Below are 144,179 nucleotides of genomic sequence, written 5' to 3' on the forward strand. Positions count from 1 at the left end.
CCTGAGACGAATCACTTACGGCTTCAACAAAGCCTCAGTGTCCTCAGCTCTAAAGGCAAATAATAGTAGTACCTGCCTCTCAGGGGCTACTGTGAGGACAAAATGGAACACATGGGAGGTTGCTAGCCCAGCACCTGGCTCTCCATCATTGTTAACTGGGGTGCAAGCCCTTTTCGGAGTTGCTAGAAAACCTCTAATTTCTGAGGCCTCGTATTCCTTCACTAAACTGTTTCTCCTACTGCTACTGCTAAGTCACTTCAGTCGTGTCTGACTCTGTGCGACCCCATAGACAGCAGCCCATCAGGCTCCACCATCCCTGGGATTCTCCAGGCAAGAACACTGGAGTGGGTTGCCATTTTTTCAGGAGGGTGGTTTTATTTGAATAAAAGTGTGAGTCAAACCAGCTTCAACTCCACTTGGGTTGAGGCAGCTCAGTGAATTCACGACCTGCACCTTAACTCCGGAGTACCTGCTCCAGTGAGATTTTATGCTCAGGAAAATTAGAATCTCTTCTGGGAATTTATTCATGTCATAAAGTGGAGCTGCATTTATTACCATCAACAGTTTTTACTCAAGGCTCAAGGGGACCCAGGGGCCTGAACAGCAAGAGGGTTCTACGTCAGAAGAAGCCATATTAACAGGCTTCCTATTCAGGCCTCACGTCCATTGCCTGCATACCAAAGTCCTTGAACCCACCCCTCCACTGCATTTCATTGCAACAAGAGACCCCCACCTCCACCTCAAGAGAAGGGGTTTACGCAAATATTCTCCTCACCTATTACCATCCCAATCACTGCATGGATCAATTGAAGGGCAATGAAAAATGATTATTGAGCCATATATAGACCACCCCAGCATTTTTAATGACAGATCATACAAGAAAAACAGAACTTCTTTTGTTTTGCTTCCATTCAAGATAATCTTATCAGGAATGTCAGGATAAAAATAATACTGCCATCAAAAGAATATTCAATGCCCCTTCAGGCACTTTTTCAGAATTCAGAGTGTTGGCACTTATTTAAAAACCAAATACTGAAGAAATGCATAACTTAGAGAGCTCAGGTGCTCAATTAGCAGAGGCTGAGGAAAAGAATGAGTCAGGGAAATGCTTCCCCAGTATGTAACCTAGCCTTTAGCCCCAACTTTTCCAACTCTTGTCAATGAGCTGAAGCCTGGTGTTGATGTTAAAATCATCCGACAACTTGTAACTCAACTATAAGCAGTTAGACATAAGCTACAAGTGTCTATTTTTACACACCAGCAGCAATTCCCCCAGGAGCCCCAGCCTTCTTTCAGCCTGCTCTTCTGTCATCCCCAAGAACCATTTCCTCCTATGGATGTTCTATTCTCTTGTTGGATGCCTTTAGAAAGTTACTTTCCAGTTCCTAATTACCTCAAGCAGTTGACTAATGCACCTCCTAGGCTCAAACCACTGTGGAGTATCCATTTTAACACTCAGCACTATCACTGACTGGTGTCGAGATAGTGGGGGGTAGGGGTGGGGTGGGAGATTGCTTCCGTGCCTGTCAGGAAAACAACAGTTGTATTCATTGGCCTCCCAGGAAACTAGGATGCCTTGCCATTGGGGATGGGATTTTCCCCCAGGGGAACTGGCTGATGTACCATCCAACACACCAAAGAGGAATGGCTTTATTCTGCCCTCTGCTCTCCTTGGCAGGGGTTACATCATTTGCTCAAGTACCATCATCAACAAGTCTATATATACACTGCCTACAGAAAACTTTCTATAAGCCAAAAAGCAGTTATGATAAATACCATTAAGACAATGTTCTCTAGGTAACACAATACAGTGCCCAGGCCATGGCTTACTTATTTCAGAAACTATTCCAATTACCAAAAAGCACTCAGTAAAGACTTGAGGATTAAGTGACTCCTTGATTGATCTGGAATTAGTCTATTAAATACTCTGAAATCTGCATTTGGATATAAGAGGGTGAGATTTTTACAGCAATGGTGTTTGCTGCCAGAGCATTAGTTTGCCCACATTTTACAAAAAAGGGAGGTACTGTCACTGAGGTTTCTTTGTTTCTTTACACAAAAATATAAAATCTCCCAAAAGAAAAAAAAAATCATTAAGAGAGGAAAGGAAATGTTCTTATGGGATTTGGCTTTCGTTGTTAAAGAAAAATCAACATTTTACCTGTACTGTTAGTGGCAGTTTATTCCCAGGTGCCATTTGAGTCCTACTTTTAAAAAGTGATCAACAGTTAATTGCTAGTGTTTTAACTCACTATTCAACCATCTCTTCCTTTCTTTCCACTAACAGTTTCAGAAAACAATCCAGTGTCAGGAGAAAGTTTTGAAAGGGCAGAATTGTTTAATGAGTATAAACATGGAAAACAGTTTTCCAATTTAAAAATGTAAGTCTGCTGGACACTTCTATTTCTTCCTTAAGGCACCTATTAGGATCTTCTGAGTTCACCCAACACTGAGCTCACTTTGCCTGGTAACTGGGGGGTAACTTCTACTTTGTGAACTTTACAGGAAATAAAGAGACCCAGAGTGACCTGCCCTCCCTAAGAAGCAGCCACATTGACCTGGCATCACAGAACATGCCATTTTGCTTTGGGAAGGTTGTCTCGAGTCCCTGACACTCACCTTTCGCACACATTTCTAGGATGACCTGCACATCAGTTTCCAGAAGTCTGCTATATCAGTGAGAAAAAGAAACGCTGAACAGATTGCTGCAAGATCTGAGTCTGAGGCCTGGTGCCCCTCTTCAGGGCTTCCTTGGTAGCTCAGCTGGTAAAGAATCCACCTTGCCGTGCAGGAGATCCTGGTTCCATTCCTGGGTCAGGAAGATCTCCTGGAGAAGGGATAAGCTACCCACTCCAGTATTCATAGGTTTCCCTGGTGGCTCAGATGGTAAAGAATCTGCCTGCAATGTGGGAGGCCTGGGCTCAATCCCTGGGTTGGGAAGATTCCCTGGAGGAGGGCATGGCAACCCACTCCAGTATTCTTGCCTGGAGAGTCCCGATGCACAGAGGAGCCTGGCAGGCTACAGTCCACAGGATTGCAAAGAGTCAGACATGACTGAGGAAGTAAGCACATCACAGCACAGTCCGTATGCATGACACAAATCTTCCTGAGGCTCAGGGGCCTCACCTGTACAATTAAGAACCAGACGAACATCTCTCACCTCCCCTTCAGCCCTTTTCCATGATTCCTCACTAAGGCACCACAGATGGTGTGGCTAGGGAGGGAAAGAGGAAACAAAAGGGAGGTGAGAGTGCATGCAGGTGCCCTAGCTACTGAGCACCTTCTGGGAGGTCATTTTCCCCTTCATTAATCTTTTATCTGATTTTCACCAAGGGGGTAGAATGGTTCACAATGAAATAGGATTCTATGCGCTTTAATATATAGTAGGAGCTTAGTTACTTGAACTGAGGAGCCCAACTGTGTTTTGAAGAGGCCCTGAGGCATAATAGAACAAGCTCTCCTTTCCGTGAAAGGATGGAATTGCTCACAAATACCAACACAAATATAGTCTTCTCATGCCATGACCAATGATGTGCATCTGAGAAGTAACTGTCCAGGACAGAGGCAGACTGCTACAGCCTGGACAAGAATACATTCCTGAAGCTACATCTTCAGCTGAGGCCCATTAGCAGGGAACCATCCTGAGGCAGAGGATCAGGCAAATTTCATAAGACAAAGTGAGGCAGAGAAAGAGGAAGGGAGGGAGAAAAAGAAGGGGGAGGGAAGATATGGCATGGGGAGACAGAAAGTAGAAAAGAGAGAAATAGGAAAGATAGAGAAAGAAAGAGGGAAGAAGAAGAGGAGCCTGGGGAAAAGGGGTTAGGCCATTTTGCTGCTTAAAGAAGAAAGACTGAGAGAGTGTTTGTTTGGTATGAAGTCTATTTTTACTTTTAGACTTTCTGTTTTCATTTTTCTATCCACTATAATCCTCTGTTCTGTATCCTATCTTGTCCCTTCAGTGAGGCAATAGTAAACAGTGTCTTGACTTTTTCACTGTTTTGTCTGATAGATACTATGGCTGTTCACCAATATTCCAGATCTCCTGTGAGAACCAGGCTGAGAGTGCATTTCCTTGCTCCCTTGAAATGGAGCAGAGACGGTGATGTTTTGTTAATGGAATGCGAATAAAAATAATGTGTATTTCTTTGGGGTGAAACCACTGACTGAGAGGCTTTTTTTTTTTTTTTTTTTTTTTACAGATTTCCATTTTCCCAGGGCTTCCCCAGTGGCACACGGTTCGATCCCTGGGTCGGGAAGATCCCCTGGAGGAGGGCATGGCAACCCACTCCAGTTCTCTTGTCTAGAGAATCCCATGGACGGAAGAGCCTGGCAGGCTTCAGTCCATAGGGTCGCATAGAGGCAGACAGACTGAAGCGACTAAGCCGTAGCAGCAGCATCCTCCCATCAATGTGAACAACAAATCTCTGAACTTTGGAGGCTTCATCAGCCTGGGTCTGGATTCAGAAAACCTGGATCAGAGGCCCCAGTTGCCCATAGTGAACATGTGTTGTAAGCAAGAGATAACTTCCTTGTTTTAAGACACTAAGGCCTAAGGGGTTCTTATTGCAGCACAACTTAGCCTAACCTGACTGATACATTGTTATTATTACTGATTACAATTAGTTTAAGGCTATCAGATACTGTTGGGTATAGTACAATTTTGCAAAAATTTCTAATGCTTAAATAAATAATTAGATTTTTCAAAGAGTAGGTTCTGTTCACAAAGAGTTCTTATGCTCTTCTGCTGGGCATGGAGTTAACCAGTTGCAGTTTCATCTAAACAGAACGTTCTATATATTTATAGGACATCGAGTCTAAAAGGAAATCTTGGAAAAAATACTTTTGCCTTCATCGTAGATATTTTTCAGAAATTACTATTAGTGAATAATGTTTATGAGTATAACAGCTGTAAACTTGTCAGAGATAGACATGAAAAAAATAAAATTATTGTCATGATTTTTTATCATCTCCAATATCCTGCAGCTAAGCTCTCAGTGATTTTTAACACCAAATAAAACCCAGCCAATTCAAAGCAGGTTTATAAACCTAATAATCCTGTGAAGTGGAAGCTGTAGAAATAACTAGATTGATCTAAAACATTTTTAAGATAAGCACTTTTAGCTAAAGGAATTAAATATTGAAGAATGTACACATATGCAAACATTGCCTCACCTTTCCTGAACAAAATCATATCCAGCTATTGGCATCTTTAATGCAAAAATATAATCTATTAATATAAAGTCACTAACTTGTGGTGGCTTGCATAGCCTGGAAATTATGGCCTTTCTCTGCACTCTAAGCCAGTAACAACCTAACATAAGGGAAGTATCTTCACAAAGTAGGGAATAGATTAGCCATTTCAAACTCCATGTCATTCCCCATGTTTTGGAAATATCTTGGCAGAAATATAATTGTAGGTCCTTAATCTAGCAAAAAAACTTCTCCTAAACTTGAAGTGCTGCCAGATATGAGAGGAAAGCCCAAGAACAGAAATGCCATCATTCTTCAACGCAGGTGGATGGACAGCAGAGAACCTGGATTGGAAACAGCCTGTAAAAGTCAAAGGAATGTGATAAAGATAGATCTGAGCAGAAAACGGAACATTATGTTCATTTCTTTCCATGTCCAGAAGGATTGCTGGTGCTGAACTGAATCAGTTCAGTTCAGTTCAGTCACTCAGTCGTGTCCAATTCTTTGCAACCCAATGGACTGCAGCATGCCAGGCCTCCCTGTCCATCACCAACTCCCAGAGCTTATTCAAATTCATGCTCATCAAGTCAGTGATGCCATCCAACCATCTCATCCTCTGTCATCCCCTTCTCCTCCTGCCTTCAATCTTTCCCAGCATCAGAGTCTTTTCAGATGAGTCCATTCTTCGCATCAGGTGGCCAAAGTACTGGAGTTTCAGCTTCAGCACCAGTCCTTCCAATGAATATTCAGAACTGATTTCCTCTAGGAACTGAATAAGACCTCACTTTAAAGGAAGTTTCCCAGACCTACATCAAACCGTATCAGTAAGTCCCTACACTGAACAGACTTACAGGTTAAGACAAGCTGGTGTCAAATCAATTCTAGTAGAAAATAAACTTCACATCCATTATTTCTTAACAAATTATTTTTCCTTTACAATAAATCAAAAGACTCCCTTTTTCATGATTTCTTATTTTTTTTTACTTTTGTTGAAAGGTTTATAAATGATTTGTCGTAAAGGACAGCTATCTCCACAAAATTCATCTCCACTGTATCTTAATCATAACTTAAAGACTCAAAATATCTTTAGTAAACAGGCATATGCACTAATGGAAGTTATAAGGAATAAACACAATATCAACATAAAATGATTTTATTTACTTTTAATAATCAAAAATAAGCATAGACCCATAAACCAAAGAAAAGAAAGAGCTTAGCCTCCAGCTATGCAAACATTGCCTATTATTTTTCAGTCTTTTCCTATTGAGAAATAATTTTTCAAATGTTTCTGATTCTCATTTACTGTATTGCAATTTTTTAAATTATCAAAATATGCACTGAGAAACACAGTACTTTCATCATAATCTTTCTGGTTGTAAAATTCTAAGACCAAGACAGTGAACATGCATGCTCATGAGTTAACAAGATGGTTGGAAATTGGTATATTTACTTTTGCTTCTTTTCAACCCCAAATAATAAACCCTCAATTCATCAGAAGACAAAAATGTAGTCTATTTAAAGCTAACTAACTCACTTTTCTGGTCAATTTAAAAAAGAAGTGTGCTAAGTCGCTTCAGTTGTGTCTGAATCTATGCGACCCTGTGAACTGAAGCCCCCCAAATGAGGAAGGATTGTCCTCTGATGGGAAGAACACCTCCTCCCGTGGGGTCTGATTCTTTGCGACTCCGTGGACCTGCCAGGCTCCTCTGTCCATGGAATTCTCCAGGCAAGAATACTGGAGTGGGTTGCCATTCATTTACTCCAGGGGATCTTTCCAACCCAGGAATCGAACACAGGTCTCTGGCATTGCAGGCAGATTCTTTACCATCTGAGCCACCAGGAAAGCTATTTAACTTACTCTGGTCAATTTAAAAAGAATCAGTGTTCCTTATTATCTTAAGATTTTATTATAAAACAATTTGTCCATATTTTGTCTTTAAAATTTTTTTTACAATTTTATAAGGTGAATTAATATTTTCCTATTGTAGTAAATACATATTATTAAAGAGAATCGATCCTTTCTTTAAAAATGTATGGTCTTTCGGGGCTTCAAGACAGAACATTCCATATCAATATAGGTGATAGAGATAGAGCAAAGATATAGGACAGCTGCTCTCAATAGGATTAGGGGTAAAGATGTAAAAATCACGATGAAGATTTTTTCTTTTTAATTACATATATCTATCCCCATTTAAGATTCAGGAATGTGTGTGGTCTAGGAAAATTCTTCTAGTGATCCTTAGGTTCACTGCATTAGAAAATTGGGTAACTCTTTGAATATAACAAAGCAGTATTACATGTTTGTTTTTTTTACTACATTTCCATATTAAAATATGTTTTCCTCTAAAAATTATGTGCAGGGGAAAACCCGATTTATTTACAGAATTGATCCACTGAATTCTTCTTAATTAATGTTTTAACTGCACGGCTAACTCTGTTTTTCTGTCTATCTATATAGGCAAATACATCATCTTTGTCTTTCAACAAATTGGAAACATTTGCTTAGAGAATGAATCTGGAGAGTTGACTATCACTACCAAACACTTCTGTCTTGTAGTTAACTGGCTTTGCTGTAGCCTGCCAGGATGAAACAGCAGCCGATGGGCCAAGTCTAAAACACAGAAAGTGAAATGGCTCTATTAAGAAAGAGATTAAAGCATCATGCTTTGTAAACTAGGCTACAGCCCCAAACCACAAAATTATCACGATGCATGTGATTGGGAAGGACTAATTAGAAGAGAGGATGTCATTTTATTTTCTAACCAGCCCTCTTTGATCTGAAACCCTGACACCCCCTCACTTGTTGCCTAGCAACACTTCTTTGTATATGTAAGGTTACTCTATTCCTGCATTGTTATTCAATTTATTTGCCATTTTAAGTGTCCTTATCGTCTTTAAGATTATCCCACCCTAGAGTGATTTGCTTTAGGTTCCAAAATACCAGAGGGCAGTCAGTTAAGTGGATATAAACCTCACTGCAGGGCCCACTGCCATCTCCCAATCTGTGCTAAACAAATGCTGTAGATTTCGCCTTGGTCTCAGTGATTTTTACTGGAACCCTCCTCTCCTGCAGCCTCAGCCAACCAGCCTCCACCTCATTCACAAATTACTGTCATTGCTTTCATCCTGATTGAAAATATATATGCAGGACTGTTTCTTTTTAACTCGGTGGAAAAATGACTATCAATTTAAACGTTAACTGGTGTCCAATCTAATCATGAGGCTAAAAACAGCATTTGCTTCTGTACATTCCATGGTTTCTCAGAAAATCACCACCCAACTAAACTTCACGATTTCACCTAAACCCTAGCAATATGTAAATAGGTAATCAGCCACATTTGGAAATGTATTTCTTAATCAGGTAGTTTAGATGCATAATCACCTCCAAATCAAACCATCATTAGAGGCCATTAACTCTTGAAGGAAGGAAACTCAGTTGGCAGTCAGAATTCTATCATAGAGATGAAGAGATCCCAGATCTACCTTTAATTTCTGTAGCACTCTGGGTATATGCTCTTTTGTTCTTTATGCAAAAGAGTTGCTTCTTTCTGTTTCTTTTGTTTGTTTTTTCTCCTTAAAAAGAGAACTCTGATTCTTTCTTAAAGCTGGATAAGAATTCACAAGCTTAACAAAACAGTCAACATATAGTACCTGAGTTCTTAGAAAAGGGCCATTACTTCTTTACTGTTTCTATTTTCCCCTCAGCCAGTCATTTAAAAATCACTTCTAAAGCGGAAAGTTTAAATACCAACAGAATATCAAACTCTAGTACACTGTAATACACAGTATCTAATGTATAATTTAATATACATACTAAAGATACAATTTGCTCAAAGGAGTAACACAATAGTAGCAGTAACACAATATTGCTCATTCCAAAATAACCCCTGTTGCCAGAACCCACATTCCCATTCACTGCAGCACCCAAATAATTCCAAAACGGTTGCTGCAGTTCTTTTAGGGTTTTGTAGAGAAAAGGAATTTGAAAGCATTTGTTGTCTATCTCCTACTGCACTGGTTGAGGGATATGACAACAGGTGGACCTAAGTCCTAGGATATGAGACAGTGGGTTGTATGGCCTGCCAAATTTAGATAACTCAATTAAAACAGCCCCATTCACCCACACCAATAAAAAATGTTGGGAGCTGGGGGAGAGGAGGGCACACATGGGTGACAACTGCAGATTTTCTTCTCTGGGGTCATTAGCTATGTTTATATTTCTATAGTATAACTGTGTGATAAACTAGCATGGTTATTTTTGCCTCTGCCTCATCACTCAGTGCAAAAGGGCAGAGGTGAGTGCCTATAAATTCACACAGCTGCTGCCTGGGAGAAAGCATTTGGAAAATAACTCAACAACATGGACCTTTATTTCCCTGAAAGAATTGTTCTTTGAGGAACAGTCTCCCCTCTAAACCAAAAGAGCACCCAGCCTCCTGCAAAACCTGCCAGGGTTAAAGAAAAGTATAATTTCTAGTTCTTGTGCCAGCCGGAGGTATGCAAAGATTTTCTCAGCAGGAAGTCACTCATAGACATCACATGAATATTTAAACAATGGGAAGCCAGCAAAAAGATTCTTTCACGCTGCAGGATGATAGTGACTTCTGAAATTATCACAATTATCATTCCATTATTGCAAAACAAATGACCTGATTTATTATGCTCTGCCTCTGCTCATCTCTGGATCTCTTCCTGATATATTACACAACCGGTTACTTAGGCATTCTACACAAACAGCATTTGTATCGACTACTTCATTAAAATTTTGATTATTATAAATCTCAGGAACTCAATCTACATCCTAGGCTAGAGTCAGCTCTCTCTCAGCCTTTCTCCCTGAAGAAGATGGTCAGAAAACTTTAGAATGTGTTATGATGATGTAGCCTCTGGAATTCTGCAAAACTTATTCTTCCTTCAGAGAAGAAGCACTCCTCACTTACAGCCCACAGCAGAAAAGGCCAACAGTTTTTGCATCAGTAGGAAAAGAAGTTTACATTCAAGAGATCTAGGCAGAAATTCTATCCACTTGCATGATTCTAGTGCATGCAACACAGCCCATCTTTAGAAAAAAAGAAGTTTCCTACTTATTTTTCCTTTAAGAAGTAAAGATTAGAGAAAAAAAAGAAAAATCACAGAGGAGTTACCACACTGAACTCATTAAGTCATCAGTAAAGTAGCAGTGACAATACGAAAAGCCAGGTCTTCCTAACCTCTTTTAAATCCTTCAACAACCCTAGACAGTTTCACGTGCCCTATTTACCAACCCATCTGTATGGTAGTGCAGGTTTGTTTACCCTCTTAGCAAAACCCAGCAAACAGTAGTTATATCCCACCAGTGACACAGCAGGACAAGAGAAGAATTCGGGACAAAAAAAACAAACAACACACTTGGCAAAAGCAGATTATGGCAATGTGCATGTTGTAATGAGACAACTGATGAGCCATGAGTCAAATTCCCACTTTTTCCACTGGAACATTATTACAGTTTAAAGTGCTTGAGACAAAGCACGTCTGTAATACACTAATGACTGTAAGTGGGCTTCTGTATCAGGCTGTAGGCTGAAAAGAAAAAGTTGTTTTGCAAAGGACTTCAAGTTTTACCTGTCCAGCAACAACTTTAACCACCCTTTCCTCATCTGGGTCTAATATTTGCTCAGGGGGCACAGAATTACCATTTGCTCTCAAGGTGAATTTTAAATAGGCTGCTCCAGGTACACTGTCAATGAAACTTTTGGGTGAAATCTCCTGGCAACACCCCTCCCACTTCTTTCATGATACAACTACCACCCCTCCCCGCAGGCCCACTGGGGGAAAAAAAAGGAAAAAAAAAAATCAAGACGCAAGTGTAGAATTATCAGGACTCTGAAACGCAACTGACCTTGTGGGACCTTATGAAGTTCTTATTATAATAAATATTTCTTGAACATTATTGTATAAAACATTATACAGATATGGATAAGACGTAGTCCTGATCCTCAAGGAGACAAGAATGTTGGAGAAATACAGAAATCAAGAAGAATGAAGGTAATTCATTTGAAGGAGGTCACTATATACAGGTAATTTAATATAAATTTGTTGATTGTTTATTGGAGAACTTCATTAGAACTGTATCCAGCAGACAAAGAGAAAGGAGCTAAGGGGTAATCTCATTTTGTGGTTGAGAAGGAAAATCAGACCATCACTCAAGAGCCATTTAAATATGGATTAGAGACATAAAACCAACTCCTAGTCCTTTTCCAACTTCAATCCTGGAAATGAACTTGAAAGAAGAGGAAGTAGTCAGAAAATGGGGGAAATTTGGCAACTTGGTATATTCTCTCTCTTTTAGTAGACAATAGAGATTGGGGTAGAATGCTAAGAGAGAAGTTATTACAAGACCAGAGGCATGGAGGAAGACCATGTATGCCACAGAGACAGCTAGTAACTTATAAGTTAGTAACTTATCCTGGAACCAAGACCTTGGCTGGCCTGATCTGGAGCCAAATGGCTTGTCACTCTCTTTGCATCTTCTTGTGAGAGGGAACATTTTCATCTCACAAAATGATGCTGAGAAAGACTATAAATTAACCACAATCCTCTCATTTATTCAGACATATTTTCAATGAAAGGATTAACATTTAAGAAGAGTGTGTTTATTTTCCTTTGTACTGGGAAGGGCCCAGAAGTAGACGAAAGACCAAAATGAATCTTTTGCAATATGACAATATTGTTTGGTAAAACAACTACTCCAGCAACATTTTTTCTAACCAGAACTGAAAACTTTTTCTATGTTCTATTTCCCTATCAGTCATCAATGATAAAGAATAGCCAAGCAAGGGAATTAAGAGGAGAGAGAGAAAAAGTAGAAGGAATGAAACAACGGCAACACTGTACAAGTGTACAAGTTTAAATCTTTGGAAGAAAGATTCTATTGCATTACAAATATCTTGAAAGATTGATCTGTTTTTTTTTGACTGTGAAAATTCTCAGTATTCAACTATAATCTTGCTATTGTCTAAATCAGACACATCTCCTACCACAAAACAAGTTGCAATTGGCCTTTGGCACCACAACTGGAATAATACAAGAAGAGATTTTGGCAGATATCATTTAACATTCTCCCATTATACTTTCCAGGATGTGAGTTTTGTTTTCTTATTTCCTTGGATCCCAAAGGATTTCTTTTTAATTAAGGAGTAAGGATGTTTTCCTGTGAATCCTAAATTTCTTTGGTCTACTTACAAGTCATAATGATACTGAAGAGGTACTTTTACCATTTTGAATCTAAGTCATAACTTAGAGATGAAAGAAATAACCCTCCATTACTGTGGACCAAGATCTTCAGACGCATCAACTCCAGTCAGAAAACGGCAATAAATCCAAATTAATAGACATGTTTTCAAAGAGCATGCAGATTCTAAAGTATGATAATTATGTAACCAAAGATACCTGTATTTGTATTATTGTATTGGTATGATATTAAGTTGATGTCATATGGATTAATTGTTCTTTACAATTAATAAAAAAATAATTAATTGTTCTTTGAATATCTAGGGAGGTACTTTAAAAATAAAAATTTTATAAAAAGAGCTCTGGTTTTACTCCAGTTCTAATAAAACAGAACTTCAGAATATCATGAGTACTTGGGAAATTTTTAAAGCCACATAAGTGATTCTGATGCCCAAACAAGGCTTAGAATCATGTCTAGTCTGGCTTTCAGGAAGTAAGTCTTCTGTAATATGAGAAGCAAATGGGTTTTCCATTTTTCCAAGGTTCAAGCAAAAGGGTGAGGCCAAGGTTAAGTTTTCATGGCAAAAATATTATCTATACCCCAAAAGAAGGCACTACACAGGTGATCTAAACAATTTTGAGATATATGCACAAAGATTATCTAAATATTTTCCCCAGTTTCCTGTATTTTATTATTCTTTTAAATAGGAACTCCCAATGTTCTCTCTAACCTTGACCATCCAAATGACAATAGAATACATCCACTCCAGGCACATCATCTATTTTACAGAGCAGTGCTTTGGGTAGACAATTTGTTCAATATTTTCACCTTGCAGATAGGTTAACTGGCAGAGAATGGAAGAACAGAAGAATATAAAACTGTCAAATGGAATCACATTAAATTGATGAGTTCGCAGAACAGAAAGCCTACTGCACCCCTCACAATTTCCCAATCATATTAAAGAAAGTTTGAAGAAGAAAAATCTACAAATAAAAGAATCAAATTTCCCAAATATATGTCCACAGGGTGATAGAGTTATACTGAGCTATGTTGTAAATAGACAAGAAAACGGAAGAGATTCTACAAAAATATAACACTCTCTAACATCAATGTGAGAATAAGTCAATTCTTTAGTGAATTTGACAAGAGTACAAAATATTTGAGACAAATCAATCTTGCTTATTTAACAAATCAAGAAGAGTCTCTCCCATGTACTGGGCCTTGGGCAAAGTAAATAGCCAGTATTAGTTCATTTAATTAATGTTCATAGCAACTCTATGGTAGATTTGCTATTTGTATCCCTACCTTTGGGCTTCCCCAGTGGCTCAGAGGTAAAGAACCTGCCTGCCAAAGCAGGAAACCTGGGTTTGATCTGTGAGTCAGGACAATCCCCTGGAGAAAGAAATGGCAACCCACTCCAGTATTCTTGCCTGGGAAATCCCACGGACAGAGAAGCCTGATGGGCTACAGTCACAAAAGAGTCAGACACAACTTAGCGACTAAACAATACCACCACCATCACCATCCCTGCTTTGCAAGTGATAAAAATGAGGCATAGAAAAGTAACATACCAAAGACCATATAATTAGTAAGCAAGAAAGCAAGAATGCAAAGCAGCACTCTGGCCCTAGGGTTCATGAGGTTAACCCCCACCATCTATAGTCTCTCATCTGTTACCAAAAAGCTGTATGGCAGAAATAGTTTTTCTATGACTTCTCCCAATATCTCATTTCATTCCTTCCTTTCACCAAGTTAGGACATTTTCTTACTTCCCCTTTCTCCTATCAAAGCTCATGCATCTGATATTTAATTCCTCAGGATCTTGATTTTTATTGCTTCATAGAATCCATACTAAGGGCCAGCTAATAAAAATAGCATGTTATCTGGCTTCCCTGGAAGCTTAGTGGTAAAATATCCGCCCGCCAATGCAGGAGACACAGGTCCTATCGCTGATCCGGGAAGATTCCAAATGCTGCGGAGCAACTACACCACAACTATTGAGCCTATGTTCCAGAGCCTGGGAGCTGCAACTACAGAGCCCACGTGCCACAACTACTGAAGTCTGTACCCCTAGAGCCCATGCTCCACAACAAAAGAAGCCACCACAGTGAGAAGCTTGTGCACTGTGACTAGAGAGTAGCCCCTGCTTGCTGCAACTGGAGAGAAGCCTGCGCAGCAATGAAGACCTAGCACAGCCAAGAAGAAATAAAACATAAAATTATTTTAAAAATAATCATTTGTGATAAGCCCCAAAAAAGCAAGTCTTTAATAATAATCACACAAAATATAGCATGTTATCTCTTAAAGATAATGGTTTTCACTTAATCACATACTATTAATGCTTAACTCAAAGTAATAATTACTGTAGGATTCTGACCACTGATGTCCATGCTAAGCACTATTGGGGCAGAATGCATATCTCATTTACATATGTATTCTCAGCACCAACAGCACAATGTCTGGGACAGAACTGAATCCTAATGTAAGTTTATTGGACTGTAAATGCAGGCCAGGATGCTCCTGTAACCATCTCACACAGGCCAACTTCTTCCATAAAAGGCTAGCTGGCCTACCTAATATGAGCTCTCATAGCTCCTTTGGGCACAAACTACTAAAATACCTCTAAAATGGGACATGTTAGCTAAGAATCTCCTTTTTCTTTTAATAAAAGTAGGCCACACATGTTATATAGGAGGATTCCTATATAACAGCCACATTCCAGCCATTCATAAGGAACAGAGAAGGAATCTGGGCCCTGAGTGTCAAGAAAAGGCACGTTTTGGTGAGAGGAAGCCTAGAGGAAGGTTATATCATGGGGCAGCTTTGGTGAACCAAGCTGTACGTTTAGGGCAACATGGAATCCTGGCTCCTCAGGGGAACCTGCAAGTTAAGAAAGGAAAGCTTTTTGAAAGCAAAGAGGGATCTAAAATGGGAAATGGGAAAATGACTTTGCAACTTCACAGATGTGCCTAAGGATATGTCTATAGAAAAGTCCCCAGTGAGGCAGACTGTATTTCCCAAGATAGCACAGCACAATCTCTCATTGCACACGCTCCTCTTACAGTGTGATACTGACACTCCTCATCAAAAGGCGAGCCCTTGTCCCCTCCCCTTAAATCTGGGCAGGTATGAGACTATGTGACTTCCAAGGCTAGGTCAGTTAAGGTCATGCAACTTCCGTCTGATCTCCCTGGGACACTCACACTTGGAACTAGGCTGTGAGCCAAGTAGTCACATGGAGATAGCATGGACAGGTGTTTCAGCCAACAGTCCAGATGAGGTCCCAGCAGACAGCCAGCATCAACACCAAACATGTGCATGAGGAAGTCTTAGAGATGGTTCCAGCTCCAGCCACCATCTGACTCCAATCCAGAAGACACCCAAGAGAGAAGCAGCTCCCTGAGCCCAGTGAACCCTCAGAACCACGAAAAATAATAATAAACCGATTGCTATTGTTAGGTCATTAAGTTCTGGGGTGATTTGTTATGCAGCACTAGTAATTGAAGGGGCTTCGTAGGTGGTATAGTAGTAAAGAATCTGCCTGCTAATTCGGGAGACACGAGAGATACAAGTTTGATCCCCAGGTCAGGAAGATCCACTGGAGGAGGAAATGGCAGCCCTCTCCAATAATCGTGCCTGGGAAATCGCATGGACAGAGGAGTCTGGTGGGCTACAGTCCACAGGATCTGAAAGAGTCAGACATGACTGAGCAGCTGAGCACACACACACGCACACACTCACTAGCAATTGAAATGCCCAGCCTGAAACAGGCTTAGGAGCCACTTTATGTTAACAGGAGGGTTAAAGCCCAAAGAAGAGTTAGGTTTTCTTAGTAAAGAGGGAAAACTGAAGTAATCCAGAAACTAGGTGGGACTGGCTGGGTCACAGCAGCCAGAACAACTCCTTTTCCCTTTCTACAAATTCAGAAGCTATAAAACCTCCCCTGAGAGCATGCTGAGTCTGCCCAGAGAGAAGCCACCTCAAAGATGATTAGAATGTAAGTGGATAACGAGCCATTTGAATTATCTGCTCTAGTTCAAACACATGCTGTTGCCAATATGCTGTGGCAGCCAGCTAACATCTGAGCATCTTTAATTTAAATTGCATATACTTAACTTGAAATGGCATCTATACTCTGAAACTAAGAATTTACTGTACCATCATCAGATCATAGGAGAAATCATCTTTTCAGGAATTTCCCAAATTTGCCTTTTTATTGCACTCTAATGTGGCAACAGCTTAATGCCTGATGGCTCCCGAGTCAAATGTTTCAGAGTATGAGATATAACTCCCATTCCAACCCGTTTGTTAATACACATGCTGTTTCCTGTCTACATATGTGAATGGAATGATTCTCAGAAGCTTGGGTCTCATTCCCTCAAAAACACCAAAATCATATATATAACCTTAAGTAATAGACACATTCACAAAGCCAACATTTAACTTATCAAGCTTTATCAGAGACAAACTTTTCAAGGCAAAAATCTCCAAAGGAAGCTGGACAAAAAAACAAGCTTATGACAGAAAATTGAGACTGTACTTAAAATATAAATAATAAAATGTTAATATAGCATCTGTGGAGCTTAAATTCTAGGCTCAGGATCAGTTCAGTTCAGTTCAGTTCAGTTGCTCAGTCATGTCCGACTCTTTGCAACCCCATGAATCGCAGCACGCCAGGCCTCCCTGTCCATCACCAACTCCCGGAGTTCACTCAAACTCACGTCCATCAAGTCAGTGATGCCATCCAGCCATCTCATCCTCTGTTGTCCCCTTCTCTTCCTGCCCCCAATCCCTCCCAGCCTCAGAGTGTTTTCCAAAGAGTCAATTCTTCACATGAGGTGGCCAAAGTACTGGAGTTTCACCTTTAGCATCATTCCTTCCAAAGAAATCCCAGGGCTAATCTCCTTCAGAATGGACTGGTTGGATCTCCTTGCAGTCCAAAGGACTCTCAAGAGTCTTCTCCAACACCACAGTTCAAAAGCATCAATTCTTCGGCACTCAGCCTTCTTCACAGTCCAACTCTCAAATCCATATATGACCACAGGAAAAACCATAGCCTTGACTAGACGGACCTTAGTTGGCAAAGTAATGTTTCTGCTTTTGAATATGCTATCTAGGTTGGTCATAACTTTCCTTCCAAGGAGTAAGTGTCTTTTAATTTCAGGATAAAAACAAACAAAAAGCAAATATACCAAATATCTGTGTTAGACCTAGTTATAGTGCATTAACTGTTTAAAAACAGATTGAGGGGTTATCATATTAAGATGACTTCCATTTAGCCATCATCCTACCTAATCTCTGACATATTTAAAACTGCTGACCATCTAACATCTAAAATGCTCCTGCCCCTGTCCCAAAGCTTCTTTTTCCCTTGGATTCTTACAATATGCCATCCTTGCTGCTTTTCCTGCTTCTTGTGAAGTAGTTTTTTTTTTTTTTTTGAAGTAGTTTCTAGAATCTAGACCAACTTGATTCGTACCTTCAGTCAGCCCCTCAACTAGCTGGTATGACTTTACACAAGCTGAATCATCTAGTTTCAGTTTCTACATCTGTAAAACAGCAATAATAATGACACATAATATACAAAGAATACAGTGATAATCTGATGAAATAATGCATATAAATGACTAGGTGCAGAATAAGTACTTGGTCAATGTTAACTATTATTTTAATGCTTCTTAGTGGTGCTTAGTGTCTTTTGTTGTCATCTGTCTCCACTACTAGTCCCTGAAAAGTTGGTAATCCAAAGGGATCTGTTCTGTTCTTAGCTCATTTTTACTCCATCTGAATTATCATATCCCCTTCCATAGCATCAGTCATATCTCAATATGTCAGTGACTCTTCAGTCCTGATCTTTCACCACATCTTTATTTCTATCTGATTACTGTCACCTCCTACTAAAGAAACCAAGCCATGACACCATGTGTGTCCAATTCCTGAGAATATATATCAAAAGTCCTAGAAATGGTCTGTAAATAGATCAGACTATGGGTTATCAGTCCAAAGAGCCAGAAGACCCTTACGGTCATCTCTTTTAGGAGAACAAGGTTAAGATCCAGTCTTTGAGGTCAACTGTGTGACAATAAAGCCAGTGAGGCAGCCCTCTGTGTCCTGCTACGCTGGATTTACCTGTCTTGGGACAGTCTCCAAGGAACTCTCTTGGAGATCTGCATGGTTGACATCAAGGGGTTCCCATGCCCTCCAGCATTTAGTTGGGCTTGGCTATTGAGGACCGCTGGCAGGATATTGGAGAGAGGAAAGAAAGAGAGGTTGGCATTCCCTTAGTTCCTCTCTGTGATGTCATCTCTCTATATTGCTTTCATTCTTCAACTAAATATCACAGCTTCTTTCATGGCAACACCTTCATAAGACTCTATTCTGTGGTACTCTTGGTCCCCATGTCACCAGCTCCAGAGCATATCACTAACTTTCATGTAACTCTGAATACAGTTCCTTCATTAAGACTTCCTTCTAACCTCAGTACACCATCTGTCTTCTGCTAGAACCCTGACTGAAATATCCACCTGCTTACTAGTATTGCCTTTCCTTTTAAAAAATAAATCTGTAAAAATTTCCAAAAAAAACACATTTATGATAAATATAACAAAACTATGCTGAAAAAATAAAGAAAAATTATCCATAATCCCATCATACCATTGTAATGTTGATATATTTCTTTGTAGCATTTCTGATACATATTTAACATTGCTATAACTAAAATATTTATAAAATTTCATGTCATTTTTTTCAATTAATATAGAATAAGCATTTTCCATCTTGCTAAATAAACTTTATAAACATCATCTTTAAAAGTTGCATAATATTATATTAAGGAGATGTGCTGCAATTTGCTTTATTTTTCTCGTATTATTGAACATTTGGCATGCCCTTTCAAATGACGTTTCCAATGCACATATTCACATATACCATTACACATATGGTGACTTCCTTTCCATTTCTCTACTAGCTTTGTTAGAGGGCAATTTTTAAACTTTACATATGTTCTATAAGACAAAACATTAGGTTTACAGCAATCTTTCCTTTGAAAAAGGTTCCAAGTCTTGTGCAATGGAAGGTACAATAAATTTAATATCAGAAGTCTATGGATCAAGGCCCAGATTTTGTTGTAGTCTCCATAACTATGAATCTTTCCTAGAAGAGGTTAAACAGTTGATTTTAAGTCCCCTAAAAGTTTGATACGCTCCACAAATGATTCAGACTAGGGTCACAATTGTAAAGATGAAGACAGTGGGGAGATTATGAATCTTTAGTTTGGAAGAATGAGGTCTTAGAGATCATCTGGTTTATAACGCATTCTGTTCTTCCTCACCATTCATATGAGGAAGCTGAGGCTCATGGAGACCCTGTGACTTGCTAAGTCACAAACAGAACATTACTTCTGAAGCCAGCACTCTTCCTCTACCTGGTGATTCCTGGGCGAGCGCTGTGTTCAGTGCTCCAATGAATCACCTGGGGAGAGCCTTTAAATATCTGCAGACCTGCTTCACTCATTCCTAGGATATAACTCTTTCATGTTAATATCATGTTTTTCTTTTATTTTGCAATTATTTAAGCTTCCTCACAATGCTTTTGCATTAGACAGTATCACTGATTCCTTCCCATGACTGTATGCAAAATTGCTAATATAAATAGATTTAAATGTCCTTATGAAAAAAATTAGCAATAAGTAAGATTGTCCACATAGCTTTTTCCAGTGGCCCAAACACCTGAAAACAGAGGGGAAGCGTTGGAGATAAAATTGAAAACAAAAAATAAGAGCTAACAGTGAACCAAAATAGAGCTGATACTGAAGTTGCACTAATAGACAGTGGTACTTCAAACCCATCACTGTACAGTTCTGCAGATACTCAATCATCAGCAGCAATCTGATCATTATGCCATCCATACAGCCATTCAAAGGAACTGTCTCATACATTATCTCATTTTCTTCTCACAATAACCACTTGAGGTAATCACAGCAAGATTTCCGATTGAACAGATAAAGAAACAAAGAAGTGAGATGACCCGACCTTGGTATACACTTCTCTGCATAAGTTGGTTGCCCTAAACAGAAATTAGTCAAACAGGATGAGCACCCTAAAGTCAGATCATCTTCCCGTCTCAAGGGAGGGTCTTCAGAGCACAACATCTGGCTGGAATGCAGAGTCCATAGCCACATGAAACTTGAAGCCCTGGATGTTTTAAGTAAAGAAAGTCTGAAACTATACTTTCTAGTTTTCTTGGCTCTTAAGATTCATCAATAAAATACACAGAATGCAGTCTTCTAAGAATATATTCCCCCAGCTCCTGAAAACAGGGTCCAAAAATAAGCTGTGAAGCAGGCCTCTCTATCAGTTCAGCTCAGTCACTCAGTCATGTCCAACTCTTTGCGACCCCATGGACTGCAGCATGCCGGGCCTCCCTGTCCATCACCAACCCCCGGAGTTGACTCAAACTCATGTCCATTGAGTTGGTGATGCCATCCAACCATCTCATCCTTTGTCATCCCCTCTCCTCCCACCTTCAATCTTTCCCAGCATCACGATATTTTCCAAGGAGTCAGTTCTTCCCATCAGGTAGCTGAAGTATTGGAGTTTCAGCTTAAGCATCAGTCCTTCCAATGAATATTCAGGACTGATTTCCTTTAGGATGGACTGGTTGGATCTTCTCCAACACTACAGTTCAAAAGCATCAATTTTTTGGTGCTCAGCTTTCTCTATGGTCCAACTCTCACATCCATACATAACTACTGGAAAAGCCATACCTGGTGACTGTAGCCATGAAATTAAAAGGCCCCTCTATAATTACTTCTAAATAACTATATAAGTTACAAATTCATATCAACAGCAAGGCACAGGCAAAATGAGAAAGTAGAATAAGAATATCTGATGTCCCTCCACTTTGTTGAACCACAGTGTTAAAACTAGAAGGGATCTAAAAAATACTCTAGTTTCTACTGTCTCTAGAATTCAACCTCTAGTCTTGTTTTCCACATTCTCTATCTTGCCTGTCCATAGGTTCCCTCATTCTCATATCCTGAGGCCCATGGTCCCTCAGAGACATTGGCAGCATTCCATCATTCTCACCTCTCTTATGTTCATTTTCTGAGACTAACGTCACCATCAACAAGAAAGATCCTGCCAGTGAATAAAGGAGGATAACACATTACCCCTCTGGGAGAGATTTATCCAACAGCCCTTCTCCCTTCTTCCTGTTTGTTAGATGAATTGTAATTGTATCAGATCATTTTCTTATTTTATAGGCTCAACTTCCCAGACTCCCTTGTATGTGACTGATCTTACCCCCATGAGGGATAGGGCCCTTTTGTTAAAAGGAAATTCCTTTGGCTCTCACTGTTTGGTTTCTTGGCTTTGACATGGTATGAGAACTAAATGCTTGAAGTCACGCTTACTATTTTGCAACAATAAGATGACTGTTATCAAGATTAAAAAGCCAATACCACGAGACTGATAACCCAGAAAGGTGACCTGAATTCAAAATCCTTGTATACCATAGATAATTCTTTGGTTGGATGGCTTTTTGATTCATCTTACAGATTAATGCACCCTAACTGATACATCCTTTCAGGTAACACAAGCATTTTAACATAGGTTTCAATGCGTCAACCCAAAAGACTGACTAAGGACATTCATTATGGGATTCTGGAGCCTAAGAGGTATTTTTTGAGTAAGTTCAGTTCAGTTCAGTTGCTCAGTCGTGTCCGACTCTTTGCGACCACATGAATCACAGCACGCCAGGCCTCCCTGTCCATCACCATCTCCCAGAGTTCACTCAGACTCACGCCCATCGAGTCAGTGATGCCATCCAGCCATCTCATCCTTGGTCATCCCCTTCTCCTCCTGCCTCCAATCCCTCCAGCATCAGTCTTTTCCAATGAGTCAACTCTTGGCACGAGGTGGCCAAAGTACTGGAGTTTCAGCTTTAGCATCATTCCTTCCAAAGAAATCCCAGGGCTGATCTCCTTCAAAATGGACTGGTTGGATCTCCTTGTCACAAAACAAGACCAGGAGCTGACTGTGGCTCAGATCATGAACTCCTTATTACCAAATTCAGACTCAAATTGAAGAAAGTAGGGAAAACCGCTAGACCATTCAGGTATGACCTAAATCAAATCCCTTATGATTATACAGTGGAAGTGAGAAATAGATTTAAGGGCCTAGATCTGATAGATAGAGTGCCTGATGAACTATGGAATGAGGTTCGTGACATTGTACAGGAGACAGGGATCAAGACCATCCCCATGGAAAAGAAATGCAAAAAAGCAAAATGGCTGTCTGGGGAGGACTTACAAAAAATTTTTTGAGTAAAGACATCACCTAAAGTGCTTATCACAAGTGTCCCTGTACTCCTTTCCCTAAGCTCTGCCTAAGGTTTGTTTGTTTTAAAGCTAGAAGAGGAAACACATCTTCAGCAGAGCCTTCAAGGGACATATATGCTGAAGTGAAAACAAAGTATTATTCACTCAGTCCTGTCCAACTGTTTGCAACCCCATGGACTGTAGCCCACCAGGTTCCTCTGCCCAAGGAATTCTCACTCTAGGCAAAAATACTGGAGTGGATCACCGTTCCATTCTCCAGGGGATCTTACCAACCCTGGGATCAAACATAGGTCTCCTGCATTGCAGGCAGATTCTTTACTACCTGAGCTACTGGGGAGAAATATATGCTAATTTCCCGCCAATAAAGCTCTGCCTATTCCCCAAAGAAGTCTGATATAAAACTGAATGGAACATATCCCAGCAGCAACACCAATCCCACCATCAAAAGACAAATACCTTATTCATCAAAAGTAGACAGTTCCAGAGAGACCAAAATGCCTCATTATCTTCTACAAATTTACCTTGGTATTTTTGACATCTAGACTGCTGGCTCCTTGTTGAGTTTTAAGTGGTATAGACTGAAAATCTCCCTTTAACTAATAGATACCTCGATTTTTGAAAGGCTAATGTGAAAACTCAATATGCCAGGAAATTTGGAAAACTCAGCAGTGGCCACAGGACTAGAAAAGGTCAGTTTTCATTCCAATCCCAAAGAAAGGCAATGCCAAAGAATGCTCAAACTACCACACAATTGCATTCCTCTCACACACTAGCAAAGTAACGCTCAAAATTCTCCAAGTGAGGCTTCAACAGTATGTGAACCAAGAACTTCCAGATGTTCAAGCTGGATTTAGAAAAGACAGAAGGACCAGAGATCAAAATGCCAACATCCGTTGGATCTTAGCAAAAGCAAGAGAGTTTCAGAAAAACATCTACTTCTGCTTTATTGACTACACCAAAGCCTTTGACGTGTGGATCACAACAAACTGTGGGGAATTCTTCAAGAGATGGGAATACCAGACCACCTTACCTGCCTTCTGAGAAATCTGTATGCCAGTCAAGAAGTAACAGTTAGAACTGAACATGGAACAATGGACTGATTCCAAATTGGGAAAGGATGTATATGGTTACCCTGTTTATTTAACTTACATGAAGAGTACATTATGTGAAAGGCTGGGCTGGATGAAGCACAAGCTGGAATCAAGATAGCCTGGAGAAATATCACTAACCTCAGAGATACAGATGACACCACCCTTATGGCAGAAAGTGAAGAGGAACTAAAGAGGAGAGTGAAAAAGCTGGCTTAAAACTCAAAATTTAAAAAATGAAGACCATGGCATCCAGTCCCATCACTTCATGGGAAATAGATGGGGAAACAGTGTCAGACTTTATTTTTGGGGGCTCCAAAATCACTGCAGATGGTGACTGCAGCCATGAAATTAAAAGACACTTGCTCCTTTGAAGAAAAGTTATGACCAACTTAGATAGCATATTCAAAAGGAGAGACACTACTTTTCTGACAAAGGTCTTTCTACTCAAATCTATGATTTTTCCAGTACTTATGTATGGATGTGAGAGCTGGACTGTGAAGAAAGCTGAGTGGTGAAGAATTGATGCTTTTGAACTGTGGTGTTGGAGAAGATTCTTGAGAGTCCGTTGGACTGCAAGGAGATCCAACCAGTCCATTCTAAAAGAAATCAGTTCTGAATATTCATTGAAAGCACTGATGCTGGAGCTGAAGTTCCAATACTTTGGCCACCTGATGGGACTAACTGACTTAATGAAAAAGACCCTGATGCTGGGAAAGATTGAAGGCAGGAGGAGAAGAGGATGACAGAGGATGAGATGGTTGGATGGCATCAATGATTCAATGGACATGAGTTTGAGCAAGAGTCAGACACTACTCAGCAACTGAACTGAACTGAATGTAAAAACTGTTTTTATCATGGGATGAGCCTAGTGAGAAGAGATAGTTTCTGAATGGGCGGAAACCATCTGTTTAAAATTTCTTCCAATGGTCACCCAGATCAGTGATTTCTAATTACCCTAGTAGGGCATGAACCTTGGTTTTAGGACTGAGTGTTCCAGGTCATTATCTTTTATATATATATATTTATTTATTTTAATTGAAGGCTAATTACTTTATAATATTGTATTGGTTTTGCCATACATCAACATGAATCCACCACAGGTATACCAACACGCTGCTGAATAACAAACAAATCAGAGAAGAAATCAAAAAAGAAATCAAAATATGCATAGAAACAAATGAAAATGAAAACACAACAACCCGAAACCTGTGGGACACTGTAAAAGCAGTGCTAAGGGGAAAATTCAGCAATACAGGTATACCTCAAGAAACAGGTTATTATCTTAAATGCATTTCAGTTCAGTTCAGTTCAGTCGCTCAGTCGTGTCCGACTCTTTGTGACCCCATGAATCGCAGCACGCCAGTCCTCCCTGTCCATCACCAACTCCCAGAGTTCACTCAGACTCACATCCATCGAGTCAGTGATGCCATCCAGCCATCTCATCCTCTGTCATCCCCTTCTCCTCCTGCCCCCAATCCCTCCCAGCATCAGAGTGTTTTCCAATGAGTCAACTCTTCACATGAGGTGGCCAAAGTACTGGAGTTTCACCTTTAGCATCATTCCTTCCAAAGAAATCCCAGGGTTGATCTCCTTCAGAATGGACTGGTTGGATCTCCTTGCAGTCCAAGGGACTCTCAAGAGTCTTCTCCAACACCACAGTTCAAAAGCATCAATTCTTCGGCACTCAGCTTTCTTCACAGTCCAACTCTCACATCCATACATGACCACTGGAAAAACCATAGCCTTGACTGGACGGACCTTAGTCGGCAAAGTAATGTCTCTGCTTTTGAATATGCTATCTAAGTTGGTCATAACTTTTCTTCCAAGGAGTAAGCATCTTTTAATTTCATGGCTGCAGTCACCATCTGCAGTGATTTTGGAGCCCCCCAAAATAAAGTCTGACACTGTTTCCACTGTTTCCCCATCTATTTCCCATGGAGTGATGGGACTGGATGCCATGATCTTCGTTTTCTTAGTGTTGAGCTTTAAGCCAACTTTTTCACTCTCTTCTTTCACTTTCATCAAGAGGCTTTTTAGTTCCTCTTCACTTTTTGCCATAAGGGTGGTGTCATCTTCATATCTGAGGTTATTGATATTTCTTCCGGCAATCTTGATTCCAGCTTGTGTTTCTTCCAGTCCAGCATTTCTCATGATGTGCTCTGCATATAAGTTAAATAAGCAGGGTGACAATATACAGCCTTGACGTACTCCTTTTCCTATTTGAGGTCATAGTTCTCTCTTATTGAAAAAATTCAAAACACAGATACAATTGTTCAAGGACTAAAGTTTTACAATCCCACTTCAAAAACAAACCAAAATAAAGAGATCAGTCATGAGCTGGTTTCAGATTTAGATGCCTTTGCTGATATGTAATTTGTGAGTTATAATAGAGCCATGTGCCCTCTGCACATTAAACCAGCTGTTTCTCTGCCCTGTTTCCTCATTAAATTCATCCCGTGACTCCATCACTCTTACTTTCTTTGTTGTTTTCTATTTCTTCAGACTCAAACTTTTTATTCTCTGCCATATACCTTCCCTACTTCCTTGATACCTTTATCATATGCCTTTCCTCTCCCCTGGATACCAGGAGTCCCCACCTTCTGACTGTGAGCATCCTTTGGCCTGTCTAGTACTCAATTCCCCGTGGTATATTCATTTGTTCATTCATTCATACATTCACTCAAATCCCTGGTTTGAGCTCTTATTAAATCCGAGTTCCTTGAGACACATGTCTATTTCTCCTCAGTTGCTTAGAGATAAATTACATGTACCTTTTTCTTTATCTCAAGCGTACAGCTGTCTGTTGTTTTCCTTTGTGGTGTTCATATCTTCTGGGATCTTTGTCACTCCCTATATGACCCCTATAGGCTGTCAACCTAGGAGGAATTAATTGCTTAATCTAAATGTAAAAGAGAAACAGTTGAACATGGATTGTAGGCTATGTTTCCAGTTCTGAGATACATTTGCTGTAATCTAGTGATGCTCTTTCACCTTCATGTAGTGAATGGCCATGGAAAAGATGCAGATAAGAGACTAGAAATGTCTGGATCCCATTGTATGCTGATCAATAGAACATATCTCAGAAAGTACTCAGTAAACAACTTCTTCCAGACATCCCACAATTACATTAATGAAACAGGTTATTTAAGTTGCCACCTTTAAAAAGCAGAACTAGCTTATATACAATCTATTATATAACCAGTCAAAGTATAAAGAAAAATATGACTTCTGAACTTAAGTAATTATAAATTATTTGAAGAGATGGTGAATGTTTAAGAAGAATGCAAATGAGGGCAAATATATTCTGTTTCAACCTTTTGTACCTTCTACTTTTGATACTAACCTGTAGACCATGCATGTGTGCCAGCAGTTTCTATTCTCTTAGGCATTCTGTCCTCCTCATTGACTCTTGCAGGGAAAAATCCAACAGCTCCCAGCTTGCTCTCTAAACAGACATCTTGAACTTCAGTCAGAAAGTCAGTTCAAACCTCAGGTGTCTCATGTAATGGATTTAGTGTTGGACACAGATTTACCTACTTCCTTTTCAGACTTTGCATTTTCCACAGCCGCATCTCAGAAAACAGTCCTTTCTCATCAGGGGGAGGAGTATGAGCCCAGATGAGCTCAATGCAAAACCAAAAGCAGAAAGACTTGCACCCTTAGAATACCAGTGGACAACTTCAAACTTGTGCTTCACACTCTTGCTCTTTGAGGCTTTATTATTTTGTGCTTTCCAAAGACATATGGACAGCACTTGACTTTTATACAAAAAACAGCAAACTCCAGTTATCTGTGAGTTAAAAAATTACTTGCTTATCTGCCTTAATCCTTCCTTCATTTTGAATACTGTAAACAAAATTAAATAAAATTCTATAAACAATAACAAAAAACCCCTCTCCAGCTATAACAGATGGATCCAATCCATCTCAGTAGCTAATATCTCATAAATGATTCATTGTCATTGCTTCAACCTAGAACCTTTTTGTATTTTGCACATCTAAGTGAATAACCATTAGTAAAGCTTTATGCATTGCACTTGTAAATTACCTTGGGTCTGTCATAATCTAGGGAGTAGCACTGATATTTGGGGGTGGGGGGAGGTCTGTTCTAATTATCTCTATGCTGAATCTCTTATCCTGACAAAAGCTGCAGGTTATCAAACAGAATTAGATTCCACTCCAAACCTGATCTGGGCTTTTTCTTTAATATTTACAAATGGAGCATATGTCTTATTTAACACCTTAACAAATAAAAAGAATTTTTATTCCATAGGCCCTATAAATATTTTATATATTTGACAGGAACATTAATTGTAATAAATGCTTGAAACAAAGCCCTAAGGAGATACCTGAGCTTTCAAACAAGCCCTCTGTTACCTTAGAAATGTATCTCAAACTAACAATCCTATTTACCTGGTGCAGGTACAAAACCAAAAGAAGGCTTCTAAGGTAGTCAGTCTTGCTTTTACTCAGCTGCTGAATAAGAAATCAATTGGCTCCAAATAATTCCAGTCCTTACTTTAGCTTTCCAAAGCACTGGATAAGTCTCTGTTAAAGCAGGCTTCCTTTTTCCCACAGCAGCATTGTGAAGTGGGGTGTCAAATTCCAAGGATACTATAGTCACATAGGATAAAGGAAAGACGAAAAGAGGGACCTGAGCAGCACATGTTGGGGCTATGGTGGTAGCACCCACTTTTGGCAGAATAGAGAAACGGGTGGGAGGCCTTTGCTTCCCTTCCCTGTCTTTCCAGTTCCTCCCTGTGTGTCCACATTATGAGGCAAACACACGGCTGGCAACAATGCCCAGGCCCCACACCTCACCACTTTCATCAGAACATACTTCTCACTCATCCTATCTTCTCCAACACAGTTAAACCAGTGCTAGCTATTCATTAACCAGTTCATAGTGCAGTTAATGGCTATTGATTCTTCATGTATTAGACCTTGGAAATAATCCTGTAGCTTCTTAGGGTTCACTTCACTGGCAGGAAAAAAGGAATTCTAGTGGGGGAAGATATCTTCCCAAAGATCCCAAGTAGGGGACCAATAATGTCACATCATCAAGGACTATATACTCTGATGTCACATTATTTGCATTTTAAATTAAGGCTGAGTTGGACATGGGCTGCAGAATATAATGTAGTCTGGTCATTATAGTTTCTTCTTAGACTCATGAAGATAAAATATACAGAAAAGCTATGTACTAAATGTACACAAATATGACCAGGATAAATGTTATCAAGAAAGACAAGAGAAAATTTATCAAGAAAATGAAAGAAGAGAGGAAAGTGTATGCAAATTACCCTGGAGCAAATGAATAAAGGTTTAAAAATACAAACAAACATTTTAAAGTGAGTTGACTCTTGCCCCAATTCTGAACCATGTTGATAAATAAAACAAAAATGGCTAATTAGCATGAGTCGATCCTTAACAGCACACCACCCTATGAGTCATTTTATGGTGTTTTTAACAAGCAAGGTCATTAATACAAGACAACACATGCCAAATAAATAATTTAGACAGGAACCTACTGCACACGGTTTGGAGTTTTCTGCATGGCCTCTGAAAGTAGTAGCCCCTTGGCATAATTTATTACCAACGAGAATGAAGTCAGGTAGAAATTCTCCTCCCATTCTAAAAAGGAAAGTAACACTGTGGGTTAGACCTGGATCCAAGGAAAGGAGAGGGAGGAGGCTACCAGCTCAACACATTCACTCCCTTTTCTGTTTCCTCAGTCCTAGGCTTAACTGCAGAGGCCAAAACTCTGACCAGATAAAAGCGGTTTTTCTTCTCCTCACCTGGAGCACTGGCAGGGAAGAAGTACCATTGTGCCCGTGCAATCACAATGTAAAATTCTGTGTGTAGTGAGCAGAACTTAGTGAGAAATCTTAGGCTCAGTTTGAAAGCTTAACTAAATTTTAACAATTGTAAATGTGTTCATTTTCACTCACTGGCACTATGGCATGGCAGTTAAGTCACACTCTGGAGTCAGTCAAACCCAAGTCATAGCCATTCATTAGAAACCTTGGGCCTCAGTTTTTTACATCTGTAAAATGGATGTAATAAGGGTATCTACCTCATAGGATTGAAATTTAAATAAGATAATAATTCTCAAGTACTTAGCTTCAGGCTGATCTGACATATACTAAGTGTTCAAAAAGTCCTGATGATTACTATTAATATTATACAAATTTCTATAAAAGCAGCAGGCCATGATGAGAATACATACTTTGGCTGCCATGTGCATTTTTCTAGGAAGCAGTAAAAAAGTGACTAATGTCTCCATTCCTAGAGCCACCTTGATCGAAGATAATTAAGTAGGACAAAGGGAGAAATGGTCAATGACACCAAGAATCCAAGGATTTTATCACAGAGATGATCTGAGATCAGGTTTCAATATCTTAACACAGGTAGGTAAAAGAGCTGCCTGTGAAAATGTCTTCAACATTTCATTCCAATAAATATAGCTTGTATTAAAAACTGCTTTGAAAGATGTTATTATTTAGAAAAAACTGGGTAAAGCATCACAGGATTTCTCTATATTATTTCTGACAACTGCACATGAATATACAATTCTTTCAAAATAAACTTCACAATTTCAAAGTGCTTGACCCAGAACATGGCATTACAGAATGTGTGATTCAAAAGGGATCTGGGACCTAACCTTTCCTTGACAACTAAAAAACTGAAAACTAGGAAGGTTCATCACTTAGCTAGTTAGTAGCTTCTAATCAGAACTGGTTTCCCAACCAGTGTTGCTTCTGCTCCACCCATCAGTATGTTTATATTGGGTGCTCTGCTGATTGCTCAGCCTCTTGATAGAAACCAAAAATTTGTGTGTCATCACCCTTAATTCACACATAAAAGAAGGAAGGTACAAAAGTATATTATTATCTTAAAATTTTATGATTCTGCATTTTTACCTGACTCTAAAATATGGTATATAATAGTTTTCTAGGGTTGCCATAATGAAGTATTACTAACATCACAAACTAAATATTAATAGCTTAAAATGACAGAAATTCATTGCCTTGCCAGTCTTGAGGCTATAGCCTCAAGTCTGAAATCAAGATGTCAGCAGGGCCATGCTGCTTCTGAAACCTGTAGGGGAGAGTCCTTTTGGCTCTGGTAGCCCTAGGTATTTGGCTTAAAGATGTTATCACTCTAATTCTGTCTTTCCTCTCTGTCTTCTTGATTCTTCACACTGTCTTCCCCATGTGAGTGTCTGTTCAGTCCAGTCGCTCAGTCGTGTCCGACTCTTTGTGACCCCATGGACTGCAGCACACCAGGCTCCCCTATTCATCAACTCTCAAAACTTGCCCAAACTCATGTCCATCGAGTCAGTGATGCCATCCAACCTCAGTGAGTATATGTGTCTCTGTCCAAACTTCCTCTTTGCGAAGCACACCATTGTACTGGATTAAGTAAGTAAGTGAGGTCGCTTAGTAGTGTCCGACTCTTTGTGACCCCATGGACTGCAGCCTACCAGGTTTCTCCGTCCATGGGATTCTCCAGGCAAGAATACTGGAGTGGGTTACCATTTCCTTCTCCTGGGAATCTTCCCGACCCAGGGATCGAACCCCAGTCTCCATTGGAGGCAGATGCTTTAACCTCTGAGCCACCAGGGAAGATTAAGGCCCACCCTAGAGACCTCATTTTAAGTTGATTACCTCTGTGAAGACCCTTTTTCTCAATGAGGTCAAATTCTGAGGCACTGGGAGTTAGAACTTCAATATATCTTTTGGGGGACAGATTTCAGTCTGTCAATGTGGTTTTTCCTTCATTATTGCAAATATAATAACAAAAACAATAATAACTAGATTGTATAGTAAACACTGTGATAAGTTCTTTGGTGTATTATCTTATTTAATTATCATCACAATGCTCTGAGCTGTGACTATTGTTATCTCATTCTACAGATACAGGAGGGATTTGGACCCAGATTCATATGCCTTCTAAAGCCAGATCTTACCTATTACATTGTGATGTTAATTGGTCAGCTTTCCAATTATCTTGTTTACTCCTAATTCTAGAGATTAGTGATTATTTTTTAAGTAAATCATTACCTTTCATCACAGTAGAAAAAGCATGTAAGAATACTGATTAAATGAAATTCAAGAGCAGTGTGTTTGTCAATGGTCATTAATCAATCTATAATCAATGGATTAAACTCTCTGCTAAACAATTAACTTGCTAGAAAATGTGTAAACAGGCAATTCCAATTACTGTAGATATTAGCCAATAGTGAGGTATGGAGATAAACCATTAGGGATCAGCACACCACCCTCCACATATTAGCAATACATCTATTGTATATGTAATGAACTTCCCTAGATATCAGCCCCCTGGGACTCTCGGGTAATTGGGAATTGTTGCTTTCTGCTTGTTTAAGAAACAATCAGTCTTACTAATAAATGGAAAATCTAGTTGGAAATGAAATTGTAAGCAGCAGGACACAAATCAACAATTAATAAAATTGTTTTGGGTTCAAATATGTGATTTGTATTTGATGCCACAGTACTTTTGGAAGGGAGAAGAATGACCTAGTCCAGAGGATCTTAACATCAGAGTCCTACTGGGCTTCAGAGACCAGTGAATCATTCCATTCCTGTTTGCACACACAATTATGGGAGAGGAATTCACAGCTTTATCAAATTATTTTTAGGGTCTATCCCACAAGAAAGATTGAAATCCAAACCCTCTTAATGCAAATGAGCAAATCAAAGCTCAGGGATGTTAAGACACCCATACACTGTCATGTGGTCATTAATGGAAAATCTAGGACAAGAGCCCAATGGCCCTGAGCCTGGAGACATATCTCCTAAATCAAAAGTTTAATGAACTGTGGACCTGACAACATGAATATGGTCCACAAACCACTGGAAACAAAGACCAATGTCTAAAGAAAGCAAGCATTGCCTTAGCACTCCACACTGTAGTCCAATAATTCATGAGATGTAAAAGTGCCACTTTAAGCCATATATTTTAAGGTAAATGTTGACAATCTACCAAGCATTTATTTATAATTTAAAAGACTTTCACCCTTCAAATACTCTGATATTATAAAAATATAAATATAGATATATAAGTATAAAAAGAGAAACCTCAATTAAAATAGTTAGGAGACTAGAAGGAGGAAATTTCTCCTCTTGCCTAGCAAGAACTCAACCAGTAAGAGACTATTACAATTCAGTTAATAAAAATCCACTGTACCTCAAAAATCTCAATTCCTTCAATGGACTCTTTGTTCACTGTGCCCTTCCAACTTCCTTGTTCTCTCTTTAAAAGAGTTCTCCTCTCTATGCTCTGTAAAGACTCACATGTGGCTTGCCATGGTTGCAGGTACCAAATTGCAATCATTTGCTAATACCAAATAAACCCACTTTTGCTGGATAAATAACTGGCAGTCTATGTTTTAGTCAACATTTTGGTGGCCCATATGAGGATCCAGAGAAGATCACTAATGACTCTAGAGCTGGTGGGCAAACAGATTCAATACCCATATTGAGTTCATAGTTGCTCACTGATTTTCTTATTGACCCTGGGGGTTTGAGGGTAAATCTTTCTCCTAGATCTGAGTCTCTGACCTCTTTGCACTTTGAAGCTCTCTAGATTTTATTTGGGATCTTTGTTAAGGCTTTATCCTTTCTGATTAAGGGCTTGTTTAGTATCAGAGTACTCTTTTTTTTTTTTTTTTTGATCAGGCTCTTCCTGAAGAAACATGGCTGTTTCATTAGAACTGTGCCTTCAGTCTAGCCTTTAGTCTGACTATTTTTAGAACGGGAGTTGTTCTGTTGGAACTGAGCTGTTAAGCCTTTCACCTGACTCCTCAGGACTGGCTATTCAGTTAAAGCTGTGCTGACCAGCCTTTGGCCTGGTCCCTTTGGGTCTAGACTGTTCCTTTAGGACTGGTTGGTCATAGGCCTGCAGGCTGTTTAAGCTATTTCAGCTATTAGACTAGAGAAAGCAAGCTGTTAAGTTGTTTGAAAATTACTCTTTTATCTAGAGAAAAACATCTGAGAAATGGAATCCCAGTCATCTAAATATTTTGAAGGCACCCCTCTTTTCAGGTATCTTGGCCAATTCTATATTTTAAAATAAAGATTCATTTCCCATGTGCATTTGTAACTAAAGGAACCAACCTACCTAAAGGCAACTTAGAACATCAGTGCCAATTATGGGGATATTTAAACCCTCAAACTTAATTTTCTTAAAATCAAATTGGACAATCATAGCTTTAAATGTTTTAAACTAAGTGGAATACCTATATCAATTAAGATTTTGGGGTGTCTAAATGTTATCAAGTGCCTAAACTTGCCACTCTGCAAAATAAAATTTTAAGAACAACTGAGGCAAACAAAGAAAGAAAGATAAAATGGCTTCCAAAGCCTCATGCTCCTCTTCCCTGGCTTCAGGTACCTTCAGCCCTCTAAAAAGTCTTCCCAACATCCTCTCAATTCCCTATGATGAAGATCTGAGGGACTACTGGGGGTCTTCCCAATCCTCTCTCTTAATCAGCTTGGAGAAACATTTCTCTACATCAGGAATGAACGCCTTCTAATCCTAATTGACATCAGAACCACACTCTCATTGCTCGATCTCACTTATTATTAAGCAGCCCCTACCCTGTAGTAGTAAAATAGTTCAAATCGTGAGAATCTCTAATGAACCTCAAAAGGTTTCTGTCTCTAAACCTTCTGTTTAGGTTCTGTGAATAAAGGAAAACAACAGAATAAGAAAGACTAGAGACTGCTTCAAGAAAATTAGAGATACCAAAGGAACATTTCATGCAAACATGGGCACTTTAGGACAAAAATGGTATGGACCTAACAGAAGCAGAAGATATTAAAAAGCAACAATATACAGAAGAACTATACAAAAAGATCTTCATGACACAGATTACTACGATGGTGTGATCACTCACCAATAGCCATACATTCTGGAACGCAAAGTCAAGTGGACCTTGGGAAGCATCACCACAAATAAAGCTAGTGTAGGTGATGGAATTCTAGCTGAGCTATTTCAAATCCTAAAAGATGCTGCTGCTAAACTGCTGCACTCAATATGCCAGCAAATTTGGAAAACTCAGCAGTGGCCTCAGGACTGGAAAAGGTCAGTTTTCATTTCAATCCCAAAGAAAGGCAATGCCAAAGAATGTTCAAACTACCACAAAACTACACTCAGCTCACAGACTAGCAAAGTAATGCTCAAAATTCTTCAAGCCAGGCTTCAACAGTACATGAATCGTGAACTTTCAGATGTTCAAGCTGGATTTAGAAAAGGTAGAGGAACCAGAGATCAAATTGCCAACATCCGTTGGATCATTTAAAAAGCAAGAGAGTTCTAGAAAAACATTTACTTATGCTTTATTGGCTATGCTAAAGCCTTTGACTGTATGAATCATAACAAACTGGAAAATTCTTGAAAAGATGGGAATACTAGATCACCTTACCTGACTCCTGAGAAATCTGTATGCCAGTCAAGAAGCTACAGTTAGAACTGGACATGGAACAACAGACTGGTTCCAAATCGGGAAAGGAGTACATCAAGGCTGCATATTGTTACTCTGCATATTTAACTTATTTAACTCTGCTTATTAACATATATGCAGAGTTCAGTTCAATTCAGATAGTTCAGTCGCTCAGTCGTGTCCGACTCTTTGCAATCCCGTGATTTGCAGCACGCCAGGCCTCCTTGTCTATCACCAACTCCCGGAGTTCACTCAAACTCATGTCCATCGAGTCGGTGATGCCATCCAGCGATCTCATCCTCTGTCTTCCCCATTTCCTCCTGCCCCCAACCCCTCCCAGCATCACGGTCTTTTCCAACGAGTCAGCTCTTCACATGAAGTGACCAAAGTACTGGAGTTTCAGCTTCAATATCAGTCCTTCCAATGAACACCCAGGACTGATCTCCTTCAGGATGGACTGCTTGGATCTCCTTGCAGTCCAAGGGACTCTCAAGAGTCTTCTCCAACACCACAGTTCAAAAGCATCAATTCTTCACCACTCAGCTTTCTTCACAGTCCAACTCTCACATCCATACATGACTAGTGAAAAATCATAACCTTGACTAGACGGACCTTTGTTGGCAAAGTAATGTCTCTGCTTTTCAATATGCTCTCTAGGTTGGTCATAACTTTCCTTGCAAGGAGTAAGCATCTTTTAATTTCATGGCTGCAATCACCATCGGCAGTGATTTTGGAGCCCCCAAAAATAAAGCCTGACACTGTTTCCACTGTTTCCCCATCTATTTCCCATGAAGTGATGGGACCAGATGCCATGATCTTTGTTTTCTGAATGTTGAGCTTTAAGCCAACTTTTTCACTCTCCTCTTTCACTTTCTTCAGAGGCTTTTTAGTTCCTCTTCACTCTCTGCCATAAAGGTGGTGTCATCTGCATATCTGAGGTTATTGATATTTCTCCTGGAAATCTTGATTCCAGCTTGTGCTTCTTCCAGCCCAGTGTTTCCCATGATGTACTCTGCATATAAGTTAAATAAGCAGGGTGACAATATACAGCCTTGATGCACTCCTTTTCCTATTTGGAACCAGTCTGTTGTTCCATGTCCAGTTCTAACTGTTGCTTCCTGACCTGCATACAGATTTCTCAAGAGGCAGGTCAGGTGGTCTGGTATTCCCATCTCTTTCAGAATTTTCCACAGTTTGTTGTGATCCACACAGTCAAAGGCTGGCATAGTCAATAAAGCAGAAATAGATGTTTTTCTGGAACTCTCTTGCTTTTTCCATTATCCAGTGGATGTTAGCTATTTGATCTCTGGTTCCTCTGCCTTTTCTAAAACCAGCTTGAACATCTGGAAGTTCAGGGTTCACATATTGCTGAAGCCTGGCTTGGAGAATTTTGATCATTACTTTACTAGCATGTGAGATGAGTGCAATTGTGCAGTAGTTTGAGGATTCTTTGGCATTGCCTTTCTTTGGGATTGGAATGAAAACTGACCTTTTCCAGTCCTGTGGCCACTGCTGAGTGTTCCAAATTTGCTGGCATATTGAGTGCAGCACTTTCACAGCATCATCTTTCAGGATTTGAAATAGCTCAACTGGAATTCCATCACCTCCACTAGCTTTTCTCATAGTGATGCTTTCTAAGGCCCACTCGACTTCACATTCCAGGATGTCTGGCTCTAGGTGAGTAATCACACCATCGTGATTATCTTGGACGTGAAGAACTTTTTTGTACAGTTCTTCTGTGTATTCTTGCCACCTCTTCTTCTTAATATCTTCTGCTTCTGTTAGGTCCATACCATTTCTGTCCTTTATCGAGCCCATCTTTGCATGAAATGTTCTCTTGGTATCTCTAATTTTCTTGAAGAGATCTCTAGTCTTTCCCATTCTTTTGTTTTCCCCTATTTCTTTGCATTGATCACTGAGGAAGGCTTTCTTATCTCTCCTTGCTATTCTTTGGAACTCTGCATTCAGATGCTTATATCTTTCCTTTTCTCCTTTGCTTTTCGCTTCTCTTCTTTTCACAGCTATTTGTAAGGCCTCCCCAGACAGCTATTTTGCTTTTTTGCATTTCTTTTCCATGGGAATGGTCTTGATCCCTGTCTCCTGTACAATGTCACGAACCTCCATCCATAGTTCATCAGGCACTCTATCTATCAGATCTAGGCCCTTAAATCTATTTCTCACTTCCACTGTATAATCATAAGGGATTTGATTTAGGTCATACCTGAATGGTCTAGCAGTTTTCCCTACTTTCTTCAATTTAAGTCTGAATTTGGCAATAAGGAGTTCATGCAAAGTACATCATGTGAAATGCCAGGCTAGATGAAGCACAAGCTGAAATAGAGATTGCCAGGAGAAATATCAATAACCTCAGATACACAGATGGCACCACCTTCATGGCAGAAAGTGAAGAAAAACTAAAGAGCCTTGTGATGAAAGTGAGAGAGGAGAGTGAAAAGTTGGCTTAAAACTCAATATTCAGAAAACTAATATCATGGCATCCAGTCCCATCACTTCATGGCAAATAGATGGGGAAACAGTGGAAACAGTGAGAGACTTTATTTTGGGGGGCTCCAAAATCACTGCAGATGGTGACTTCAGCCATGAAATTAGAAGACACTTGCTCCTCTGAAGAAAAGCTATGAGCAACCTAGTCTGCATATTAAAAAGCAGAGACATTACTTTGCCAACACAGGTCCATCTAGTCTAAGCTATGGTTTTTCCAATAGTCATTTATGCGTATGAGAGTTGGACTATAAAGAAAGCTGAGCACCAAAGAACTGATGCTTTTGAACTGTGGTGTTGGAGAAGACTCTTGAGAGTCCCTTGGACTGCAAGGAAATCCAACCAGTCTATCCTAAAGGAAATTAGTCCTGAATATTCATTGGAAAGACTGACACTGAAGCTGAAACTCCAATACTTTGGCCACCTGATGTGAAGAACTGACTAATTTGAAAAGACCCTGATGCTGGGAAAGATTGAAGTCAGGAGAAGAAGGGAATGACAGAGGACGAGATGGTAGGATGGCATCACTGAGTCGACGGACATGAGTTTGAGTAAGCTCCAGGAGTTGGTGATGAACAGGGAAGCTTGGCCTGCTGTATTCCATGGGGTTGCAAAGAGTTGGACACGACTGAGCAACTGAACTGAACTGAACTAGGTTTTGTGAGATAGGCCCATCCTTTTTCCATTAGTTCCTCACTCATATCTATTTTTTGACTGAGACTTCTTACAAAAGTATCATACAAAAAAACATTTTTTTCCAACTAGAGTGAAAAAATTCTAAAATTCAACAGTAGCCATCAGTTAACCAACTAGGTGATGATTTGTCCCTATTGAATCAGCTACCATCTTCCTTGTGGGAAAAATTTCCAACTGATATTGGCAAAATCCACAGCATTCCTCCCTTTAAGATTCTAATAGATCCCTCAAAACCTCTTCCCCAAATTAATCAATACTCTGTAAACAAAGAAGTCTTTCAAGATATAAAGTCCATAATAGAGGATTACAAGGCTCAAAGCCTCATTATCCCTTACACCAGTCCTATAACTTTCTCCCATTTTACCAGTGAGAAAACGTAAGAGACAAGGGTGGAAGATTTTCCAGGACCTCAGAGCAATAAACAACATCCTTATCCCTCAACACTCTTTTGTCCCTAAGCCTTACCTGTTACTAGCATCCATGCCCACCAGACATAAATTCTTTACTGTAATTTACTTCTGTAGTTCATTCTTTAGTATTCCAGTTAATGAATAAAAGCCCTACACCTTGCAACCTGGAGATTTCACCGTATCAGAAAAGACACGTTCAGAAGGACTCTCTTCATTCTCACTGGAAAGGCCTCTGTCAGACTGTTAACCAACCCTAGTGCCATCAGTCTCCCGGATAAAGACTCTTAGTTTTATGCGACACACCTTCAAAAAGCACCAGACCCTCACTAGACCTACACTTCATCTGGTCATCTAAAAGTAAAGTTTTCCTCGAACTGAAGCGGACAATATCTGATGAGACAACTTTCCCAAGGCATTAAGCCCAGGTCTGTTGGAAGTTTGTCTGCTAAACCTTTGATGATGACATAATATTTTAGATGATTTCCAGTGTCTGTGATTTTGAGAATATATGGAAAGTGCCTGAGAGTTCTCCTTTCTACCTCTCCTTGTTACTTGAATGTGACCTCAGTAGGTTACCCGTCTGTGTCTTTCCTCCTCAACATGGGACACACTAACCCTAGGAATAGTCCTTCTTGGCATTGAGGGACAGAATGACTTGAAACCATAAAACCTGACTCTTGATCCTTGTTGCTTTTGAGAAAGATCTTGATCAAAAGAGGGAAATGTAAAATTAATCAACAGATCCCCCTCAATTAAAATAGAGCCAGAAGACCAGAAGGAGGAACTCTCATGCCCTATAACAATAGCATAGCCCACCAGGAAAGGGACAGACTTCCTCTTCTTGCCTGGTGAAAGCTCAGCCAGTGAGAACTGTCACAACTCAACCACTGAGAAGCTACTGTACTTCAAACTGATTTTTCCAATGGACTCTTTGTTTACTGTAGCCCTCTGAACTTCCTTTTTCCCTCTTTAAAAGGATTCTCTTCTTTTTGCTGGATGTGGCCTTGTACATGGCTCACCATGGCTGCAGAACTTGAATTCTTTGTTGATCCCAAATAAGCTCATTTTTACTGGAGAAATAATTGGCAGCTTATATTTGTTTTAGGTCAACAGTAGTATATTTAAATGGAATAGAAAAGCAACTTCCATTCCTCTCGTCTCTCTTTTCCCACTGCCCACTCCCCTGGAGCTGCAACCAGCCATATCTGACAGCAGCAATAATACAGACTCTTTCCCTATTAAGAAACCTGCTATGATTTGTAAAGTAATTAACCAGCATCCTATGGAGAATGCATTATCTAAAGCACCCACAAAGCTTTTCCAAAGAGGCTAGGCTGAGCACTCTGAAGGCTAATCTGGAAGATGTTAAGGATTTACTAAAACGATACACTTACTTTTTTTGAGTGAAACTAGAAACCCCCCAAATTAAGGACTTAACACTTACCTCCATTTTCGTATTATCCTTGGACTAGGATAATAGTCCTAGTTTACATTTTTCAACCCAGTTTATACAGCTATGGGATTCTGAGCAGGACTTAAACATGTGATCTGTCTGATTTATTGAGAATCTTACTGACACATGACTGGAGTTTCTAATTCCCACCAAACCCTATGCAATTCTTCCATGCAGACTATCCCACCACTTTTGGTTCCCCTACTGCCAATGTTCAGCAGCTTCAAGATATAAAGAGGCCATGTCCCTCCCTCTTAGTTCCATCACTTCTGCCATTACTACCTTGTTTTGCCCTAGCGGAACAAAACAACTGGGGATCAGGCAACTGCACTGGCCAGAGACCAACAATCTTATTCACTCTGAGGGGCTTTACTCCAATATATCTTTTCCAACACATCTCATGGGTTTTACATATCTATAGGGTAGCTTTCACTTGATTATATTGGACTAAGATAGAGTGAGATCTGTGCTTCCTTCCAGGGTTGCCAAATACCTATGCTTGTTGCTTAGATGCTACAAATTGACAAGAGGATGCTCTGTGTGTTTATATTTGAAGTGATAAGGAAATATATGTGCTGTTTGCTGCCATGACAGTGAGGAGGCTTTGATGACATAAATGTCTGCAGAAAGATGAGTGAATTGGCCCTTTCAGAGAGCAGAACTGCCAAGAAACTGAAAGTGGGGGTAGTGTCAGCTTCAGGGAAACACAGTCTGGCCTATAAATTAGGCAAATCATTTCTCCTTATAACTGTACTTTAAAAATTGATTTTTATATTAAAATAGACAGATAGATAGGACATTCAATTAACATGCCTCACCTTTATCTCCTTTAGTTCAAATTAACCCCCTATTTAAAAGCTCTGGGCACACTGAAAATGAATTTAATAAATTATTTGGAAGTTCCTAAATCCCTGATTAGAATCGAATCATTATGCTTTTTCTATTGCTAGCATCAAAAGGCTTTTTAAGAGAGGTGGGAAGAGGAGTTAATTTGTTGGGAAAAAAGTATGTCATTTTAAAAATAACAGAAAAGCCTTTACACTGTTGAGCACCAAAATTCATTTCACATTCACAAGACCAAACTCCGGATCTTCCATCCTCAGACCAATTTCCTCATTTTTTGGGACAGCTTGATTGTCATCCACAAATTAAGAAATCAACAATTCATTCATAAACATTTATTGAGCACCTACAAAGTACCACACAATAGCTGACAAAATCTTTCTCATCAAGCTGCACAGAGATCAACAATAAATAAATGAAAATAGCCTATATTGTCATAAGCATTGCTATTAAGAGATATTGAATATAAAGCACAGTAAGAGGATAAACACCAGTTAATATAGAATGATAAAAGAAATCCTCTCTAAAGAAGTAACTCTTGAGTAGAGGCCTGTATGGCTGAAACAGTAATGCCACATAAACACTGGGACAGAACATTCCAGACCAAGGTAACAAACAGCAAGGACCAAGGCCTTTGGATGAGAGAGCTGCTCTCAGGGGATCAATGTAACTAAGGCATAGGGAGCTTGGGTGCTAGGAAGCAGGTCAGAGAGGCAGCCAGATTTGTAGCTTCTTATGTAGGCTATAGTAAAGAGGGATTTAATTCTAAGTATCACTGGAAGCTATTCGATGGTTTTGAGAAGAGAAATGACATGATCTGCTTTATGTTTTAAAAGAATTTCTATCCAATAGGAATTTAAAATCCCTTTTAATTCCTTCCTATTTTTATCCTTTATCTTTTGTTCCCAAATTCATCTGATTCTTCTTCATGTATCTATACTTCTGTTTCCAGTCCCATCCTAGATTTCACCTACGTTTCCTTATATGCAGACCATCACAACAATCTTCTACTTGGAATTCCTATCCCCAGTTTCTTCAAGGTCTATAATAGAAGTGCCAAATTGATCTTCCCACAACATCAACCTACCCATGTTATGGTTCTCTTTTAGAATAGGAAGCAATTTGCTCACCACTGAGCATAGGATAAAGTACAAATTCTCTTCTCTCTCTTTAATCAAGAACATCATAATATGGCCCCAGTATTAATATTAAAGCCATCTTCAAAAAAAACAGCTAATTGCCCCATCTGCCCTTAAATGTGCAAGGCTCATTCTTGATTCTCAGCCATACCCTTCCCAAAAGGTGACACCTTTTCTTCTTTTATAACAACCATATATATAATTTGTCCTTTGAGCCTTAATTTAAAGGGCATCCTCTTCTCTGAGAATCTTCTCAATGACTCCAACTCAGAATGTCTGAGGCACACAAGTCCAGCACCACCTATTTTGGTATACAGTTTCATTCTCAACATTGAGAGATATGTACTTGCTTCAGATAATTATATGCTGTCCTCACAATAAAACCATAAGCTCATAGGGGCCTTATTACTTCTACAACCAACTCAACAGCTTGCATACATTTGGCAGACTGAGTCTTTGAGAAAAGCTTAGAATCATAGAACTTTTAAATGAAAGAAATGTTAGAATGTTTCCATTTCTGGACCGTTATTTTATGTGTAAAACAATTAGGATTCAGGGATGTGAAGGGCTTTGTTCAGGGTCACATAGGTAATTATTGGCAGAAAAAGAACTCAAAACCAGATCCAAAGGCATCGTGCTGACTGGATCAAAGAATCAGTTCCAATAGGTTATCTTACTATTACAATGTTCTAATTATTATGGCTACAAAATTTCCTTCCTTTTAACACCTTTTTTTTTCTTCACTGTTATGGTGTGATTAGATTACCTCTACAAATTACAAAAAATTATTCTCGGTGACAAACAAAAGAAACCAGCTCAAGATGGCTTTAGCAAAAAGGGAATTATTAGAAGATATCAAAGAGGTCACAGAATTGATGGGAGGCTTGAGAACAGATGGAAAGACCAAGCACTCTAAAGGGCTAGGAGGTAAGCTTCACAGGCATGATAGGGTGAATTTGAGCAGCACAGCACCACCATAATGAATGCCGCCACCCCGCACTCTGCCTTGTGCCTGCTCAGTCAGGTCTGATTCTTTGCTACCCCATGGACTGTAGCCTGCCAGGATTTTCTGTCCATGGGGTTTTCACAGCAAGAATACTGGAGTGGGTTGCCATTTCCTTCTCCAACCATAATTAATGAATCACCCCCAAACACTTCTTCTATCCAGTATCACATGTTCAGGATTCAAAGACCCCTTACCATCCAGAGAGTGGCAGATCAATCAACTGTAGGTACTAGAAGATGGGGAGAGGAAAAGTCTGGACCCTTCAGCTTCCACAGTAGAAATCAGAAACTATAAACAACACTTGCACCAATATCACTCATGAACGGGCTTCATAATCCAAAAAAGTAATTGTTAGTAATTCAGACAAATTTCAAATGCCCACCTCACCCACCATCTCTACAGAGATCATAGAAAGTTGTCAGCTCTCCAATTCCATTTCTGCTTAGAACAATAGAACAGAGTAGGGAAGGGATAAGGGTGGGTGAAGAGACATACAAGGATGTTTGATTGCCTTGCAAGGAGTTCCACTACTTACTTAAAATGTGTCAGAATCATATCATGTTTGATAAGATGCCAAAGAATAGGTATAATTACATCCCCAAACCCTTGATTTTCACACAGGGAAACTGACTCAAAATGCTACCATAACCAAAAAGAGGTAAAATCTGAATCCTCCCAAGAGATATATATATGAATGCAAGTGCTCATATTTTGTGTTGATTTCTTAGCCCCTAAGTAAAATCAAGTCAATTATTGTCAACACAGCAAAAGATTATTTTACCTTCAGTTCAGTTTAGTCACTCAGTCATCTCCAACTCTTTGAGATCCCATAGACTGCAGCACGCCAGGCTTCCCTGTCCATCACCAACTCCCAGAGCCTACACAAACTCATGTCCATTGCGTTGGTGATGCCATCCAACCATCATCCTCTGTTGTCCCCTTCTCCTCCCAGCATCAGGGCCTTTTCCAATGAGTCAGTTCTTTGCATAAGGTGGCCAAAGTATTGGAATTTCAGTTCAGCATCAGTCCGTCCAATGAATATTCAGTACTGATTTCCATTAGGATGGACCGTTTGGATCTTCTTGCAGTCCAAGGGACTCTCAAGAGTCTTCTCCAACAACACAGTTCAAAAGCATCAATTATTCAGCGTTCAGCTTTCTTTATAGTCTAACTCTCACATCCATACATGACTACTGGAAAAACCATAGCTTTGACTAGATGAATCTTTGTTGTTAAAGTAATATCTCTGCTTTTTAATATGCAGACTAGGTTGCTTGTAGCTTTTCTTCAAGGAGAAAGCATCTTTTAATTTCATGGCTGAAGTCACCATCTGCAGTGATTTTGGAGTTCAAAAAAATAAAATCTCTCACTGTTTCCACTGTTTCCCCATCTATTTGCCATGAAGTGATGAGACTGGATGTTATGATACGAGTTTTCTGAATGTTGAGTTTTCAGCCAACTTTTCAATCTCCTCTTTCACTTTCATCAAGAGGCTCTTTAGTTCTTCTTCACTTTCTGCCATAAGGGTGGTGTCATCTGCGTATCTGAGGTTATCGATATTTCTTCCGGCAATCTCGATTCTAGCTTGTGCTTCACCCAACCCGGCATTTTGCATGATGTACTTTGAATATAAGGTAAATAAGCAGGGTAACAATATGCAGCTTTGATGTACTCCCATCCCAATTTGGAACCAGTCTCTTGTTTCATGTCCAATTCTAACTGTTGCTTATTGACCTGCATTCAGGTTTCTCAAGAGGCAGGTCAGATGGTCTGGTATTCCCATCTCTTTCAGAATTTTCCACAGTTTCTTGTGATCCACACAGTCAAAGGCTTTGGAGTAGCCAATACAGCAGAAGTAGACATTTTTCTGGAACTCTCTTGCTTTTTTGATGATCCAATGGATGTTGGCAATTTGATCTCTGGTTCCTCTGCCTTTTCTAAATCCAGCTTGAACATCTGGAATTTCACAGTTCATGTACTGTTGAAGCCTGGCTTGGACAATTTTGATCATTACTTTACTAGCGTATGAGATGAGTGCAATTGTGCAGTAGTTTGAGCATTCTTTGGCATTGCCTTTCTTAGGGATTGGAATGAAAACTGACCTTTTCCAGTCCTGTGGCCACTGCTGAGTTTTCCAAATTTGCTGGCATAACGAGTACAGCATTTTCACACCATCATATTTCAGGATTTGAAATAGCTCAACTGGAATTTCATCACCTTCACTAGCTTTGTTTGTAGTGATGCTTACTATATGCCTAAATTTTATCAGGTACTTTATATATATTATCTCATTTATTCTGCAGAAAAAATCATATAAATTCAGTCTTATTTTTCCACTTTTTAGGCCGAATAAGTGAAGCTCAGAAAGTCTCAGCTAGAATTTGAAATTCAATGGACTTGATTCTGAAGTTTCTGTACTTTCTGTCATGTTATTGAAGAAATAGGACCATAAGCAGTTCATACAGCTCAAATCAGAAAAACAAACAGCCCAATTAAAAAATGTGCAGAAGACCTAAACAGATATTCCTCCAAAGAAGAAATCAGTTCAGTTAAACTCAGTTCAGTCACTCAGTCGTGTCTGACTCTTTGTGACCCCATGAATCGCAGCATTCCAGGCCTCCCTGTCCATCACCAACTCCCAGAGTTTACTCAAACTCATGGCCATCAAGTCAGAGATGCCATCTAGCCATCTCATCCTCTGTCGTCCCCTTTTCCCCCTACCCCGAATCCCTCCCAGCATCAGGGTCTTTTCCAACAAGTCAACTCTTCGCATGAGGTGGCCAAAGTATTGGAGTTTCAGCTTTAGCATCAGTCCTTCCAATGAATACCCAGGACTGATCTCTTTAGGATGGACTGGCTGGACCTCCTTGCAGTCCAAGGGACTCTCATACAGATGGCCTATAGGCACATGAAAAAATGCTCAACATCACTAATTCTTAGAGAAATGCAAATCACACCATGCTTCACCTCACACCTGTCAGAGTAGCCATCATCAAAAAATGTACAAACAATAAATGCTGGAGAGGATGTGGAGAAAAGGGAACCCTACACTATTGGTGGGAATATAAAATAATATGGCCATTATGGAGAACAGTATGGAGAGTCCTTAAAAATCTAAGAATAAATCTACTATATGACCCAGTAATCCCAGTACTGGGCATAAATCCTGAGAAAACCACAGTTCTAAAAGACACATGTATACCAATGTTCACTGTGGCAATATTTACAACAGCCAGGACATGGAAGCAACCTAGATGTCCATCTACAGATGAATGGATAAAGAAGATGTGGTACATACATACAATGAAATAGTACTCAGCCACAAAAAAGAATGAATTTGAGTCAGTTCTAGTGAGGTGGATGAACCTAGAGCCTATTATACAGAGTGAAGTATAGAGAAAAACAAAGATTGTATATTAATGCTTATATATGGAATCTAGAAAAATGGTATTGATGAACCTATTTGCAGGAAGGAATGGAGATGCAGATGTAGAGAACCAACTTACAGACACAGTTGGGGAAGGAGACAGTGGGACAAATGGAGAAAGTGGTATTGACATATATATACTACAGTGTGTAGAATAGCTGGCTGGTAAAAAGTTGCTATATAACACAAGGAGCCAGCCTGACACTCTGTGATGACCTAGAGGGGTGGGACAGGGGGAGGGAAGGGAAGCTTAAGAGGGAGGTGGTAAATGTATAATTATGGCTGATTCTCCATTGTATGGCAGAAACCAACACACATTGTAAAGCAATTTTCCTCCAAATTAAAGATAAATAAATAGAAAGAAAGAAAATAGAATATTTGGATCTGAGTCCTGGCTCTAGCAGCTATAGGCCTATAGCTTTGAACAAGCCACTTTAATTTCTCTGTGCCTCAGTAACTTTCTCTGGAAAAATAACTAATCACTACCCATTCTCCCTCATAAGGCTGTTAGGAGGAATACATGAAAGAAACTTGACAACTGTAACTGTAAACCAAATGAGTCTTTGTAATTACCATTATTGTGATGTGACAGACAACTGGAGACAAGTAGAATACAGGCTCAGACAGAAAATTTATAATAATCTGGGTGTACATGGAATCCTGGTGAGGCAGGGAAAGGGGTCCCAGAACATAACTTTGCTCTAACTCTGTGTGAGATGGAGTAGCCAGAAGCATCTCGAAAGACTGTGCCCAATAGGATCTGAAATTAGTATATCAGTTTGCTGCTGCCTTGCTACAGGAATGAATGAAACCAAACATTATTCTTAATAGATTAGTTGCCTGACAACATTTTAGAACTGCCAGAGGAGGCGAGGTTACTTAACTTTAAAACTGTCAAAAAAGTGGAGAGTAAAATTAAATTTGTTCAAGTTTCTTACAGGTAGAGGTAAACTGCACTGTGAGATGAAAAAGAAGGCATGTGACAGCTCTAATACTACAAATGCATATGTTTATCAGCACTGAAAGTTTATGTAGAGAGAATGATCTTTCTCCCATTCAGTAGGCTTGTAGAAAACTGATGTATTGTACATCAGAGCCAAAGAGAAAAGTGGAACCTACAACAATATAATAACCACTCAACAGAAGTACAGATGTAAGAAAAGATCCATTTGTTTTAATTTAAAGATATTTCTGTTTGAAGATATGAAAATACAAGCACCCAAACTGATGTTTACATAGAATTACTTCCAATTTACACTTCATCAGTCTGCCTCTTATTATGAATCATGATTATGAGTACTTATTTATAAATATTGTACAATGCACATTTAAGCACACCCTTCCAACACCAAAAGCTGTGTCTCCAGCCATTTGTCCTTCTCTACTATTGCAATGAAGAAATGTCCCTCTTTTCAAAGTTCAAGAATTACATCTGGGTTCCAGATTCCAAACCCTCCAGAAACCCTATCAAAAAGCCCCTCTTTCTGCAGTACCATCAACCTTCAAGCTCCTTTCACCATCATTTAAAGATGATCAGGTATCTCTCACCTAGGAGTCTGGGGGAAACACATCTTCTTTTGGCTATTGTCCTCTTTCCTCTAGGACTCTGTATGGCCAAGAGTATCAAAGATAGACATTTGGCCTCAGCTTCTTAATCTCCATTAAGAAGAGATTCCACTCTGCATTCCACTCCAATCAGGCATCTTCCCACACTAAAACCCATCCTTTGATAAGAATTATTCATATTACCTGAGTGATTGGAACTCTTTTCATCCTCATCATTCTCAACTTCTCAGCAGCGTTCAATACATGTGATCCTTTGCTCCTTTCTTCTTTCTCTTGGCTTCTTTAATGTTACACTTCATCCTCCAGTTTTGCTTTCATTTCTTTGAGGCTACTCCTTAAATGATATTGCTGGCTCTTCCTCTTCCACCTGATATAAGGTGTCTTGGACATTCTTTCCTCCTGATATTACATTCTCTCTTCAGGCAATCTCATTTACTCCTATTGATTTATATTCCAAATAAAAGAAAAAGCTCCTGAATTTGTATTTCCAGCTGAGTCTCTTGTTCAAGGCTTCAGAACGGCATGTCTGACTATGTGGTGTTTCCTCTTGATGGTCTCCCAGGTATCTCAGAACAGTCCTAACTCAACATTTGATATATGCTCCCACTTCACATTGGCCACTCATCCAATGTTCTCTGCCTTAGCACTTGATTTTGTTATATATAATCACTGTTCATGCTAATAACCTCAGAGTTGGACTTGCCTTGAGGGCACCATATCTGGGTCTGTGGATTCTGTCTCTCAGCTCCTTTCAACAACTGCTGACAGTGAAGTTCAAATTATTAGCATCCTTCACCTGGGCAGTTATAGTGACCTTGTAACTGACCTCCCACATACATCTCCAATCCATTCTATATATGGATATGTGTGCTTCTAAATGGGTTCCCTGGTGGCTCAGCCGTAAAGAATCCACCCATAATGCAGGAGACTGCAGGAGATGTGAGTTAGATCCCTGGGTCAAAAAGATCCCCTGGAGTAGGAAGTGGCAACCCAGTCCGGCATTCTTGCCTGGAAAATTCTTTGGACAGAGGAGCCTGGCAGTCTACAGTCCAAGGAGTCACAAGAGTTGGACACGACTGAGTGACTAAATAACAACAAATGCTTCTAAATGCATCTCTACTCATGACACTCCCTTACTTAACACTTTCTACTGTTTGTGGGGGCAGGGGTGAACAGAGGTTTAAACTGTGCTTAGCATAAAATCATTACATACCTGAGTGGTCTTATACATGATAGCTGTACCATAAGCAGAGGGCTATCTTTATATATGGCTACTATTATATGGATCATGCCAGGAGGTTCAACTTGCAAATCTTATAGAGAACTAATCTGAGGCGTCCCTGCCTTCAGTGTGTTTGGAAGAACAAATGTCATGTGAGTAAGATTAATGGGGGTCTTCTACTGAGAAATTACATTCTAATCATTTTAATGAATATTGTTCAAAAATCATTCCATGAATATATCCCTTTACTTACTATCAGTTCAGTTCAGTCGCTCAGTCGTGTCTGACTCTTTGCAACCCCATGAATCGCAGCACGCCAGGCCTCCCTGTCCATCACCAACTCCCGGGGTTTACTCAAACTCATGTCCTTCAAGTCGGTGATGCCATCCAGCCATCTCATCCTCTGTCGTCCTTTTCTCCTGCTCCCAACCCGTCCCAGCATCAGGGTCTTTTCCAATGAGTCAACTCTTCACATGAGGTGGCCAAAGTACTGGAGTTTCAGCTTTAGCATCAGTCCTTCCAATGAACACCCAGGACTGATCTCCTTCAGAATGGACTGGTTGGATATCCTTGCAGTCCCAGAGACTCTCAAGAGTCTTTTCCAACACTACAGTTCAAAAGCATCAATTCTTCAGCGTTCAGCTTTCTTAACAGTCCAACTCTCATATCCATACATGACCACTGGGAAAACCATACCCTTGACTAGACGGACCTTTGTTGGCAAAGTAATGTCTCTGCTTTTTAATATGCTCTCTAGGTTGGTCATAACTTTCCTTCCAAAGAGTAAGCGTCTTTTAATTTCATGGCTGCAGTCACCATCTGCAGTGATTTTGGAGCCCCCCAAAATAAAGTCTGACACTGTTTCCACTGTTTCCCCATCTATTTCCCATGAAGTGATGGGACCAAATGCCATGATCTTCATTTCCTGAATGTTGAGCTTTAAGCCAACTTTTTCACTCTCCTTTTTCACTTTCATCAAAAGGCTCTTTAGTTCCTCTTCACTTTCTGCCATAAGGTTGGTGTCATATGCATATCAGAGGTTATTGATATTTCTCCTGGCAGTCTTCAATCCAGCTTGTGCTTCTTCCAGCCCAGCATTTCTCATGATGTACTCTGCATAGAAGTTAAATAAGCAGGGTGACAATATTCAGCCTTGACATATCCCTTTTCCTATTTGGAACCAGTCTGTTTGTTCCATGTCCAGTTCTACCTGTTGCTTCCTGACCTGAATACAGGTTTCTCAAGAGTGTTCTTGTATTCCCGTCTCTTGAAGAATTTTCCATAGCTTATTGTGATCCACACAGTCAAAGACTTTGGCATAGTCAATAAAGCAGAAATAGATGTTTTTCTGGAACTCTCTTGCTTTTCCCATGATCCAGCAGATGTTGGCAATTTGATCTCTGGCTCCTCTGCCTTTTCTAAAACCAGCTTGAACATCTGGAAGTTCATGATTCACATATTGCTGAAGCCTGGCTTGGAGAATTTTGAGCATTACTTTACTAGCATGTGAGATGAGTGCAATTGTGCGGTAGTTTGAGGATTCTTTGGCATTGCCTTTCTTTGGGATTGAAATGAAAACTGACCTTTTCCAGTTCTGTGGCCACTGCTGAGTGTTCCAAATTTGCTGGCATATTGAGTGCACCACTTTCACACCATCATCTTTCAGGATTTGAAATAGCTCCACTGGAATTCCATCACCTCCACTAGCTTTGTTCGTAGTGATGCTTTCTAAGGCCCACTTGACTTCACATTCCAGGATATCTGGCTCTAGATGAGTGATCACACCATCGTGATTATCTTGATTGTGAAGATCCTTTTTGTACAGTTCTTCTGTGCATTCTTGCCATCTCTTCTTAATATCTTCTGCTTCTGTTAGGTCCATACAATTTCTGTCCTTTATCGAGCCCATCTTTGCATGAAATGTTCCCTTGGTATCTCTAATTTTTGAAGAGATCTCTAGTCTTTCCGTTCCTGTTCTTTTCCTCTATTTCTTTGCATTGATTGCTGAGGAAGTCTTTCTTATCTCTTCTTGCTATTCTTGGGAACTCTGCATTCAGATGCTTATATCTTTCCTTTTCTCCTTTGCTTTTTGCTTCTCTTCTTTTCACAGCTATTCGTAAGGCCTCCTCAGACAGCCATTGTGCTTTTTTGCATTTCTTTTCCATGGGGATGGTCTTGATCCTGATCCCTGTCTCCTGTACAATGTCACGAACCTCATTCCATAGTTCATCAGGCACTATGTCTATCAGATCTAGGCCCTTAAATCTATTTCTCACTTCCACTGTATAATCATAAGGGATTTGATTTAGGTCATACCTGAATGGTCTAGTGATTTTCCTTACTTTCTTCAATTTAAGTCTGAATTTGGCAATAAGGAATTCATGATCTGAGCCACAGTCAGCTCCCGGTCTTGTTTTTAACTCTATCCAAATAACTCTATCTACAAAATAATACAAAATATACTAAATTACCAAAGCCACCCTTTTCAGAATTTCTTAAAGGAACTACTTAAAATAGAGCTACTCTCTTATGCTAAAACCAACAAGTAGTTTTGTTACCTTACCATACACTATGTAGAAAGAAGAAAAGGAAATTCAAATTTCATGTTCACTTGACAAAAATTTTCCATAAACTTTGAAAACATTTTTCAGGTAAAGATATATATTTTCAATGTAGTGTAAGTTTTGATTTTCTTATCTTCAAAACTATTTATATAGAAAAATAACATGCATGCATATTTATAATTTGCATTATTTTCTGGAGGCTTCCCAAAAGATGGCAAGTATTAACTCTGTCAAATCAAACCCCCCTATAGTCTCTGCAATAATAAATTGGCAGAAATGAGTGATATCATTCAGTTTTCTGAGGTCCAGAATAACTGTATAAGATGACTTTTGCAGCTGTTAATAATTATATAAACTCAAATGATAGCTTGCAATTTTTTTTTGTTGCTATCATTATCCTTTTTATTCAATTATTTTGCTGTCCCCACAGTTATAAAAAATTGCTCTGGTGCCCATCGTGTCTACCGACTACCATGTGGAGTTGTGCTGGTTAACCAACCAGGCAAAAATGCCCAAGGCTTCACTGACATTCATACTAGAATGTCAGCTTTTCCACCCACCTCCAGTTTATGGGTCACTCTTTAGTCATCATGCCAGAAAACCTATACTACCAGTAATCACTGGAACTCTATGCCTATTTGACCTGTATTCAGAGCCAGCCCACATCAACCAATGTTCTAATGGAGAAATATATGAACTACCAAATTCTCTAGAGACTTTGAGCTTTACCCTCATAACAAGTTAGAGCATCAACAACCAATAGCCCTAGACTGTACTAACAAATCCTTCTTGAACTGCAATTTTATGTACTGAGAATTGGCCATTTCAATATATTGGCTAGATCTTTTGCAAAACTGAAACTGAACATATTGTCTCCCATGTCTCTCTGAGACAATTCAAAAATTCTTTCTTGATTTTAGCATTGAGAAGCTTTTCCTTTTTAGCAAATGGGTATACTTCCATATGTTAGCTAAGGGGAGCCACCTAACTTGTCATGTTTGCTTTTTGCTTTGGCAGCTAGGAATCAAAGCACTAAATTTACTATTCAACTCCCATAACTAGCACACTGAGAGCTCTTGGTATAATAATATGCCCCCTTTCTCTAAATCAATTTTTTTCATTTTTCTCCTACCACACTAAAAAGATACAGCACAGGCTCATCAGTAATACTGATTCACTACAGTTAAGGCACTGACCCAGAAGTGACTAAAAAGCCCAGAAAAAGGTCTTTATATCGAGCAAGGATGTCACCTTGAAAAAATAGTAGATTCTTCTCAGTAACTGGTTTTCTACAAAAATGAGGATTCTCACATAGATTCTTATCCTTGATTATCCTGAGTCTCCATATTCCCCTCTATTCTTTTGCTCCTCCCCTCTTCACTCCAGTAAGAACCATTGATCTAAACCAAGAATTGGCGAACTTCTTGTAAAGGGCCAGATAGTAAATATTTGAGACTTTGTATGTCATACAGTCTCTGTCACAGCGACGCAACTTTGCCATAAATAAGACATAAACAAATGAACATGATATGCTCTAATAAAACTTTATTTACAAAAACACATTGTGGGCTGATTTAGGCCATGGACTTTAGTTTGCTGACTCCTGATCTAAAAGGTTTCTAATGCTGGTTTTTAATTTTTATTATAATGTTCTAAGTTGTTTATGTTGATTACAGTGAGCCACTTCAATACATTTTATTGGAGTAGAAGTGGAATAAATTGTAAATAAAGAGCAGAACAAAAATCAGGAACTCTATATTATGGACAGCTGAGATATAATTCGCTAAAATACTGGGTACTGAAAATTGGGAATAGGATCTCTGCTCTCCAGAAACTTACACTGCTATAGGAGAAAAAATGCCTCTATAAAAACTATAACACAAGTGTTGAAGGAGAGTTACAAATAATGTCCTGTGGGAGATCACAAGGACCACTCTGGTCCTTCAAGCCCCAGGAGCAGAAGGACATCCTAGTAGAAGTAACATTGGATCCAGGTAGAATTTCGCCAGGTGGAGGCAAAAGGAGTGGGCATTCCAAACAGAGCCGCAATGTGGTGCAGAGGTGAAATAGCCTGGGGGTATTCAGAGAAATTTCTCAGTTTGGCTACAATATAGGTAGGTATTGAAAAAAAATGAGGTGGCATAATGATAAGGTTTGTCAAGGATGCAAAGTTAAGAAGTTTAGAATTTTTAGTAGCCAATAGAGAATTATTGAAGGTTTTTAAGCCGGGAAGAAATTATATCTTAATCTTGAGTGAGTATCAAGAAAATTAATCTGCCAGAAGCATATAAAACAAGGGAACATAAAATCTTTAAAAGAATGATGTTCAAGGTAGTAGAGGCAGAGGTAAATGGCTTTCCTTTGGGGCATTTATGAATCACTCACACACAGGGCTTTTTCAAATGGCACACTCTGATCCCAAAGATTTTGATATGGCTCCTAGTGGAGAATACCCTTCCCGCTACATTCACACTAGTAATTGAGAATCACTGCCTTTGCAAGCAAAGGTTACAATATGCAGTGTGCCTCAGGTGTGAATAAAAGTTGAAAAATCCTGGCAAGATGGCTAATGCAAAAATACAGGTGAGAAGTAAAAAGGAGGTAAAATATGGTGACAAGAATGGGAATAAAAATGAGGGTTTAAGAGACTTTGCCCAAGCAGGACTTGCTCCCACATGAAAAGTCCACTCTGAAGTGTCTGAGAGCTGGTGCAGAATCAACAGAAACGAAGATGTCAGAAGGAGAACAGATGGGGTAAAGATTATTTAAGTGACAAGCATGTGTAGTCTCGAGTGTCAATCAGATTTTGCTGATGAAGAGCAAGCAAAAGACTGAACATGAGTCTGAAGCTTGAAGCATTTGAGGGAGGAAGTAGGTGCACTGTCCAAATAGAGGTGATAGTCATGGTCATTGTTGGGGCAAGTTCTGTCAAGTCATTGAGAGAGTATGTTTGAGAGAAGTAAGGACTTGAGGATCACTCATATTTCAGTTCCACAAGAAGAAAGAGAACCAAGAAGGGGAAGTTAGGGAGAAGAAAGAAGAGAAAATGAACTGTCCCAGAAGCTAACAGTTAGTATTAAGGGACCAATAGGGAAACACTCAGAGAAGGCAATGGCATCCCACTCCAGTACTCTTGCCTGGAAAATCCCATGGACGGAGGAGCCTGGTAGGCTGCAGTCCATGGGGTTGCTAAGAGTCGGGCACGACTTAGCAACTTCACTTTCACTTTTCACTTGCATGCATTGGAGAAGGAAATGGCAACCCACTCCAGTGTTCTTGCCTGGAGAATCCCAGGGACGGGGGAGCCTGGTGGGCTGCCATCTCTGGGGTCGCACAGAGTCAGACACGACTGAAGCGACTTAGCAGCAGCAACAGCAGCAGGGAAACATTGATCAAAAAGCAAAGGACTGAGAAACAGACTTTGGACTGATGAAGATGTCACTGGCCACATTTGGGAGGACAGAATGGTTATAGCAGAACACAGGCTGCAAGAGATGGAGGCGTGAGCTGGATGAGGAATTGCAAGCAGCAACTGTAAATCCTGTCGAGAAATTTGGGAGTGGTTTATTCCTGGGATACTATAAATAACAGGAATGCAGGAAGGAGGAAGTTGGGAGATGAAAGGGACATCTTAGTAACAGGAGAGGAGTTTGCAACGGAGAGTATTCGGGATTAACTAGCCCTAAGGTTACAATCCTGGAGAAGGGAATGGCTACCCACTCCAGTATTCTTGCCTGGAAAATCCCACTGACAGAGGAGCCTGGTGGGTTACAGTTCATGGGGTCACAAAGAGTCGGACACAACTAAAGCAACTTAGCACGCATGCACACAAGGTTACAATCAGCCTGTGATGTGATGTACAAGCCTTGAGGTGTTCGCCACCAGAATACAGTGGGTTCTGGCTTTCAGGAATGGGACAGCTGGCCAGCAGTTACCATCATCATCATTAAAAGTAGTTACAGAGCCCCTGAGTGCAATTCCCATGTGCTTTACTTAAGACATAAACTCTCTTAAACAAATGAGCCTTATGTTGTGGAGAAATGAGGAACCCAAAGAGAGAAAACACCAACTTTGACATGCATACCAAAAAAAGAGGCAGTTGAGAAAACAATGAGCTAATTGAAATAATAACTATGTAACATGGGTAAATGATGGAGACAATTCATTTGTGAGGTGGAATGTGAAGACAAAATTATAATTTGTATGTGTTTAAGCAGTGTTGTGCCGGGAGAAATATCAATAACCTCAGATATGCAGATGACACCACCCTTATGGCAGAAAATGAAGAGGAACTAAAAAGCCTTTTGATGAAAGTGAAAGTGGAGAGTGAAAAAGTTGGCTTAAAGCTCAACATGCAGAAAATGAAGATCATGGCATCTGGTCCCATCACTTCATGGGAAATAGATGGGAAAACAGTGGAAACAGTATCAGACTTTATTTTTTGGAGCTCCAAAATCACTGCAGATGGTGATTGCAGCCATGAAATTAAAAGACGCTTACTCCTTGGAAGAAAAGTTATGACCAACCCAGATAGCATATTGAAAAGCAGAGACACTATTTTGCCAACAAAGGTCCGTCTAGTCAAGATTATGGTTTTTTCCAGTGGTCATGTATGGATGCTAGAGTTGGACTGTGAAGAAGGCTGAGCACCGAAGAATTAATGCTTTTGAACTGTGGTGTTGGAGAAGACTCTTGAGAGTCCCTTGGACTGCAAGGAGATCCAACCAGTCCATTCTGAAGGAGATCAGCCCTGGGATTTCTTTGGAGGGAATGATGCTGAAGCTGAAACTCCAGTACTTTGGCCACCTCATGCAAAGAGTTGACTCATTGGAAAAGACTCTGATGCTGCGAGGGATTGGGGGCAGGAGGAGAAGGGGACGACAGAGGATGAGATGGCTGGATGGCATCACTGACTCGATGGACGTGAGTCTGAGTGAACTCCGGGAGTTGGTGATGGACAGGGAGGCCTGGTGGGCTGTGATTCATGGGGTCGCAAAGAGTCGGACACTACTGAGTGACTGAACTGAACAGAAGCAGTGTTGTGGGAGGTGGTTCCAATCCTATTGGGGGGCCCAGAGAGTGTCATAACCACTAGCCACCCACCAAACAACCACAAGGATTCACAGGCCAGATCATCTTAGGAGCTGTGTCAGATTTCTGAGTGTCCTGGCCATCACTACTGAATTGACTCCAGCCGATTTAGCCTCCTTACTATTTGTTCCTACAAGCTCAAGTTAACAATAGAAAAAGAAAAAAAAAAAAAATTTACATCACTGTAGTCAGGATGTAGTTTAAAAATATGTCATCAACCATTCCTCACACACTACTTCCACTTTCTCTTTGTGTGAGGCCTCTGTGCTTTTGTGGCTTTCTGTGATCAGAGCCCAGACCAACAATGCAATCAGAGTTCAGGTCAGTTCAGTCGCTCAGTCATGTCTGACATTTTGCAACCCCATGGGCTGCAGCATGCCAGGCCTCCCTGACCATCACCAACTCCCAGAGCCTGTACAAACTCATGTCCATTGCATTGGTGATGCCATCCAACCATCTCATTCTCTGTCGTCCCCTTCTCCGGCCTTCAATCTTTCCCAGCATCAAGGTCTTTTCCAATGAGTTAGTTCTTCCCATAAGGTGGCCAAAGTATTGGTCCTTCAGCTTCAGCATTAGTCCCTCCAGTGAATATTCAGGACTGATTTCTTTTAGGATGGACTGGTTGGATATCCTTCCAGTCCAATGGACTCTCAAGAGTCTTCTCCAACACCATAGTTCAAAAGCGTCAATTATTTGGTGTTCAGCTTTCTTTATAGTCCAACTCTCACATTTATACATGATTACTGGAAAAACCATAGCTTTGACTAGATGGACCTTTGTTGGTAAAGTAATGTCTCTGCTTTTTAATGTGCTGTCTAAATTGATCATAGCTTTTCTTCAAAGGAGCAAGCATCTTTTAATTTCATGGCTGCAGCCACCATCTCAGTGATTTTGGAGCCCAGAAAAATAAAGTATCTCATGGCTTCCATTGTTTCCCCATCTATTTGAATGAAGTGATGGGACTGGATGCCATGATATTAGTCTTCTGAATGTTGAGTTTTAAGCCAAATTTTCCACTCTCCTCTTTCACTTTCATCAAGGGGCTCTTTAGTTCTTCTTCGCTTTCTGCCACAAGGGTGGTGTCATCTGCATATCTGAGGTGATTGATATTTCTCCTGGCAATCTTGATTCCAGTTTGTGCTTCATCCAACCCGGCATTTCACATGATGTACTCTGCATATAAGTTAAATAAGCAGGGTGACAATATACAGCCTTGATGTACTCCTAACCCGGTTTGAAATCAGTCTGTTGTTCCATGTCCAGTTCTAACTGTTGCTTCTTGACCTGTATACACATTTCGCAGGAGGCAGGTCAGGTGGTCTGGTATTCCCATCTCTTTCAGACTTTTCCACAGTTTATTGTGATCCACACAGTCAAAGGCTTTGGCATAATCAATAAAGCAGAAATAGATGTTTTTCTGGAACTCTCTTGCTTTTTCGATGATCCAGCAGATGTTGGCAATTTGATCTCTGGTTCCTCTGCCTTTTCTAAATCCAACTTGAACATGTGGAATTTCACAATTCATGTACTGTTGAAGCCTGGCTTGTAGAATTTACTGCATTACTTTGCTAGCTTGTGAGATGAATACAATTGTGAGGCAGTTTGAGCATTCTTTGGCATTGCCTTTCTTAGGGATTGGAATGCAAACTGACCTTTTCCAGTCCTGTGGCCACTGCTGAGTTTTCCAAATTTGCTGGAATATTGAGTGCAGCACTTTCACACCATCATCTTTCAGGATTTGAAATAGCTCAACTGGAATTCCATCACCTCTACTAGATTTGTTCGTAGTGATGTTTCCTAAGGCCCACTTGGCTTCACATTCCAGGATGTCTTGCTATAGATGAGTAATCACACCACTGTGGTTATCTGGGTCATGAAGATCTTTTTTTGCCCAGTTCTTCTGTGCATTCTTGCCATCTCTTCTTAGTATCATCTGCTTCTTTTAGGTCCATACAATTTCTGTCCTTTATTGTGCTCATCTTTGTATGAAATGTTCCCTTAGTATCTCTAATTTTCTTGAAGAGATCTCTAGTCTTTCCCATTTTATTGTTTTCCTCTATTTCTTTGCACTGATCACTGAGGAAGGCTTTCGTATCTCTCCTTGCTATTCTTTGGGTCTATCTTTCCTTTTTCTCCTTTGCCTTTCATGTCTCTTCTTTTCTCAGCTATTTGTAAAGCCTCCTCAGAAACCATTTTGCCTTTTTGCATTTCTTTTTCTTGGGGATGGTCTTGATCCCTGCCTCCTGTATAATGTCACAAACCTCTGTCCATAGTTCTTCAGGCACTTTGTCCATCAGATCTAATCCCTTGAATCTACTTTTCACTTCCACTGTATAATCGTAAGGGATTTGATTTAGGTCATACCCAAATAGTCTAGTGGTTTTCCCTACTTTCTTCAATTTAAGTCTGAATTTGGCAATAAGGAGTTCATGATCTGAGCCACAGTCAGCTCCTGGTCTTGTTTTTGCTCATTGTATAGAGCTTCTCCATCTTTGGCTGCAAAGAGTATAATCAGTCTGATTTTTGTGTTGACCATCTGGTGATGTCCATGTGTAGTCTTCTTTTGTGTTGTTGGAAGAGGGTGTTTGCTATGACCAGTGCATTCTCTTGGCAAAACTCTGTTGCCTTTGACCTGCTTCATTTTGTACTCTAAGGCCAAATTTGCCTGTTTCCAGGTAGCTGTTTACTTCCTACCTTTGCATTCCAGTCGTCTATAATGAAGAGGACATCTTTTGGGGGTATTAGTTCTAGAAGGTCTTGTAGGTCTTCATAGAACTGTTCAACCTCAGCTTCTTGAGCATTACTGGTCAGGGCATAAACATGGATTTCTGTGATAATGAATGGTTTGCCTTGGAAACGAACAGAGATCATTCTGTCGTTTGTGAGATTACATCCAAGTACTGCATTCCAGACTCTCTTGTTGACTATGATGGCTACTCCATTTCTTCTAAGGGATTCTTGCCCACAATAGTAGATATAATGGTCATCTGAGTTAAATTCACCCATTCCAGTCCACTTTAGTTAACTGATTCCTAAAATGTCAGTGTTCACTCTTGCCATCACCTGTCTGACCACTTCCAATTTGCCTTGATTCATAGACCTAACATTCATGCAGCATTGCTATTTACAGCATTGGACTTTACTTCCATCACCTGTCACATCCACAGCTGGGTGTTGTTTTTGCTTTGGTTCCATCTTTTCATTCTTTCTGGAGTTATTTCTCCACCGTTCTCCAGTAGCATATTGGGCACCTACCGACCTGGGGAGTTCATCTTTCAGTGTCATACGCTTTTGCCTTTTCATACTGTTCATGGGGTTCTGAAGGCATGAATACTGAAGTGGTTTGCCATTCCCTTCTCGAGTGGAGCACATTTTGTCAGAACTCTCGCCATGACCCATCCATCTTGGGTGGCCCTACACAGCGTGGCTCATAGTTTCATTGAGCTAGCCAAAGCTGTGGTCCATGTGATCAGTTTGGTTAGTTTTCTGTGATTGTGGTTTTCATTTTGTCTGCCCTCTGATGGATAGGGATAAGAGGCTTACAGAAGCTTCCTGATGGGAGAGACTGACTGAGGGGGAAACTTTGTTTCTTGTTCTGAAGGGCAGGGCCACATTCAGTAAATCTTTAATCCAATTTTCTGTTGATGGGTGAGGTTGTGTTCCCTCCTTGTTGCTTGACTTGAGACCAAACTATGGTGGAGATAATGAAGATAATGGTGATCTCCTTCAAAAGGTCAGAGTTATGGAGGGTAACACAGATACAAGGGAGAAGGACATTTCTAAATTGCATTTTTACTTGGATGCCATTTGTCCAAAAGCCCCTGGTCCTTAAAGTAACTGAGAAGTGGAGTGCTTGGAACACTGGGAATTTTGTTCTACCCCCAATTAGAGAGCAGCCATCACTCTTTCAGGGACAGATTAAAAAAAAAAAAAAAAAAAAACTGCTGCGGTTTCTCACTGGTCAGGAAAAATATCTTGTGTTGTGATGAGGGTGAAAGCCAAAAGCATTTTTCTAGGCACTGCCACAGTGTCTGCAAAGCTGAGCTGGGCAGAACTTAATAGCCCAGGCAATGCTGGCTGAAGGCCTGACTTTACAGGGTCTTCTGCACTTTTCCCCTGCTGAAAAGGCTCCTTCTAATTATTTTCTGGATTAAGCCTCCTTGAGTGAAGCTGCTGATTCTTCCTATTCCACTAGACCCTAGGCCTGGGGGTGACATCATGCCCCTTGACACTGAGTTGGAGTCAACTGCATGGGGAGGGAGGCCAGACTGAGTGATACACTGAGATATTCTAAATGGCCATGTGACATATAGCCCTTCTGCCTTACAAGGAAGACTTCAAAATCCCTCTGCTCAAAAACACATCCTCTGGCACTGCTGTTCCCAACCTAATCCAAACCATCCATTTCTAGGACTGGCCAATGAAAAACTTCCAAATGATGCTCCCAACAATGTAACAACAAGCTTTTAGTGTCTCCACACATTTCAGTGGCATTCTGTCCTTCCTCTGAACAGAAATAACATTAACCTCAACAGCTAATGACCTTGTTGGTGCTGGATACCAGCCATACATCCTTGGCAGTCCTTCTGCAAGGGCCAATAGTCTTATATGTAGCCTGTCATGGGACTCTTTATATTCTTTGGCAGGCGTAGGAAAGGCAGTAATGCAGTGACCACACAGCAACCACTCAGAGGCCACCCAACAAGTAGTTTAGGAGCACAGCTTATCCGCAGATGACCTCTGACAGGCTCACAGGCCACACTTCCATCTTGCAGGAAATCATGGGAGAAGCTGGGAGACACTTTCCATGGTAGAATCATCAGCAAATGATCCCTGTACAGTTCTGTCTCTTGGCTGCTTCTAATCCCCACTGAAATGATCTTGGTACTGAAATAAAACAGAAGCTGAGACCCTATGTACCACCCCAGTATCTTTGCAATCCACCACTTCCTGGGAACATTTTAAGCTTCTGCAGAGCAAAAATAGCATAATTTCAGAAAAAAGAAAACAACAGATTGTCATCCATATTTGCTGAAAATATTTTCCTCAAAGAGTTAATATTTATATTACATAAAAACTCATATAAAATGATAAGGAAAAATATCTAACAACTGCCACTTATCAGCAATTCAACTTGGGGCATGAAATTTAATTTCTTCAAGGCTCAGTCTTTTCATCTATAAAGTTCAGGTAGGAATGCCAACCTCGCTGAAGTACTATATAGATTAAGTGAGATAAAGCATTTAAAGTGACAAGAACAAAGTCTAAAACATATTAAGTTCCTTTTTTTGCCCCTGAAATGCTCTAATATCAATGTGGGGAAAGGCCAGAAAAAATAATTTTATATTGGAGAGAACCTAGGAGACAAAAATGAGAAAATATTCAACCTCACTAGTTACCCAAGAACTGAAGATTAAGAGATACTTTATATCTATTACAGAAGGAAAATTAAAAATAATGACACTGCCTTAACATCATCAATGAAGCTGTCAGGAAAAGTGTTCATTCATCCCTTCTCTGCTAGTGGCAGCACAAACTGGGAAACCCTTTCCAAAGGTTACTCGACAATAACCTTAAAAACATAAAATGCTCATATCCTTTGATCCAGTATAACTACCTGAGAAATTTCTTCTAAGAATACAGCCTTAAAAATATACAACTACAAAACACAAAGGTTTTAATTGCTACAGATTCACTAGAATGAAAAGATCTAGAAGAAATTTAGTATATAATATCAGATAAATGAGGAATTTAATCATATCAGAGGAAAAAGCAGAGAATGCAAAATTATATTTGTAATGGTTATGTTTTTGTGTATCCATGTAAACAAGCAGAGAGTCAGATGAACAATTTTTTAAAGGACTGTTAGAATCTGAGGTAACAATTGTTTTGGGGTAAGTTTTGCTTTGATTTGATTTCTAACACTATTGTTGTATACAGTAAGTATACAGTTACTGTTGTATACAGTAAGTATACAGTTATTGTTGTATACATTAAGTAATATCTATACAGTAAGTAATTCTTCTTTTAAAAAGTAACAACAAGCAATAAATGCTGGGAGGGTGTGGAGAAAAGGGAACCCTCCTACACTGTTGGTGGGAATGCAAACTAGTACAGCCACGATGGAGAACAGTGTGGAGATTCCTCAAAAAATTGCAAATAGAACTGCCTTATGACCCAGCAATCCCACTGCTGGGCATAAACACCGAGGAAACCAGAATTGAAAGAGACACATGTACCCCAATGTTCATCGCAGCACTGTTTATAATAGCCAGGAAATGGAAACAACCTAGATGTCCATCAGCATATGAATGGATAAGAATGCCGTGGTACATATACACAATGGAGTATTACTCAGCCGTTAAAAAGAATACATTTGAATCAGTTCTAATGAGATGGATGAAACTGGAGCTGATTATACAGAGTAAAGTAAGCCAGAAAGAAGAACACCAATACAGTATACTGACACATATATATGGAATTTAGAAAGATGGCAATGATGACCCTGTATGCAAGACAGCAAAAGAGACACAGATGTGTAGAGCAGACTTTTGGACTCAGAGGGAGAGGGAGAGGGTGGGATGATTTGGGAGAATGGCATTGAAACATGTATAATATCATGTAAGAATCGAATCACCAGTCTATGTCTGATGCAGGATACAGCATGCTTGGGGCTGGTGCACAGGGATGACCCAGAGAGATGTTATGGGGAGGGAGTTGGGAGGGGGGTTCATGTTTGGGAACGCATGTACACCCGTGGTGGATTCATGTCAATGTATGGCAAAACCAATACACTATTGTAAAGTAAAATAAAGTAAAAATAAAAATTAAAAAAAAATAAAAGTTTAGATATAGAGAAAAAATAAAAAATAAAAAGTAACATCACTCCCATTTCCACAGCCTTCCCTTAAGCAAGACCTCTTCACCCTTCAGTTAGATCAAGACTTCCTATGCTTTTTGTTTTTTTGTTTTTTTCTTCTGTGTTTCTCCTACCAGTGTAGGCAACAATAACATCCATCACTTATTGAGTGCTTCCTCATTTGCCCTAGGCACTATAGTAAAACAAATACATTTATATCTTAGGACAAATCTACATCCAGCACGTGAGGGAGATACAACAAGGCTCCTTCCTCATGGAGGAACGTGAGGCTCCTTAAGTTTGGGAGTCCCTTGTGCTCTAGGTGATGTCCATGTGTAGAGTCTTCTCTTGTGTTGTCGGAAGAGGGTGTTTGCTATGACCAGTGCATTTTCTTGGCAAAACTCTGTTAGTCTTTGCCCTGCTTCATTCCTCATTCCAAAGCCAAATTTGCCTGTTACTACAGGTGTTTCTTGACTTCCTACTTTTGCATCCCAGTCCCCTATAATGAAAAGCACATCTTTTTTGGGTGTTAGTTCTAAAAGGTCTTGTAGGTCTTCATAGAACCATTCAACTTAAGCTTCTTCAGTGTTACTGGTTGGGGCATAGACTTGGATTACTGTGATATTGAATGGTTTGCCTTAGAAACAAACAGAGATCATTCTGTCATTTTTGAGATTGCATCCAAGTACTGCATTTCAGACTCATCTGTTGACCATGATGGCTACTCCATTTCTTCTAAGGCATTCCTGCCCACAGTAGTAGTTATAATGGTCATCTGAGTTAAATTCACCCATTCCAGTCCATTTTAGTTCGCTGATTCCTAGAATGTCGACATTCACTCTTGCCATCTCCTGTTTGATCACTTCCAATTTGCCTTGATTCATGGACCTGACATTCCAGGTTCCTGTGCAATATTGCTCTTTACAGCATCGGACCTTGCTTCTATCACCAGTCACATCCACAACTGGGTATTGTTTTTGCTTTGGCTCCATTTCTTCATTCTTTCTGGAATTATTTCTCCACCGATCTCCAGTAGCATATTGGGCACCTACTGACCTGGGGAGTTCCTCTTTCAGTATCCCATCATTTTGCCTTTTCATACTGTTCCTGGGGTTCTCAAGGCAAGAATACTGAAGTGGCTTGCCATCCCCTTCTCCAGTGGACCACATTCTGTCAGACCTCTCCACCATGACCCGCCCGTCTTGGGTTGCCCCGCATGCATGGCTTGGTTTCATTGAGTTAGACAAGGATGTGGTCCTAGTGTGATTAGATTGACTAGTTTTCTGTGAGTATGGTTTCAGTGTGTCTGCCCTCTTGCAACACCTACCGTCTTACTTGTGTTTATCTTGCCTTGGACGTGAGGTATCTCTTCAAGGCTGCTCCAGCAAAGCGCAGCCACTGCTCCTTACATTGGACGAGGGGTATCTCCTCACCACCGCCTCTCCCGACCTTGAACGTGAAACGTGAACCTCAGCAGTGGCCACAGGACTGGAAAAGGTCAGTTTTCATTCCAATCCCAAAGAAAGGCAATGCCAAAGAATGCTCAAACTACTGCAAAATTGCACTCATCTCACACGCTAGTAAAGTAATGCTCAAAATCCTCCAAGCCAGGCTTCAGATGTTCAAGCTGGTTTTAGAAAAGGCAGAGGAACCAGAGATCAAATTGCCAACATCCGCTGGATCATGGAAAAAGCCAGAGAGTTCCAGAAAAACATCTATTTCTGCTTTATTGACTGTGCCAAAGCCTTTGACTGTGTGGATCACAATAAACTGTGGAAAATTCTGAGAGAGATGGGAATACCAGACCACCTGACATATACAAGACCATATACAAGACCACCTCTTGAGAAACCTATATGCAGGTCAGGAAGGAACAGTTAGAACTGGACATGGAACAGACTGGTTCCAAATAGGAAAAGGAGTATGTCAAGGCTGTATATTGTCACCCTGCTTATTTAACTTATAGGCAGAGTACATCATGAGAAACGCTGGGCTGGAAGAAGCACAAGCTGGAATCAAGATTACCGGGAGAAATATCAATCACCTCAGATATGCAGATGACACCACCCTTATGGCAGAAAGTGAAGAGGAGCTAAAAAGCCTCTTGATGAAAATGAAAGAGGAGAGTGAAAAAGTTGGCTTAAAGCTCAACATTCAGAAAACGAAGATCATGGCATCTGGTCCCATCACTTCATGGGAAATAGATGGGGAAACAGTGGAAACAGTGTCAGACTTTTTGGGGGGGGCCCCAAAATCACTGCAGATGGTGATTGCAGCCATGAAATTAAAAGACGCTTACTCCTTGGAAGGAAAGTTATGACCAACCTAGATAGCATACTGAAAAGCAGAGACATTACTTTGCCAACAAAGGTCCATCTAGTCAAGGCTATGGTTTTTCCAGTGGGCATGTATGGATATGAGAGTTGGACTGTGAAGAAAGCTGAGTGGTGAAGAATTGATGCTTTTGAACTGTGGTGTTGGAGAAGACTCTTGAGAGTCCCTTGGACTGCAAGGAGATCCAACCAGTCCATTCTGAAGGAGATCAGCCCTGGGATTTCTTTGGAAGGAATGATGCTGAAGCTGAAACTCCAGTACTTTGGCCACCTCATGTGAAGAGTTGACTCATTGGAAAAGACCTTGATGCTGGGAGGGATTGGGGGCAGGAGGAGAAGGGGACGACAGAGGATGAGATGGCTGGATGGCATCACTGACTTGATGGACGTGAGTCTGATTGATTGAACTTCGGGAGTTGGTGATGGACAGGGAGGCCTGGTGTGCTGCAATTCATGGGGTTGCAAAGAGTTGGACACGACTGAGTGACTGAACTGAACTGAACTCAACTGTGCCCTAGGATCTGAAACAGAATCAGCATTTATCCAACCTCACTTGAATATGGATTTTTAGCTTATAAAAAAACTGTTAGTTCTAATCAGAGGTGAGATAAAATAGAGGTCTATTACTATAGGCCCACTTTAGGGAAATAAAAGCTGGAGAACATCCATAGGTTATTGCTATCCCTTGATTCCACAGTCTCCACAATATCACTTACCTACTTACTTAATCTGTACAGTTCCATCAAAAGTGAAATGGTTGATAAATTTGAACACAATAATGAGGATAGAGTTGATATTTAATAAATACCCATGGGTGGAATTAACAACTGCAAAGTTCAGGCAGGATCATGAGGTCAGTTTTCAAAGTCCCCAACCCCAGCCCTACTCCTTCTTTGCTTATCTCTTTCCATCAGTTCTATTCTACCACCTCAGCCCTTACTAATCCCATTATTTTCATGCTCTGCCCTCAATCCATAAGACTATACTATAAAAAAAAAAGAGTGTGTGAGTTCAAGTGTGAGTTCTTTTGAAATTGTTATCACTTGTGCTGGAAAGTACAAGTCGAAGAAACAAATCTCTAATTGTGAAACATTAGATTCCCAGGTCAACCACTAGAGAAGGAAATAGCTAGAGAGAGTTGGCTGGCAATAAATCCTTTAAATGATAGTTGAAAGAAGTGTACCCTTTGTTAACAAAAGATGCAGCAGGCCTACCTATTATCAATGTATTAAATCAATTTTTTCAAACCATAACTAAATGTCATCTCCAACTCTACTTGGATATCTTAAATATAAATTGCCATGTAGAGGATTTTTTTAGTCCTTGGGGGCACACTGATTCTTAAAAAAAAAAGTAATGAATGTACTAGGAAGCTTTTCTAAGATATAGATAAATAAAACTAATTAAAACTTCTCTAATTATGTAGTATCTTTGAAGGATAATTATATCTATGCAAACAGGATGATGCAACAACTGAAAACAGCATTAAGATATAAAAAAGGACATTTGCCAAAGTCCTTAAGGTTTCCAGATTGATTAAACTTGACATCTGTCTAACTTAATAGGACTGATCTTAAGGAATTCAGCTCTTCTTTCCTTATCCATTGTCATTCCAGTTGGACCTTGTTAACGGCTTTATTCCTGTCAGACTAGATAAGAGGGATTGGCCTTTCCACCTCTATCCACAGTGTTTCCTGGTGTGTAGATTCAGTGACGAAAAAAGACCAAGCACTTTTTAGAATTTGCTCTCTCTAAAGAAAAATTTTCTTGAAACCATTTTGGATTCTAATTGGAAATACTGGTTTTATTTGACCAAAATATTAGCCAATTGCATGGAGTAAAATACATTTTCTGATTAAAGAGGTTCACCTAGCCAGTATGTCATTCACATTTCTGCCAAAGGATGGACTAATCAAAGACTCTAGGGTGTTTCAGTTATCTCGAGACAACAGTCTGCTAAACAGGATGGGCAGTAATTGATCATCACGTTACACTAGCAGAACAATCCATTCCAATGGATTGAGCTAGCTCTCCTCCCAGGGGGTCAGTGAATGAAGCAGATATACTAATTATTCACAGCCAACTGAAACTGTACATACTGGGGCCTTGACTGTTGGCTTCTTGACTGTGAGAGATACAGAGAAACACACAATGTGTCCACCTGGGTATCAGATCTGCACTGTTAACATCGGAAGAATACGTAGCTCCACATTAAGCAGGGTGTTAATCTTGTAGCCCTGGAGTCCATACTGGCGCCCTCCCTCAGCCTCCCTCAAAATATTGACTCTGGGAATCAATCTTATAATAATGACCAGGGTCAACTTAAATAGTGAAATTGAAAAATACTGCTATAAATCCTCTCCATATCAAGCATATTACTAAATTCTATCAGTTCTCCCCCCCATCCCCCAACACACAGGGTGAAAGACTTAGAACTACATGTGAATTATTTGGAAGTCAGATTAATAGAGAACCACATGTTGTTGACCTTGAAAGGTAAGATTAGAATCCTAGTGTCTCACATAAAATCCCAGTTACACCCAGACATTTCCATCCAGTAACCCTGCAAAAAACTTAATGTCAAAATATGTTTCTCAAATCGTCATAACCAGGAAAACCTAAGTTATCTGAATTTTCTTGCCTGCAAACAGAGACTTATTGTGAGCCTGTTCTCACAGCTCCACTGGGATCTGGTCTCTCTTTTTCTCTTTATCCTCACCTCTTCTCTCACTTCCTCTGGCCTGGATTCCAGGCTTTAGTTTGTCTGATCAATAAGCTTAGAGACACAGAGCTATTTCTTTTTGCCTGGCCCTGTGTATTTATTTTTCAAAATGCCTTTCCTCCAAGAAGCCCTCCCTGATCTATTAGTCTTTCAGTTCAGTTCAGTTCAGTCACTCAGTCATGTCCAACTCTTTGCGACCCCATGAATCGCAGCACGCCAGGCCTCCCTGTCCATCACCAACTCCCAGAGTTCACTCAGACTCGCATTCATCGAGTCAGTGATGCCATCCAGCCATCTCATCCTCTGTCGTCCCCTTCTCCTCCTGCCCCCAATCCCTCCCAGCATCAGGGTCTTTTCCAATGAGTCAACTCTTTGCCTGAGGTGGCCAAAGTACTGGAGTTTCAGCTTCAGCATCATTCCTTCCAAAGAAATCCCAGGGCTGATCTCCTTCAGAATGGACTGGTTGGATCTCCTTGCAGTCCAAGGGACTCTCAAGAGTCTTCTCCAACACCACAGTTCAAAAGCATCAATTCTTCAGCGCTCAGCTTTCTTCACAGTCCAACTCTCACATCCATACATGCCCACTGGAAAAACCATAGCCTTGACTAGACGGACCTTAGTTGGCAAAGTAATGTCTCTGCTTTTCAGTATGCTATCTAGGTTGGTCATAACTTTCCTTCCAAGGAGTAAGCGTCTTTTAATTTCATGGCTGCAATCACCATCTGCAGTGATTTTGGAGCTCCAAAAAATAAAGTCTGACACTGTTTCCACTGTTTCCCCATCTATTTCCCATGAAGTGATGCCATGGTCTTCGTTTTCTGAATGTTGAGTTTTAAGCCAACTTTTTCACTCTCCTCTTTCACTTTCATCAAGAGGCTCTTTAGTTCTTCTTCACTTTCTGCCATAACGGTCATGCTATTTGCATATCTGAGGTTATTGATATTTCTCCCAGCAATATTGATTCCAGCTTGTGCTTCTTCCAGCCCAGTGTTTCTCATGATGTACTCTGCCTATAAGTTAAATAAGCAGGGTGACAATATACAGCCTTGACGTACTCCTTTTCCTATTTGGAACCAGTCTGTTGTTCCATGTCCAGTCTTTAGGCTTCTTCTATTAATATATATCCCCTTTATGCCCTGTGAATGCTCCAGTGATAACACCTGTAATGTTTATAGTAATAATAAGGCTAAATTATTTGTCTACCTATCAGACTATGTTTGAAAATTCTTTCTATTACAAATGCTCACCCTCTGTCTTACTCATACTAAGGACTCAATGAATGGAAGGACTCAATTAAATGAATGGAAGCATGAATGAATCCTAACCCTTTGCCTATAACATCATATCCCCTCTTCCTTTATCCTGTCACTAAAATCCTTTTTATCTTAGACAACTGAGAAATGAGTATACTAAAAAAAAAAAAAAGAAAAACAGAAATTTTAAAACAAGGTAAACATGAACAGGGTTCCAAAATTGGATTATGGGAAAGAAATTCAACAAAGAGGAGATATATGTATATGTATAGCTGATTCACTTTGCTATACAGTACACACTAACACAATAATTTAAAGCAACTATACTTCAATAGCAATTAGTTTTTTAAAATAAATATTAAAAATTGGATCAAGGTTATGGTTGCACAACTTCTAAAATTTACTAAAAATTACTAAATTGCATGAGTGAATTTTAAGTATGCAAATTATACTTTTGCATAAGGAAAATACCCTGCTGCTGGGAAAGATTGAGGGCAGACAGAGGATGAGATGGCTGGATGGCATCACTGAAATCAATGGACATGAGTTTGAGCAAACTCCAGGAAACAGTAAAGGACAGGGAAGCCTGGCATGCTGCAGTCCATGGGGTCACAAAGAATCAAACATGATTTAGCAACTGAACAACAACAACAGCTGTTTTTAAGATGAATGAAAATAAAATATTTACATTATAGAATGGTCTAAAGTGAGAACATTTCAGAAGTCGAAACAGTTTAAGTGAGAAAAGTAACTATGAAAATCCCTTCTTTAGTTTTGTTGTTGTTAATGAAATTAATTTTCATCTGGACAAGATATTGCCAGGATCTTTGTATTAAATATATTTAATGAGAATATGAGTTCACAGGCTGAAACTGGCCTGGTTCCGCATTGGCAGAAAGGACTCACACAGTTTCAGAGTTTGATTCATGGTTTGAAAAACAACAAATTTATTTTATTTTATCTCACTTTTGCTGACTTAATGAATTGAATTCAAATTAAGTAATTTAACTAAAAAAAAGTGGTGACAGTAAATCAAAAACAAAATTTTGCAATGAAATTTTATTGGTTTGATTTTTATAGTTTGCTACTTCTAAGCAAATACAGTCTTATCTGTTTTTAATCAGCTTGTCTGCCTCTTAATTTCCATTAAAAAATTTGGGGGCATTCCTGGTCTTGTCTGCTGGGTTGCAAATGAAGGAGTTTCTTCATATAGTAGTCTCTAGCATGGAAATCACGTCAAAGTAACCCCATTTCCCTTTTCAGTTCTTAACTACCTTATATTGAGAAGGGATCTATTTTAAATAGGTCCACTTTTATAAATAATAGTAAATACTTTCATTTCTATCAAAATCATGTTGAAAATTCCTTTTCAACCACATATTTATGATATCTCTACCTTTTCCAACAGAATTAAGAAAGGAAATCACACCACAACAATAACTTTAGCCTTCTTTGCTTTGCAGAGATACCCTGAGGTACAAATCCAACATGCAAATAATTCTTTTCACTATCTGCCTGTTGAAAACATAAAATAAAAGTTAAAGACAATGCATTCTTGTTGGAAACATCAAAGTTAAATATACTTCTTGACAGACATTTAATAAAATCAGATATGAAGAACAGGAAGGCTAAGTTGTTATAAACATCAGTTGGCACGTCTTATAGTTCTTGGTGGTCTAAGATCACAGCTTTAAATTTCAAAGGATTTAAATAAAGACAGCTTCACAGTTGTTCTCAAGTCTTCATATCTGAAAGAATTCTTTTATGGACCTAAAATGGACCAATTTGATATTTATTACAGAGCCGTCATGGTCTTGCAAGAAGTCAGAGATTTACATTTTCAACCATATTTCCAATGAGAAAATCGTTTTTATTGAGGGGGTGAGGATGTGAAGGGCACATAGATCATTCACAGCTGTCCTTGTCAAGCAGTTGCTGTTTATTTGTGACCATGGCTGGATTCAAGACTGTACTAGCTTTTCCATACTTATTAGTAAGTTTTTTTTTCTTTCTGTTGTTATTGTTGTTCTGATTAAAAGCATGCATTGCATTCTTTCTAAATTATGTGTCACTTTGTTGTGATTGTTATTTCTGCCAATTTAATAGTCTGTGAACAGGAAAGCTTTGAAATAACTGTCCTCTGTCCTTTGGCATAAACCAATTACCAAGATTTAAACTTATGTGACAAAAACTGCAGTGACAGATTTGAGAACAAAGTGGTTTTAAATTGTTATTTTTGAATATTTAACCTTTCCTGTTTCCTATAACTAACTGTTTTCAAGTACAGTATGTGATCATGAAAATAGTACCAGCTTTTCTTATTTCCTTCTATAACTTTGAGTGATGAGCAATAGCTTAAGTTCATTTTAATTAACTATCTCCAATTGTTATAATAGAGATGTGTACTAAAACTTCAGAACCCAGATTGATTCCTAAAGATAGAATTTGATTCTTGAAGAAACATGTGCAATTGTTTTTCAAGTTTTAAGGGAAAAGAATTAAAAGAAGAAATACTTTTTCTCAAAACCATGTCTGAGAGGTATGTAAACCAGGTTTAGAATGTGATACTCCTAGATTTCCTTGCAAAAAGTAAGAGTGTTTTGTTAGCTGTGGACAACTATTACTCAGGATGCACCTAAGGAAGAATTCTCCCAGCTCCACTTGGTACTTACCGAAGACAGAAAAAATGAAATATGTGCACCAGGCAGGCTGTCAGGCAAAGTAGCTCCTGGGCAATTTGACACGGTGACAAAAAGTAGCCAAATTCCTCCCCAGCCTCACCTTGCACAAAAATTGACATCACCTTCCCAAGCAGGAAAAGAAGTGAAATACTAAAGATATGTCTGGCTAATAGGATAAAAAGTAAAATAATGAAAAGCACTTTTCTTTGGGTATTCTCAAACAGGCCATAAATATTTACATCCCATTATAAAACACCCTAATAGCTTGGTAAGATTGAATGCAATAGTGCTTAATGCAATATAACTCCAAACACTTTATAATTAGTGGACTTTATAACTACACCTTGTAGACCATGCAGGAAAACCTGTGAGGTAACTGGTGAATGTTCTTTGTTTAAAGAACATGCAAAAGAAATGCTATATGTACTATATGGACAGTATTTATTAAAATAACATCTATGTTTTATACACAGTTTCATCCAAGAGGCCATGTGAGTCCTTAAGGAATCAGACAAAGGCACTAGTATCATTTCCTGAGGGTTACTGTGCTATTTAGCAACACATCTTATAAAAAGCCAAATGCATGTGTATAAAGCAAAACAACTTATATTTCATGAACCTATGTTTAAATAGTGCTTTATGGTTCACGAAGTATTTTCTCACTCTTTCCTTACTTGATCACCAAAACAATCCTCTGGAATACATAAAAGGAGATGGGAAGACAGAGATGCAGGAAGGAGGGGATGGATATTTATTGAGCACCTACTATGTACCAAATAGCATAGGAATGTGAATCTATTCATTAGTTACCTTCTGACAATCATGAGAGGTACATGTTTTCATTTTCACTTACATTATGAGATTCAGAAAAATTAGTTTCCTTGGCCTTTGTCCTGCTGGTAATAATTGGAAGAGCTGAAGTTGATTCCCAAGTCTTATTCCAAAAAGAAAGTACAATTTTCTCTATCAATATCGACTCTAACAATTCTGAGATTGTGATCTTCCTAGGATTCTGTTATTAAAACATCCTTTCTTTTATGAAGTGATGAAGATTCTTGAACTATCCTTTAGAAGCTGCTCTGAGAAGTGTCCTTTTCCCAGCAATTCCACTCCTGGGAGTATACCCAGAGATAACCATAATTCAAAAAGACACTTGCACCCCAGTGTTCATTGCAGCACTGTTTACAATAGCCAGGACTTGGAAACAACTTAAGTGTCCATCAGCTGAGGAATGGATAAAAAAATGTGGTACATATTTAATATATACAATGGAATAGTACTCAGCCATGAAAAAGAACAAAATAATGCCATTTGCAGCAACATGGATGGACACAGAGACTGTCATACTGAGTGAAGTAAGTCAACAGAGAAACACAAATATCATATGATATTGTTTATGTGTGGAATCTAAAAAAGAAAAGGGGGTGCAAATGAACTTATTTATAAAGTAGAAGTAGAGTCACAGAGGTATAAAACAACTTATGGTTACCAGGGGGTCAGGGGAGGGATAAATTGGGAGGTTGGGATTGACATATACACACTACTTTATATAAAACAGGTAACTAATAAGGACCTACTGTACAGCACAGGGAACTCTACTTAATACTCTGTAATGGCCTATATGGGAAAATAATCTAAAAAGAGAGAGGATATATGTATATGTATAACTGACTCACTTTGCCATACACCTGAAACACAACATTGAAAATCAACTATACTCTAATAAAAATCTTTTAAAAATAAAAAGATAAACGACTTCCTTTTTTCATTAAAAAAATAAGTATCCTTTTATGGCAAAATAAAACATTAGGAAGTCCATATTAGTCTCCGTATTTCTTTTTTAATTAATTGATTCATTGATTTATGGCTATACTGGGTCTGCAGTTGCTGTGCAAGGGCTTTCTCTAGTTGCAGCAAGTGGGGGCTACTCCTTACTGTGGTCCGAGGGCTTCTCATCACAGTGGCTTCTCCTGTTGTGGAACACAGGCTCTAGGCACTGAAGCTTCAGTAGCTGCAGTGTGTGGGTTCTACAGAGCAGGCTTATTCGTTACAGGCTTATTTGCTTGCAGGCTTATTTGCTCCCCAGAATGTGGGATCTTCCCAGGACAGGGATCAAACCCATCCATGTATGCTGTCCTGACAGGCAGATTCTTAACCATTAGACTACCAAGGAAGTCTTCCCCCCATACTTCCTTCTAATTCCACAGAACAAAGAACTCTGAAAACCAGTATATTCTGGTGTCTCCATACAATGATCTAGTGAAAGCCTGTGATGTATCCTCTATGTGTGTGTTTGTGTTAGTCGTTCAGTCGTGTCCAACTCTTTGCAACCGCACAGACTGTAGCCTGCCAGGCTTCTCTGTCCATGGAATTCTTCAGGCAAGAATACCAGAGTGTACTGCCATTCCCTTCTCCAGAGGAACTTCCCAATCCAGGGATCACCCCTGGCTCCTGCATTGTAGGTAGATTCTTTATCATTTGAACTACAGGGAAGTCCTATAGTCCTCTGTATCTGTAGGCAAATGTGATGGGAAAGAGAGTCAAATTCTCTTTCAGTAACAGTCTTCATGAGTAACAAATGGATGATCCACAATTGTAAAAGCAAAGGGAACCTCTCTTTTTCTTTTGACCCATTACGACTGTCCCAGTTACCTATCATCTGCCTGTAGAAGAGGGCTAGAAGAAGAACTATATAAGCACATATGTATATGAATATACATAGATAGAGACAGACAGGTGAAAACCACCAACTTTAACCCAGTGCTTCTCAATCTGAGATCCTCACACTGTAAAAATTCTGCAAGCCCAGAAATAAGGTTTGGGAACTTTAATGTTACAAAACACTAACAGTCAATTTTAGCATAATGAATTAATTAACTAAATTAATTTTTTTTTAAAAAAAGGATACTTGTGATTGAATGATTGGTTAATGATTCTGCTTTAGAGAAAGTAAATATATGATGTACATCTCAGGGTGCTCAGAACATCGATTACATAGGCTTTTGATGAGCAAAAAGAATAAAGGAACTAATTAACACTCTAAGTGAAGATGATAGTTTGAAAGACTAAAATGATTCAAAACATGGAACCTATCATGAAAGACAGACCGTCAGAAAGTTGGCAGATTTTCTCCATCATGCTCTCTTCTTTCTCCGTTGACTAGGTCCCAGAGGCAACAACTGGCAGAGTGAGCTTGTGCTTAGCCCACTTACACGCACTTGTTCAAGGTCTGGTAGAAATCCTTTTTTTTTTTTTTTTTTTTTTTTTGAGAAGTAATCAAGCGTCTAACAGTACCGTTTAGCTATAAAATGGGATTAAAGGTTAACAATAATGAATTCATATTAACAGTGCCAACAGTAACTGCACTACTTGACGGATTTAGTATGAGTATCACAAGCCATATGTGAAGAATACTGTTAAGATAATTACGTTAGGATTTCACAGCATCCACCATGAGGTTTTCTCCTCTTCTGACAAACACAAAAAGAAACCTTTTCACCATAAGCCAGGTAAATACCATTGGACGGCTTGCTCTCTGAATCTGACTTCTATATGTGCCTTTGACAGGCTTAACAGCATTTTTAAAGGTGTGTCTCTTTCAGAAAAGGAGACGGAAACTACATGTTTGAGCTTCTTAATATGTGCCAACCTAATTTAAATTTAACGAACTCTAATATACAATGGAGATTATTGAGTTTTTGTTTGTTTTTGGCCAGGCTACACAGCTTGTGGAATCTTAGTTCCCTGGCCAGGGATCAAGCACATGCCTTCTGCAGTGGAAGAAGCATGGAATTGTAACTGCTGGACCACCAGAAAATTCTCTGACTTGTTAAGGACATTTTTCAGTTGTTATCGTTGTGGTTGTTCTGGCATAACTGGCCAGTGTGCTGTTCTGAAGCAGTCATTGACCACAGAGGTCTTTTGATTGCTGAAAGAGTAGGACTAACCGTCATTGCCATCCTATCTGTGAGGACCCTCACTCATTCAACTAGAACAGGACTGCTTAACTGGAATGGGATCGTCTCATCTAAAGTGACGACATATGTGCATGTGTTCTAAGTCGCTTCAGTCATTGTGTGACTCTGCACAACCCGATGGACTGTAGCCCACCAGGCTCCTCTGTCCAAGGGAGTCTCCAGGCAAGAATACTGGAGAGGGTTGCCATTTCTTTCACCGGGGGATCTTCCCGACCCAGGGACAGAATCCGCTTCTCCTTCATCTCCTGCACTGGTAGACGAGTTCTTTACTACCAACGCCACCTGGGAAGCCCATGACAACACAGATAGTGTCCAAATCCCTCTTTTCTGAGAGATGGGAGGGAAGCAATCATTGAAGACTACACTGGGTTAGAGCAGGGACTTCGTAAAATTAAGAACACATCGAGAGTCATGAATGGAGTAGACCAGAAAGGGAAATAGAAATGAGTCATCCAACCAAATGGTGTCTCTCAGCAGAAATCAGAAAAATGGAAAGTTAGACCAGGAGGATGACAACAGCGAAGTTGGTTCTTGTAACATAAGGGACATGGAGACATGCAGAATAACAGAAACATAAGTAAAACTTAAATAGACTCTGTGACTCCATCCCCAGTGCTCACTGCCCTATGTTGCTCTCATGACATCCTTTGTTGTTATTGTTGCTGTTGAGTCACTAAATTGTGTCTGATCTTTGAGACCCCATAGAATGTAGCCCACCAGGCTCCTCTGTGCTTCACTACTCCCAGAGTTCGCACAGATTCATGTCCATGGAGTCAATGTTCCTTTACTCTTTTCCTTTTGAGGGTCTGACTTGAAAACTAGGATTGGTTTATTTGGATGTGGCTCTGGGTCAGAAGCAGAGAGTACCAAATCATCGCATAGCTTTTCTTTAGAATCTGAGATAAAGTGAGATTCTCTGTTGCATTATGTTCTTGTTAATGTTTTTCAGAAGAAAGCTCAATAGTTTATTGTTTAAGGTCATGAAACAGTGTGAAACTCTTGGCTACTTTCTGTTGTTACCATACGGCCGGATTATATAATTTGCATTTTACACTTCAAAATATGGTCAGCACTAAAAGAGACACATTGTGATGCTTCCCTGGGTGACTTAGATGGTAACAAATTTGCCTGCAATGCAGGAGACCTGGGTTCGATCCCTGGGTTTGGAAGATCCCCTGGAGGAGGGCATGGCAATGCGCTTCAGGATTCTAGCCTGCGGAATCCCCATGGACAGAGGAGCCTGGTGGGCTGCAGTCCATGGGGTTGCAAAGAGTCAGGCATGACTGAACGACCAAGCACAGCACACAAAAGAGACACATTAGGGAGCTATGGGATGAGGGAGTTAGATGTTCCTGGGAAAACCTTGTATAATTCAAGTGCCAGCCTCCTCCTTTCTGCCCTACAATGTGTGCCTCAGGTACCCTCTGAAAAGAGGAAATTCCAGAGGACTAACTGGCCTTATTATTCCTCCAGCTTAGGTGGTTATACATATTCTCAGTTCCCTGGTCTGTTGTTTCATTTTGTAAACTGGAAAGCTTCACAAATTTGTGGAATGTCCACGGCCTTTCCTTCTATTCTATTGGCTTCACGGAAAACTGCCTCTACCTAGATTAAAGTTAACTTCTGGTCCAGAAAATACAATGGTGGGTTTCATACTAGCTATGGCTGGTTTTCTGGCTCAGATGGCAAAGAATACACCTGCAGTGTGGGAGCCCTGGGTTCAATCCCTGGGTTGGGAAGATCCCATGGAGGAGGGCATGGCAACCCATTCCAGCATTGTTGCCTGGAGAATTCCCATGGACAGAGGAGCCTGGTGGGCGACAGTCCATGGGGTCACAAAGAGTCAGGCATGACTTTGTGACTAAGCATGCACATGGCTTGTTTTCTTCTAACCTAGGTAAAAACACACCCTGCCACCACATGGATTATTTCTTTCCAAAGAAGACCTACTGTTTGGGCTATAAGACAAACTTGTCCCTCATAACCATACGCATGTGATCTGATTTCTTATGAAATGATAACTTTAGCCTTATATCTAAGACATAATCACCCTCTCCCTGCTCTAGAATTTATTATACAGCTTCCTATACCAAACATTTTAGAATGCACTGATATTTCTCTCCCTATTGTTTTGCCTAAAATAGGTATCAGTCTCTACAGTCAACCTTGTTTGTACTTTTCACCAAGAGGAATGTTGGGCAACTCAACATTCTTTAAACAACAAGGAACAGGATCATAGATAGGGCAGCTAGTTGAATCTCTTTTATACAAATGTCAAAATTAGAGTCAAAGAAACTGAGTGACTTGCCCAGGATGAACAAGTATCATGGAGAAGTATTTGGGCCTAGAACCCAGATCTTCTAACAAAAGTCCTCTACGCATTTTAGTCCTTTATCAGTTATAGTGCCTAGCTTCCCACTCACCTTACAAAATATCTTTGTAAAATTCAGTGCTTTTATATAGAACAGCTCAACAGAGTAGAGAGAGTGGAAGCTACAAAACAAAAATTGTGGACAAATTTAAACCCTTCCCAAGACCAGATGCCACTGCCTCATCCACTCTAATAGCATAATATGTTCCTATGAACCCTCTGACAAATCAAAGAATCATCTCTCTGCTATTTAGCAAAAAGGGACCAAACCTGGGCTGGAATCACCAGGACCTTTCATCAGTCCCAGGGTCAGTCTTCCCAGAAAATCTGCTTAAACTCAACACTAGTTCCTGAGGCAATCACAATGCTACCTCTCAGTTTAAAGGTGTTGCTCTCAACTCAAAAACTGAGATGAAAACATTTCTCTTAATGTAAGTGGCTTAGAATATTCCCTCTTCCATCCCAGAGACACCAAGATAATAAAAACTTGTAACAAAGAATAAGCTATACAATGGGTATCTAAGGCATCCAATTATCTCTGTCCTAGGCACTGATGAAAATTTTATAGGTTACTAGTACCAAGATGGTGACTAAAATGTCTAACCTTGACCTACAGGAACATGAATCTTTCAACATTTAAGCTACTTCATTATCCTCCTTGGGATGATAACTTTCACTTGGCTTGGAGGAATTTTTATTAGTTTCCAGGAAATGTATGCCACCCATGATCAATACGCTAAGAACAAGAGTCATTGAGAAACAATAATTAACAAAGGAAGAATAAAGGTTCTGGACTAACACCAAGAATTTAACTAAAAAGACAAGAAAGGTTTACTTATCCCCCAAAAGAAGTAGACTAGACAGTGATCAGGATTTTATATGCTGCTTGGCCATTCCACCCTTCCTGATAACTTCCCTTTATCAGTGGTGATACTCTTGCAGAAATCACTACATCACTGCTGTGACTAATTCCATAACTATTCTCAAACAGTGCCAACTATTAAACCATGACTGTGGCCTAATTCTTAACTGATTGACAGGCAAAGAAAGGTCATTGGTCACAAAAATACATGCTATAAGTCTGGAAAAATCAGTTGACACACATTGTATCTTTTGGTGGCTCAGTTTTACAGTTTCTTTCTTTTTTTAATTCAAAGGCCATCCAGGCAGATAGCTTTCAGTTGTCCTTGTGTTCCTTGCCTGAAAGAACCCTTTATAAAGTGCTCTTGAAACAGTTAGATGAGCAGCAGAAACAATTACATCTTTTCAACCCCAGTCATAACCATTCTAAGATTTATATGGGTAAAAAGCATTGGGCAGATTTTAAGTCAATAGTGGCCCTCCAATTTCTAAAGTTTTTAGAGTAGAAACTCTGTTGCTTTTACTCTTCTGGCATGGTTTTGCTCATTTACAGGAAAACCATATTTTACACCACATCCTCACATATTGATATGTTGAGGAAATAAACAGCAAACATCACTTCCCATCCATCTGCTAAGCTTGTTAGAAAGATGAACACCCAGTGCTCAGATGTTTTTCACTCAGGTTTAAAATTCCATGCTCAGCATAATTTGCTTTTACTTTTCATGACATATTTTAATCTAGTAAGAGGAAACTCTGCTCCTTTTTTGAAAACAAATGATACAAATAAAGTAGATGTTGGAGACGGTCTAGAAACAGATACAACTGGGTTTCTGTTGATATGCTAGAAACAGAAGCAACAATTCTGAAAAAGGACAATTTTCTCCAATTTATTGTAAGCAAGTCCAGAAGTTACTATTCATAGTGTAAATGAAAGTACCAGGTAAAATACTAAAACTGTGGGTAAGGCACTTACTGTGTTATTTGTAACAAACTGTTTTCAAAAGATCTTTACACTCATGTATCAGTACCCAGAATTACACAAGGTTTTCTTGGGTTGCAAACATTTTAAAAGTGTGAAGCAAAGCAATAAAAGTCAATCGAACAAGCAAAAACCTGGCAGTCACAGTGCCCACTGGAAACTGAGCCAAATGCTCTTGTGTAAGAACCAATGAGAATGGAAGGTGAATGCATACCTAGATTTGTCCCTTCCAACACGTTTGCTTCCTCTTCTACTTGGAATTGTAGCTCTTCAGGGGAAGTTTGTTCTTCTCTTCTGCATTTGGTTTACTCTTCGCATCATAAAAGGTGGAACTGGTGATTTTGCCAATTATATGTCAGTGGGAGAGAAAACAGCAACAAAGCAGATACACAACTGAGAGTTTCTCAGTTATGCCTAAAAAAACCCTTGGAGTTCTATGTAGCATAATATATTTATAATATCAATGTTAGGTTTTTTGTGTGACTATAAAATTAATATTATGAATATTTTAAGTTTGCATAATGACATGAAGAACCTCAGTTGAATAGATATAATTTCATCTGCTATTTTGTAAAATTCAATACACCGAGGGGCGACGGTTCTTGGAAGCACCAAAGTGATCCTGCAGGAGTCATAGTGAGATTCTAATGAAAAAGAAAATGACAAATTCTGGACAGGAAAGGATTCTGAAAGGTATCAAAAATTCAGTGCATCTCAAACTATAATGTGCACGCAGATGACTTGGGACTCTTGTAACGACGAAGATTCTGGTACAGTAGGTCTGAGAGGGGGCAACAGGTCTGTACTTCTAGCAAGCTTGCATGTGATGTTGATGCTGCAACTCTGTGGGCCACATCTGGAGAGGCAAGCCTCTAGTAGCCCATTTCCTAGCAACTCTTCCTTGGAAAATCCCATGGACGGAGGAGCCTGGTGGGCTGCAGTCCATGGGATTGCGAAGTCGGACAGGACTGAGCAACTTCACTTTCACTTTTCACTCTCATGCATTGGAGAAGGAAATGGCAACCCACTCCAGTATTCTTGCCTGGAGAGTCCCAGGGACAGGAGAGCCTGGTAGGCTGCCATCTCTGGGGTCGCACAGAGTCGGACATGACTGAAGCGACTTAGCAGCAGCAGCAGCAGCAGCAGCAGCAGCAGCAGTAGCCCATTTCCGAGGAACCAATAAATTCAAAATAGGAAACTATTTAACAATATATATTTATGAAATAATTGCTATGAATTAAACCTAAAAAGCATTGGCAATGTGAGGAAACAGATCAAGTGTAAAGAAGATAGACAGGTGAGTTTTATACACAAAAAGTAAACTATTGTAAAGCAACAGACATTTATTATGGGCTTATTATGTGTAAGGCAATGTCATATGAGCAATAAAGGATAATATAAATAAATAAATACAGTTCAGTGGTAATGAATCTGCCTGCCGATACAGGAGACACAGGGGACACGGGTTCAATCCGTGAGTCAGAAAGATCCCCCGGAGTAGGAAATGACAGCCCACTCCAGTATTCTTACCAGGGAAATCCTACGGACAGAGGAGCCTGGCAGACTACAGTCCATGGGATGGCAAAGAGTCAAACACAGCTGAGCAAATGAGCACACACGCACATATATATGACACGGCCTCTACTCTCAAACTGCGTTCGTACTCTCTTATTTCAGCAGTTCTCACCTCTCCTCAAATAGGGTGCCCCAAGAAAATGGCCACTCACTTCCGTGTTCTTGCCTTGGAGAGTTCCATGGACAGAGGGGCCTGGCAGGCTACAGTCCATGGGGTCACAAAAGAGTCAGACATGACTGAGAGACTAACATTTAACACTTAATATTTAGGGAGAATTTCTTTTATCTAGTTACTGACTTCTATTTTCTTCTGTTCTGAGATCTTGTTCTATCAATTATCCCTCACTTTCCTGCGTCATCTATCTGATCTCTTAGCCTCCTTCCCCTCTGGTTATTCACTTTCCAGAAAGTAATCTTATCTACCCTCTACTGCCCTGGCTCCATGCCCTGGTCATGGCTCCCATCTCCATCCAACGCAGAAAATTTTTTCCTAAGAAAAAGGCCTAATTTCTGGTAATTTACTGAATATCTCCTCCTGGTGTGTGCAATTTTACTTAGCTTACCATATCCACAAAAGTTTCTTTTCTTCTTTCTCTATTTCCCAGAACCCAGCCTTTCCTCTGTATCACACAACTTCCTTGGTGACTCAAAGGGTAAAAAACCTGCCTGCAATGCGGGAGACCCAGGTTCGATCCCTGGGTCAGGAAGATCCTCTGGAGAAGGGATTGGCTACCCACTCCAGTGTTCTTGCCTGGAGAACTCCATGAACAGAAGAGCCTGGTGGGCTACAGTCCATGGGGTCACAAAGAGTCGGACATGACTGAGCAACTTTCATTCACTCTGCATTTCATAGCTAACTCAGTCTCATAACTGGCTTTCTCCCACCAGTCCACTTTGCCCATCATCCATACTTTTACCAGAATTCTCTTCTTAACAAGTGAATCTAAATATGTCAGAACTTTTCTTATATATTTCAGCACTGAAAGCTAAATGTACAAACTTCTTAGTTCCACATAGCAGATAAAGACCCTGACAGGCTGGCCCGAGGCTATCACTTTAATCTCTTCTCCCACTCTCCAAACCACACACACACATAACATATGCCTAAACTCCACTGTTCAGTTCATCAGTCACCAAGGATGTCACTTTCTCTTATAGCTCTGGCTCTGCACTTCTTGCTCCCACTGCCTGGCATATCCTTCCTTCTTCTCTGCCTGGAAAATTTCAGTCCATTGTTTAAGATTCAGCCCAGTCTCCATGAAGATTTTTCTGTTGAAGTTAGGCATTTCTTCCTCCGAGATGTTTCACAGTCCTCACTTCATATTTCTTTTAAGGCACCATCAGAAAGTGCTGGTTGCATTTTTTTCTCCACTAACACAAATATTCCTTGAGATCAGACACAATATCTTACTCTTCTTCCTGCTACCAATGCCAGGCACAGTGCCTGGACTAAAGCAAATATTCAATAAATAAATGTTTACTGAATGACTGAATGGACATAAGTCAGAAATTAATAATGTAAAACTGCAGATAACAAATATAACCTTTCTACATATTAAAAGGGTTATAAGCACACAAGGAAAGGAGTATTTACTATGTACAATTACATGCTAAAATACATGCAGTGTGACCTTCAGAGTAGACATTCAAGTACAGTCAGTGCAGGAAAAGTGTGAGTTGGGCCTTGAAGGATGTATCACTCTTAGATGGGTGAAGGAGGTGGCATTACTTGTAAGGAGTTCATAGGGGTAAGGCAGATAGGATATGCTACATGAAATAAGGCAGTCACCCTGCCTAGGGTGGACAGTATATTTTTTAAAGAGAAATAAAACATAAGCTTGATTAAGGAACATAGGGAGGGGAGGATAGGTATCAAACTTCAAAGGAAATTGGCTTAGCTGTGGTAAAATACAGAACTATGGGTAGCATGCCACACCCTCCCATGGTACCAAATCACATTTATTATCAGAAGTTGTTGCTAGTCTCTTAGTAACATTCTTGGAGCAACACAGGTACATTCTTTTTTGCTCTGACTCTCTATTTCCAATCATAAACTCTCTTTGTAATCAACTTCATAATAGTTGAAACTCATATGAAGTTATTATTGGCTTTCCTTTCTCAAAATGAATCACCCATACATACAATAGCTCTTCATTGGGCCTTTTTTTTCTCTTCTGCTCTTAATCCAGTTTTCCATTCCAGTTCTTAGAGTATGGAAGACCTAAAGAGATGTGAGCAGAGCTGAGAGGTGCTGACTCTCTCAAATGCTGTGTTTCCAGGCACTTGGTTGATTATACTGGTAGTGAAGACAGATGACGTGAATGGAACTCTTGCACCATCTCACATCCACTTCAGGACCTATCAGACTTCCTGTTTCTGAAAGTCTCCAGCCAGTCACTCCTCTGGATTAAAGCATTAAAGGCAGCTTCTAATTGCCAATGATAAACCATTTTCAATTGCTGCTCCCTACCTGACCATTCATTTCTTAGGTTAGTCAGAGCAAAAATCAAGTCCTATAGAAACATGGCACAGGAAAAGTCAACTTCAATGCATAAATAATTATAACACTTGGTATAAAAGGATATTCCAATGAAATTAAAAGCCTACCCTCATATTATTCTTTTTTAAGGTTTCTTACATACAGACTGGAAAACTATCATTTCAAAACCAAGGCAATTTTCTCTCTAAGAAGTAAGAGAACTGAATTTATCTTTGGGGGAGACTGTTGCATTGATTTGAGAGAATTGTTCCAAATGGACCCTTTTAGTGACATAAATTAAAAAAGAAGTCCCCGTCCATTATTATTCTTAGGGAAAACTGTGAAGCAAACTGAGTGCAGGTGTTTTCAAGTGAGAAACAAAATATTCCGTTTGGTAATATGAACTGTGGGGTACAGGTTTTAACCAGATTCTTCACTCTTGTTTCTTTCAGGGAAATGTTTCATTTACTATACTGCTTGATAGGGAAAACCCGCTGCTTGCTCTTGTGAAGACGTGAGTTTGTGTACATGTGTGTACAAGAGTGCATGTGAGAGGATGAGATAAAAGTCACACTAACCTGATCATGAACTCGTGATGGATGACAGTAAAGAGAACTAGATTGGGAAATCACAAAGAAACTTGCACTGGACCTTTGAGGTCCTATATATAGCATTATTTAAGACTGAAACCTCCAGAAAGAATTAAAATAACATAGAGATTTTTAGATAATGTACAGTCATTTTTCCATTGGAATTAGAGGATCTTGCCACACTCCCTTGAGGGGAAAGGCTTGAGATTCTTTCCAGAGAGAAGATATTCTCTGTCAATCACCCTTTAGAACAGAAATGAGGGCTGAGGAGGTGAATCTTAGTCTAGAAGGAAGGAGAAGCACTTTGATCTCTTTGAGATGCCTGTAGATGTGATCTCTAAGACTTAAATATCTGTGAGCATTCCAGGAGGTATGACTGGGGAGAGGCTGAGCAAGTGGACAGTAAAGAAGTAGAAAGGGGATTTTGAGGGTTGCCCTGCTCTGTGTGTTTTGAGGGAAATACCCTGTAGTCACAGATATATGCTAACATCTGGAATTTATTTCCCTTCCAACAGTCCGTGGCTTTGAAAGTGAAAGTGAAAGTGAAATTGAAGTCGCTCAGTCGTGTCCGACTCTTTGCAACCCCATGGACTGTAGCCTACCAGGCTCCTCCCTCCATGGGATTCTCCAGGCAAGAGTACTGGAGTGAGTTGCCATTTCCTTCTCCATGGCTTTAGAAAAACCTTATTCTCAGCCATGCTTCTGGGGAATTTGAAGAATGATCCTAGAACATGCAGAGGAAAGGGAGCAAAGGAGTAGCACCCTTTTCCCTTGGCCAGGGCCACTGTGCAGATACATGTCAACCAGGAAGGGTCACTTATCCTGCACTGTAAGAGTGTCAGCCTATACACTATGGCTTGACAAGGAAGTCAGAATGCAAGAAAGTGACGCTCAGAAGGAAAGTCAGTCAGTCGGTCAGTCAGTTCAGTCACTCAGTCATGTCCAACTCTTTGCGACCCCATGAATTGCAGCACACCAGGCCTCCCTGTCCATCACCAACTCCCAGAGTTCACCCAAACTCATGTGCACCGAGTCAGTGATGCCATCCAGCCATCTCATCCTCTGTCGTCCCCTTCTCTTCCTGCCCCCAATCCCTCCCAGCATCAGAGTCTTTTCCAATGAGTCAACTCTTCGCATGAGGGGGCCAAAGTCTTTGAGTTTCACCTTTAGCATCATCCCTTTCAAAGAACACCCAGGACTGATTTCCTTTAGAATGGACTGGTTGGATCTCCTTGCAGTCCAAGGGACTCTCAAGAGTCTTCTCCAACAACACAGTTCAAAAGCATCAATTCTTCAGCACTCAGCCTTCTTCACAGTCCAACTCTCACATCCATACATGACCACTGGAAAAACCATAGCCTTCACTAGACAGACCTTTGTTGGCAAAGTAATGTCTCTGCTTTTCAATATGCTATCTAGGTTAGTCATAACTTTCCTTCCAAGGAGTAAGTGTCTTTTAATTTCATGGCTGCAATCACCATCTGCAATGATTTTGGAGCCCCCCAAAATAAAGTCTGACACTGTTTCCACTGTTTCCCCATCTATTTCCCATGAAGTGATGGGACCAGATGCCATGACCTTAGTTTCCTGAATGTTGAGCTTTAAGCCAACTTTTTCACTCTCCTCTTTCACTTTTAGAAGGAAAGTACCTTCTTACAAAGACTATTTACAAAGATCCAGAGAGCAGTTAGAGGAGCCGAAATTCCTTTAGGGATGGGCAGGTGGGGACAAAGCCATCATTTGCACATGAATGAAAATATTACCTAGTTTTAGATACAGAAGCCAGTGAGGGCTAGGCATACAAGCTATTTAGAGGGCTTAACTGTTATGTTTTCTAATTATAAAGCTGATACATGTTCATTGCTGAGAAATTAGAAAATAAAGGTATTGAAGAGAAAATTAAAATAACTCATAACTCTATCAAGAGATAACCTTAGTTACTGCTAGGCAGTTTTGTAATCAGCTTCCTTGATCAGTTATTTACTTCCATTTTAAAAGAAATCCAAAACTATTTTCTAAGGAAATTCTTCATCCCATTTATAGATACTTCTTTTATTCACCTCTGAGCCAAGGTAAGAGGTTCTTTTATTTAAGCATGCATCCTAGTTTTCAAACAAGAATATTAACCAACCTGACCTTCCTCTACCAGAAGCAGGAGGCTTAAGTCCAAAGCTTGAGAACATCAGAGAACTCCTGAATTCAGGGAACATTAAGCAATAGGAGCTCATCAAATGCCTCCAAACCTACACTGAAACAAAGCTCCACCCAAGGGCCAACAAGTTCCAGAGCAAGACATATCACACAAATTCTCCAGCAACACAGGAACACACCCCTGAGCCTCAATATACAGGCAGTTCAAAGTTACTCCAAAACTTTAGACGTCTCATAACCCATTACTGGTCACTCCACTGCACTCCAGAGAGAAGAAGCCCAGCTCCACCCACCAGACCTCCAACACAAGCCTCCCTAACCAGGAAACCTTGACAAGCCACTGATACAACCCCACCCACAGTGAGGAAGCTCCACAATAAAGAGAACTCCACAAATTACCAGAATATAAAAAGGCCATTCCAAACGCAGCAATATAACCAAGATGAAGAGACAGAGGAATACCCAACAGGTAAAGGAGCAGGAGAAATGCCCACCAAACCAGACAAAAGAGGAAGAGATAGGGAATCTACCTGAGAAAGAATTCCGAATATTGATAGTGAAAATGATCCAAAATCTTGAAGTCAAAATGGAAACACAGATAAATACCCTAGAGACAAGGATTGAGAAGATGCAAGAAAGGTTCAACAAGGACCTAGAAGAAATAAAAAAGAGTCAATATACAATGAATAATGCAATAAATGAGATCAGAAAAACTCTGGAGGCAACAAATAATAGAATAACGGAGGCAGAAGATAGGATTAGTGAAATAGAAGACAGAATGGTAGAAATAAATGAATCAGAGAGGAAAAAAGAAAAACAAATTAAAAGAAATGAGGACAATCTCAGAGACCTCCAGGACAATATGAAACGCTCCAACATTCGAATTATAGGAGTCCCAGAAGAAGAAGACAAAAAGAAAGACCATGAGAAAATCCTTGAGGAGATAATAGTTGAAAACTTCCCTAAAATGGGGAAGGAAATAATCACCCAAGTCCAAGAAACCCAGAGAGTCCCAAATAGGATAAACCCAAGGCGAAACACCCCAAGACACATATTAATCAAATTAACAAAGATCAAACACAAAGAACAACTATTAAAAGCAGCAAGGGAAAAACAACAAATAACACACAAGGGGATTCCCATAAGGATAACAGCTGATCTCTCAATAGAAACTCTTCAGGCCAGGAGGGAATGGCAAGACATACTTAAAGTGATGAAAGAAAATAACCTACAGCCCAGATTACTATACCCAGCAAGGATCTCATTCAAATATGAAGGAGAAATCAAAAGCTTTACAGACAAGCAAAAGCTGAGAGAATTCAGCACCACCAAACCAGCTCTCCAACAAATTCTAAAGGATATTCTCTAGACAGGAAACATAAGAAGGGAGTATAAACCCGAACCCAAAATAATAAAACAAATGGCAACGGGATCATACTTATCAATAATCACCTTAAACGTAAATGGATTGAATGCCCCAACCAAAAGGCAAAGACTGGCTGATTGGATACAAAAACAAGAACCCTCTATATGCTGCTTACAAGAGACCCACCTCAAAACAAGGGACACATACAGACTGAAAGTGAAGGGTTGGAAAAAGATATTCCATGCAAATAGAGACCAAAAGAAAGCAGGAGTGGCAATACTCATATCCGATAAAATAGACTTTAAAACAAAGGCTGTGAAAAGAGACAAAGAAGGCCACTACATAATGATCAAAGGATCAATCCAAGAAGAAGATATAACAATTATAAATATATATGCACCCAATATAGGAGCACCGCAATATGTAGGACAAATGCTAACAAGTATGAAAGGGGAAATTAACAACAACACAATAATAGTGGGAGACTTTAATACCCCACTCACACATATGGACAGATCAACTAAACAGAAAATTAACAAAGAAACGCAAACTTTAAATGATACATTAGACCAGTTAGACCTAATTGATATCTATAGGACATTTCACCCCAAAACAACGAATTTCACCTTTTTCTCAAGTGCTCATGGAACCTTCTCCAGGATAGATCACATCCTGGGCCATAAATATAACCTTGATAAATTCAAAAAAATCGAAATCATTCCAAGCATCTTTTCTGACCATAATGCACTAAGATTAGATCTCAATTACAGGAGGAAACCTATTAAAAATTCCAACATATGGAGGCTGAACAACACGCTTCTGAATAACCAACAAATCACAGAAGAAATCAAAAAAGAAATCAAAATATGCATAGAAACTAATGAAAATGAAAACACAACAACCCAAAACCTGTGGGACACTATAAAAGCAGTGCTAAGAGGAAAGTTCATAGCAATACAGGCATACCTCAAGAAACAAGAAAAAAGTCAAATAAATAACCTAACTCTACACCTAAAGCAACTAGAAAAGGAAGAATTAGAGAACCCCAGAGTTAGCAGAAGGAAAGAAATCTTAAAAATTAGGGCAGAAATAAATGCAAAAGAAACAAAAGAGACCATAGCAAAAATCAACAAAGCCAAAAGCTGGTTCTTTGAAAGGATAAATAAAATTGACAGACCATTAGCCAGACTCATCAAGAAGCAAAGAGAGAAAAATCAAATCAATAAAATTAGAAATGAAAATGGAGAGATCACAACAGACAACACAGAAATACAAAGGATCATAAGAGACTACTATCAGCAATTATATGCCAATAAAATGGACAACCTGGAAGAAATGGACAAATTCTTAGAAAAATACAATTTTCCAAAACTAAACCAGGAAGAAATAGACAATCTTAACAGACCCATCACAAGCACGGAAATTGAAACTGTAATCAGAAATCTTCCAGCAAACAAAAGCCCAGGTCCAGACGGCTTCACAGCTGAATTCTACCAAAAATTTCGAGAAGAGTTAACACCTATCCTACTCAAACTCTTCCAGAAAATTGCAGAGGAAGGGAAACTTCCAAACTCATTCTATGAGGCCACCATCACCCTAATACCAAAACCTGACAAAGATACTACAAAAAAGGAAAACTACAGGCCAATATCACTGATGAACATAGATGCAAAAATCCTCAACAAAATTCTAGCAATCAGAATCCAACAACACATTAAAAAGATCATACACCATGACCAAGTGGGCTTTATCCCAGGGATGCAAGGATTCTTCAACATCCGCAAATCAATCAATGTAATTCACCACATTAACAAATTGAAAAATAAAAGCCATATGATTATCTCAATAGATGCAGAGAAGGCCTTTGACAAAATTCAACATCCATTTATGATAAAAACTCTCCAGAAAGCAGGAATAGAAGGAACATACCTCAATATAATAAAAGCTATATATGACAAACCCACAGCAAACATTATCCTCAATGGTGAAAAATTGAAAGCATTTCCCCTAAAGTCAGGAACAAGACAAGGGTGCCCACTTTCACCACTACTATTCAACATAGTTCTGGAAGTTTTAGCCACAGCAATCAGAGCAGAAAAAGAAATAAAAGGAATCCAAATTGGAAAAGAAGAAGTAAAACTCTCACTGTTTGCAGATGACATGATCCTCTACATAGAAAACACTAAAGACTCTACCAGAAAATTACTAGAGCTAATTAATGAATATAGTAAAGTTGCAGGATATAAAATCAACACACAGAAATCCCTTGCATTCGTATACACTAATAATGAGAAAGTAGAAGAAGAAATTAAGAAAACAATTCCATTCACCATTGCAACAAAAAGAATAAAATACTTAGGAATATATCTACCTAAAGAAACTAAAGACCTATATACAGAAAACTTTAAAACACTGATGAAAGAAATCAAAGAGGACACTAATAGATGGAGAAATATACCATGCTCATGGATCGGAAGAATCAATATAGTGAAAATGAGTATATTACCCAAAGCAATCTACAAATTCAATGCAATCCCTATCAAGATACCGGCGATATTTTTCACAGAACTAGAACAAATAATTTCAAGATTTGTATGGAAATACAAAAAACCACGAATAGCCAAAGCAATCTTGAGAAAGAAGGATGGAACTGGAGGAATCAATTTGCCTGACTTCAGGCTCTACTACAAAGCCACAGTCATCAAGACAGTATGGTATTGGCACAAAGACAGACACATAGATCAATGGAACAAAATAGAAAGCCCAGAGATAAATCCACATACATATGGACACCTTATCTTTGACAAAGGAGGCAAGAATATACAATGGAGTAAAGACAATCTCTTTAACAAGTGGTGCTGGGAAAACTGGTCAACCACTTGTAAAAGAATGAAGCTAGATCACTTTCTTACACCACACACAAAGATAAACTCAAAATGGATTAAAGATCTAAATGTAAGACCAGAAACTATAAAACTCTTAGAGGAGAACATAGGCAAAACACTCTCTGACATAAACCACAGCAGGATCCTCTATGATCCACCTCCCAGAAGTCTGGAAATAAAAGCAAAAATAAACAAATGGGATCTAATTAAAATTAAAAGCTTCTGCACAACAAAGGAAAACATAAGCAAACTGAAAAGACAGCCTTCCGAATGGGAGAAAATAATAGCAAATGAAGCAACTGACAAACAACTAATCTCAAAAATATACAAGCAACTCCTGCAGCTCAATTCCAGAAAAATAAACGACCCAATAAAAAAATGGGCCAAAGAACTAAATAGACATTTCTCCAAAGAAGACATACGGATGGCTAACAAACACATGAAAAGATGCTCAACATCACTCATTATAAGAGAAATGCAAATCAAAACCACAATGAGGTACCACTTCACACCAGTCAGAATGTCTGCGATCCAAAAATCTGCAAGCAATAAATGCTGGAGAGGGTGTGGAGAGAAGGGAACCCTCCTACACTGTTGGTGGGAGTGCAAACTAGTACAGCCACTATGGAGAACAGTGTGGAGATTCCTTAAAAAATTGCAAATAGAAATGCCTTATGACCCAGCAATCCCACTGTTGGGCATACACACAGAGGAAACCAGAATTGAAAGAAACACATGTACCCCAATGTTCATCGCAGCACTGTTTATAATAGCTAGGACATGGAAACAACCTAGATGTCCATCAGTAGATGAATGGATAAGAAAGCTGTGGTACATATACACAATGGAGTATTACTCAGCCATTAAAAAGAATACATTTGAATCAGTTCTGATGAGATGGATGAAACTGGAGCCGATTATACAGAGTGAAGTGAGCCAGAAAGAAAAACACCAATACAGTATACTAACACATATATATGGAATTTAGGAAGATGGCAATGATGACCCTGTATGCAGGACAGCAAAAGAGACACAGATGTGTATAGCGGACTTTTGGACTCAGAGGGAGAGGGAGAGGGTGTGATGATTTGGGAGAATGGCATTGAAACATGTATAATAACATCTAAGAATCGAAATACCAAAAAAAAAAAAAAAAGAAATCCAAAACTATTTTCTAAGGAAATTCTTCATCCCATTTATAGATACTTCTTTTATTCACCTCTGAGCCAAGGTAAGAGGTTCTTTTATTTAAGCATGCATCCTAGTTTTCAAACAAGAATATTAACCAACCTGACCTTCCTCTACCTTACACCTAACCAGCAACATAGAAAGACTGAATTTTAGGCGCCTGTGAAACAGAGTGTAAGCTTGCAGTCACTCCTCCCACCTAATATTTTTCAAAAACTCCACTTAGAAATTTTTGATCAAGTAAGTATGTTCCAAGGCAAGTGCAACCCAATAATTTCTTTTTATAGTCCAAAGTCCACCCTAATATGCCTACAAAACCACACTTAAGCTATATCCTATTTTCTCATTTGAATTGATGACATTAACGTTTCCTCAGGCTATTAAATAATTTTTTAAAACATTATCTACAATATATGCAGGACAACAATTTTGGAAATATCTCAAAATTTATTTGGAAGTTTAGTGTAATCCCAGTTTTTAACCATTATATTTAAAATAGAAATTTGCATCTTTGTACTTAAACCTTATGTCAAGAGAATTAGAAAGTGGAACAAAGAAAAACACAAGAGATGAGTACTAGAGTAAAGGACCATATATGCCATATACTAATGACTAATCTGAGAAAGATTATAATATAATAAAGTTTACTAACATTAAAGCTAGGTGAATAAAATTTACAGTTTTGTCAGAAATTCTAAATATGTGTCAACAAACTGCCCATTAATTCATTTCCCCAAAATTTATTGAAGATCAATAATTTATAGTGACTAAATTAGGTGTTGAAAGTTTAATCCCTGGGTTAGGAAGATCCCCTGGAGAAGAGAAAGGTTACCCATTCCAGTATTCTGGCCTGGAGAATTCCATGGACTGTATATACCATGGGGTGGCAAAGAGTCAAACACAACTGAGCGACCTTCACTTTCCCTTTCACTATATTATGTGTTATTATATCAATGATACATTGTCTATTTATATCAGAATGTTTTTTATTCTGTCTGACTTTATGCAAGATTTGAGGTAGCCATGTCATATCAGATAGCAGAAGTCATAATTTACAGAGAATTTTGGCTACTAAAAATTATCATTAAAAAATTTTAAAAACCACTTTATGAAAATGCCAAATTTGTAATCTGATTGAATTTATTATTTTAAAAATTCATCCTCCTTCAAAGCTCTCAAATATTGTGAAATAGGGTCAATATCTATGTGAAATTCTGTGGCAGATTTTATATTTTTAGTGGTATAAATAGTAAGGATGTAAGAAACACCACATCCCTTCATTTTCTACAAACCGACTTAATTGTGAGTTCCCCTTCTGCTTGGGTGGTGGAAATTCAACTTCAGTTATTTTGACAGTCCTCAGTGTTGGCTTGAAGTTCAGAGTCTGTCAGAATTTTAAGGCATTATGAAGTACCTTGTGGCCACTGACCATCTGTCCAACGTGGCTGATGCTAAGACACCCTCTGTCCCAGCCAGCATAATCTCTATAGATCTGCTATTTCATGCTTCTGAGGTATACTTGGGGCCTGGAAATATTGAGCAAGGCCAGAGTCCGGGCCTACAAATCTATCCCTCTGGCAACCTCTGACATTTCCCTCTGAAACTGTACTTTCACCTCATGATCCTGCAAGGGAGAAAGCTATGTGACCCTTTCTTCAGGGACCTAGAGATCTGTTCTCCCTTTCACAGGCCCAGAGGGAATCACTCTTGAGTCTCAGATCTCTACATGTTTCTTCAAAAGAAAATCAGCTGTCCTCAATGGAGTTTATCAGACACTCGCTAACCGTAAGAACAGTTCCAAAATCTGTGATTATATTGTCTCATTGAATCTCATCCAGTCTTTACCATAACCCTGTAAATTAGGTCGTATCTCTAAGTTACAGAAAAGGAAACAAGCTCAAAGAGTTGGAGTAACCTGCCTAAGACCACACAGTCAGAAAGGCAGTACTGCAATGGTCATTCCATACTACTCTCAATCTTCTGTTTCTGTGAATGCTGGTGGTTCAGTTGCAATTAAAATTCTTATCCTTTTAAGATGACAGAAACTTGAGACACCAAGAGTTTAAGTGTTTTATTCCAGAGCACACAATCCAATATTCCTCCAGTTGCACATTAAAAAAAAAAAAAAAGGATTTAGGCTCATGACCACATAACATTTAAGTGAAACATCTTCATAGCACTGGCAAGAATATACCTTTAGTCAGACTTGTCAAAAGAATAGGGACTTTACAAAAGGACCAAAATGCACTACTTAAATATATATACATACTAGGTATACATTATTTAGCAAATGTCTACCTAATGGCTTCTATGGAGAAAAAAATCTGTGTTTCTGTGTTCCATGCTCTGAGAGATAAGAAAAAGGCACCACCCTTGTCTTGCCAGAGCTTGTCAGCCAGTGCAAGACACACAGGTATACAAATAGATCAAAGAAGTGAATAAAAACTGGAGGAGGAATGCTGAGAGTGGCATAGTGTAGGCTGAGCGTGGACACAGCAGCTTTAAGTTTCCAAACCAGAGTGGAAGGAGCGTGGGTATCATGGCAAACAGTGTGGGTGACCCTGCCTTCCTCCTTCTCCCCTGGGATGAGAACGTTGGAAGCTCAGCTGTTGCAGACTGTAAACCATACGGATTGCCCAGAGTTACTGACTTGCCTAAAGCCATTAAAAAAAATTTTTTTTTATGAGTTATTTTTCACTTCTTTTTCTGCCAGGATCAAGTATCAGCATTGTTATATTCAGAAACACGCTGCTTTTAACACACTAGAGAAGAGCTGGCCCAACTCGGGTAGGCATAAAACAGTTGTCAGAGGCAGGAAGTCTCCCAGACTCCAGCCCCAAGCTACAGCAAAGTAAATTTGAGACATTCAACAGATTTCTAATGTGCTGAGATGCCTGAACTAGCCTTTATATTTACTAGTAAAGAGACAAAGAATGTTGTTTTGACAGAGCCAAAAAGAGATTTCAGTCAGATTTGGAATACTCATGAGTTTTTCTAAACTCTTCTAAAAATCTACAATTTTTACAAATCACTGCTCAGAACCTTAAAGCTACTGCAAAGATTGTTTTTCCAAAGCTAGTGTCCTCAAGCGCCTTAAGGGTATACCCAACAGCACCAGGGCTTCACACTCCTGTAACAAACCAGTATACTCCATCTGTCCCACCACCATTTGTTGAATTCTTTACCAAAGAGAAAAATGTCAAGAGACACCAGTTGCTTGGGTTTTAGGTTTTGACTGACTCCTACCCTATCAGGGGCCAAGATCTCCATTTCCTTTGTCTTTTACTTTTCAGGAGACCCAGAGAATGAAATCCAATACTTTTGTCTGCATCTGCTACTAAAAGCCTTTTTCCCCTGGCCATGGCACAGCTCCCTCGAGGCTCATTAAACACATTTACATTTGCCTCTTAAAATACTAAATAGCCCATTTCACGCCTAGCAATGGTGTATTGATGAAAGAAGCACTCAGCGATGGCCTGCAGAATGAGAGTGAGGACTCTTTTGACTCCAGACATCTCCCACAAAGGATTTGTACATGCTGTTAAGGACTTAAACAGAATCATGTGAGCAATAGACTATTGTTAGGAAGACACATGCACACAAACATCACCATTATGTATTATCAAATGTACCTGTTCATGTGCAGAAAATATGACAGGGGCCTAAAATTTAGTGGAAATGTACAGCAGTAGGGGTATATGTGCATATGCTAGAGAGAGAGACAGAAAGAGAGAGACATACAGAGAGACAGAGACACAGAGAGAGAGAGACAGAGACACAGAGAGAGAGAGAAAGAGAAAGGAAGAACAAGCAGAGAGGGACAGACAGAGAGAACAGGAAGACGTACAAGTAGAAGGGAGAATCTGCAATGGATTTTAATGTAAATCTTCTCTTCCAAGTTGCAAGGATTAAAATTAGAAAAAAGGTTAGGGGGACTAATAAAAGTATACAAATCATGGTTAAATTAGATGGCAAAGGGTAAGGTATTCCTGGATCATAGCCAGCCAATGAAGGACCAAAAGACTCACATCTCCTAAGATTCAGGTGGAGACATTTGGGGAACAACATGAGGCTTGATTAGGATTTTTTTTCTTTGACAATCTTTCTTTCTACCTACACCCCCACACTTAACATCCAGAATAAAGTGATATTCATTTCTGTTAGTGGTTCAGTTGGTAAACAATCTGCCTGCAATGCAGGAGACCTGGGTTCAATCCCTGGAGAAGGAAATGGCAACCCATTCCAGTACTCTTGCCTGGAGAATTCCATGGACAGAGGAGCTGGGCTACAGTCCATGGGATCCCAAGGAGTTGGACACAACAGAGCAACTAACTTTCACTTTCACTTCCAGGGGTAGGGGAAACGGAGAACACTCAGCACACAATAGAAAGTGGCTTTCAACTCCTTTTAACACCCTCAAGTTGAGTATCTATTCAACTTCACACCAGTTTCCTTGATATCAGGGAGTCAAGATGGAAAATAGATCTTTTTTTTCATTTTATATCTTTCTGTATTTTAAAAAATAAAAGTAATATACACAGGTGATTAAAGTTAAAGAATACAGTTATCTGTGCAGTAAGATAATTTTCATTTTGGTTCTCTTCATTACATTTTTTCTATATTAGAAAAAACTGTCAATAAAAATGTTTCATGAGTAGAGGGAAAGAGCTATCCACTGTATTACTTTAACTCTTCCTTTGCTATGTACATAAACTGATTAAAATTTATAAACAGAAGAAATTCCCATTAAAGAATAAATATGTTCCTGAAGACAAGTACATAAATCAACCTTTTGCTAACTAAATCTTATTTTGAGTGTACCAAATGCATATGCTATTTACAGAAACATTTCATGAAACCCTCCAATAAAAGTGAATAATCTAGCTCTATGTATATAAAGCTGTGGTTGGTAATACTTTTTAGAGTTCATGTGTGCAACATAGAAAATTGATTATGAGCACAGGTTCTGGAGCCAGACCATCTTGGTTGGAGTTACAGTGTTGCTACTTCCTACCTACATGTTCTCAGGCAAGTTATTTCACTTCAGTCCTTTCTCATCTATAAAATGGACATAATATTTGCAACTTTTTCATCAGGTTCATATGAGGATTAAATAACATGATCTATTTAAACCACTCATGACCTGGCACATAATAATCAATCAAGGTTAGCTATTTTCCTTAGTAGTGTTATCACGATTACTTGTACTGTTCTGGTTACACTGCTATTATCACCGCTATTATTGCTTGGGTAGCTGCAAGCTACCCAACTAGATGGGTAACACTTGAGGGCAAGACCGGTCTCAATCTAGGCTTTATGTCAGCTCCAGCACTAGAAAGGTCACTGGCAACTGAATGAAACATGAAGACCTTTTTTAAAGGTTAAGGGGGTTAATATCCCAAATAAATATGGAATTCATATAACTTAATAGAAAAAAATAGTCTAAAAAATGAGCAGAGAATTAGCATTGATATTTTCCCAAAGAAGACCTGCATACAGGTACATTGAAAAATGCTCAACATCACTAACCACAAGATATCATCTCACACCTGTTAGAATGGCTATTATCAAAAAATAAGAAATAGCAAATGTTGACAAGGACATGGAGAAAAGTGAACCCTTCTGCACTGTTGGTGGGAATGTACATTAGCACAGCCACTATGGAAAACAGTATGGAGGTTTCTCAAAAATAATTAGAAACAGAACTGCCATATGAGCCAGCAATTTTACTTCTGGGTATTTACCTGAAGAAAATGAAAATGCTAACCCAAAAGTATATATGGACCCCAATGTTCACTGCAGTATTATTTACAATAGCCAATAAATGCAAACACTCCAAGTGTCCACTGATGAATAAATGGAGAGAGAAAATGTGGTATATACATACAATGAAATATTATTCAGTCATAAAAAGAAAGACAATCTCATCATTTATGATAGAGATAGAACTTGCAGGTATTATGCTAAGTGAAATAAGCCAGACAAAGAAAGATAAATACTGCATGATCTCACGTATATGTAGAATCTAAAAACAGGCAAACAAACCTGAGCTTGTAGAGAATAGACTGATGGTTGCCAGAGGGAGGAGGTAGGGGAAAAGTGCGAAAATGTTAGTTGCTCACTCTTGTCTGACTCTGTGCAACCCCATGGACTATAGCCCGCCAGGTTCCTCTGTCCATGAAATTATCCAGGCAAGAATACTGGAATGGGTAGCCATTCCCTTCCCTGGGATATCTTCCCAACCCAAGGATCAAACTCAAGTTTCCTGCATTGCAAGCAGATTCTTTATTGTCTGAGCCACCAGGGTAGGTGGTGATAAAATGAGTGAACGTAGTCAAAAGGTACAAACTTCCAGTTACAAAGTGAATAACTCATGGATATGTAATATATAGCACAGTAACTACAGTTTATAATACTGTATCACATATTTGAAAATTGCTAAGAATAGATCTTGAAAGTCATCACGAGAAAAAATGTGTAACTTTGGTGACAGGTATTAATTAGAAATTATGGTGATCATTGGGAAATACATACAAATAAAAAATCATGTTGTATACCTGAAATTAATATAATGTTCTATGTTGATTATATCTCAATGAAAAGTTTTTAAAAATTAAATGACCACTGAACATCCTAATTAGTTGCAGCCAGAATGTAGCTAACAATTCTTGTATTTAGCAGTATATCTGGGATAGAGTTGGGGCCCAATAAAAGTAGTTAAATGAACAAATGAATGAATCCACAAAAATGTGGGACACTCCCTAGAAAGTCTAAAAAATAATATACACATAGTATGTTTACATAATTAAACCCTAAATTTATTTTTCCTAACAAGGCCTTTTAGGAAATTTAGGGCCATCAAAGCTTTAGTTAAGTGAGGAAAGGCAAAGCATAATTAGCAAGCCAAAATCAGTTGATGTTTTCAGTGAGTTTTATGTCTTGTTAAAAGAAAACAATTTGTGCAGTCCTCACTAAACACACCTCATCTATCACTCTCACAAGTCCTGCTCTCCCCAGGGCTCTCTGAGCACCTCTCCCTCCACAATTCTCCACATTGTGCTGCTGCTACTGCTGCTAAGTCGCATCAGTCGTGTCCATCTCTGTGCGACCCCATAGACAGCACAGCCCAATAGGCTCCTCTGTCCCTGGGATTCTCCAGGCAAGAATAGAGGAGTGGGTTGCCATTTCCTTCTCCAATGCATGAAACTGAAAAGTGAAAGTGAAGTTGCTCAGTCGTGTCCGACTCCCAGAGACCTCACGGACTGCAGCCCACCAGGCTCCCCTGTCCATGGGATTCTCCAGTTAAGAGGACTGGAGTGGGCTGCCACTGCCCTCTCCACGCATTGTGCTATTGGACTTTAAATGTCTGCCAAGTTATCCTGCCTCGTGACCTCTGCTGGGGCTTCTCAGGTGGCTCAGTGGTAAAGAATCTGCCTGCCAATGCAGGAGCCGCTGGAGATGGGGGGTCAATCCCCGGGTCAGGAAGACCCCCTGGAGGAGGGCATGGCAACCCACTCCAATATTCTTGCCTGGAGAATCCCGTGGACAGAGGAGCCTGGTGGACTACAGTCCAAAGGGTAGCAAAGAGTCAGACACGATTGAGTGACACAGCACACACGCATGACATCTGCTAGCTACAAGGGGTCTCTTCAGCCAAAGCACATGTTCTGCAAGACGTGTCCGCAAATCCAGTGATTCTCACAACAATGCAGCCGTGGGCTGCCAAAGGTACATTTTCCACAATAACCAAAACTAGCAAGGTTAACCCAGACTTATGATGTTGCCTTTATTGAGTCTGATTATTTTGTGCATGTGTTGTTGTGTGTGTATGAACCATTAAATTATTAGTTATAATTCTTGTTCAGGTGCATTATTCATGTAGATAGTCTCTGAAAACAGTGCAGCTGCTCAGAGAGTATCTGGGGTTGGAGAGTTTGGGGAGAAGACCTTGAGTAGGAAGAACCAGACCTAGGCAGGCCCCTCCACAAGCCAGAGCACTGTGGTAGGTAAACATCAAACCTCTTTCCCTCCCCATCTCCATTTTTCAAAGGAGGAAACTGAAGCTCAGAAGGATGCAACAACTGCACCAAGGACACAAAATCAGTTAAGTGATGCAACCAGAAATAGCCTCTAACCCATGCTCTCTCTTCTTTCCTCACCATGATGTCTGAATGTTACCCAGAAAAACTCAGTGGTGTTGAAAGGAGACCCTAAGAGGAGGCTATGTTTATCTTCATTCTTATTCAGTTGGGCTTTAACAAAATTCAAGTAACTTTATACTTCTGTTACTAGCAGTGGCAAATATTTGTTGAGCAGATACTATTTGGAACACTCACTACTAGGTGAAATGGTATAAAATATGTTCCCTACCTTCAAAGGCCTGAAGAGTCAGTCTCCAGGTTAAGACGCAAGAACAGAATGATGATCACAGCTAACAGTTATCACAATCTACTGCCAGTCTCTTTTCAAGGATTACCCCATTAAATCTTCATAACTTTACTATCAGATGGGTATAATTATATCCCCATTTTACACGTAAGGAAACTGAGTCTGAGAGGTTAACTTGCTTCCACACAGTAAGTCAAAAGACAGATTTTTTAACCTAAGACGTCCTGACTTTGGAGCCTGTATACCTAATGTGGATTGGTTTCCTAGAGTTACCATGACAAAGCACCATCAAATGAGGCAGCTTAAAACAGCAGAAATTTATTGTCTCAAATTCTGAAGGCTAAAGGTTCAAAATCAAGGTGTCGGCCCTCCTGGAGGTTCCGAGAGAGACTCTGTTTTATGCCTCTCTCCTAACTTCTGGTGACTGCAGGTAATCTGTGGTGTTTCTCCACTCTCTGCCTCTGTCTTCACATGACATTCTATTGTGTGTGTGTGTCCAAATTTCCCTCTCCTTATGAGGAGACTGGTCTTAAAGGAATAAGGCCCACTAATGTCTTGATTAAATTTACAAAGACCCTATTTCCAAATAAGGACACATTCACAGGTCCTTGATATTAGAACTTCAACATATGCTTTTTCTGAGGAGGGGAGGGGACACTATTTAATCTGTAACATAACCAGGATACCATACTGTTCCCACAATCTCCCACAAAATCAAATATATTCCCCATAAAAGCCTATCAAAGAACTACTTTGTACTGATGAGGTTCAGGGTAGGTTGTCCCAGAATGTGCCATTTTGCATGAGGATGACTCCAAGTTAGAGACAATCAAAGCCCAACAGACTGAAGAACAGCTTTTTACCTCCTCTCTAACTCCCTAAAAGAATTTAGATAGCAGGCTTGTACCCGGAAATAGGCTGTTACCAGAGAGAACTTTCTACATCAGACTTATCTGCATGGTACGGCAAACATTTGTTTACCAAACATTTGCTCTTCTCATCTTGCTGTGAATTTTCTTCCTCCCCTTTGAAGATCCAGATCCCTACCCTCTTCTTCTGAGCTCAGGACCACATGTAAGCCTCAGTTGTTGGGGAGCCTCTCATGTCTTTGTGAGGCTTCTATACATATGAAATTGAATTTATTTTTCTCCTATCAATCTGTCTTATTTAATCATTAGATCAGGTAAGGAATCTAGAAAGGAAGAAGGGAAAATTTTTCTTCTCTTACAGTAGTTTGTTCATTCTTTTGTATTTCATAAACGTAAGATGGACTCTCAACATTTATGCTGGCACAATAGTGCCACATATACTGAACAATTTGGAAAAACAAAAATAAGGAACCTCTCTGACCCAGGTCATCAGGATCCAAACCCTGATTGTGATAGTGATTATTTAGAAATAATTCTCTACAGGGTCTTGAACTTCATTCAGCACCAAGTTAACATTCTGAAGCAGATTTAGCCCAATCTACTATAAAGTATCTGGAAATAAGTCATATATAGAATCCTAGTCTGTTCCAGCAAGCATCTTTCAATTATTAAAAAGCAGAGACATTACTTTGCCAACAAAGGTCTGTCTAGTCAAAGCTATGGTTTTTCCAGTAGTCATGTATGGATGTGAGAGTTGGACTATAAAGAAAGCTGAGTGCTGAAGAGTTGATTCTTCTGAACTGTGATGTTGGAGAAGACTCTTGAGAGTTCCTTGGACTGCAAGGAGATCCAACCAGTCCATCCTAAAGGAAATCAGTCCTGAAAATTCACTGGAAGGACTGAAGTTGAAGCTGAAACTCCAATACTTTGGCCAACTTATGCAAAGAACCGACTCATTTGAAAAGACCCTGATGCTGGGAAAGATTGAAAGTGGTAGGAGAAGGGGACAACAGAGGATGAGATGGTTGGATGGAATCACTGACTCAATGGACATGAGTTTGAGTAAACTCCAGGAGTTGGTGATGGACAGGGAAGACTGGCATGCTGTATTTATTCCATGGGGTCGCAAAGAGTCAGACACGACTGAGCAACTGAACTGAACTGAACTGAACTGAGTCTGTTCCAGCAGAAAAAATCCTTATGAGTACACCCACCACATTTTATAGGTGATTAACATGAGGCTCAGGGTCAGTGACCTGTCTGAAGTCACATGGCTGATCACAGAAGCAGCAGGAGAAGGAGAACACAATGTTCCTGACCTGCAGCCTGAGTCTCTCTTCAGGATGGATAGAGCCACCGGTCTTCTGTCTGTTCCAGATGTGCCCAGAGGTGTTCCTGATTCTTTACACTGTTTTGGAGAAAGAGGTGAGAAGGTCCATCCAATCACATACATGTTGCAAGACAAGTGGGCTCCTACCCCACATGCTTTCTGAATATCTCATTAGACTGGCAAAGCTCAGCACTGTCATTCAGGGTACCTCAAATGTTCCAAGTGCCAATGTTTTGCTCTGGATCCCAGGAGCCCACTTTCCCTTTAGAATTCTCAGCTGTAGATGGCACCTTAACAGCACATCATTCCTTTCAGTTTGACAATTTAGATATAAAAACATTATGCCAAAGATAAGTATAACAAAAAAGACTCCAAAGAAAAAAATTACATAGGTTCACCATGGAGAGTATTATTCTCTTCAATTAGGTCTAGTTGGCAGCCTGTGATCAGACAGCTTAGCAGAGAAGATACTCATTAAGAATGAGATACCCCCGGCCTGGGAAGCAGGAAAGAAAAGCTTGCTCTTTCTGAGACTGCCCTTACAAGGCAGGGTGCGGGCTGTAACTATGTCAGTCTCTGGTTTGACAAATAATGCTCTTACCAAAGTGGCCTTGCCACCAAGACTTTGTTTAAATAAATCAATAATTAAAAGCTCTTGTGTGCATCACAATGGAACCCTAGTTAATAGTCATGGATTAATTTAGATTAAAATGTCTGTCTCCAAGGATCTCTTCTGGGAATCTAAGTCACAATACCACGTCACATCATTTTTAAAAGTCTGACGTGTTGGGGCCAGAAGGGCAGAATCATTTATGTTCAGGTAGTAAACTGGGCAGGAGATATGGGGAAGATCAGGGAACTGAGTTGTCACAACTCCTGATTTCTGTCACCCAGCTTAGTAATGCTCTTCCATGTTGCCACCTGAAGAGTGAGAAATTCATTCCTGGGGAGATGGGATGTATTAATTGTTTTCTTACCTGAAATTCCCTCCTAGCCCTTCTCCCTCCAAAGAACTTCTGCTTAACCCCAAAATCTGACCTCCCAAGACAGCCGAAATGATCACAGCTCTCAAATGACCTTTCCAGGACTTATGGGCCACTCTTCCCAATGGAGTGATGGTTAGGAGGAGCTGTGGGGAGGCAGGGACTGAGGGAGCAACAGCAGAGGTACCAGGAATAAAAAGAAGAGTATGGTACATTGTGCCCAGAGACAGTGCCTAGAGTAAGAAACCAAATTTGCCTTGATTCAATGGGCTGGCACATTGAAAACAGAGTTGCAATTAGATATCAAGGACCAGGTCAGTGGAAAACCACAAAAAGCAGAACAGAACCACAAGTGGGAACAAATGGGGGCATGGATCTGAGAGGGGGCTCAGCTCAGTTCAGTTCATTTCAATCACTCAGTCATGTCTGACTCTTTCCGACCCCATGAACTGCAGCAAGTCAGGCCCTCCTGTCCATCACCAACTCTCAGAGTACATCCAAACCCATGTCCATTGAGTTGGTGATGCCATCCAACCATCTTATCCTCTGTCATCCCCTTCTCCTCCTGCCCTCAGTCTTTCCCAGCATCAGGGTCTTTTCCAATGAGTCAACTCTTTGCATCAAGTGGCCAAAGTATTGGAGTTTCAGCTTCAACATCAGTCCTTCCAATGAACATCCAGGACTGATCTCCTTTAGGGTGGTTGGATCTCCTTGCAATCCAAGGGACTCTCAAGAGTCTTCTCCAACACCACAGTTCAAAAGCATTAATTCTTCAGTGCTCAGGTTTCTTTATAGTCCAACTCTCACATCTATACATGACCACTGGAAAAATCATAGCCTTGACTAGACGGACCTTTGTCGGCAAAGTAATGTCTCTGCTTTTGAATATGCTATCCAGGTTGGTCATAACTTTTCTTCCAAGGAGTAAGTGTCTTTTAATTTCATGGCTGCAGTCACCATCTGCAGTGATTTTGAAGCCCAGAAAAATAAAATCTGACACTGTTTCCACTGTTTCCCCATCTATTTCCCATGAAGTGTTGGGACCAAATGCCATGATCTTTGTTCTCTGAATGTTGAGCTTTAAGCCAACTTTTTCACTCTCCTCTTTCACTTTCATCAAGAGGATTTTTAGTTCCTCTTCACTTTTCTGCCATAAGGGTGGCGTCATCTGCATATCTGAGGTTATTGATATTTCTCCCGGCAATCTTGATTCCAGCTTGTACTTCTTCCAGCCCAGCGTTTCTCATGATGTACTCTGCATATAAGTTAAATAAGCAGGGTGACAATATACAGCCTTGACATACTTCTTTTCCTATTTGGAACCAGTCTGTTGTTCCATGTCCAGTTCTAACTGTTGTTTCCTGACCTGTGTACATGTTTCTCAAGAGGCAGGTCAGGTGGTCTGGTATTCCCATCTCTTTCAGAATTTTCCACAGTTTATTGAGATCCACACAGTCAAAGGCTTTGGCATAGTCAATAAAGCAGAAATAGATGTTTTTCTGGAACTCTCTGGCTTTTTCCATGATCCAGAGGTTGTTGGCAATTCGATCTTTGGTTCCTCTGCCATTTCTAAAGCCACCTTGAACATCTGGAAGTTCATGGTTCACATATTTGGATGAACCATGGATGAACCAGTTTGGATGGTTCACATATTGCTGAAGCCTAGCTTGAAGAATTTTGAGCATTACTTTACTAGCTCATCGTGTGAGATGAGTGCAATTGTGCTATAGTTTGAGCATTCTTTAGCATTGCCTTTCTTTGGGATTAGAATGAAAACTGACCTTCTCCAGTCCCATGGCCACTGCTGAATTTTCCACTAGACATATAACCAGGCTGTGTGGGTGGAGCCCCACCTAGGTGTGTCAGCTGCAAGTGTAAGAATGTTTTTGGTGAAGTGGGACAGGGTGTTGGGATTGGGGTTAAGATACTATCGTAGGTCAAAAGCACATGCAAGAACATTTTCTCTATGATATCATGTTTTTTCCTGCCACTTGACAAAAAGGGGTACTCTTTTCACTTCTATGTTCCTGTCACCTAAACAAACCACGTCGACCACAGAGTAGATGCTTGAAAAGTAGGTATTATTTTACATTGCCCAACTTCCCAAATGGAACTGCTGCTTTCTGATAAGATAGCCCTCAAAGGTATTTATTAGCCCCCACTTAACCCTGTCACATGAATTCAGGTAAAGCAGCTCTCTTCTCCCAGGCAGGTCTTTCCATCCCTGGGCAGCTGTAGCTGTAGAAGGACCTCTCATATATTTCACATCCCTGTAACAAGCATACTGCAGTCAGTTATGGACCTTGGAACCACTACAATTAGTTCTAACCCTACCCCTTTTCCACATGTCAGTGCCTACCCTGAGGTTAGAGGCCTGTGGAATGCTCCTGGAGACATCTTCTGAAGCTGACATGACCTTGCAGTTTCATTCTCTTGAAGAGATTAATTTGGAAGAATGTAAGCCTAGAAACCCAAGATGGAGCCTTATATCCTACACTCTCCTTCTCAATCCCTACCTTTCATGTAGACCCAGCAACCTGCCACATCCCATCTCAGAACTTTTCTGCTGAGTAAATTCTTCCAAGAACAGCATAAATGTCATTTCTCTCAGAAAGTCTTTTCTGAGCGTCCCTGCCCCCACATACAGTGGGTCCCCCTTATCTTGTCTGACATCACACAGTGCTTCTCTTTTCTGGTATGCCTCACAATAGAACTTTATTCAAACATAGAGTCAGTTGTTAATATTTAAGTCTATATCCTCCAGTAGAAGGCAAACTTCATGTCTGTCTTACTCATCTTTGTATTCCCATCTAAGGCCTGTTTCATTTCATTAGTTACTTAAATTTTTTAAATTGAATTCAGCTCAGTTCAGTTCAGTTGTTCAGTTGTGTCCGACTCTTTGCGACCCCATGAATCGCAGGCACGCCAGGCCTCCCTGTCTATCAAGAACTCCCAGAGTTCACTCAGACTCACGTCTATCAAGTCAGTGTTGCCATCCAACCATCTCATCCTCTGTCATCCCCTTCTATTCTGCCCCCAATCCTTCCCAGCATCAGAGTCTTTTCCAATGAGTCAACTCTTCACATGAGGTGGCCAAAGCATTGGAGTTTCAGCCTCAGCATCAGTCCTTCCGATGAACACCAAAGACTGATCTCTTTTAGGATGGACTTGGATGGCTTGGATCTCCTTGCAGTCCAAGGGACTCTCAAGAGTCTTCTCCAACACCACAATTCAAAAGCATCCATTCTTCGGTGCTCATCTTTCTTCACAGTCTAACTCTCACATCCATATATGATCACTGGAAAAACCATAATCTTGACTAGATGGACCTTTGTTGGCAAAGTAGTATGTCTGCTTTTGAATATGTGATCTAGGTTGGTCATAACTTTCCTTCCAAGGAGTAAGTGTCTTTTAATTTCATGGGGGCAATCACCATCTGTAGTGATTTTAGAGCCCCAAAAATAAAGTCTGACACTGTTTCCACTGTTTCCCCATCTATTTCCCATGAAGTGATGGGACCGGATGCCATGATCTTTGTTTTCAGAATGTTGAGCTTTAAGCCAACTTTTTTACTCTCCTCTTTCACTTTCATCAAAAGGCTTTTGAGTTCCTCTTCACTTTCTGCCATAAGGGTGGTGTCATCTGCATATCTGAGGTTATTGATATTTCTCCCAGCAATCTTGATTCCAGCTTGTGCTTCCTCCAGCCCAGCATTTCTCATAATGTACTCTGCATAGAAGTTATATAAGCAGGGTGACAATATACAGCCTTGACGTACTCCTTTTCCTATTTGGAACAAGTCTGTTGTTCCATGTCCAGTTCTAACTGTTGCTTCCTGACCTACATACAGGTTTCTCAAGAGGCAGGTCAGGTGGCCTGGTATTCCCATCTCTTTCAGAATTTTCCACAGTTTATTGAGATCCACACAGTCAAAGGCTTTGGCATAGTCAATAAAGCAGAAATAGATGTTTTTCTGGGACTCTCTTGCTTTTTCTATGATCCAGCAGATGTTGGCAATTTGATCTTTGGTTCCTCTGCCATTTCTAAACCAGCTTGAACATCTGGAAGTTCACGGTTCATGTATTGCTGAAGCCTGGCTTGCAGAATTTTGAGCATTACTTTACTAGCGTGTGAGATGAGTGCAATTGTGCGGCTAGAGTTTCTCAAATTTTTTCCATGAAATCAGCATCAAGTCCATAGTTCTATAGTTTATGGATTCTAATAAGTGATATTGTCCTCAAGCCATTTTATCAAACCCTCAGCTTTCAGCAGAAGGAACAGTCAACAGAAGTTTGGATGGTAGAATTTTCCCATTTGAATTTGCACATTTGAATCCTGTTTTAGTTACCACATCAGCATTTGTGGTTTTCACCTGGCCAGGTAAGGTACATTACGCCTTCACCACTTCACTTCTCCAAGTCACTTATATTCTCTGTCCTTTTATATTCAGTAGCGGTCTCTACTCTGCATCTATGCTTCAATTTTGTGGATGTCCATTAAAAGCTGAGGCTTTGGGGCACACCCATCATTTCTAATAAATCTGTTTCCTTTGAACATGTCAAACATTTGCATGCTATTCTAAATTTTAGCCCATAAACTCCTAATGTTTTCTATGTCACTGGATTTTATTCCTAGTGTTAAGACTCCAGGTTAACTCTATTTATTACTTATAATCTGTATATAATCCAAGATCATAAATACAGTTCTCAGACATCTCCCCTGTTATTTTCTTCAGTAAATTACTGGGCACGTCCCTGATTGCTGTTCTCTCTGTGCCATGCTGGCTGTTTTCTTAATATCTAGTTTATAGGTTTTCTTTTCTTCTCCCCCTCAAATTTCAGTTTCAAGCTTTCTTAACTAGATTGGTGAGTCTTCTTGCCCTTTTACTTTATTCTTTACTCTTCCTAGTGTTTTTGATGTGTACTCTTCCTCTTGTCATTTTGCTATCATGAGCCATATTTGAGAAAATTCAATCTTTGATGGTATCTTTGGAGCTAGACAACACCTGTTCAGATTTTCTTTTCTCTTTCAAAATTATGATCATTATTTTAGAAGGAGAACTGAACACATCATTCATGTCCAGGAGTTCTTGAAATTCCTGACCCTGATTTTATAGATAATGAAGAAAATTTTGGATGGGAAAATACAAGGGAAGGTTACAGGTGTGGTCCACCAGCACAGAGATTACAGGTTTGTTGAGTCTCTCAGGCTTTGCCTTGCATCCTAGATGCCTTTGAAGAGAAAATGATATCAATGAAAATGGTCAGGACTTATTGAAGACCCAATAAGTGCCAAGCACAGATTTTAAGTACTTTCATTCATTAACCCATTTAATTCAAGTCATGGGAGGCAGTGCAATTTCCTATTGACCATTTCAGGTCCTCCATGCAATTTGTGCCATATCCCTTTTGCACCAGTAATGAGAGTGCAAAAAACTGCTGACTAGTATTAGACCTCTCCTCTGGCTCTGTGAGACAGACTGCTGGTTCTTATAGAGGATTCCAGATTTCCCTGTTAAGGGGATAAATTCAGTGTTCTCCCAGAACTCCAGGGATGCGAAGTTTAACTTATTTCATCTTTGTTCTTCATATCATGTTCTTCTAGTTATCGACATCTTGAATGCTTTTAATGTCTTCCTATATCCTTCAATATCTTTTTCTTTCTGGCATCCTTTTGGGAAAAAAATGTTCTGCCTACCCAGAAGTTTCTTCAGCCCTTGTAATCAGCCAAGAGGAAGAAACCAAGGTTTCAGAGCAGTTTTCTTACAAAGGAACTTACAACTATTTATTCTAATAACCACATACTGGGAAAGAGAAATATCCAGACATTTGGAAAACAGTTGAACATAATATCCAAGTGGATACTGAAACTCAGGAACCCAGTGTCATCCTGGCCCCCTGTTAGAGTGGGGTCCTTTGGCAGCCAGATAATAAATGGAGTCCTGGCACCAGATTTACAAAAAGTAAATCTACTTGGTCCAAAGACTTATCTGGAAGACATTGCCGTTATTTCCAAAATGTTTAGTCAGAAATAACATTGGTAATGGAAAAACTCTTATACTGGCCTATAAGTTTAAGTGCCATTAAAGTAGGGAAGACTAAGTGGAAGTCCTGAAACTAACCCCATCCCAACCAAGTTATCAAATCCAAAACAATATTATATCCCAGACTCATGGCAAAGATAAGTGTCACTCCACAGTTCAATTCTCCAGACAGAAAGGTACATCACTGTCACTTTCCCAGACCACTCCTCAGTTATTATTTAATTGTTAGTGATTATCCCCTTTAAGGTTTACTATAATTAGATACATCTATTGTCAAAGGTATTCTGGAGGCCCTGTTGATTTCCTCCCATGGTTTGCTTCCTCAAGGGTTACCAGAGGGAGAGAGGAAGAGGCCACTACGTGATTCTGAAAGGGGAAATGATAACGGGAGGCATTAGGTGGGGGCCTCCCTCCATCTACATGACCTTGGTCATTCTCCTTTGCCTTTCCTCCTGTACAGCAGGGTTATGGTTAACAACCAATTCATTCAGAAAGCATCTGTTACAAGCTTACTTTATGTCAGACTATACCTAGACTATACAGGAATGACTATCACAGGCAAGTAAGGGTATCAGCGAATGGACCTAGAGTTTAAAGAATTTAGCTGAAGAGTAACACTATAAATAAACAGCATTTTGAAAAAACTTTGAAGGGCCTATTATAGAGCCTAAAACAGGATAGTGCCTCAATGAGTATTTGTCGAATGAATGAACAGCTACTATAAATATTGGGGAACGACTCTATTCAGCCTTCTGGAAAATACTACCTCCTTGAGAAGAATAGTGGTAACATCACTCTAGAAGGGCTACTTTGACTCTCACTCACACTAAGGCATTTCTAGACACATATTGTATTTGAAGGTCTGCATCTTTGTTGGGAAAACATCTTTTCTAAGCCCAATAACAGTTTTCCTGTTTCAACCTCTACCACCACTGACATAGTTCAGGCCCTAATCTGCACAGCTACCCATATCTGATCATGTCATTTCCTGTTCAATGTCCTCCTTATTGTGATGATACCCTTCATCACACCATCACCATCACACACTCCCTTACAACCATCCTACACTACTTACCAATTAATAGTTCTTATAAGCAAAAAAAAAAACCCACAAAACAATGTTCTCACTTCTCTCTGTGTCTTTGAACAGGCTGTTTCCTTCTCCTGGGTAATACCCACTGGTCCTTGAGGATTCAACTCAAGCATCCTCCCACTCAGAAAGCATTTCTACAAAAAACCAACCTGACTTGAATGCTTCTTCTCAGCCTCCTGAAGCATTTCAGTATCATGACATCATCAGCATTAGATATATATAAAAAATATGTGTGTGTGTGTGAGAGAGACAAATTACACTAGCTGCTTAAGGACAAGAACTGTGTCTTTTTCTTCACTGTACCTCCAGTGTCTATCCTAGTGGCTGGAACACAGTAGAGATGTGTGTGTGAGAGTGTGTATGTGTGTATATCCACCCACACATACATAGTAGAGAAAGATAATGCAAAAGAACCATCAAGGAAAACAAAAAGCACCTGGCTTTGGAATCTTTGCCTCACAAAGGTAGCTGCAAGGCAGACAGGAAATTGCCAGTGTTGACTGTGTTCTCGCTCTCTCTCTAAAGACTGGAGAGAAGCCAAAGGAATAGAATATTCTAGCACTTAGAGACCTTGCAGCCCAAGAAGGGGTAAAAAAAAGCAGGCATTAGAAAAAATAAATAAACCTTTGGATAATCACCAGGATGAAGAAGTACAAATTAACAGCATGCAAATGACATTATTGTTACTGGGTTCTTAGAAGATATTTGGTGATACAACCTCTTGGCATTATTTCCACATTTTGGGGAGTAAGGAACTATGTGGACCATCACCACAGTCCACATAAGATATCAGTAAATGATAAGCAAAGTCTGTTTTCAGAGCCACCAGCACCCTTCCAGCCTCATCCTTTTCCCCTAGCCAATAAGTTGGTTTCAGGGGACAGATCATATGTAACCAGAGCTTTTGTCCTGATCAAAGGTGCCCCAGGTGCTGTACAACTGACAAGAGAAAGCCTTGTTTGTGTCACCATCGTCCTGATCCTCTAACCTCTCTGCTCATAAAATAACTTACATGTCTGGGCTCATTCCCATGGGTCCTGTTCACTGAATGGAAAGGGAGCAATTGTTGAGCATTTCCTGTATGCCATGCACATCTGATTTAATCTCCAAATGCCTGCAGGTACAGAAGAATATGGCCATTTTATGATGATGAAACTCAGGTTCTGAATAATCTGTGATCATATGGGTAGTAAGCAGTAAAGCCAGGATTCGAACACCACCACTTGATGCTAAGGACTGAGCTCCTTTCAGAACAGTAAGGTATGTATGCTAAAGTGGCCTTAACATGTCACTTTACTCATTACAATTTATACTGGGACCTTTGATCCTTTACCCCCAAAAAGTGCCATCAAGCCATGCAAGGTACCATAGCAAGACTGGGAGAAGGGAGACCTGGGGACATAATGGTCATGCAGGATCTCTTTACTATATCAGACAGGTACCCTAGACTCCTAACCTGTCCTAACAATTACTGTACTGAGATTCTTAAAACTGCTCAGCACAATTGAAAGCAAAATTATGTGGGAATTCACAGTGAGGTAAAATAGAATATCTCATATAGCCACAAAACTGCCTTTGTATTTATAATTTCATCAGGAAGGGCAAACTTATAGAAAGATAATAGCACCATTTATTATCAAAAGAGGGTTTATACCTGTGACTACATATGAGTTAAGGTTAGTTTAAACACTGTAATCTCATTTCATGCATTTTTAAAATTTTAATTTGTGTTTAAAATATTCAGATGGCTTCTTTGTACCCATGAATAAATAATCCTATATACGCTTTTTTGGCCTGCTTAGCACAAAATGATTGATCCGTATTTTAATCCTTTTTTTTTTTCATCATTATCTTTGAAATCACAGATTTCTTGGGAACTCATGAGAGGAAATGTGGGCTGTACCCTTCTGCCTCCTGTTTCTCCCTTGCCCTGACTCTGGACATGGGAAGAAATAGCAGCATGGTCCTTCTGGAAGGGGAAGGGAGCTTGGTATCGGGGCAGCCTCTGGAAGAATGATGTCATATAAGGGAAGACGGCTTCCAGGTCTCTTGTCCAGGGGAGTCAGTTGCTGTGCAGGGATTATGGTGGAGTGTCCAAAGAATCTGATGTCACCTCCTTCTTCTAGGATTAGGGTCTAAACTGCTGTAAAAATTCTTCCAAGATGTGTCTATTGGAATCATGCTGAGGGCTGGTTTATTATGACTGAAAGCTCAGAATGAGCATGAAAGAAGAGTGAGATATGGAGAGAGGTGTTAATCTGAGGTCTGGTGCTGGCAAAGAATTATTTAGAAAGGCAATCAGAGTTTAGTGTTTGAGCCAGATTTATTTTTGCACATGATAAACTGAGTTAACCAACATCAGGTGCTCTGAAGCCAGCCCTCCCCACCCCTATCACCCAATCCAAAATTCAGAGTTTGAAGAATTAATAGCAAAAAAAAACAGTTCATGAACATGTTAAGGGAACTTCCCCTTTCTTCTGAGATTCTCTAAATATCAAGGCAAAATGAATCTACATGGCAATTGATGCTGCCTAAAATGTATAGTCAGAGAGCTTGTCTATATTAGAAGAATTCATAAACATAGGTTCTGTGATGTCCACAATTTTCACTTTATAGATTAAGACTCCTAACTTCAGCACCCAAGAAATTATTTGTGGGGAGTCACATTGACAGTACTAGTGGAATGCCCTTCCTGTGAGGCGTGGTTCCTCTGTAAAAAGTTGTGGTTTAATGACAAAAGCCTAAGATTCAGATAACCAATTCTCCAATCAATATGTTTTATTAAAATAAAACTCTGTTATAGCAGTTAGCCTAGTGATATTACAGAGTACTTTGTTTAACAAAACATTATAAAATTAGAGTAAGACATTAAAAATATTTTTAACTCTATAATTGAATTATAATATGAATACTTTATTACTTTCTCACTAATATGAATACTTCATTGATGGTAACCAGAAAACAACAAAAATTAATATGGAGATATAAAGCAGTTTTGGTAAGAACCTGTAACCATCAATAAGAGCCTTGAAAAGAAAAGTTACACAAGGTCCTGGGGGAATGTGTCCCACATAAGTAGGAATTATAATTAAAATTGACAGTATGCTAAACTACATGACAACATTGGTCTCAGGCTAATAATAGCTGGTATTTAAGTAAAATCAGGGACTTCCCTGGTGGTCCAGTGGCTAAGACTCCATGCTCCCAAGTGCAACCTGGCCTGGGTTCGATCCCTGGTCCAGAAATTAGATCCCGCATGTCTCAGCTAAGAGTTCACACACCACACCCAAGTTCACACACTGCAACTAAAGATCCTGCATGCCACAAGTAAGACCAAGTGAGAAAGAACATTTCATGCCAAGATGGGCTCAATAAAGGACAGAAATGGTATGGACCTAACAGAAGCAGAAGATATTAAGAAGAGGTGGCAAGAATACACGGAAGAACTGTACAAAAAAGATCATCATGACTCAGATAATCATGATGATGTGATCACTAATCTAGAGCCAGACATCTTGGAATCTGAAGTCAAGTGGGCCTTAGAAAGTATCACTACGAACAAAGCTAGTGGAGGTGATGGAATTCCAGTTGAGCTATTTCAAATCCTGAAAGATGATGCTATGAAAATGCTGCACTCAATATGCCAGCAAGTTTGGAAAACTCAGCAGTGGCCACAGGACTGGAAAAGGTCAGTTTTCATTCCAATCCCAAAGAAAGGCAATGCCAAAGAATGCTCAAACTACCACACAATTGCACTCATCTCACATGCTAGTAAAGTAATGCTCAAAATTCTCCAAGCCAGGCTTCAGCAATATGTGAACCATGAACTCCCTGATGTTCAAGCTGGTTTTAGAAAAGGCAGAGGAACCAGAGATCAAATTGCCAACATCCGCTGGGTCATAGAGAAGCAAGAGAGTTCCAGAAAAACATCTATTTCTGCTTTATTGACTATGCCAAAGCCTTTGACTGTGTGGATCACAATAAACTGTGGAAAATTCTGAGAGAGATGGGAATACCAGACCACCTGACCTGCCTCTTGAGAAATCTGTATGCAGGTCAGGAAGCAACAGTTAGAACTGGACATGGAACAACAGACTGGTTCCACATAGGAAAAGGAGTACGTCAAGGCTGTATATTGTCACCCTGCTTATTTAACTTCTATGCAGAGTCCATCATGAGAAACGCTGGACTGGAAGAAACACAAGCTGGAATCAAGATTGCCGGGAGAAATATCAATCACCTCAGATATGCAGATGACACCACCTTTATGGCAGAAAGTGAAGAGGAGCTAAAAAGCCTCTTGATGAAACTGAAAGAAGAGAGTAAAAAAGTTGGCTTAAAGCTCAACACTCAGAAAACGAAGATCATGGCATCTGGTCCCATCACTTCATGGGAAATAGATGTGGAAACAGTGTCAGACTTTATTTTCCTGGGCTCCAAAATCACTGTGGATGGTGATTGCAGTCATGAAATTAAAATACGCTTACTCCTTGGAGGAAAAGTTATGACCAACCTAGATAGTATATTCAAAAGCAGAGACATTACTTTGCCGACTAAGGTCCGTCTAGTCAAGGCTATGGTTTTTCCAGTGGTTATGTATGGATGTGAGAGTTGAACTGTGAAGAAGGCTGAGTGCCGAAGAATTGATGCTTTTGAACTGTAGTGCTAGAAAAGACTTTTGAGAGTCTCTTGGACTGCAAGGAGATCCAACCAGTCCATTCTGAAGGAGATCAACCCAGGGATTTCTTTGGAAGGAATGATGCTAAAGTTGAAACTCCAGTCCTTTGGCCACCTCATGCGAAGAGTTGACTCATTGGAAAAGACTCTGATGCTGGGAGGGATTGGGGGCAGGAGGAGAAGGGGACGACCGAGGATGAGATGGCTGGATGGCATCAAGGACTCGATGGACATGAGTCTGAGTGAATTCCGGGAGATGGTGATGGACAGGGAGGCCTGGCATGCTGCAGTTCATGGGGTCACAAAGAGTCAAACACGACTGAGCGACTGAACTGAACTGAAGTAAAATCAATGTTATGGAAGCACACAGACTCTGCCAAAAATATATCTCATCTGTTAATTCTTTATATTTTCACCAAATTCTTATGTTATATGTTAGGCAAATATTAATGTCATCTTTTTAAATTTTAAAATATAAGTTATGAGGGACTGGAAGAAAAATTCGAAATGTGTAATATTGCTTAAAGGAAAATGTCTGCACAATATTATACAGTTGTTATAAGAGCTGAGACAAAATTCCAAATTTCTTAATATTTATTCATTCACTGATCCTTCTATCAGACCAGTCCACCTGCTTGTACCTCTACTGTTCACTGCCATCACAGGGCACTGGGGAAATATTAATGAGATGAGGCTGAATAGTGTCAACATGATGTTTGTAACTGTGTGTAAATACTTTCACACTAGAACTGCATTTGACAGGGAGAGGATAATTGAAAAACAGATGACAGAATTAAGATACAAAAATGATCCTGACAATCTATGCCATTGACCATGTTGAAAACACATTCTCTCCTGAAGGGCTCCACCCACCCTTGGATGGCTCTCATTCTTAGTTTGTGATCTATAGTCATTCTTTCACATATATAAAATGTATTTGTGCTAGATCTTGGAATTACAATAGTACATCTGCTGTTGCTGTGTAACAAACCACCCGCAAGCTCAGTGACTTAAATATGCATTTATAATTGATCACAGGTCAGCAGAGTGGGTCTATTGATCTAAGCCAGCCTGTGTCTGTTCAGCTGGTGGGATGGTTGGTTATAGTAGTCCCAGATGGTCTAACTCACATGTTGACTGACTGTTGGCTAGAGCAACATGGTGACTAGACCACATAGCTTTTATCCTGCAGCAGGTAGTTGCAGGGGACCAAGAGAGCAAGCAGAAGCAAGCAATGCTTCTTAAGGTCTATCCCAGAAGTTGCACACTGTCACTTCCACTGCATTCTGTTCACCAGAACAAGGACAAGCACAGCTTGAAAGAGACAAGAGATGAGACAATAAGACCTACCTTTTAATGTGAGGAACTGAAAAGTCACATTACATAGAGTATTGGCAGCAGCACAGCACGAACAACTGGGATCATTTTTGTAATTAACCTGCTACAAATGATGAATGAGACAAGTGCTGACCCTACTCTATCAGAATTCAAGAACCCTGTTGCTGTAACTTCCACCCATGAATTCTGATTTACAGAAAAAATCTAATCACTTTCCCCATGACCAGTTCTTCAAATACTTGAATTCATCTCTCATATCTCATGTGAATTTTTTAAAAGGCTAATTATGTCAAGTTCTTTCCAACCATCATGATGCAGTATATAAGATAGGACTCTGTAGTAGTGAGAATGTTTATTTCATAAAGTTTCTGAAAGCAAAGGGAAAAATTATGGCAAGGATATGTTGCAACTTGTGTCAGCTCTCAAAGTAACACATGGCTGCCTGTTATGATAGATCTGGTTCATATACTTGCATATTATGATTTTTAAATAAAAATCATTAATGTCAAATATGGAGCAAAATTAAATAAATCTTAAAGTAATCCAGTAGAAATTGTTAAAAATGTCAAGGGGATAAAGTAATATCAAAAGAAAAAGATTTGTACAGGGAAAATGAAATGATACTGATCATGTTATCTTATGAAAAATGGCTAAAAGATAAGAGGTTCAGAAAAAGATTTTTTAATTTTGTATAAAGTATAAAAACTAAAGCAAAAAAAGCACCGAAGAGGGAAGATTGCATTAGTTATATGCATGAATAAAGGAAATTTTAGCAGTTTAAAAAAATACAAGTAAATATACATAAAACATGCACAAGAGTATATGTATATAATGCATACAATACACAAGATATACATTATTGAATTTGTACACTATGCAATAAATATTTATTAAGCAAAAGAAGAGAAAGATATACATTTACTGTGGGAAAAAAAAATCTAGTCAATTTTTTGGTAAAGATTACACCACATATTTGTAGGACTAGTCAGAGATGACAGAACATGTTTTCATCAATCAAGGGACATTAACAACACCCTGTTTTTAAGGATAGTAATAGACAATGATGAAACACTGTGCTTCCAGCATGACTAGAAAATAAATCATAAGTCTCCAATAGGCAGTCTTAAGAGCCCTTCAAAATGAAACAATAACAACAAAATAATGTCCAAATCCAAATAAATATTATGCTGAACTTGTTTCTCTGATATTGGTAGCATTATCTAAGAAAAATCTATCCCCACAGCCAGATTGACTATGAGATTTAGCATGAAACTATCTGAAGGATTGGAAAGTGTCTGCTCCATAGAAGAGAATGAACCACAAGGCATCTTGAACTCCAGTTCACAATGAGCTTTCCCTGAAAGTTTCTGATATTAAACACCACAGCACTAGCTCTGAATGATTAGAGGTACAATACGGGATTTCCAAAAATCAAATTCAACTTAAAAGACAAAGACTTGCCACCACTGTCCCCTCATCTCTGAGGGCAATTCCCAAAGATAAAGTTTTTTCAAAGCCTTTTGAAAGACAAAGCGGCATTAGAATAACTGGGTTCTCCCCTCTAGTAACTACTTTAAAGGAAGTTTGGGGTGTAGGTTGGGCTTATTTTCACCTAAAGGACACTGGGAAGACATGTCAGACAGCATTCTTATTTAAAATTGTAAATTAGGGGTCAGGAAATCGGCACCCTTAGGCCAAATCCAATCCTTGGACTATTTTTTACAAGTTAAGTTTTATTGGAACACAGTCCTGCTCATTGTTTACGTTTTGTTTATGGTTGCTCTCACCTACAATGGCAGAGGTGAATAGTCCATAAAAGCCTAAAATGTGTATTATCTGGCCTCTTTCTGAAGTACCTACTCCTGACTTGGTCTATCACCAGTGTATGAACTTGCTGACATTTGTGAGTTTTCAACCATCTCCTTTGTTTCATATTATGTCTCTATATTATTATTATTTGTTCATTGGCTGGGTTCCTTCTTTTTATTGTTTTAACTTCTTGAAAAATAATTTTATTGAAAGATAAAGCAGATATAAAGAAACCACATACACCAAAACACACAGTATAATGAATTATTATAAGACAAAAACTTAGAAATTTAAAGTTACTAAGCCACCCCAGGTACCTTTTGGTGTGTGTTCTCTCTCCAAATGCATAACCAATTTCCTAAATTTTATAGTACTTCTTTTCTTGAATTTTTATAAGCTATCACTCAAGTGTGCTTCCCTAGACACTAATTCTATCTGGTTCATTAAAAAAAAATTAAGTCACTTTTATTTCTGCTTTATTAACTATGCCAAAACCTTTGACTGTGTGGATCACAATAAACTGTGGAAAATTCTGAGAGAGATGGGAATACCAGACAGCCTGGCCTGCCTCTTGAGAAACCTATATGCAGGTCAGGGAGCAACATTAGAACTGGACATGGAACAACAGACTGGTTCCAAATAGGAAAAGGAGGACGTCAAGGCTGTATATTGTCACCCAGCTTATTTAACTTATATGCAGAGTATATGAGAAACACTGGGCTGGAGGAGGCACAGCTGGAATCAAGATTGCCAGGAGAAATATCAATAACCTCAGATATGCAGATGACACCACCCTTATGGCAGAAAGTGAAGAAGAACTAAACAGCCTCTTGATGAAAGTGAAAGAGGAGAGTGAAAAAGTTGGCTTAAAGCTCAACATTCAGAAAACAAAGATCATGGCATCTGGTCCCATCACTTCATGGGAAATAGATGGGGAAACAGTGGAAACAATGGCTGACTTATTTTTATGGGCTCCAAAATCACTGCGGATGGTGACTGCAGCCATGAAATTAAAAGACGCTTACTCCTTGGAAGGAAAGTTATGACCAACCTTCAGTCATGTCCGACTCTTCGCGACCCCATAGACGGCAGCCTACCAGGCTCCTCCATCCCTGGGATTTTCCAGGCAAGAATACTGGAGAGGGGTGCCGTTACCTTCTCCTATGACCAACCTAGACAGCATATTGAAAGGCAGAGACATCACTTTGTCATCAAAAGTCCGTCTAGTCAAAGTTATGGTTTTTCCTGTGGTCACATATGGATGTGAGAGTTGGACTATAAAGAAAGTTGAGCACCGAAGAATTGATGCTTTTGAACTGTGATGTTGGAGAAGACTCTTGAGAGTCCCTTAGACTGCAAGGAGATCCAACCAGTCCATCCTAAAGGAGATCAGTCCTGGGTGTTCATTTGAAGGACTGATGTTGAAGCTGAAACTCCAATACTTTGGCTACCTGATGTGAACAGCTGACTCATTGGAAAAGCCCCTGATACTGGGAAAGACTGAGGGCAGGAGGAGAAGATGAAATGATACTAGAACATTTGGTGGATGGCATCACCAAATCAATGGACATGGGTTTGGGTAGACTCTAGGAGTTGGTGATGGACAGGGAGGCCTGGCGTGATCCAGTTCATGGGGTCACAAAGAGTCAGACACGACTGAGCAGCTGAACTGAACTGAATCTATAGTTCCCACCATCACCACCTCCACCTCTTTGTTTCCTTTACAACTTGTCTATCGAAGGTGCCAGTGTGTTGGAGCCAGGGAATTCCCCATAGTCTAGGTCTGTCTAACTATGTATTCATGGTGCAGTTCAACATGTTCCTCTGTCCTAGGTGCTTCCTATAATTAGAAGCTGAGTCCAGAGGCTTGTTCAGACTGCTTTGGTTGATTTTTCATATGCAAATTTCATATGAACAACCTACAGAAAGCAAACGGAGTCAAATACGCCATTTCAGTAAATACGGAAATATCATGATAACCAATAAAAAGGTAAGACAGAGTGGCTTCATGAGTGCTCCTTCCCCCTTTTATGTGGTCCTCATAATAGCATTTAGAATGGATACACAGCTGTTTGGGGCCCTATTTTACATATAAGGAAAAAGAGACTCAAGAGGGTAGGGGGTTTATCCAATACTGTTCAGCCAGTCAGTGAGGAAGGCAGGACCAGTGGTCAGGCCTTCTGCACATCGGGCATCTACATTCATTCCTCAGCCCCAAAGAGTCTCCCTGCTTGTCTGTCCCCAGTCTGATGGTTTATTTAAATGTAGTTAGCTAGTATAATTAAATGTAATTAACACACATTAATTTAGCACCTACAGTAGGTTAGGTACTGTGCCAAATGCAGAAAACATAGACATGGCCTTATCCTCAAGTTACATAACTGTCCAATAGAAACAAAAGATATCTTCATCACTCACATAATTAATCACATATGTTATGTGCAATAAGGGAAAGTTACAGGGTGCTTCTACAGTAAGTAATATGGTAGTAATGTTAGGGGAAGCACACTGACTGAAACCACCCATCCCATCCCGGCCAGGCACCATAGTAACCATTTGCATGAGTTGTTTTATGCCAGGAGGTCCTGGTAAGGAACATGGAACTAATAAGCCACCACCAAACGGAAGAGTTCAGGAAAGGTCAAACGGAGACACCACATGTCCAACCACCTCCCAGAATCTTTCTCATTGGCATCCATCTTGGCTGAACAAGGCGTGCACCACCAGGAAGGACTCTGAGTCAGAATGATTGGCTAAAGACAACCCCAAAACTAATCCTATCACCATAAACCCGAGACTGGGAGCCACGTGGCAGAGCTATTCTCCTCGGTTCCCTTACCCTACTGCTCTCCACCCGGGCGCCCTTTCCCAATAAAATCTCTTGCTTTGTCAGCACATGTGTCTCCTCAGACAATTCATTTCCGAGTGTTAGACAAGAGCCCAGTTTCGGGCCTGGAAGGGGTCCCCGTTCCTCCAACAGTAACTCCATTGGAGGTAATGGTCAGGGAAAAGTGCTATTTAAACTGAGAGCTAAAAGGGTGACATAAGAGGTGGAAGACAGGAAGGAAAAACAGGTGGTGATGAAGCCAGAGTAGGATGGGCCTCCAGTTCTAGACAGAAGGAACATATCTGTGAAGACTCTTAAATGAGTGAGAAGATGGTAAAGTCTTGAAAGAATCAATGTAGTGAAGAGCTGAGAGCAGGCTTGATTCAGGCCACCTGGGTCACTAGCTGCCTGACTTCAAGCAAGCTATTTAATCTGCTCTATAGCTTCCTCATCTGTGAAAGAAGAGTGAGGAAAACAACAACTACCCTATAGGATTATTTGGGGGTTTAAAGGAGTCAACTGATATAAAGCACTTAAAACAGTGCCTGGCACCCATTCAACCATACAGAAGCATTTGATAAATAAGAGAAGGTGAGTGTGTACTGAGCAAACAAGAAGTTGGTAGTGGTTACACTGTCATTTTTGGACTTTATCCTAAGAATAGTGGCAGACCTTGAAGGTGTTAAGAGAGTGACAGGTTCGAAAAGCTTGGCAAAACAAATACCTGAAATAGAAATAATGGCAAAGTGGTCACAACATAGTTGATCATCTGACAAGATTAATATTTTGATCTGCTACAAACTTCTGAGGAAAAGAGCCACTATCAATTAAATAAACAAATGACTGGGTTAAAAATGAAAGTATCCACATAAGTACCATCTCCTTCTCCACAGCTAATGAATCATCAGCTATGAATTCAATATTCAGAGGATGATCTAGGTGCTGGGCAAGACTGATCATTGAAACACAACATTTCTCTCCTTGCAAAACGGTTATTTGTATATGTGTCCCAAACCCAGGCTAGATCACAACCCCCTTTCAGGGCAAGTATTAAGTCTCGCTTGTCTTTGAAACCTTTGTCCTGCATCTTTGCTCAGAGTAGGCACTCAGGAAATTCTTATTGCAGTGGGTTGAACAATTCTGTGACATTTCATTTCAGAATTGTCTCCATTCATGCTGTTCCAAGCCAGGAGAATAACCTACACAACGCCCACCTAGGAAATTCAACCACATTTCAGGGATGTGATCAGGCCAGAGGTCTTGGTTATTAACTCATGAATGATTGCACTGAATAGTGTGAATTTAAAACAAGAGGTGTTTGGAGAAGTTCCAGTCTTAAAACATACTATCCGATTGCCTCACTGACAATTATAGTCTGTCTAGAAGCCTTTAGAGAATCAACGTTTTATTTGGTTGTGCCCTTGTGTCTCACATAACTGAAAAATAATTAATGTTTTCTTGTGATTCCAATATCTTCCACACCTTCCCAAAATGTTGTTTCAGTAGCTGTGCTCAATTACAGCAATCCTAATGCCATTAGGAAGAGAGAACTACCACTGAAAGAACATTTTGTCTGGTGACCCCCTGGAGTAACCAAGGGAGACCATGAGGATGAATTCTCTCATGGGTCTCAAATACAGTGAGAGCTTCCTCCTGATGTCTGAAGTAGGACCAGATTCATTTTTTCCAGGGTCATATACAGTCTTTACTATCATAACTACTTGTTGACCTTGGCAATGAATCTAACCTCTTTCTGCTTTGAGTTTATCATCTCTCAAAGCACTGCTCATAACAAGACCTACTACACAGGATAGTTGAGGAGAGGATATAAATCTTGGCCCAATGTTAGACCCACAGGTAAGAATTCAGTCAACATAAGCTGCTATTGCCCTCCAAGAATCTCTAAAACAATGAGTTCCAGCCCCAGTTTTACACTGTCCCAAATTCTGAAAACAAAGAGTGTTAATTCACTTTAATTTTAAAAGTGCTGCATGGCACTTTTAAGAAGAGTGGGAGGGTGACATGAAGTCAAAAGATCTGGTGTTTGTAATTTCAAAAAGGTCAGGAATCAGAGCCCAGGAGTGGACTATTTTGGTCTGGCCCTGCTGTCCCAACCAGACACTGTAAAAATTGTCCTTCTGGGTCACAGGAGACCCACAGAGAAAGGGACTTCTTCGAAGATACACAGCAAGGACAATATAGGAGATGGAATCCCAGGAAAGGGACATGGAAGCTCTAGCTCAAACTCTGATCAACAAAACCCCAAACTTAGTTTGTGATTAGCCCACTTTTCAATATAAATTTAAAACACCTCACAAAGGAAGATAAACAGAACGTGCACTACTTGTGTAGTTTCTCTTACTTCTTCAATCATCTGCCTGTACACAACAACCCAGGTCTAAAAATGTAAGCAGAGGAATGTCCTAATGATCCAGTGGTTAGGGTTCCGATCTTCCACTGCAGGGGGCACAAGTTTGATCCCTAGTCAAGGAACTAAGACCCTTCATGCCACGGAGCATGACCAAAAAAGAAAAAATGTAAGAAGAGTTCTTTCTTTCTAATGCAAATAAATAGCAATGCATTCAGTTTTCAGAACCACAGGCAGCAGACAAGCCCTATAAAAGCGATCATGCAAGAATGTTTGCTTACTGTCAGTCTCTAATAAATTAAATTCTTCTGTTTCTTACTCATAAAGGCACAAATGCAGCTTCTGAATTATGGAACAACCATTGCCTTTTGATTACAAATAAATTGGCACTTATGACCAGACTATGATCTTTTAAACCTAGAAGCCCAGGTTATTTTATTTTTAATACTTTCTAGAAGTGAAAAGTCTATAATTCATAAACCTTAAAGCCTGTGCAGATTCATTCTTAATGATAAAGCAGTCTAATCTGCTGCATCAACCAAAGGTGATTATTAACAGGGTGATAATATTTTCAATCTAAACATAAAAAGTTACCAGCCATTCTTCTGTTATTGCTTAAAAATCAAATGAGAAGAGCTAATATAGAGAAGAAAGACACAAAAGCTTCTTTTGCCCCATCTATTTACAAATTTCCTGAAAATGCAAATATTGTCCTTGAGAATGTCAAAGGTTCCTCATAATTTTACACTGTTCACTGTTTTACATCAACAATCAATGTGAACAAGCCCATAAAATCTTGCCCAATTCTTATTCAAGAGAGTTGAACATAAACAAATGTAGTTGCAGACTGAAACAAGATTAGTAAAGGGGAAAGGCTAAATACTCTTATAATCCGATAGCCCTTAGAATGAATGAATACCCCTTCTTTGTGGGTAGATGAACAGATGATAGATCAATAGATGGATAGATAGATAAGATAGACAGATGAGAGATAATAAATCATTACTGTTACTTGGCCAGTGGGAAACACTGAACCTGAAGATCCCTTTCCTATTCAAGGAAATGGGTTGTCTTAGCCAGGGTCTTCAACAAAGTAATGCATCTCTGTCTATCATCAGAGGGCCCAGAACAACTCTGAATCTAACAAGACTCTAGTGGATCCAAAGGACTGATAAATGTGTCCAGTAGAAGTTCAGCCTGATATACTGTAAGAAGGAAAACTTGTTCCCATCACCCCAGTTGCTGCTTTTCCTTGGCAGCTCAGTGTCAGAATGCAAGGAATCAACTACTAGGCACAGCTGCCATTTGCACAACTTCAAAGACACTCTACACATCAGAGACTCTGTGCAAAGTACAGCCCTCACAGCAAGACACAACAGCTCTGACCAGCAATCTCTTCTCTGTCCAGGTAACACAGTGACCAGAATGAAACTTTACTAGAAGAAAAATAATCTAGAAAAAGCCTCTTCTGCAAGAAAAGAGACAAAGTGGTTCAGTAAATGCTCCTCATATCACTTCAAGGACAGTATTGCACTAAGCACATTCCTAGCTTGAATAAGAGCTAAGAAAAAGTACTGCCACAAAAGAATCTGACAACTTAAGTGGCTCATCTTCAGATTTCCTAGGTAAGACCTGATGTACAGTTCCCTGAAACAATCACCAGGCCCTTGGGCTCTGATTCTGATCTCAACTTTCTGTGTGATTTTAGATAAATAGTTCATTTCTCCTTATCTCATTTATACCCACCTTATTTAGATGAGGAAATAAACATGAGAAGTTTTAAATGTTAAAAGTGTTAAGTACATATTAACTATGATGATGATGTTCTTGCAACGGTGCGGTATTAGACCAATCACAGGATTCAGAAGATTTGTTGCAGTTCAAACCTTCTCACTCACCCCCGGACAATGTAGCCACTCTTTGACTCAAGTTTTTCATTCTGTAAAACAAGGATAAAAAAGTTTTCTATATATTCTCATTCAGTTATTTGTGTACTAAATTCAGGATATATTGCCAGTTCTCAGGAAAGGTGAGGTTCCTTTTGTCAACACTGTCCCAATAAGGACCTTATTTGATAAATGTGATCATTCACTCTCCAGGAACCTTTTTCCCCAGAAAGATCCCCTACAAAGGGCTGAGACCAGATACATGAGAAGGAATTTCCCAGAACTCAGCTCTTCCTCCACAGACTTCTAACTTAGTTGTGTTTTCTATCCCAGACATATTTAATATAAGCAGCTCAAGGGAATTAAATGATATCTCTCTCTGGCCTGGTCTGAGACATGAAGCCATCTGGAGAACATAACTTCCAACACTCATTTCTGGTTGCATCATACCTAACCACAAAACCCCATCCAAGCTCAAAGTTTCTACACCACTTTCCTTCCTCCATGGACTTAAATCCATGGGCCTGCGGTGACTATTTAAAGCTACAAATGGCAACCCATTCTCCCCCTTAGTTTCCTCTGGGCTGTTTCCCTAAATAGGGAACAGAAATATGGAGAAGGTAACTGAAGAATAAAACCAGACCCTTCAAAGTAAGCTATTTCTGCATTGTTCTAGAATGTATGGCTCATGCTTCACTGGGAGCACATTAATCTTCTTAACTGGGTTTATTTAGTCAACTATTGAAATTAATTTCCATTCCCTGAGCATATTTCATCTGATAACAAGAGAAGGCAGCCTGAGATTAAATTCTCACTATGAAAAGCTACAGAAAAAAAGAGATTGGGGCTAATCAAGAACAACACATCTTTGGTATAGACCTGAATATTTCTAAGCTCTAGCTCACAAATAGCACTCAGTGTCCTACTGAACAAGCAAGAGTCTATTCAAGCCCGCCTTCCTGCTTGCACATTTGGTCTTAAATCTTATCCTGGTACCATTCCCAAACTTTCCATCCCCATAGGACTAAAGTTACCCCAGAAATCCTTCCACAAGAGATGCAATCATTGCACTGTTCTCTGCCACCTTGGCCTAAGCCGAGGAGAGCTGGCCTCTTCAAATGCTTCTATGTAGTTTCTTGTTACTAAGACACATTTTCCAGCCTAGAGAGTGACTGAGTATCCTGCAATCCTGAGGTTTGGCTCTATTTGGTGGGTTGATGGTTGATTCTGCCTGTGACCAAAAAAAAAAAAAAAAAAAAAAACAGCTGAGTATAGCAGGGTGGTGAATGTTCTGAATCAACATAAGGCAACCAGATGCTTCAAAAGAGGCAGTTATGAAATATATTCAATAAATATCCACATCCAAGTGTGGGCTCTTTCTTTAGTTGTGACAGAGGGAAGACAAACAAATCAACAGCACACACAATTAGCCCTCCATCCATGGAATAGAATTTCTCAGAATTTCCACTTGTGACCTGCTCAAAGACGGCCAAATCAATCTAGGCGCTTATAAGAATATTGCCTGAGATATAAACAAAGTGCTTCTTGGATTGCCTTTGCCCATTGTCCCAATCATATTCTCAGACTCTGAATTTGATAAGCTTTCTTTGCCCTTGTAGTTAACAAAGGGCCAGATCTGCAGTCAGTTGATTGTAACTAATTGATGAGAACATCACCAAGGATGTTTTCCAGAGAAGGAGGAAAGACACAGCCCTGACTGTACCAGTATTTGTCAAGGGATTTCCCATAAACATATAACACATGGAAGAGATAGAACCAAAATGATAAACTCAGCAGTCTAATTATCACTAGGCAATTTAATTCAATGCAACCCAAGTGATATTATCTGGGGATTATTTGGGGATTAAAAGTTGGGAACAAAAATATTAGGAAGACAGTACAGACAGTGGTTAAGACATGGGCTGTGGTGGTCAGAACTGGATTCAAATTACAGCTCTGCTGTTTATCAACAATGTGGCTCTGAATAAGTAATTTAACCTGTAAGCCTCAGTTTCCCCCTTTTATGTTCTTAGTGGAGTGTAACACATAATAAGAACTCAATAAAAGTGAGCAATAATACTTTTCAAATACCAAAATGCTGTGGAACTCTTTCAGTCTCAGTTTCAACTGAGACCTCTAAAGTGGTGCCAATTATCCCAAATTTCAAAGTGAGATAACAACCTGAGCAGGATTTACAAAAGAGGTGTCCTCAAACTGTTCTGTGACACTTGTCCCCTTACCTGCTCATGGGTATATAAAGAAATCATTTGAGAAGGCTGGAAGAATTGAAGATTGGAGCGAGGAATTTTTAGGAAATTTCTACCCTCACCTCAGTACTAATGAGAGAGGCTTCAAGGAGATCACTTGGTGAGCTTGTTAGAGGTCTCCAGAGACAAAGTAAATGGAAACTGGGCCATGTATGAGAAACAGAAAGGGTCGGAGCTAAAGCAACCTGTAGAAGAGTAGAGAGCTATAGCTGGAAAGCAATTGTATTGCTACAGAAAGAGAATTTCAGACAAGGGCCACATGAGAGAGATGACAGTGGAGTGGAGAGGAATTATAGTCCCTTCCCAAGAGAGGTATGGTAATCTTTAGGCTGCCCCCAGCCCCCTGGGTACACTCCTATATAACCCATGCCTCTCATATAATTGCCCCTATTGGTCAAGACCTATGAATTTGATAGATTATCACCCCTATGATCAGACTACCAATCCTCTGAGTTGATCAAAGGACAAATTCCCTGAGTGGGCCTGACCTAATTAGATAAGCCTTAAAAGAAGGCAATGGCAACCCACTCCAGTACTCTTGCTGGGAGAATCCCATGGATGGAGGAGCCTGGTGGGCTGCAGTCCATGGGGTCGCTAAGAGTCAGACACGACTGAGTGACTTCACTTTCACTTTTCATTCTCATGCATTGGAGAAGGAATTGGCAACCCATTCCAGTGTTCTTGCCTGGAGAATCCCAGGGACGGGGGAGCCTGGTGCGCTGCCGTCTATGGGGTCACACAGAGTCGGACACGACTGAAGCGACTTAGCAGCAGCAGCAAAAGAAAGCAAACTGGCACAGAGACATTCTCCTGCTGGCCGGGAAGATGCAGCCTGGGAGTTCTTGAGATGCAAGGAAATAAATCTTGCCAACAACCATGTGAGGCTGAAAAAGAACCCCTAACCACATCCAAGATCATTACTCTGAAAAACACCTTGATTTCAGCCTAGTCAGACCCTGAGCAGAGGAACCAGTTGTGCTGTGCCTGCACTTCAGACCGACAAAAACTGTGAGAAAATACATTTACATTGTTGTAAGCCACTGTTTGTAGTACTTTTGTTGTTGTTGTTGTTGTTGTTGTTAACTCAGTCAGTCATATCCAACTCTTTGCAACCCCATGGACTGGAGCATGCCAGGCTTCCCTGTCCTTCACTATCTCCCAGAGTTTGCTCAAACTCATGTACACTGTGTTGATGATGCCATCCAACCATCTCATCCTCTGTAGCCCCTTTTCCTCCTGCCCTCCATCTTTCCCATCATGAGGTCTTTTCCAATGAGTTACCTCTTCGCATCAGGTGACTGAAGTATTGGAGCTTCAGCATCAGTCTTCCCAATGAATTTTCAGGGCTGATTTCATTTAGAATTGACTGGCTTGATCTCTTTGCTGTCCAAGGGACTCTTAGAGAGTCTTCTCCTGCACCACTATTCAAAATCATCAACTTTGTTTTTACAGCAATAGAAAAGTAATACAAGGATCCTCTGGGAGAGCAAAGAAACCTCAGCTGAAATGTGCTGGATATAAGCCACCAGATGCCCAGACCAGAGGAAGGTAACCCAGGCAGCCAGCCAGCCAGAATGTACTTCTCTTGTGATAGAACACAGCAGGCTAAAGATCCTCAGTGATGAGTTGTTGAAAAGTTTTTCAAAAACTTGAAAATATGCCACAGGAGAATCTGCTTCAAACTTCTGCCTAGCCTACAGTGCTCCAATACCAGTTCACAAGAGTTAGAGTTGTATAGGACCTTGCCTGTCCCTTCTTCTTTCCTTTCATACCCATCCCCCAACCTCAAGCTGCTAGTGTGGGGATGAAGGTCAGAAACATGTTTAGCAAGCTGGGAGAGGAAGGGTAGACATATAACACTGAGACATGTAGGTACCCCTATATTCACGTGCCCCCTATTCTGTCCCCTTCAGCCTTCTTCCTGCATAGCCTAAAGTTTTACCTTTGTGTGGGTTCCTACTTTTCATCATTATGCTAAACTGAACCTAATAAATGAACTGAGTCTAGATTTTTTTTTTCTTTCCAGCAAAAGTGACTAAAAATATTTTATTATCTGCAAATAAGAGGATAACTTCCAAGCTCAACCAGGATTTTATCCAAGGGTAGGGAAGGAGCCAACAGGGTTTACAGAAGCATTATGAAGAAAATATAGAGTTGCTTTAGAGTGGCACCATACTATTCTGTCCTTTGAACATCAGAGTTACTGAGATTTTAATGATGATTCAACACACCAGGAAAAATTTGCCCTGTTTATAGACAGAAGACATCAGGTTTATGAAAGAATAAAGTAAGAAAATTATGTAGCTGAGGAGAGCCTTGGAATTGGCCTACATAATGACTGATAATACTGCTCAGGCCAGGATCAAAAATTCTGCCATCAGGTTGTGCTGAATTCTGCTCCCAGAGGAATCTCAGAATCTTGGCTCCATCTTAGTGGGGAAAGGAAAGATGGCTGGGGTGCTCGATAAAAACAGCTCTCAGATTCAATTCTAACATGGTATCAATTCTGTTGCCCCACTAAAGGGGAAAGGATTTCTTGCACACTAAGAATTTAAAATTCCTTCATGGTAACTCATGAGAACTGTCTTAGGCAAGAATCATAATTTACCAGAAAGTCATGATCTTCACTTGAGAACTGTCTTACACAAGAATCATAATTTACCTGAAATTCATGATCTTCACTCTGAAAAGACTGTCATCTAATACAGTGTTTTTAGTGTAAATTCCCCTCCTGAAATAAAGGTGAGCATGAATGGAGGGTATATGCAAAGCACACACAAGTACTCTCTCTTTTTAAAAGGTGTCCATGTTTTGGTAAAGCTTGAGAAAGTGGAAAAATTGCATTTTTATTTCTACACCTACAGAAGAAATAGGAGGAAAAACATGTTGGACCATAAAAAGATGGGAGAGTCTTCAGCAGTAAACAAAAGATAGTGGGTAAGAAGAGGGCCTCAGGTTTAGACCAGAGAAGGGAACAGAAAAGGCAGGCACAAAGAATACATCCAAGACAGAAGCAAGGGGCCAGTGTCTGACTTACTCCTGCTGAGGACTAGCCCTGGAGGCCTGGTGATAGGCCTAGGTGGGAAGGTCTGATTGCTACATTTCATTTCTCAGCATAAAATAAAGCAAGGGCTACTTAGGAAGTCTCCTCCTTCTGGGCAGTTTTATCTCCTATCTGCAGGAATCAGGGCTGACCACTGCATACTTCTAACAGTGAGTCATCTAAAGACTTACTCTAAGTCTCCAGTGCTGGTCACGCTTACTCCCACCAACATTCCTTGCCGTGCATGTTTCTCTGTGACACCCTTTCATCTCCCTGTTGAAATCCTGTGCTACCTTTAAGACCTAACTCAAAACCTGCTGCTCCATAAAATCTGCAGGCATATCCCTCCTCCTAAACCTCATATTACATTTAGAAGGAAAGGGGAGAGAAATCAACCTGCTGAGGTCACCTACTTCATACAAAGGACTGTTGGGTGGCTTCCATTCCATTCCAGTTGTCTCTCACTGTGTAACAAACCATCCACAAAACATGGGGACTTGAAATAGTTTATTAGGTTCATGAATTCTGTGTGTCAGGAATTTGGAAAGAGAACTGTGGGGACTGTTCTTCTCAGTTCGTCTGGGGCTTTGGCTGAGGTAACTCAGGGCTGGGAGTGACTCAGTAACCAAGAACTGGAATAGCCAGAGGATCCACATGGCTTCTTCACTCACGTATCTGTTGCCTGAGCTGGGATGGCTGAAAAATAGTTCAACTAGGACTCAACCAGAAAGCTGACATGTGGTCACTCCAGCATGGTGGCCTCAGGGTAGTCAGACTTCTTACGTGGTAGCTTAGTGTTCCATGGATGAGAACTCTGTCCAGCCATTTAGGACCTAGCTTTGGGGGTAGTATACAATCACTTGTGCTTTATTCTTTTGACCCAAGCAAACACAATCTACCTAAGTTTAAAGGGAGGGTAAATATACCCACCCCCACCCCCAACCTCTCAATGGAAGCAGTGACCAAAAAACTGCAGTCACGTTTTAAACAGATAGAATGACACAGAAATGTTTAGAGAATATTAGTAGTATCCTCTATAGATGAAGAAGCCAAGGTTCAAAGAGGATAAGCAAGTTGATTATTGGGTCTATGCCTATAAAAAAGGAGTCCAATTTTGTCCAATTCTAATGCCACCAATCTTTTCACATAGACTTTTGGCAACACTTGAGTCATTATCACATTGACATTTCTCGAATCCTAAACTCTTTAATTGAAGAAAGAAATGGCAACCCACTTCAGTGTTCTTGCCTGGAGAATTCCATGGGCAGAAGAGCCTGGAGGGCTGTGGCCCATGGGGTCACAGAGAGTCGGACACGACTGAGCGACCAACACACACACACACAAACTCTTTAATAGCACAGATTATATCATTTGCTTTTTATTACACACACATGGCCTGAATACTTAAATTAATTGTGGGGCTCCCCATTTACTATTAGCCAACTGATTTCCAACCCTTTCCCCTGCTAAAAACAGTGTATCTTTCATCTTGCTTTCCTTCCTTATACTGCATAGGTAAATAAACTTGATTGACACCAAGACTAGGAAAGAAAAGAAAGAAAGTATGGCAGAAAGTAATGTACACAAAAACAGAAGCTTTCCTAGAGAGAAAAATTCAAAAGCTGTCATTCATAAATTCAAAAAATACTTATAGAACACCTACTACTTGAGTGCCAGACACTGTTCTAGCAATGGAAATAAGGGATTGCCCTGCCCTCATGGACTCACACTCTAGAGACTGAGTTGGATAAATCAATAGCTAAGAATAGAATATATCAGGTAATGATGGTGCTGCTGTTTAGTTACTAAGTTGTGTCTAACTCTTTTGCAACCCCATGGACTTCTGTAGCCTGCCAACTCCTCTGTCCATCAGATATTCCAGGCAAGAATACTGGAGTGGGTTGCCATTTCCTTCTCCAGGGGATCTTCCTGACCCAGGGATTAGACCTGCATCTCTTGCATTGCAGACAGACTTTTACCACTGAGCCACCAGGGAAGCCCCTCCAGTAATAAGTGCATGAAAAAAATAATGCAGGGCATGGGTGTAGAAAATAACAGGTCACTATTTTAGACAGAGTGTGAGAGAACACAATTTGAAAAGTTGACAAAGGATATGACATTAGAAAGTCAACCAAAGACCTGATGTGTAGACCCTCATAGGCAATGGTAAAGCCTGAATTGTATCCTGAGTATGGCAGGTAGACATATAAGACTTTAAAGCAATGAGAAGTGACATTATTTGATTTACATTTTTTAAAGCTAGCTTGTTATACTCTGAAAATAACTGATTACAGAAGGACATGGAATATTAAAGACAATCACAAATTTTTTGACACTCATTGAAAGATGGGGTCTATTGTTCCTTCCATTGAAATCAGACCCAGGCATTCAGAAACTAAAAGTTTCTACTTCTACTGTCTTAGAATACTCATTTATATGTAATTCAGCCACCATACTATGGGAAAGCCCAGGTAGCCTCAAGGAAAAGTGAACCAAGGCCCCAGATGATAGCCCGGCTAAACTCATAGCCAAGAGCCAACAACAACTTTCCGGCCATTTGAGTGGGCCGTCTTGGAAGTAGCTCCTCTGACCTCAGTCAAGCTACCCAGGTGACAATGTGAGGAGACAATGCAAGGGCAAACCATCCTGATGAGCAGTTAGGATTCCTGACCCATAAAATTGTGAGCAAACATTTGGTATCTCTTGTTATGCAATAATCAATAACTAGAACAAAGAATGAGGACCAATGAGGGAGCTACTGCAGTAATCTAGGTGAGAGAGAATGGTGCTTAGACTAGGTTGTTGTCAGCGGAAGGGCTGAGAACTGCTAAGACTCAGGATGTATTTTTAAATAGTAAGAGTTAGTGACTCATATTTATTGCCTGAAATCTTGTGCCCAGACTGAAAGAACTCTGTCTAAGCAAGTGAAAGTTGCTCGGTCATGTCTGATTCTTTGTGACCCCATGGACTATAAACCCATGGAATTCTTCAGGCCAGAATACTGGAGTGGGCAGCCTTTCCCTTCTCCAGGGGATCTTTCCAACCCAGAGATCAAACCCAGGTCTCCCACATTGCAGGTGGATTCTTTATCAGCTGAGCCATCAGGGAATTTACTTTATTGTTTTAGTAAGTATAAGGTTTTGTTCTAAAAATCCTCTATATGTTCTCAATTTAAACCTTATACAATCTATGAGGTAGGAACCATTATTACCCATGGTACATATGAGTAAACTGAGCCAGAGAGGACTTAATTAACTTTCATAAGTTTCCTATTTGGGAGAATGTTGTTACTGGTAATCTGAACAGGGACTGGCTGGTTCCAAGAAACTGTGTTTTTAACCAGTCTTAATTACTGTGTTATAAAACACTCACTATAATCTGAGTCCTTCCAGTAACTGGTTCTATAGCCTTTGACAAGTTACTTGAACTTCCCGTGACTCAGTTTTGTAATCTGTAAACTAAGGGAGCTGGAGAAGATGATCTTGAATGTCTTTGCAAACTGTAACATCCTGTGATTCTAAATATCAGAATTCCTAGAATTGGTGGCCTGTTTGTTTCTAGAATTTAGAATGGATACTCTCAAGTGTACTCACAAGAAATAAGAGACTGAAAGTTTATTACAGGCCCTAGAGACATGCCAGGCCTATAGCTTATCTCTCTCCCTTCTCTCCTTCTGGCTCTGCAGCCCACTGTGACCAGCAAGATGGTTCACAAGTTTGGTCTCAAGGGTCAGGTGATGCTGCCAACAGAAATGCAGATTCACTTTGGTGGTAAAGACCAGTTCAGCCCATCATGGATTATACAGGAGACAAGAGAGCAGCACCTCTGGCTTCCATCCATATGGCACTGCTCACATCACCTAAAGCATGTTACCAAAAATCAGTCTTCTTATATTGAGGACACATACTGGGATTAGTTCTGAGTTCCAAATGTTTCCATTTATGTTAAACTATTTCAAATCACCAAGATACCATGAAGCCTATTAGGCATGAATTTAATGTTTTGTGTGCATTCTCCCAGGCATTAGCAAAGTAAAATTTGGTTTCCCATTTGTCATTTTTGCTCACAGGTAGAGTTCCTGGGAAACCTCCTGCAATACAGGTCACCAAGGTAAAAATGCATGTATTCTTAGGTTCCCTGACTGTACTATATCTTAATACCGTCAAAACTTAACTTTAAATTTCTATCACATTAAGTCATCCTCTACCAAACAGCTTTGCCTTACTTTTACCAGCTTATTTTGTTTATTGAAGTATAGCTGATATATAATGTTGCATTAATTTCAGGTATACAGCAAAGTGATTCATATATATATATATATGAATATATATATATACACAAGCCTATATATATATATCAGAGAAGGCAATCGCACCCCACTCCAGTACTCTTGCCTGGAAAATCCCATGGACAGAGGAGTCTGGTGGGCTGCCATCTATGGGGTCGCACAGAGTCGGACACAACTAAAGTGATTTAGCAGCAGCATATATATATATATATATATATATATAGGCTTCCCAGGAGGCACTGCATAAAGAACCCTCCACCAATGCAGGAGACATAAGAGACATGGGTTCAATCCCTGGGTTGGGAAGGTCCCCTGGAGGAGGGCATGGTAACCCACTTTAGTATTCTTGCCTGGAGAATCCCATGGGCAGAGGAGCCTGGCAGGCTACAGTACATAGGGTCACAAAGAGTCGGACATGATTGAAGCAACTTAGCACACATGCATGTATATATGTGTGTATGTGTGTATGTACTTTTCCAGACTCTTTCCCCTTATAGATTTTTACAAAATTTTGAGTATAATTGCCTGGAAGTTTAATACAGTAGGTTTTTGTGGATTATCATTTTATATATAGTAATGTGCATGCCACTGCAGATGGTGATTGCAGCCATGAAATTAAAAGACACTTACTCCTTGGAAGGTAAGTTATGACCAACCTAGATAGCATATTAAAAAGCAGAGACATTATTTTGCCAACAAAGGTCTGTCTAGTCAAGGCTATGGTTTTTCCAGTGGTCATGTGTGGATGTGAGAGTTGGACTGTGAAGAAAGCTGAGCGCCAAAGAATTGATGCTTTTGAACTGTGGTGTTGAAGAAGACTCTTGAGAGTCCCTTGGACTGCAAGGAGATCCAACCAGTCCATCTTAAAGGAGATCAGCCCTGGGTGTTCTTTGGAAGGAATGATGCTAAAGCTGAAACTCCAATACTTTGGCCACCTCATGTGAAGAGTGGACTCATTGAAAAAGACCCTGATGCTGGGAGGGATTGGGGTCAGGAGGAGAAGGGGACAACAGAGGATGAGATGGCTGGATGGCATCACCGACTTGATGGACATGAGCTTGAGTAAACTCCAGGAGTTGGTGATGGACAGGGAGGCCTGGTGTGCTGTGATTCATGGGGTCGCAAAGAGTTGGACACGATTGAGCAACTGAACTGAACTGAACTGAATGTGTATGTCAGTCCCAAAGTCCTAATTTATCTCTCCTTCCTCTTCCCACTTTGGTAACCATAAGTTTGTTTTCTATGTCTGTGGGTCAATTACCAAGGTATTTTTTAAAAGAGTACTTTATTTCCTATTATCCATAGTGTGTATATAAGCCTTAGAAACCTTTTGAAGAAGAGTGCTTAGATCAATACAGGATTAAGGCATTCTTTTTTCTTTGCCCATAATACCATCAAAAGTTTACCCAATTCCTAATAATTTTCTTCTCCTTCTTAAAGATGGAAATAAGGAACAGTATTCTCTCTCACTGCTGGGGAAAAGCAGAGAAACAGGGATAACATTGCCAACCAGATCCAGATAGGAGAGGATAAATTTATACTTTAAGAAAGCCACTCTGTTTATAAATTTGCCCTCACAAGAAGCAGATAAATTGGTTTTTCATAGGACTACTTCCATAGAATAGATAAAAACATGGAAAACTATGAGTTCAAAATCACCTGACATATTTTTTACAGCATTAGCAGAAACAGAAGTACCATGGTACAGCCACTAAGTCACCCAGGCCCTCAGTCCAACCACAAAATCTGAAACCCCATGTAACTTAACTAACTCTTGATCAAGAAATACTGCTCACAACCACCTCCAAATCTGGTTATAAGCAGACTCCATTCTTCCCACAACTGGACATTTTTGAGCATGGAAACATCTTTTACCATGACCTGTCTCTACCAATATCCTTATTCTGCTCTCTAAGGCATCAAATAATATGTCTGGTCTTCTTACAGTTTTTGTCTCCTTGAATATTTTAAATGCCTTTCTTGACCCATCACTCTGAGCTACCACTAAGTCTTCTCTTCAGAAAAATTAAACTTCCCAATTTGACTGAATGTTTTCTCATGGGATGTTGTTTCCAGACCTCATGCCATTTTTTTCATTCATCTCTAGATGCTCTAGATTACCAAAGCTTTTGTTTAGGTAGAGAGTGTGCTTCCACAAGGGAGCATGATTCCAGACATATTGTTGTCACCACAGAGTGTAGCAAAGTTTTCTTTGTTGATATGAATACTAACATCTCTTAGCACAATCTATGACAACGTTGAACTTTCAGCAGCTACATCATACCAGTGGCTCCCTATGTGCAAGAAGCCAAGGACTTGTCTTTAAAAGAGAACATCTGAGAAAAGGACCAGGACCCTAGCTTTTTCTTTCATTGAGCCTAAACTCTTCTCAGGTTCTAAAATCCAAATTTTCAGCCCTCATGTGTGAAGGCATCACCCATTCTTGAGAAATGTATTAATACGTACTATAGCTGCATAGCGGAGAAGGCAATGGCATCCCATTCCAGTACTCTTTTCTGAAGATCCCATGGATGGAGAAGCCTGGTGGGCTGCAGTCCGTGGGGTCGCTAAGAGTCAGACATGACTGAGCAACTTCACTTTAACTTTTCACTTTCATGCATTGGAGAAGGAAATGGCAACCCAGTCTAGCGTTCTTGCCTGGAGAATCCCAGGGACGAGGGAGCCTGGTGGGCTGCCGTCTATGGGGTTGCACAGAGTTGGACACGACTGAAGCAACTTAGCAGCAGCAGCAGCAGCATAGCTGCATAGAGTAGGAGTCTAATTGCAGTAGTGCAGTTAAGAATACTGAAGGGGTGGGGACAGGCCTCTAGAAGCAAAGCAAGTGAGGCATTAACAGGAGCTTCTAATATCATTTCATTAGTCCCTATCAAACCACTCGTAGAATTTAAGAAACCTTGCCAAGACTGCAAAACTATTCAGTAATAGAGCTGAATAAATTTGCCTGAGTAGTATTCTTGTCCACTAATCTATACTCTCTAATCTGCTAGTTTATTATTTTCCAAATCATAACCAATGGATCATAACAGTGTACTTCTCAGATGCCACAGCAGTCTCACTGAATCAGATTCTCTGATGAGGTCTTGAAATCATCTTTTTCACAAACTGCCCAAGTGATTCTTAAGTGGGAACCAGTATATTAGGCAATTCCAGTTAAACCATTTTCCAGAGAAGAATAAGAGGATAAAAATCAGAGAGAACTTTAGTAAAGTAACAAATTCTCTCAGATATTTAAATGGAAACTCCTTGTCTTTTAGTCTTTAAGATTTGCTTGGATGCAAAGAAACACATATCCCACAACACATCAAATTGTGGTTAAGCAATAGTACTCACAATGCACTGTCTTTTTTGTTTGGTGGGAAAGGTGCTAATAAAAGCTGGTTAGTCTCATGAAATGAAAGATAAGAAGATCAAAAGATTTAAATAATTGCTAGTCACTATTCTACCAGCAAACAATATTATTACATGAACTATCAACACCTCAGGATCTCAATGAGTTAGTAACCTAAATGGAATAGAGTTCAGGAGACTAGATGAGGCTCTAAAGTAAACAGGAACAAACCATAAGTGATCCTGTAGTTCTTAATAAAGAATTTAGATTCTGTCTCCTTTGAGATAAGAGTTGTGACAGAAACTGGTTACTTATCCCCCAATTCTCTTTCCTTTCTTCCTAGGTAAGAGATTGCAGTCGACTACGTTTCCCAGCCTTCCTTTGGTTAGGCATGGTCATGTGACTAATGTCTGGCCAATGAACTATGAGTGGAAGTTTTTACTACATTTCCAGGCCTCAGCCATAAAAACCTCCCATTCTATTTTCCAGGTTTTCTTTCTCCCAGATTACCAGCTATAGGTTAATGACTACAGAGATCTCAAAGTTGGTAGAGTCAACAGAAGGAAGGAGCCTGGGTCCCTGGCTCACCACATTGAAAGCTGCCCATTTGAACACACCTATTACACTATTGCTTGAGCAAGAAATAATTTTTTCCTACATCAAGATACTGAAATTAGGGGACTTATTCATTACTAAGCTAACATTATGTTAACTAACACAGGAATTACTACAGGACTTGAATTAACATGTTGAATTCTTCAAATAGAAAAGTCATCCTGATGTCACATTACTTAGGAAAAATTAGATACCAAAGGTAAACAAGAACATGAGTTTTTGTTCTAGGGAATCTCATCTTTGTGTAAAAAAAAAAAAAAAGAACAAAGATCAAGGGTACCAATGATCATATAGCTCAAATGACTTCTATGTGTCATTTAATTTAGTAATCTGCCTACGGGCAGATGAATATCCACCAGACATTCAAATCAAAGCATTGCTTACACATTTTTAATGAGCTCCAACAATTATACTACCTCTCGTGTGTGTGTTGTGCTCAGTCATTTAGTCACATCAGACTGTATGATCCCATGGACTGTAGCCTGTCAAGCTCCTCTATCCATGGAATTTTCTGGGCAAGAATACTGAAGTGTGTTGCATTTCCTTCTCCAGGGGATCTGCCTAACCCAGAGATCAAGCCCATGTCTCTTGTGTCTCTGCATTGCAGGTGGATTCTTTACCACTAGTACCACCCAGGAAGCCTACTACCTCCCATAGTAATCCAGAATTATCTTTTTGCTCAGGGTATTTTTCTTCATGTATAATTATAGTTTTGCTGCATTAAAAAAAATTCTCTAAACATCTTGGAGGCAGTCTGCTAGATTCCCCCTAAATCCATCCTTTTTTCCAAACTATCATAGTTCTTAAAGGCCTATGGCCAACTTGTTAGAAGCTGTGTTTTCTGGCCTCTCTTTCAGTTACATATGCTATTTGACTAAGTTCCATTAGAAAGGGAATGGAAACATTAAATGTAACAAACTCTAGCCATAAAAATTTTTGTTAATGTAACTGACAGTGCAGTGCTCTTTCAGAGTTCTTGGCAACTAGATATGCTCAATAAATGTTAAGTCACTTTCTATCCCATGTTATCTCTATCATGCACTTAAAACATTATGTTTAATGTGTTACTATTTTCTAAGTGGGAGAAAATGGAGGTAGAGGAACAAGAAATTGACCTTTCTGCTCTTAGTACCATATTTTAAGATTTCCATTTGGTTCTCCATTTCCAGGCCTACAGCACCCCTCTAATAAAAAGAGAAACATTTTAAAGTATGTCTAAAGCAACATCATTTACCCTCCTCTTTCTTAAATTTAAAAATGATATTCATCTTCAAAGTTTTAATAAAGATAAAGAACAGAAGTTTTGTAATTAGAAAAAAATAAAATAAACACAAATTGGAAAATGCAATTTTCTCATAATTCCATCCATAGTGGTAAGCATACCATTCAAGTCTTTTTGTTAATACATATTAGTATATATAATTGATAATATTTAATTTTATCTGTATATAAATAATCATATACTTTTTATTAATCTTACTATATTTTGTTTTTACAAGAATAAATAAGTACATTGAGTTAGGTTATTTGTTTTTTTCTTTTTAGACTTTCTTAAAATAACAGTTTTATTAAAATATAATTCATAGAACATAAAATTCAACCCTTTAAAGTATACAATATAGTGGTTTTTAGTATATTAAGAGTTTGCAACCATATAACTGCAGAAAATATTCACCACTCCAGAAACTTAATAGCCATGGGCAGTGATTCCCATTCCCTCCTCTGCCCAGCCCCTGGTAACCACTAAGTTACTCTCTGTCTCTGTTTATTTGCTTATTATGAACATTTCAGATAAATGGAATAATACAGTATGTGGCCTTTTGTGTCTCTCTTCTTTCATGTAACATAATGTTTTCAGGTTCATACACTTTGTAGCATGTATCGGTTCTTTATTCCTTTTTAAAGCCGAGTAATACTCCATTGTATGGATATACCACATTTTAGTTATATATTCATCAGTTGATGGACATTTGTGTTGGTAACTTGGTTTTTTGCTTATTAATTTTTTATTAACATGCCATTAAAAATCATGTTTAATGTCTATGGACTAATGCATTCTTATTCCATTGATTAAGAAGAACCATTTCATTGAATGGGATGTACTATAATTCTTAATCCAGTTCCCTATTTACAAACTATCCTGCAATAAACATCTCTATAGACAAATCTAAGCAATTCTGTCTCACTATAAATTAGAGTCAGGCAACTAGAATGGGACTGATTTTTTTCTTTAAAGCCATTGAATTCTGAGGGGAAACAGAAGTACAAATATAGGGTGGAATAGGGTGGGCAGGTGGTGAGAGGGAGACCACTTTTTAAAGTTATCTTTCATCAAGGAAAGTAGACTCAGGAATATGCCACTGGAAATGTCTGTAATCTTAAAAGTAAAATGATTTGCTTGACCAAAGGCATATGTAGGTTATGAACTGTCAAGGTGTGGTTCTAACCTCTTTCAGACCTAAAGCAGCCTGAGGCAGCACTCTAACAGCCCCAAAAGACTGAATATAAATCAGGCTTTTTGGCAGCTTCTGCTGACGTGCTGCCTGACACATAGCTAAAAGCCTTTCTCAGAGCTGAGAATAAATTCCAATACAGCAATGACAGCTATAACAGTGATGCCACATGTTAAAGTGTTTAAAAGCCCTCATCAGTGTAGTCATCCAATACAACATCCTTTACTTAGATGGATCCTGCTCACTGGAGACAATGGGGAAAGGGAGTGCTGTGCTAAAGAAGACTGTCCTGTAAAAGACTACAGGAGTGAGGTTTTATAAGCAATATTTAGATGAAATGCCCCCTAGTCTACCCTCATCTCACCAAGCCTGAAGGAATCAAGTTCTTCTAGGGCATTTTAGTTGTAAGCAGATGTCTATCGTGTAACACAGAAATGAGAAAAAAGGGGATACGGTATCACTTGGAAAACCATAAACACAAATTATGCTGCTTCCAATAGACCGTACAACTTTCTTTTGCAATCTGATTATTCCTCGTGATTCTGGGTTAGGGTGGTGGGAGGTGGTTAGGCTGACATTGTGTCCTGGGGATAAGCTTCTGTGGGGTATCTACATGGGAACATGCACTCCAAGAGCATTTCTGGAAGTCAATGGTTTTGCTGAAAAAGTAAAGTCACAAAAGTGAAAAGGTTTTCCAGCCTCTTTGAAGAGGCAAAATTTATCCTTTTCTAATAGTTTTCTTTTGCAAGAATTTGCCATAGACTTTTTAACTAATAATATTGGGTGTGTGTGCATGTGTGTGTGCTCGTGTGTGTTTTCAGAGAGTTGTTTTGCAAAGAGAACGTGCCTTGAGATTTACAAAAAGAATAGGCAACATGGAGCAAACTGAGGGACCTTCTTGAATCAAAAGAAAAAAAAAAAGAATTCCTGGTGGTTTCTGGCTCACAGATACTCTGCAAAATGTCCTGGGATGGGGACCATCTGGACAAAGATAATCCAACCCCACCAAACAAAATGCGAGTTAGAAAACAGGAAAAACACACCCCCACACACAAAACAGAG

The sequence above is a fragment of the Oryx dammah genome, unplaced genomic scaffold, assembly GCF_014754425.2.
Source record: "Oryx dammah isolate SB20612 unplaced genomic scaffold, SCBI_Odam_1.1 HiC_scaffold_27, whole genome shotgun sequence".
In the NCBI taxonomy this organism is placed as follows: domain Eukaryota; kingdom Metazoa; phylum Chordata; class Mammalia; order Artiodactyla; family Bovidae; genus Oryx; species Oryx dammah.